Consider the following 144,179-nt stretch of genomic DNA (forward strand, 5'->3'; position numbering starts at 1 on the left):
TCTTGTTCAATCCAAAAAACAAATCTATCCAGCAAATGCTGTTACTTCAATAATGTAGTTTCATCCACTTATGATCCTGATCTGTATATTACAGAGAGCATTCATCCCCAGATAAAAGAATATTTCATTAACACCAGGCATTCTCAAAGCCTAAAAGCTTAAGAAATAAATTTTAAAAACCAATGATAGTTAAAATAAGGGGCTCTGAATTTGAAATGCTTTGTTAAACTTTATTGTATAGACTACAATTTTGGTTTCCTGGACTCAGTAATACTAAACTGCCTATTGGGTTTAGTAGCTTCTTGCATCAGCTCCTGCAACTGTCCAATTTGTTCATCACGAAAGTCATTAAGTCTTTCTTCTGGTAGGAAGATTCCAAAACATGCTTTTTCAGTTGAATTGTGTCTGTTTTCATTAGCTTGTTGCTGTAGCACTGCTGCATATGCCTAGTAAAAAGAAAAAAATTGAAGGTTATAGATATTAAAATGAGATCTGTATTCATTTAATGTTGAACTTACTTAAAGAATTCTATCACTGAGTCTTGTGCATTTGGCAAATAAGACACAAACAATATAGAGCTGTGTCTTTACTATTCAGTGATAATTTCAAATACATATATCTTATTTTTAGCATTTTAAGAGTTTTATTACCAAAGTCCTGAATCTGGAAATCTAGAAGGTTCAAGGCAGGTAGGAGTGGTCCATGAATGGCTTTGAGAGCATGCATGAACCACCCAAAAATCATACACAAAATTGTATGTACACAAACATGCACGTAGTTCTGGGGCCATAACTTTAAGCCATGGGTCTTAAAGGCTTAAAAGTGGGTCTCAAAATTCTTTAGGTTCATTCCCCTGTCTTCAATTTAAAAGCGAATTTAAATCACACTTAGAAAAAATTTTCAAACCTTTAAGCTTTCAATATTTAACAACCATCTTTGCCAGAAAAAAATTCTACATTTTTCACACTGTAATTTTTCTCTCATTCAGTCTTCACTTTCAACTTAATATTCCAACTACCATTATCTAGCACAGATTAATTAAAAGCAGATTCTCACTCTAAAATCAATATTTTAATCAGGCAGGAAGTACCACTGTATTTCAGTTCATGAAGTTAAATTATGTGCACCCTCTGGGTAAGTAAACAAATTAGTTAACTCTGGATAATGCTGCTATTCTATCTGGTTTAAGATAATTAAATTGCTTATAACTAACTGTTAGATACCAGCATCACCGAAGAAACTTTAATTTCAGATATTCCAAACCTTTATTTGAATTGGAAATAATATCTTTGTCACATTTTACAGAAACCCATTTCATATAATACCAAAAAATTGCACACACCCTAGGGCTTTATAAATTCCACTTCTAAGTAATTGTATAATTTGGATAATACTTTGTAATAGGGTGGGTGGGAATCTGTTTCTGCATTGTAGGATGTTTAATAGTGTCCCTGGTCTCTACCCACTAGATGCCTGCAGCACCCCTCCTCTTAGTCTTGATAATCAAAAATGTCTCCAAAGACTGCCAAATGTTTCCTTGCAAGCAAAACTGCCCAGGTTGAGAACTACTGTCCTAAAGACACTTTCCAGCATGTGGACAAGAGGCATTCAAAGAATGTTCATTGTGGCATTCCTTATAAAAGCAAAACATTGTTTATTAATAAACAAAGTGTTTATTTAGACACTTCTTTATAATCCATTAAGTGAATTAAATGTCTGTATTAACATGAATAAATCTCTAAAATAATCAGAATCCAAAAAGCAAGTTAAAAAAATTTATTCATTTGTAGAAATAGAAAAACCAATACTCAAATTCGTATGAAAATGTGAGAGGCCTTGAAGAGCCAAAACAATCTTGAAAAAGAAACAAAGTTGGAGCATACACAGTTCCCAATTTCAAAACTTACTGGCTTTAGGGTAGATATATATAGACCAATGGAATAGAACTGAGCATCCAGAAATAAACCCTTACATATATGGCCAACTGACTTTTGACAATGGTGTCAAGTCCATCAATGGGGGAAAGAATATCTCTTCAACAGGTACTGCTGGGAAAACTGGATTTCCACATGCAAAAGAGTAAAGCTGCATCCCTACCTCCCACCATATACAGAAATTAACACAAAATGGATGAAAAACAAACACAAGAGCTAAAACCATAAAACTCCTGGAAGAAAACAGGGGTAAATTTTCATGACCTTGGATTTGGCAACGAGTCTAAGATATGACACCAAAAGCATAAGCAACAAAAGAAAAACTAGATAAATTGGATTTCATCAAAATTAAAAACTTCTGTGCATCAGAAGACACTCAGAGTGAAACGAAACTGCAGAATGGGAAAAAATATTTGCAAACTATATGTCTGATAAGCATTTAATAACCAGAATATATCAAGAATTCCTACAACTCAACAATAAAAAGACAACTCAAAAAATGGGCAAAAGACTTGAGTAGACATTTCTCCAAAGATATATAAACCATCAACAAGGACATGAAAAGATACTCAACATAATTAGTCATTAGAGAAATGAAAATCCAAATCACAATGAGATACCACTTAATACCCACTAGGATGACTATAATAATAGATAATAAATAAAAGGAAAATAACACATATGGGCAAGAATTTGAAGAAACTGGAAACTTGTACATTGCTAGTGGGAATATAAAATGGTATACCACTGTGGAAAACAGTTTGGCAGTTCCTCAAGATGTTGAAGAATTACCATATGATCCAGCAATTCCACTTACAGGTATATACCCCAAATAAATGAAAGCAGGAACTCAGATACTTGTACATCCATGTTCATAACAGCACTCATTATTCACAACAGCAAATATGTGGAAACATATCCATCAACAGATGGATAAATAAAATGTGGTATGGACATATAATGGAATATTATTCACACTTAAAAAGAATTCTGATACATTCTACAACACAGATGAAACTTGAAAACATTATGCTAAAACTGAAGTAAGCCAGACACAAAAAAACAAATATTGCAGGATTCCACTCATGTGAAATATGTAGAATAGGCAAATTTATAGAGACAAAAGTGTAATAGAGGACACCAGGGGCTGGGGGAGAGGGAGTGGGGATGTACTGCTTTTGGGGCACAGAGTTTGTTTGGGTAAGAAAAAGTTTTGGGTATAGACAGTGGTAACCGATGAACAAGACTGTAAATGCAATTAATGCCTCTGAGTGGTACACTTAAAAATGGCTGAAGTGGTAAATTTTATGTTATATGTATTTTTACCACATTAAAAAAAAAGCTATGCAAGGAGTTCTACTCCCATTAATAGTGGAGTACCTTCTATCAGACCAACCCTCCTGCAGATAACATAAAGTCTACACAAAATATAATCAAACAACAATCCCAAGACACTGGAGAGCAACCAAATCAGAAAGTAGAAAGGAGATGACAGAATGGAGAATGACAGGGATCACAGGGTTAGATTGCCACTTTTATGGCATTTTTCCTGAAGGAAGATGCCAGTTGGTGCTGCAAGGTTACTGAGGACTCAGAGCACAGTGTGGGAGAACAGCAGCAGTTGGAAAGTAAGAAAGGGAAATCTCAGAAAAAGAACTACAAAAGGGGAACCCCAAATTCTACAAATAAGCTCTGCCAAAATCTCTGGCTAACCCCTTAACTAAGCATGCTCACGACAGACTACAAGCCCAGCTAAGGCAAAAAGAACTAAATAGACACTTCTTGTCAAGGGGGACACAGAGTTTGGAATCTGAGTTCTGCCAAGTTAACTGCTTGATAAAACAAAAATCAATACACTTTGGAAGAACACAGTGGAATAATGTCTCTACAATGTATCTATCATTCACAGTGTCCAGAAAAAAATCCAAAATTACAAGAAACATGAAGAAACAGAAAATGTGACCCATAATCAAGAGAAAAGGCAATGCCTGAAATGGTTCAGACATTGCCTGCAGCAAAAGATTTTGAAGCAGCTATTATTTATGTTCAAATACATAAAAGAAAATGTCAGAATAAATTCACAGATGAGAAATCTCAGCAGAAAATGAGAAACTGTAGAAACCAAATGAAAACTCTAGAACTCTAAAATGCAGTTATCTGAAATTTAAAAATCCTCACTGAATGGGCTTAACAGCATACTAGAGATGAGAAAAGAAAGATTCAATGAACTTGAAAGTATGTCAGTAGAAATTATCCAACCTGAAAGTGAAAAACTATTAAAAAATGAACTTAATCTATATTTCTGTTTTTGTGCCAGTACCATACTGTCTTGCTTTGTAGTATAGTCTGAAGTCAGGGAGCCTGATTCCTCCAGCTCCATTTTTCGTTCTCAAGATTGCTTTGGCTATTCAGGGTCTTTTGTGTTTACATACAAATTGTGTGATTTTTTTATTCTAGTTCTGTGAAAAATGCCAGTGGTAGTTTGATAGGGATTGCATTGAATCTGTAGATTGCTTTGGGTAGTAGAGTCATTTTCACAATGTTGATTCTTCCAATCCAAGAACATGGTATATCTCTCCATCTATTTGTATCATCTTTAATTTCTTTCATCAGTGTCCTATAATTTTTTGCATACAGGTCTTTTGTCTCCTTAGGTAGGTTTATTCCTAGATATTTTATTCTTTTTGTTGCAGTGGTAAACGGGAGTGTTTTCTTAATTTCACTTTCAGATTTTTCATCATTAGTGTATAGGAATGCAAGAGATTTCTGTGCATTAATTTTGTATCCTGCTACTTTACCAAATTCATTGATTAGCTCTAGTAGTTTTCTGGTAGCATCTTTAGGATTCTCTATGTATAGTATCATGTCATCTGCAAATAGTGACAGCTTTACTTCTTCTTTTCCGATTTGGATTCCTTTTATTTCTTTGTCTTCTCTGATTGCTGTGGCTAACACTTCCAAAACTATGTTGAATAATAGTGGTGAGAGTGGGCAACCTTGTCTTGTTCCTGATCTTAGTGGAAATGGTTTCAGTTTTTCACCATTGAGAATGATGTTGGCTGTGGGTTTGTCATATATGGCCTTTATTATGTTGAGGAAAGTTCCCTCTATGCCTACTTTCTGGAGGGTTTTTATCATAACTGGGTGTTTAATTTTGTCGAAAGCTTTGCATCTATTGAGATGATCATATGGTTTTTCTCCTTCAATTTGTTAAAATGGTGTATCACATTGATTGATTTGCATATATGGAAGAATCTTTGCATTCCTGAGATAAACCCCACTTGATCATGGTGTATGGTCCTTTTAATGTGCTGTTGGATTCTGTTTGCTAGTATTTTGTTGAGGATTTTTGCATCTATGTTCACCAGTGATATTGGAATCAAGACAGTATTGTACTGGCACAAAAAAAGAAATATAGATCAATGGAACAGGATAGAAAGCCCAGGGATAAACCCACACACATATCGTCACCTTATCTTTGATAAAGGAGGCAAGAATATACAGTGGAGAAAAGACAGCCTCTTCAATAAGTGATGCTGGGAAAACTGGACAGCTACATGTAAAAGAAGGAAATTAGAACACTCCCTAAAACCATACACAAAAATAAACTCAAAATGAATTAAAGACCAAAATTTAAGGTCAGACACCATAAAACTCTTAGAGGAAAACATAGGCAGAACACTCTATGACATAAATCACAGCAAGATCCTTTTTCACCCATCTCCTAGAGAAATGGAAATAAAAACAAAAATAAACAAATGGGACCTAATGAAACTTAAAAGCTTTTGCACAGCAAAGGAAACCATAAACAAGTCAAAAAGACAACCCCTCAGAATGGGAGAAAATATTTGCAAATGAAGCAACTGACAAAGGATTAATCTCCGAAACATACAAGCAACTCATGCAGCTCAATATCAAAAAAACAAACAACTCAATCGAAAAATGGGCAGAAGACCTAAATAGACATTTCTCCAAAGAAGATATACAGATTGTCAACAAACACATGAAAGAATGCTCAACATCATTAATCATTAGAGAAATGCAAATCAAAACTACAATGAGATATCATCTCACACTGGTCAGAATGCCCATCATCAAAAAACCTACAAACAATAAATGCTGGAGAGGGTGTGGAGAAAAGGGAACACTCTTGCACTGTTGGTGGGAATGTAAATTGATACAGCCACTATGGAGAACAGTATGGAGGTTCCTTAAAAAACTAAAAATAGAACTACCATACGACCCAGCAATGCCACTACTGGGCATATACCCTGAGAAAACCATAATTCAAAAAGAGTCATGTACCAAAATGTTCACTGCAGCTCTATTTACAATAGCCAGGACATGGAAGCAACCTAAGTGTCCATCAACAGATGAATGGATAAAGAAGATGTGGCACATATATACAATGGAATATTACTCAGCCATAAAGAGAAACGAAACTGAGTTATTTGTAGTGAGGTGGATGGACCTAGAGTCTGTCATACAGAGTGAAGTAAGTCTGAAGGAGAAAAAGAAATACCATATGCTAACACATATATATGGAATCTAAAAAAAGAAAAAAAATTGGTCAGAAGAACCTAGGGGCAAGACAGGAATAAAGATGCAGACCTACTAGAGAATGGACTTGAGGATATGGGGAGGGGGAAGGGTAAGCTGGGAGAAAGTAAGAGAGTGTCATGGACATATATACACTACCAAATGTAAAATAGATAGCTAGTGGAAAGCAGCCGCATAGCACAGGGAGATCAGCTGGGTGCTTTGTGACCACCTAGAGGGGTGGGACAGGGAGGGTGGGAGGGAGGGAGATGCAAGAGGGAAGAGGTATGTGGACATATGTAGATGTATAACTGGTTCACTTTTTTATAAAGCAGAAACTAACACACCATTGTAAAGCAATTATACTCCAATAAAGATGTTAAAAAAAAAAAAGAACTTAAGATCAATTATCTGCAGGACAATGTCAAAACTGTGTTTAAATGGAATCCCAGAATAAAATGAGGCAAAAATTGTTTTTGAAAAATAAATGTACAGGTTCAAAAAGCTTAGCAAGCCCCAAGCAAGATAAAAACAAAATGAAGCCACACCTGGGCATACAGTAGTCAGATTGTTGAAAAGGACCCATAAGGTAAAAATCTTAAAAAAAACTGATATAGTATGACCATATGTATAGAAAATATATATTCTTTAGTGTTATATACATATGTTCAAACTGTATGAAAACAAGCATGGAAACAACAGACACCAATGTCAGGATACTGATTTCCCCCTTCCTTGTTTTTTGAGGCAAAGACTGGGGTAAAGTTTTAGCTGTACTTTTAGTATTCTATTTGCTTTTTAAAAGACTGACTTAAGCAAATACTGTAAAATGTCAGTATTTGTTAAATCTGGGTGGTGGATACATGAATGTATTTTATACAATTTTCTTCTTCCTATATTTTGGAAATTTTCATAATTTTACACTTATAAATTTAAGTATACAAAATTCTAGAACATTTCACTGGGGTATAATTTATAATAATTAAGGTAACACTCTAATGCTTATCTTAAATTCTTATGTTTCTTGAGAAAACTAGAAATGCATTTCACACAGAAGTGTGAGGAGGAGGTCCCAATTCAAGATGACAACAAAGAAGGCTCCTGAACTCTTCTCTTCCCACAAACACCAAATCTACAGCTATACATAGAACAATTTCCTCTGAAAAAAATCCAGAAACTAGCTGCACGACTCTTACATATTGGGTAAATAAGAAAAAATCCACACTGAAAAAGGTAACAGAGGCTGAGACACAATCTCCCTATAAACCCCAACCCAGCACTGAGGATCTGCAAATAGGTGGGCACCATCCTGGCATGCTCCCATTGCCCTGCCACAGGTTGTCAGTATCTCTATGAGAGAAGCTTGTAAGGCTGGTCTAATAGTGATGAACTCTTTCAGCTTTTGCTTCTCTGTCAATAGTAAGTCCATATCTATCAATAATTATTTTAAATGTCATGAACTAAATTATTCAATCAAAAGACACAGAGTAGCTGAATGGATTAAAAAAAAAGACATAACTATATGCTGCCTACAGGAGACTCAATTCAGCTTTAAGGACACAAACAGACACATGGAAAAAGATATTCCATGCAAGTGGAAACCAAAAGAAAGCTGGGGTAGCTATACTTAACATCAGATAAAACAGACTAAGGATAAAACAGACTAAGACAAAGACTAAAAGAGAGACAAGGAAGGTCACTGTATAATGAAAAGGGGGTCCATCCAAAAAAGAATGACATTTTTAATATGTATGCAGCAAATATTAACAGATCTAACGAGAGAGACAGGAAATACAATAATAGTAGGGGGCTTTAGTACCATACTTTCATCAATGTACAAATAATCCAGACAGAAAATCAGTAAGAAAACATTCAAGTCCATCTGGTGTAACAAGCATTTTAACAAACATTTACAGAACATTTCATTCAAAAGCAGCATAGTACACATTCTTCTTAAGCACACATGACACATTTTGCAGGATAGATCTTATGTTAGGACACAGATTAAGAAGACTGTAATCATATCAAGCATCTCTTCCAACCACAATGGTATTATTACGCTAGAAATCAATTCCAAAAAGAAAACTGGAAAATTCATAAATATGTGGTGATTAAATACCATGAAATTGAACAACCAATGGGTCAAAGAAGAAATCAAAAAATATCTTGAGACAAACAAAAATGGAAATACAACACACCAAAATGTATAGGATGCAGCAAATGTATAGGATGAAGCAAAAGCAGTTCTAAGAGGGAAGTTCACAGTGATAAATGACTACATTAAGAAAAAAGAAACACCTCAATAAAAAACCTAACTATATACCTGAAGGAACGAGAAAAAGAAAAACCTAAGCCTAAAGTTGGTAGAAGGAAGAAAATAACAAAGATCAGAGCAGAAATAAATAAAATAAAGATGAGAAAGGACAAAAGTTCAATGAAACTAAGCTGATTTTTTGAAAAGATAAACCAAGTACACATACCTTTAGCTAGATTCACTAAGGAAAGAAGAAGATTCAAATGATATTAGACATGAAAGAGGAGACAATACAACTGTTCCCATAGAAATGCAAAGGATCATCAGAGACTACAATGTACAATTATCCATTAACAATTTAGACAACCTACAAGGAATGGATAAATTCCTAGAAACATAAAACCTACTAAATAAGACTGAATCATGAACAAATAGAAAATCTGAACAGGCCAGTTAGAAATAAGGTGATTGAATCAGTAATCACAAACCTCCCAAAAAACGTAAGTCCAAATGGATTTACTGGTAAATTCAACCAAACATTTAAAGAATTAATACCAATCCTTTTCAAACCCTTCCAAAAGACAGAAGAGAACACTTCCAAACTCATTTTACGAGACCAGCACTATTACTCTGATACTGAAACTAGACAAAACAAACAAGAAAAGAAAATTACAGGCCAATATTCCTCATAAACATAAATGCAAAAATTCTCAACAAAATATTAGCAAGCCCAATATAACAATACACTAAAAGGATCATACACCATGATCAAATGTGATTTATCCCTGGGATGAGATGGTTCAACATCAGCAAAACAATCAATGTGATACACCACATTAACAAAACTAAGGATAAAAATCATATGATCATCTGAGTAGATGCCGAAAAAGCATTTGACAAAATTCAAATTCAATTATGACGAAAACTCTCAACAACTGGGTACAGAGGGAACATGCCTCAACATAATAAAGGCCATATATGACAAGCCCACAGTTAATATCATACTCAGTGATGAAAAACTGAAAGCTTGTCCTCTAAGATCAGCAATAATAGAAGGATGTCCACTCTTGCCACTTTTATTCAACATACTACTAGAAGTCCGAGCCAGAGCAATCAGAACAAAAAGAAAAAAAAAAGAAAAGGCATCCAAATAAAAAAAAGTAGTAAAGCTGTCATTATTTGTAAATGACATACATAGAAAACCTTAAAGACTCCAAGAAAAAACCTTATACATGAATTTGGTAAAGTTGCAGGATACAAAATCCATATACAAAAATTAGCTGTATTTTTATACACTAGTAACAAGCTATTAGAAAAATTAAGACAATCCCATTTACAACTGGATCAAAAAGAATAAAATACTTAGGAATAAATTTAACCAAGGAGCTGAAAGACTGGTATACTGAAAACTGTAAGACATGGATGAAAGAAATGGAAGAATGCACAAATGAAGAGATACTCCATGCTCACGGACTAGAATATTGTTAAAATCCATACTACCCAGAGCAATCTATGTATCCAATGCAACCCCTATCAAGATTCCAATGGCATTATTTTTTCACAGAAATACAGTAAACAATACTAATATTTGTATGGAACCACAAAATACCCCAAATAGCCAAAGCAATCTTGAGAAAGAAGAACAAAGCAAGAGGCATTACACTTCCTGCTTTCAAACTATATTACATAGCTTTAGTAATCAAAACAGTATGGTATTGCAATAAAAAACAGAAACAGATAAATGGAACAGAAATAGCCCAGGAGTAAATCCGTGCATATGTGGTCAACTAATTTATGACAAAAGAGCCACAACTATACAATGGAGAAAGGACAGTCTCTTCCTGGATAAACAAAATGTGGTATATGTGACTTTATATATATAATACCACATATAATATGATATATATACACGCACACACACAAAGGAATATCATTAAGCTATTTGCAACAACATGGGGGCATTGTGCTAAGTGAAATAAGTCAGATAGAAAAACTCAGAGAACAAATTTGTAGTTACTAGAGGGAGGGAGCTGGGCAGAGAAAGGAGGAAATGGGTGAAGGTAGTCAAAAGGTACAAACTTCCAGTTATAAGATAAATAAGTCCTTGACATGTAATGTATACATGGTAACCATAGTTAACAATACTGTACTGTATATTTGAAAGTTGTTAAAGAGTAAATCATAAAAATTTTCGTCACTAGAAAAAATGTAAATGTGTGGTGATGGATGTTAACCAACTTATTCCGGTAGTCATTTCACAATATATACGTACATTAAATCATTATGTTGTAGACCTAAAACTAATACAATGTTATACAATCATCCCTTGGTATCCACAGGGTATTGGTTGCAGGACCCGCTGTGGATACCAAAATCCAAGGATGCTCAAGTCCCTTATATAAAATGGTGTAGTACAGTCGGCCCTCTGTATTAGTAATTGCAGAACTCACAGATACAGAGGGCCAACTACATGTCAATTATATCTCGATTTTTAAAAATCTGATAATTCAAGCCCATATTGGTTTGATAAAATGCCAAAAAAAAAAAAAAAAGATCTAAGAGGAAAGATCAGTGAACATTTTGAGTGTAAAGATTGTCAGAGCAGGGAAAAAGAATACCCTTCCCCCCTGCTGTCACCCTCTATTGCCTACCAGTCTGCCCCATGCACTTTCAACATTCCTCTATTGACAGGATACAAGAAAAATGTAAAACAAACAAAAACCCCAACAACTTTAAGACAATTTGTATGTGTCCAGATACAGGGAGAAGCAGCAATAAAATATTAATTTTCTGACTAGATCCCCTGCCAAGAAAACCTACCTAGAGGGAGAAAGACAGAATAGAAAAACATCTCATATGAGCTACAGCACCCTTTGGTTTCAAGCTTGTCATGCTAGCCTCTAAGAATAAAGCTATTCCAGAATTTTCCTAAAGTTAGAAGACTCCTATGATTTGATCTCTTGAACCAAAAAGAATGCACAGTGCTTCCTCAGGTAGCAGAAAGCCATCAAAGGAAGACTCTTTGAGTATGGTGAGAGAAGATGTAGTGGGTTGAATGGTGTCCTCCAAAGATAACAAGTCCTGATTCCTGAAACCTGTGTTACCTTATATGGTAAAGGGTTTGCAGATGTATTTAAATTACGAATCTTTGAGCTGAGGAGATTATCCTGGTGGGCTCTACATACCATCACAAATGTTCATAAAGGAGAGAGACTGAGAGAAAGTAGACACACCAGAGGAGAAGGTATTGTGAAGATGGAGACAGTTTGGAATAACATGGCAACACGTCAAGGAATGCCTTCACCCACCAGAAGCTAGGAGAAGCAAAGCACGGTTTCTCCCTGAGAACCTCCAACATCTTGATTAGGACATAGAGCCTCCAGAACAGTATGAGAATAAAATTCTGTTGTTTTAAGTCACCAAGTTGTGCTAATTTGTTACAGCAGCTCCAGGAAACGAATACAGCAGTAAACTACAGAAATATGATGTTAGGAAAGGCTTGTAACAGGAAAAACTACCCTTCATGCTATGGTAACAAATTGAAGTGTGGCTTGCTAATTCTCTTTCTCACTAGAGTTTTTAAAAAGGCAGAGAACCTAGAGTACCAGAGTACCTAGTCTTATCAGTGACAATAATTAGAAATATTTTAAGAGACTAGTTATGCCTTCACTGTACTTTCTTATTCTTTATGTATTAAACTTGTCTATAGTCTGAATCCAATTGATTACCATTAAATTACTGGTAACAAAGTAGATAGAATCTTTTATAACATGACTTTAACTTAAAAGATAAAAATAAACTGTCCATCTAATAAAATTACCTCTAAAGCAAAGTATTAGCAAAATGCAGGCAAAGACTTTTTTAAGAATAAAAATGAACTGTATTAGATTTTTTTTTAAACCAGCTTTGGGACTTAAAAAACTAAAGGAATAACTCAAGAAGAGAAACAACCAGATATTATGGGCCTCCTGATGGAAGTACTTAACACAGAAAATCTATCTGCATTGACTATCCTCTACATTTAACCCAATTTACAGAATATGTTAAATATCACTATGGAAATTCAATCAGCAGAATCCAGACTTTGAAAAGCTACAAAAACAAACAACCGCAGTCTTAGAGCTAATAAAGAAAAAATAACTTTACAGTGGAGAAACCTAGAAGACACCACATTAACCAAATGATCAAGATTAACATTACCAGTAATAAGTGATACTGAAAACATCATGGTGGATTAAGATGCTCCCTTTGTCTCTCCCCTTCAATCTGCAACCACTAAAACATCTGCCCTCAACAAAGGTACCTCTGCCCAACACATCAGGATGCCAGAGATCCACACATCTGTACATCTAAAGGTGGGTAGACTGGAACACAGAGAAGACAGAACCAGAAAAAGAGCAAAGGCAGTGCCTGCAATCCCAGGTACCTGGTTGTGGCAGCAGAGCCCACAGCCCCAGGGAGCCCAGTAACAGCAGAGGAGGTAGCACACATGACTCCAGACACCTGGCCACATTGGCACTCCTGGCCATGGTAATTGGGCAGCAGCAGCAGAGGGGCCTATGACCACATTCCTCCAGCCACAGAGGCACTCACCACTCTGACCCCTTGCTCAGAGCAGTGGTGCCTGCAAACACGACAACCCCAGACACAGCAGAGGCAACCTTGCCCCAGCTCCTCCCCATTCCCCTCCCCCCAGCAGCAGAGCCTGTGGCTTGGGAGTTCCTGGACACAGCAGAAGCGCTTACCATCCCAGTGCCCCTGGTGGCAATGCCAGCAATCCCGCAGCAGCAAGGCACCAACAACCCTCGAGGCACAAGCAGCAACAAGGTCAACTGGCAACACCTATGACAGGTGGTAGAGGGTGGAAAGTGCCAACTCTCAAATATAACCAGAGACAGCTAAGGTAAGAAAAACAAAAAACTTGTGTCATAGTGTCACCCACTGGAAAACAAAAGAAAGGACTCTAATTTCTAACCTGTTGAATCATTAGAATGAGAAAACCAAAACTAAAACCAATAACTTTAAAGAAGAAAGATGTTTGCTATTTCAAATGCACCAGCAGAGGAACAAGTCATCAAGTACCATGAAGAACCACAGTAACACTATATCAGCAGTCCCCAACCTTTTTGGCATCAGGGACCAGTTTTGTGGAAGACAATTTTTCCATGGACCGGGGCTGGGTGGGAATGGGAATGGTTTCAGGATGATTCAAGCACATTACATTTATTGTGTACTTTATTTCTACTATTATTACATTGTAATATATAAAGAAATAATTTTACAACTCACCATAATGCAGAATCAGTGGGCGCCCTGAGCTTGTTTTCCTGCAACTAGAGGTCTTGCCTGGGGGTGATGGGAGACAGTGACACCTGAAGTGTGTTGCTTATGTCCAGTCTACTCCATAAGATGCAGCTTAATTGTCACTTGCCACTCACTGATAGGGTTTTGATATGAGTCTGCAAGCAATTGATTTATTATGGTCTCTGTGCAGTCAAACCTCTCTGCTAATGATAATTGGTATTTGCAGCCACTCCCCAGCACTAGCATCACCGCCTCTGCTCAGATCATCAGGCATTAGATTCTCATAAGGAGCACACAACCTAGATCCCTCACATGCACAGTTCACAGTAGGGTTCACGCTCCTATGAGAATCTAATGCTGCTGCTGATCTGACAGGAGGCGGAGCTCAGGCAGTAAGGCGAGCAATGGGGAGCAGCTGTAAATACAGATGAAGCTTCGCTCCCTTGCCCAGCACTCACTTCCTGCCGTGCAGCCCAGTTCCTAACAGGCCACGGACTGGTACCAGTCTGTGGCCTGGGGGTTGGGGACCCCTGCACTATATCACAAAAAGAGAATGACAATTCTCCAGAAACCAAACTTAAAGGCATGTAATATTGTGATCTAACTGATAGAAAAGTCAAAATAGCTGTCACGAAGAAACTAACAAGCTTCATGAAAACTCTGAAATGAGCTCAGGAATAAAATTAATGACAAGAAGGAATACTTCACCAAAGAGATTGAAAGGTAAAAGAACCAAACAAATTCTGGAGATGAGGAACTCAATAATCAAAATGAAGACTGCATTAGAAAGCACTAAAAACAGAGCAGACCCCATGGAACAGAGAATTAGTAAGCCTGCAGATAGAAATCTATAAATAATGAAGATCCAAAAAAAATTGAAAAATAAAAAAGAAAGAATGCCATTTGCAATGACATGGATGGACCTAGAGATTGTCATACTAAGTGAAGTCAGACAGAGAAAGACAAATATCATATGGTATCACATATGTGGAATCTAAAAACATGGTACAAATGAACTTATTTACAGAACAGAAATAGAGTCACAGATGTAGAAAACAAACTTATGGTTATCAAGGGGGAAAGGGGGAAGGGACAGATAAATTGGGAGACTGGGATTGACATAAACACACTACTATATATAAAACAGGTAACTAATAAGAACCTACTGTACAGCACAGGGAACTCTACTCAATACTCTGTAATAACCTATATGGGAAAAGAATCTAAAAAAGAGTGAATATATGTATATGTATAACTGATTCACTTTGCTGTACAGCAGAAACTAACACAACATTGTAAATCAAATATTCTTCAATAAAAATTAATAATAAATATTTTTTAAAAAGAGGAAATTCTCTAAGAACTATCCAACTTTTTAGGAAAGGTAACATTAGGATAATGAGTATCCCAGAAGGAGAAGGGAGGGAGAAGGAAACAGAGAGTTTATCTAAAGAAATAATAGCTGAGAACTTCCCAATCCTGGGGAAGGAACTGGATATACAAGTCCATGAAGCTAAGAGAACACCTAATTACCTCAATGCAAAAAGACTTTCTCCAAGACATTCTATATTTAAATTGTCAAAAGTCAATGACAAAGAATTTTAGAGGCAGCTAGGGAAAAATGTATAACTGACAAAGTAACCACCACTAGGAAATGAGCAGATTTCTCACCAGAAATTCTACAGTCCAGGCGAGTATGAAATGACCACCTCAAAATTCTCAATGATAAACACTGTCAGCCAAGGACACTCTATCCAGCAACGTTATTCAGATATGAAGGAGAAATAAAGACTTTCCCATCTCTGAGGGAGCTCATCTACACCTGCCTTACAAGAAATGTTGAAAGGAGCTCTTCTACCAGAAACAAAAGGCAAGAGTACACAAAACTTTGCATAAAGTGATAAATCTGAACATTTCAACTCTACATCAGAATAGGTTTTTTAACACATTATAGAATAAAGGTTAAAGAGGAAAAAAAGCAGCAAAAATAACTATAGCTACTTAATTTGGTAACGAACTCACAATATAGAAAAGGATAATTTGAGACAACAAAAACAAAGGCAGCAGGGGAGAGGAAAAGGACAGAACCCATGTAGGCAAATGAAGACAAGATGCTGTCATCACAAAAAGGACTATTTTACCTATGAGACATTTTATACAAACCTCATGTTAACCACAAAACACAAATCCAGAACATAGACACAAAATATAGAAAAAGAGGAAACTGAGAAAACATAGAAGACCACCAAAGGAAAATGGCAGACAGAAACATAAGGAAAAAGAAACAATGGAGATAGAGAGCAACCAGAAAACAAAGCATAAAATGGCAATACTAAGTTCTCATTTATTAATCATCCTAAATGTAAATGGAATGAATTCCCCAATTCAGACACAGAGTGCACAGATGCATTATAAAACACGACCCAACTATATGCTATCTCCAAGAGACTCATCTCAGCTCTAAAGACAAACTTGGGCTCAAAAGTGAAGGGATAGAAGATGATACTACAAGCAAATGGCAGCCAAAAGAAAGCACACATAGCCATAATCACATCAGACAAAATAGACTTCAAGCCAAAAAAGGTAACAAGAGACAAAGACGGACATTAATAATGATAGGAGATAATTCATCAAGAAGACATAACAGTTATTAATGTAAATGCACCAAACATAGGAGCACAAAATATATACAGCAATTATTAACAGACCTAACAGGAGAAATTGACAGGAACACAATAATAGTAAGGGACTTTAACACCCCACTTACATCAATAGATAAATCATCCAGACAGAAAGTCAAAAAGGAAACAGTGGCCTTAAGTGAAGCACTAGACCAGATTAATTTGCTATGTTTTTATAGAACATTCCATCCAAATGCAGCAGAATACACATTTCTCTCAAGTGGACATGCAACATACTTAAGGACAGACCATATGTTGGGATGCAAAACAAGCATCAATAAATTTAAGACTGAAATCATATCAAGCATCTTTACTGATCACAGTTGTATGAAATTAGAAATCAACTCTACGAAGAAAACTGGTAAAATCAGAAATACGTGGAGACTGAACAACAGGCTACTGAACAACTACTGGATCAATGAAAAACTCAAAGAAGAAATTAAAAAAATACCTGAATAGAAATGAAAATGAAAATACAACATACCAAAATCTATGGGATACAGCAAAAGCATGCTTAGAGGAACATTTACAGCAATATAGGGCTACTTCAAGTAACAAGAAAAAATCTCAAATAAATAAACTTACACCTAAAGGAATGAGAAAAAGAACAAACAAATCCCAAAGTCAGTAGAAAGAAGAAAATAAAAGAGATCAGGGGAGAAATAAATGAAACTAAAAGGACAACAGAAAAGATCAATGAAACTAAGAGCTGGTTCTTTTAAAAGATAAAATCAACAAACCTTTAGCTAGACTCACTAAGAAAAAAGAGAAGGCTCTGATAAATCAGAGATGAAAGATAAGAAATAACAATGGATAGTACAGAAATACAAAGGATTATAAGAGAATATTATGAACAGCAATATGCCAACAAATTGGACAACCTAGAAGAAATGGACAAATTCTTAGAATCATACAACCTTCCAAGACTAAATACTGAATAAAACAAACCTGAATAGGCCAGTCACTAGTTAAGAGATTGAAACACTAATCAAAATCTCCCAGCAAACAAAAGTCCAGGACCAGACAGCTTCACTGGTGAATTCTACCAAACATTCAAAGAAAATCTGATACCTATCCTTTTCAAACTCTTCCAAAAAACTGAAGAGGGAGGAATGCTTCCTAACTCACTTTACGAGGCCAACATTACTCTAATACCAAAACCAGACAAGGACAACACAAAAGAAAATTACAGGCCAATATCTCTGATGAACGTAGATGTAAAAGTTCTCAACAAAATTATTAGCAAGCCCAATACAACAATACATTAAAAGGATAATACACCATGATCAGGTGGGATTTATTCCAGGTATGAAGGATGGTTCAACATCATCAAACCAATCAACTAACAAAATGAAGGATAAAAACCATATGATCATCTCAACAGATGCATAAAAATGATCTGAAAAGATTCAACACCTATTTATCATAAAGTCTCTCAATAAAGTGGGTATAGAAGGAGTATACCTCAACATAACAAAGGCCATATATGACAAACCCACAGCTAACATCATACTCAATGATAAAAAACTGAAAGTGATCCTTCTAAAATCATGAACAAGACAAGGATGCCCACTCCCAGCACTCTTATTCAACACAGTATTGGAAGTCCTCACAAGAACAACTAGGCAAGAAAAAAATAAATAAAAGGCATCCAAACTGCAAAGAATGAAGCAAAACTGTCACTATTTGCAGATGACATTTTATTTAGAAAACCCGTAAGACTCCACCAAAGAACTATTATAAATAATAAATAAAGTAAAATTGCAGGATACAAAATCAACAAAAAAAATCTGTTGTGTTTCTAACACTAACAGTGAGTTAGCAGAGAGAGAAATTAAGAAAACAATCCCATAAAAATGTTATAGACAAAAGTTACATGTGCTTTTTCTTTACATTGTTAATTCATGGATTTATCATTTCATACTCTGCTCTTTATTAAATATTTCATAAAATTAATCCATATCATTAAAATTCATCACAAACTTAAAGAAAAAAGAAAATCCCACTTACAATCGCAATAAAAAGAATAAAATACCTAGAAATAAATTTAACCAAAGAGGTGAAAGACCTATACACTGAAAACTATAAGACACTGTTGAAAGAAATTGGTGAAGACACAAATAAATGGAAAGATAGTCAATGTTTATGGATTGAAAGAACTAACACTGTTAAAATGTCCACATTACCTAAAGCAATCTATGGGTTCAATGCAATATCTATCAAAATCCCAAGGACATTGTTCATAGAAATAAGACAAAAAATTCTAAAATACATATGGAACCACAAAAGACCCCAAATAGTCAAAGCAATTCTGAGAAAAAAGAACAAAGCTGGGGGTATCACACTCCCTGATTTCAAACTATATTACAAAGCTATAGTAATCAAAACAGCATGTTAGCAGAAAAACAAATATGCAGATCAATGGAACACAATTGAGAGCCCAGAAATAAACCCCTTATATGTGGTCAACTAATTTATGACAAAGGAGCCAAAACTATACAATGGGGAAAGGACAGTCTCTTGGGAAAACTGGACAGTCACATGCAAAAGAATCCCTATCTTATACCATACACAAAATTAACTCAAGATGGATTGAATATCAGACCTGAAACCATAAAACTCCTAAACAAAAACTATAGGCAGTACACTCTTTGACATCAGTCTTAGTAATATCTTTCTGGGTATGTCTCCTCAGGCAAGGGAAACAAAAGCAAAAATAAACAAATGGGACATCAAACTAAAAAGCTTCTGCACAGCAAAGGAAACCATCAACAAAATGAAAAGACAATCTATCAAATGGAAGAAGATATTTTCAAATCACATATGTGATAAGGAGTTAATATTCAAAATACATAAAGAAGGCATACAACTCAACAAACAACCTGATTAAAAAATGGGAGGAGGAACTGAAAAGACATTTTCCAAAGATGGCCAACAGACACATGAAAAGATGTTCAGCATCACTAATAATTAGAGATATGCAAATCAAACCCACAATGAAATATCACCTCTTGCCTGTTAGAATGGCTATTGTCAAAAACAAGTGTGGGCAAGGATCTGGAGAAAAGGGAACCCTCATACTGTACTAGCAGGAATGTAAATTGGTGCAGTCACTATGGAAAACAGTATGGAGATTCCTCAAAAAACAGAACTACCATATGATCCAGCTATTCCACTTCTGGGTATTTATCCAAAGAATATGAAAACACTAATTCAAAAAGAAATAAGCACCCCTAATATTAATGGCAGCATTATTTACAATAGCCAAATATGGAAATAACCTAAGTGCCCATTAACAGATGAATGGATAAAGAAGAAATGGTGTGTGTGTGTGTGTGTGTGTGTGTGTGTGTGTGTGTGTGTGTGTGTGTGTAACCATTCAGACATAAAAGAGATGAAATCTTGCCTTGTGACAACATGGATGGAACTTGAGGGTATTTTATGCTAAGTGAAATAAGTCAGACAGAGAAAGACAAATATATGACTTCACTCATATATGGAATATAAAAAACAAAATAAACGAACAAGCCAAACCAAACAAAAAACAGAAACAAACACATAGGTCAGAGAACAGATTAGTGGTTACCAGAGGGGAAAGGGTTGGCAGGGCAGGGTGAAATGGGTAAAGAGGATCAACCGTATGGTTACAGGTGGAAACTAAATTTTTGGTGGTGAGCACAATGTAGTGTATAGAGAAGTAGAAATATAATGTACACATGTTTAAAACACATATGAAGTTATAATCCAATGTTACTTCAATAAAGAAAAATAAAAAATAATACATGATATTAATATCATGACCCTCAGATAATTACACACTGAGATGGGTATATAAGCTCTGTAATATTCATCTCAGTAATATACAACCTCAATCTAATCATAAGAAAATATCAGACAAACCTCAATTAAGAGACACTCTAGAGGGACTTCCCTGGTGGCGCAGTGGTTAAGAATCCGCCTGCCAATGCAGGGGACACCACTTTGACCTCTGATCCAGGAAGATCCCACATGCCACGGAGCAACTAAACCCATGCGCCACAACTACTGAGCCTGCACTCCAAAGCCCACGAGCCACAACTACTGAAGCCCACGTGCCTAGAGCCCATGCTTCGCAATAAAGAGAAGCCACCGCAATGAGAAGCCAGCGCACCGCGACGAAGAGTAGCCCTCACTCGCCACAACTAGAGAAAGCCTGCGCACAGCAACAAAGGCCCTATGCAGCCATAAATAAATAAATTAATTAATTAATTTTTTAAAAAGACACTCTAGAAAATAACAGACCAGGAATCTTCAAAAGCTTTAATGTCACAAAAGACAAGGAAAAACTAAGGAACTATCACACATTAGAGGAAACTAAGGCAGCATAACAACCAAATCCAATGTGTAATACTAGATTAGGCCCTAGAACAGAAAAAGAGTATTAGTGTAAAAACTGGTGAAATTGAATACACTTAGTAACAAATATTGCACCAATGTTAATTGCTTACTTCTGATAATTGTACTATAACTCTGTATGAAGCTAAAAAAATAAGGAAAAAATATCTAAAAGAGATTTAATGGACATATCAACTAATCACAATGCATCAGTTTATTTGGATTCTTATTCAAACGAAAGTGCTATTAACAAATAGACAACTAGGAAATTTTAAAAACTGATTAGATGTTTGATGATACATGAATTAGGAATTATTTCTAATTTTGGAGGTATCATGGTCATTATTTTAAAGTCTCTTAAATATTGAAATATTTGTGAATAAAATTATATGCCTGTGATTTGCTTTCAAATAACCTAGGGGTGAGAGGAAAAGTAGGTGGGAGTACGGATGAAACAAGACTGGCCTTAAACTGATGTTAAAATGTTGGAAGCCAAGTGATAGATACATGGTGGTTCCTTATATTCTCTCTATATTTGTATACGTTTGAATTTTTTTCCATTAACTAAAAAAAAATGTACATACGTATACACATATGCATATATAACATGTAACTTAAACAGAATTAACTGTGTACAAATAGCATTAAACTAAAACTATTCCAATCACTTATAAATTTCAACTATGAGTATGAAATTTAACTTACCTCCAAAGCTTCCCAGACACTGAAACGCTACCTTTGGCCTAATCTAACCCCAAGCCTGCAACTCTAGAGAGTGCTCTCATGTTGCTTTAACTTCTCAAACCAAAAATCATAGCTCTCAATTCTTTTTGTTTCAATGAGTGAGAGATATTAGGTGTCTTCAATGTTAAATTTAAATTAATTTTTATGAATCAGCACAGAAAAAAGCAAACTTTTATTCAAATTCGAATATTATTTGTTCTTTGCCGTCTCAACTTGTAAAATACCCTTCGGGGTTTTTGTTTGTTTTTGTGGATTCAGCAGGGTTCAAATAAGAAAACTAGCTAGCTTTGAGGGTATCTTTTCTCAGTCCTGAGAACTTTGTTTCCAATGAGGTCATAATGATTACCTGGGTAACAAAGTTTCATCCCTTTTAGTTCTTGTTAATTAATCTTATTTGAGCCTCAGTCTCTCCTGCGCCAATTAACCATTTCCTTAGGTTTCTCCTTCTTCTCTATTAAGTGTTCATTAGAGAGCACACTAAGGTTCTTTAAAAAAATCCTACATTCATCATCCATTTTTCTTTTTTCTGTTTCTGACAATATTCTTAAACACCTTAGAATTACTATAATTTTTAAGACAGACACATTTTTAAAATCTAAGTAAAACATACCAAAATTATTTTTAAATAGGCTTCACAACAATTTCCTCACCAAAAGAATAGAATTTTGAATTGATACTTTAACACAGGCTTTTGATTGTTGATTAAATTCACTTTGTGCACCACTTAATTACCATTTGTATTTATAATTAATGTGAATCACTGGATTTGTGCTACCTGCCCCACAGGCTAGCATCAAAGTAGAATAAAATTCCTTATACACCTGACACACAAAACTTGAGACTGATTGGTTCTTATAAACAAAGCTGGGCCACAATTTTTTAAGATGCCAATGAGAAACACAGTTGGCAAGAAGAGAAGAGAATGGGATTGAATATGAGATGGTGATAGAATCTCAGAAAGCCCAGAAGCTATAGATTTCAGAGAATTGAGACTTTAAGTGCAAGTAACAGGAACATGTGGGCAGAAAAGATACTGGACATATTCATATCTTTAAAAAATACATGTTTATAGAAAAAAATATAAGGATTGGTCAAATTAACTATGGTACATCTATTCTATAGAATAGTATGCAACAGTTAAAAGGAATAAAGTAAAAAATGTACTGACATAAAGAGCTCCCCAAGACAAGTAAAAAAAGCAACTTGCAGAATATTATGTAAATACAATTTCATTTGCATGTTTTTAAAATATGTACAAATTTATATATGTAATAGAATGTTTATATATTTATGTAAACACAGAAGCTGAAAGAATGCCCACAAAAGTTTGGGGGGATGTCTTTCACATTTTGTTCTGAACATCTTACCTCTGTACTGTTTTGATCTTTTATAATGAACATTATTTTAATAGTTAATATTATTTAAGTAGTTAAATGGGAGGGAAAGAAAGCAAAGAGAAGCTTACCTGAGAAATTTTGGAATGGAAGAAGTTACAACTCTGCTTTTTCATGATTTATCCTAACAGCAGAGACCAAATCAATTTGCCTATTGTGCTTAATTAACTTGGCCATAAAGATTAACAAAAGAAAACTCAAATTCCATTATTTTGTTTAATCACATACCTACTACTTGTCCTTCTTTGTTCTTTAAAACAAAATTACAACTAAATATCCCAAAAGCACAGTCAGAAACACTTTTGATTCTGTAAGAAACCATGACATATGACAATCCAAACCGTCAAACTCTGTAAATAAAAGGATTGCATCCCAAAAGGATATTCATACTTAGAAAAGCATTTATCATAGACTCCCTTTAATGAAACCAAATGGTTTAAGATATCTTTCTTCTGAACTATATAAATCATATTATTAATTCCATTACAAGATAGGCATATATGGTGCTGCCATGCCCACAATTTCCTGGAAAGCTAAAATGACAATAATTTTTCAGAGTTTTGGCAAACTAAATTATTTATACTCCTTCAGTGTAAGTTCACAAAGAGAAGGACAACTACTAGATCTAAAAGGAAAAAATCACCTTTCTGCCCAAATTACTGAATTATTTAAAAATTTTATTTAGCAACATTGAACCAATAAACTTAAGTTTGGAGCATTTAGTCAAGCTTTCCCCAGAGAACTGATTAAAAATGCCATGCCTCCTCCTCCTCAAGGAACAAAAACAACAAAAACAGCCGCTCTGTAAGAAACCTGAAAGTTACCCGAATTACAATGACTAAATTCAAAGACACCTTGGGGATTTGAAGCACAGCTGCCCAAGTCATTAATACAGAATACTTTATATTACAGAAAAAAGGAATCCATGTTGGCAATAATAATAAATTTGATTTCTTGGCTCTCTTTAATCAGGTTTTATGATTTTCAAGTCACTGATGACAGATTATCCCTTTTTATAGCACAAAAAATATCAAATAACCACCTACGCTATTTCTTAGCACCCAAACACTTTTATTACATCACACTGACTCACAGAATACAAACAAACAAGAATAGAAAGTAGCACCAGTGTCACCAATCAGTGTATTTCTCAGATGGCCATGAAGCTGGGCCTCCCTGGAATCAAGTTCCCCAGGTTCCTCTGCCCAGTGCAGTAAAGCAAACTCAGGTCTCACCTGTGACTCCAGGGATGAACAAAAAAGGTATTAATTACGACCTAAAGCAGGAAAAAAAGACTGGAACAAGAACATGGAAGATTCTTGGTTAGGAAAATAGTAAGGAAATGTAGACAATCTGGTTCACAAATGCTCCTTACACTTGTTTACTATGAATTCTGTAGACACATACAAATCAAATATGTCATGATGGCAGAAATGAGACGTCAGTGCAAATAAATAAGCACATTCCTATTTATGAAATTCATTCAAAAGTTCCTAGAAGCCTAATAATAACAGATTGTACTTAAGGTAAATATTACATAACATTTTACTTAAAGGCAACTCTTCACCACCTCAAAATAGATTCACAAAAGTAATTTTAAATATACATTTTCCTGACCATTTAGAGAACTATGAAAGTAAATGGATATGTACATCTTATGCTTTATATAGTAACTTTATTCTTTTGTGATATAATTTGCCTAAGTCTTACAATACTTATGTTATAGATAATAGAACTAAGTCTATAATACTGTGACTCATTAACATGGGACACTGAAAAATGATTTAAACAATGTTGTCAAACACTCCAATTAACTGGACATCATTATTAGACCTACCAAATGTGTACCGTACAAGATCATTGTGAGAATTAAATGACAAACAGTACCCAGACTGTACAATACTGTAGAATTCTCTTGGTGGTTATGCACCTTTGGGAGTCCTCTTGCCTGAAATGCTCTTCTTGTGGCTGGCTGCCGCTTCTCCCTCAGGTCACAGGCTTACACGTCACTTCCTTAGAAAGGGCTTCCTTACTCACCTATATAAACCTGTTACTCTCCTTCTCAGTACCCTACATTTCCTGCTTGGCACTTACCCTACTCTGATATTATTTTACGTCACCCCTGGAATGAAAAATCCACAAAAAAAATAGGGACACATCTATCTTTTTCACTACTGAATTCCCTTGATCTAGCATGGTGCCTGGATCAAAAAAAGTGCTCAGTAATGATCATCTTAATGATGAATAAATGAATGTTGTCCAAACATCTAACAGAAACCACTCTTCCAAGCACAATGTCAAATGCCTAATCTTCAAATACACCTATTTTTTAATATAGATTTTTTTAAAGAATTCATAATATAAGATCTTGATATTTTCACTTTATGGAAACAACCATACTCCCCTCAGTAACCTATTTCTTACTAATGACATTTTCAAAGATTATCTTCTCCGCTCAGTGGTTCTCAAACGTTTTGGTCTCAGAATACCTTTGTACTCTTTTAAAAAAACAAAGAATTTTTTTTATGTGGATTTTATCTATCAATATTTACCATATTAGAAATTAAAAGATTTTAAATTAATTAAAAATAATACAGGTATTAGCCATGACCTCATAAGCTTGACAAATTAACTCATAAAACAGCACATTTTTATATAAAACTTCTCCAAAAACAAAAAAACCTCTCAGAAAAGTGGCACTGTTTTCTGGTTCTGCAAATCTAATGTCCGGCTAAAAGACAGATGGATTCTCATAACTGTTGTGATATATAATTGTGGTTGAAGTATATATGAAGAAAATCTACCCTCACACTGACATAACAGTTGGAAAAGGGAGTATAGTATTTTAATACTTTTTCTGATAACTATAGATATTATTCCTCAACACTACACCAAAACTGGATAAGTGGTAGTTTCTCAAATGTTAGTTGCAATATACCATATCAATGAACGTTTTTTACTCTATTACATAAAAATTCATTGCTGTATTTCACCTTTTGAATGAATTTTTTAATCCATACATAATTCTGTAATACCATGCATTGGTCATTTAAAAAACATTGGCTTATGCTGATCTCCCAAATGCTGACCTTTTATTATAGTATATAATATATATATATATATTTGTTAATATCACCCTGATAAAATGAGGGAAATCTTTAAGTGTTGGGAACTGTCAAGCTTACAGTGGTAGATATAACCTTTCCAAATCCTAATTTTTACTTGAAAGCTCAAATTTTATCTTTGGCAATAAATGTCAGTTATTTTCCATGAAGTGACAGGCTCATTCCAGTCATTTTTGAGAAAATGCAAATATCCAAGTCCGAATAATGATTATTTGTCAGTTGTTTTTTTAGATAAAAATGGTGTACAATTTAAAAAGTGACTAACATGCAATTCAAATATATGCATAAACGCTTTTACTCATGACAATCATGATACTTTGATATGAAACCAAAGTGCTTCATGAGTGCTTCCCATTCTTCTTTATTAAAAAGACATGTACTCAAAGATCAAAATTTAATAAAATTAATAATCTTTACTGTTTTGTTAAGACCAGTATTAAAATCAGCATTAAAAAGCACAAGTGCAAGGCAGATGAATAGAATACTACCTGTGCCCTGACGCAATTGTACTCAGGTGCCAGCAGTTTTACCCATCATTGGTTTTGCACCACCAGTTCCACTGTTAAGAGTCTTTCCCAAAGCATCTTTCATGGATCTCTAATCCCACTATATGCTCTTCCTTAGAAAAGAGAATTCTCTGTTTAGGGGTATTTGGAATATGCTGCACACCATGTGCCATCTTAGAGATTATTCATTAGTATATTAAGGGTTTGAAAAGTACCAAAATTTTTTAAAAAAAAGGAAAACTATAGAACTGTTTAATATAATGTTCCAAAAACACGTCTATAGAACCTCTTCAATGAAGAGATTAAAAGATCTCAAAGCACACACTTGAAAAAAACATTACTATGATCAGAAACTTTAAAATGAAGATTCCAACTTGCCTCAGAGAAGAGCCACTATTCTTTCCGATTTTGCATTTTTCTTTCATTTAAATGCTTACTTTAGTTGTCAATTATCTAACTGCTATAAGGATTTAACAAAAATAAAATCTAGGAGAGGACCTTCAACATGGCAGAGGAGTAAGATGTAGAGATCACCTTCCTTCCCACAAATACATCAAAAAGACATCTACATATGGAACAACTCCTACAGAACACCTACTGAACGCTGGCAGAAGACCTCAGACTTCCCAAAAGGCAAGAAACTCTCCACGTACCTGGGTAGGGCAAAAGAAAAAAGAAACAACAGAGACAAAAGAATAGGGACGGGACCTGCACCAGTGGGAGGGAGCTGTGAAGGAGGAAAGGTTTCCACATAATAGGAAGGCCCTTCGCAGGCGGAGACTGCGGGTGGCAGAGGGGGTAAGCTTCGGAGCCACGGAGGAGAGCGCAGCCACAGGGGTGCGGAGGGCAAAGCGGAGAGATTCCCGCACGGAGGATCGGTGCCGACCAGCACTCACCAGCCCGAGAGGCTTGTCTGCTCACCCGCCGGGGAGGGCGGGGGCTGGGAGCTGAGGCTCGGGCTTCGGTGGGATCGCAGGGAGAGGACTGGGGTTGGCGGCATGAACACAGCCTGAAGGGGTTAGTGCGCCACAGCTAGCCGGGAGGGAGTCCGGGAAAAGGTCTGGACCTGCCGAAGAGGCAAGAGACTTTTTCTTCCCTCTTTGTTTCCTGGTGCGAGAGGAGAGGGGATTAAGAGCGCCGCCTAAACGAACTCCAGAGACAGGCGCGAGCTGCGGCTATTAGCGCGGACCCCAGAGACAGGCAGGAGACGCTAAGGCTGCTGCTGCAGCCACCAAGAAGCCTGTGTGCAAGCACAGGTCACTCTCCACACCTCCCCTCCCGGGAGCCTGTGCAGCCCGCCACAGGCAGGATCCTGTGATCCAGGGACAACTTCCCCGGGAGAACACACGGCCCGCCTCAGGCTGGTGCAACGTCATGCTGGCCTCTGCCACCACAGGCTCACCCCACATCGTGCCCCTCCCTCCCCGCGGCCGGAGTGAGCCAGAGCCCCCGAAGCAGCTGCTCCTTTAACCCCCTCCTGTCTGAGCGAAGAACAGACGCCAGAGGGCGACCTACATGCAGAGGTCAGGCCAAATCCAAAGCTGAACCCAGGAGCTGTATGAACAAAGAGAAAGGGAAATGTCTCCATGCAGCCTCAGGAGCAGTGGATTAATTCCCCACCATCAACTTGATGTACCCTGCATCTGAGGAATACCTGAATAGACAACGAATCATCCAAAAATTGAAGCGGACTTTGGGAGCAACTGTACACTTGGGGTGAGCTTTCTGCATATAATTTGTTTCTAGCTTTATGTTTATCTTAGTTTACAATCTAGAGCTTATTATCATTGGTAGATTTGTTTATTGATTTGGTGGCTCTCTCCCTTTTTTTAAAATACATATTAGATTTATATATATTACATTTATATATTTATATATTTTTTTCTTTTCGTGACTGTGTATGTGTATGCTTCTTTGTGTGATTTTGTCTGTATGGGTTTGCTTTTACCATTTGCCCTAAGGTTCTGTCTGTCCATGATTTTTTAGTACAGTTTTTAGCACTTGTTATCATTGGTGGATTTGTTTATTGGTTTGGCTGCTCTCTTCCTTTTTTTTAAATTACTTTTTAATTTTTTATTTTAATAACTTCATTTTTTCTTTTCTTCCTTTTCTTCTGAGCCGTGTGGCCGGGTGTCTGGCCTGAGGCTCTGAGGTTGGAGAGCCGAGTTCAGGACACTGAAACACCAGAGACCTCCTGGCCCCTCGTAATATCAATAAGTGAGAGCTCCACTAACGACCAGCAAGCTCCAGTGCTGGAAACCTCATGCCAAACAACTAGCAAGACAGGAACACAACCCCAACCACTAGCAGAGAGGCTGCCTAAAATCATAATAAGGCCACAGACACCCCAAAACACACCACTGGACGCAGTCCTTCCCACCAGAAAGACAAGATTCAGTCTCATCCATCAGTACACAGGCACCAGTCCCATCCACCAGGAAGCCTACACAACCCACTGAACCAACCTTACCGACTAGGGGCAGACACCAAAAACAATGGGAACTACGAACCTGCAGCCTGCAAAAAGGAGACCCCAAACACAGTTAAGTAAAATGAGAAGACAGAGAAACACAGCAGATGAAGGAGCAAGGTAAAAACCCACCAGACCAAACAAATGAAGAGGAAATAGGCAGTCTACCTGAAAAAGAATTCACAGTAATAATAAAGATGATCCAAAACCTTGGAAATAGAATGGAGAAAATACAAGAAACGTTTTAGCAGGACCTAGAAGAACTAAAGAGCAAACAAACAATGATGAACAACACAATAAATGAAATTAAAAATTCTCTAGAAGGAATCAATAGCAGAATAACTGAGGCAGAAGAACAGATAAGTGACCTGGAAGATAAAGAATGGAAATTACTATAGCAGAGCACAATACGGAAGAAAGGATGAAAAGAATTGAGGACAGTCTCAGAGACCTCTGGGACAACATTAAACACACCAACATTCGAATTATAGGGGTCCCAGCAGAATAACAGAAAAATAAAGGGACTGAGAAAATATTTGAAGAGATTACACTTGAAAACTTCACTAACATGTAAAGGAAATAGTCAATCAAGTCCAGGAAGTACAGAGAGTCCCATACAGGATAAATCCAAGGAGAAACATGCCAAGACACATATTAATCAAACTATCAAAAATTAATTACAAAGAAAAAATATTAAAAGCAGCAAGGGAAAAGCAACAAATAATATACAAGGGAATCTCCATAAGGTTAACAGCTGATCTTTCAGCAGAAACTCTGCAAGCCAGAAGGGTGTGGCAGGACATATTTAAAGTGATGAAAGGGAAAAACCTACAAGCAAGATTACTCTACCCAGCAAGGATCTCATTCAGATTCAATGGAGAAATTAAAACCTTTACAGACAAGCAAAAGCTAAGAGAATTCAGCACCACCAAACCAGCTTTACAACAAATGCTAAAGGAACGTCTCTAGGCAGGAAACACAAGAGAAGGAAAAGACCTACAATAACAAACCCAAAACAATTAAGAAAATGGTAATAGGAACATACATAGCAATAATTACCTTAAATGTAACTGGATTAAATGCTCCAACCAAAAGACATAGACTGTCTTAATGGATACAAAAACAAGACCCATCTATATGCTGTCTACAAGAGACCCACTTCAGACCTAGGGACACATACAGACTGAAAGTTAGGGGACGGAAAAAGACATTCCATGCAAATGTAAATCAAAAGAAAGCTGGAGTAGCTATTATCATCAGACAAAATAGACTTTAAAATAAAGCCTATTACAAGAGACAAAGAAGGACACTACATAATGATCAAGGGATCAATCTAAGAAGAAGATATCACAATTGTAAATATTTATGCACCCAACATAGGAGCACCTCAATACATACGGCAAATGCTAACAGCCATAAAAGAGGAAATCGACAGTAACACAATCATAGCAGGGGACTTTAACACCCCACTTTTACCAATGAACATATCATCCACAATGAAAATAAATAAGGAAACACAAACTTTAAATGGCACATTAAACAAGATGGACTTAACTGATATTTATAGGACATTCCATCCAAAAACAACAGAATACACTTTCTTCAAGTGCTCATGGAACATTCTCCAGGATAGATCATATTTTGGGTCACAAATCAAGCCTTGATAAATTTAAGAAAATTGAAATCGTATCAAGTGTCATTTCCGACCACAATGCTATGAGACTGGATATCAATTACAGGAAAAAATCTGTAAAAAATACAAACACATGGAGACTAAACAATGCAATACTAAATAACCAAGAGATCACTGAAGAAATCAAAGAGGAAATCAAAAAATACCTAGAAACAAATGCAATGAAAACACAACGACCCAAAACCTATGGGATGCAGCAAAAGCAGTTCTAAGAGGAGAGTTTATAGCAATACAATCCTACCTCAAGAAACATCTAAAATAAACAACCTAACCTTACACCTAAAGCAATTAGCAAAAGAAGAAAAAAAAAAACCCAAAGTTAGCAGAAGGAAAGAAATCATAAAGATCAGATCAGAAATACATGAAAAAGACATAAAGGAAACAATAGCAAAGATCAAAAAACTAAAAGCTGGTTCTTTGAGAAGATAAACAAAATTGATAAACCATTAGCCAGACTCATCAAGAAAAAAGGGAAAAGACTCAAATCAACAGAATTAGAAATGAAAAAGGATAAGTAACAACTGACACTGCAGAAATACAAAGGATCATGAGAGATTACTACAGTAACCATAGGCCAATAAAATGGACAACCTGGAAGAAAGGGACAAATTCTTAGAAAAGCACAAACTTCCAAGACTGAACAAGGGGGAAATAGAAAATATACACAGACCAATCACAACCACTGAAATTGAAACTATGATTAAAAATCTTCCAACAAACAAAAGCCAAGGACCAGTTGACTTCACAGGCGAATTCCATTAAACATTTAGAGACAAGCTAATACCTATCCTTCTCAAACTCTTCCAAAATACAGCAGAGGGAGGAACACTCCCAAACTCATTCTACAAGGCCACCATCACCCTGATACCAAAACCAGACAAAGATGTCACAAAAAAAGAAAACTACAGGCCAATATCACTGATGAACATAGATGCAAAAATCCTCAACAAAATACTAGCAAACAGAATCCAGCAGCACATTAAAAGGATCATGCACCATGATCAAGAATCCTTGCATTATCCCAGGAATACAAGGATTCTTCAATATTCGCAAATCAATGTGATACACCATATTAACAAATTGAAGGATAAAAATCATATGATTATATCAATAGATGCAGAAAAGTTTTCAACAAAATTCAATACCCATTTATGATAAAAAAAAACCCTCCAAAAAGTAGGCATAGAGGGAACTTACCTCAACATAATAAAGGCCATATATGCAAACCCACAGCCAACATCGTTCTCAATGGTGAAAAACTGAAACCACTTCCACTAAGATCAGGAACAAGACAAGGTTGCCCACTCTCACCACTACTATTCAACAAAGTTTTGGAAGTTTTAGCCACAGCAATCAGAGAAGAAAAAGCAATAAAAGAAATCCAAATCAGAAAAGAAGTAAAGCTGCCACTGTTTGCAGATAACATGATACTATACATAGAGAATCCTAAAGATGCTACCAGAAAACTACTAGAGCTAATCAATGAATTTGGTAAAGTAGCAGGATACAATATTAATACACAGAAATCTCTTGCATTCCTATACACTAATCATGAAAAATCTGAAAGAGAAATTAAGGAAACACTCCCATTTACCACTGCAACAAAAAGAATAAAATACCTAGGAATAAACCTACCTAAGGAGACAAAAGACCTGTATGCAGAAAACTGTAAGACACTGATGAAAGAAATTAAAGATAATACAAACAGATGGAGAGATATACCATTTTCTTAGATTGGAAGAATCAACATTGTGAAAATGACTCTACTACCCAAAGCAATCTACAGATTCAATGCAATCCCTATCAAACTACCAATGGCATTTTTCACAGCACTACCACAAAAACTTGCACAGTCTGTATGGAAACAGAAAAGACCCCAAAGCACCAAAGCAATCTTGAGAAAGAAAAATGGAGCTGGAGGAATCAGGCTCCCGGACTTCAGACTATACTACAAAGCTACAGTAATCAAGACAGTATGGTACTGGCACAAAAACAGAAATATAGAGCAATGGAAAAGGACAGAAATCCCAGAGATAAACCCACGCACATATGGTCACCTTATCTATGATAAAGGAGACAAGAATATACAATGGAGAAAAGACAGCCTCTTCAATAAGTGGTGCTGGGAAAACTGGACAGCTACATGTAAAAGAATGAAATTACAACACTCCCTAACACCATACACAAAAATAAATTCAAAATGGATTAAAGACCTAAATGTAAGACCGGACACTAAAATTCTTAGAGGGAAACATAGGAAGAACACTCTTTGACATAAATCACATCAAGATCTTTTTTGACCCAACTCCTAGAGTAATGGAAATAAAAACAAAAATAAACAAATGGGACCTCATGAAACTTAAAAGATTTTGCACAGCAAAGGAAACCATAAACAAGACGAAAAGACAACACTCAGAATGGGAGAAAATATTTGCAAATGAAGCAACTGACAAAGGATTAATCTCCAAAATATACAAGCAGCTCATGCAACTCAATATAAAAAAAAACCAAACAACTCAATCGAAAAATGGGCAGACCTAAATGGACATTTTTCCAAAGAAGATATACAGATTGCCAACAAACACATGAAAGGATGCTCAACATCACTAATCATTAGAGAAATGCAAATCAAAACCTCAATGACGTACCACCTCGCACTGGTCAGAATGGCCATTATCAAAAAGTCTACACACAATAAATGCTGGAGAGGGTGTGCAGAAAAGAGAGTGCAACAGTGCACTCTTGCACTGTTGGTGGGAATGTAAATTGATACAGCCACTATGGGGAACAGTATGGAGCTTCCTTAAAAAACTAAAAATATAACTACCATATGACCCACCAATCCCACTACTGGGCATGTACCCTGAGAAAACCATAATTCAAAAAGAGTCATGTACCGAAATATTCATTGCAGCTCTATTTACAACAGCCAGGACATGGAAGCATCCTAAGTGTCCATCAACAGATGAATGGGTAAAGAAGATGTGGCACATATATACAATGGAATATTATTCAGCCATGAAAAGAAACGAAATTGAGTTATTTGTAGCAAGGTGGATTGACATAGAGTCTGTCATACAGAGTGAAGTAAGTCAGAAAGACAAAAACAAAAACAAATACTGTATGCTAACACATATATATGGAATCTAAAAAAAAAAAAAAAAGGTTCTGATGAACCTAGGGGCAGGACAGGAATAAAGAAGTAGACGTAGAGAATGGACTTGCGGACACGGGGTGGGGGAAGGGTAAGCTGGGACAAAGTGAGAGAGTAACAGCGACATATATACACTACCAAATGTAAAATAGCTAGGTAGTGGGAAGCAGCTGCATAGCACAGGGATGTCAGCTGGGTGCTTTGTGACCACCTAGAGGGGTGAGATAGGGAAAGTGGCAGGGAGACACAAGAGGGAGGGGATATGGGGATATATGTATATGTATAGTTGATTTACTTTGTTATACAGCAGAAACTAACACACCATTGTAAAGCAATTATACTCCAATAAAGATGTTAAAAAAATAAATAAAATCTATAGAAACAAAACAACTGAAGACTTTTTGATTTCTATTTGGGAGAAAACATGAGATGTATGGACAGTACAGTAAGATATAAAATAAATGAGATAAAACTATTAGAAAAGAGGAAAAGTGATTTGTATATAACATAGTTATCAAGAAAACTTTAAAAAACTGACTAAAACCATTAAGATTAATACAGGCACTCAGGAAAAAGGAGTTAGTACCAAAATGAATAGCACCACACACACACACACACACACAAAAAATCAAAGACATACTTGTGTCAATTCTCCCCAAACTGATTCATAGATTTAGTGTAATCCCAATCAAAATTACAGTAGGGTGTTTGCAGGAATTGACATGTTGACTCTAAAACACATATGGAAAGTCAAAGGAACTAGAAAAGTTCAGTTTTGAGAAGGAACAACAAAGTTGAAAGACTTGTTTACTTGATTTCAAGACTTCACTATGAAAGTACAATAATCCAGAGAGTGCGGTACTGGCAAAAAAGACAGACACAACGAACAACAGAATGAAATAGAGAACCCAGAAATAGCCCCAACAGCCAAATGATTTTTTACATGGCACAAAGGAATTCAATGGAAAAAGGATCATCTTTTCAATAAAATATACTAGAACAACTGAACATTTATATGCAAAAAAGTGAAAACTCAATCCTTCCATCACACCATGAGCAAAAATTAAGTCAAAATTAATCATATACCCAAAAGTTAAAACCTCTAAAAAAAAAAACCAAGGAAACATTTTTGTGACCTTGGGGTCACAAAACTTTCTTATATACAACACTACAAACAATCCACAGAAGAAAAAATTGATAAACTGGGTTTGCTTTTCTAAAGGCACTGTTAGAAAAATGAAAAGGCAAGCCACAGATTGACGAATATGTTCATCAAAACATATCTGACAAAAAAAAAAAAAAAAAACATATCTGACAAAGGACTTGTATTTAGGACATTTAAAGAATTCTCATAATTCAGTAATAAAGAGACAACTCAATTTAAAAAGGAGGGTGCAGCTGAGAAAGGGTTAATTTCCAAAATATACAAACAGCTCATACAACTCAGTATCAAAAAAAAAAAACAGGGGCTTCCCTGGTGGCGCAGTGGTTGGGAGTCTGCCTGCCAATGCAGGGGACACGGGTTCGAGCCCTGGTCTGGGAGGATCCCACATGCCGCGGAGCGGCTGGGCCCGTGAGCCACAAGTGCTGAGCCTGCGCGTCTGGAGCCTGTGGTCCGCAACGAGAGAGGCCGCCATGGTGAGAGGCCCGCGCACCGCGATGAAGAGTGGCCCCTGCTTGCCGCAACTGGAGAGGGCCCTCGCACGGAGACGAAGACCCAACACAGCCATGAATAAATAAATTAATAAAAAACAAACAAAAAAAACCAACCCAATCAAAAAATAGGCAGAAGACCTAAATAGACATTTCTCCAAAAAAGACATACAGATTACCAACAGGCACATGAAAAGATGCTCAACATACCTAATTATTAGAGAAATGCAAATCAAAACCACAATGAGCAATCACCTCACACAGGTGAGAATGGCCATCATCGAAAAGTCTACAAATGATAAATGCTGGAGAGGGTGTAAAGAAAAGGGAACCCTCCTACACTGTTGGTGGGAATGTAAACTGGTGCAACCACTATGGAAAACAGTATGGAGATTCCTTAAAAAACTAAAAAAACCATATGATCCAGCAATCCCACTCCTGGGCATACATCCAGAAGAGACAAAAACTCTAATTTGAAAAGATACATACACCCCAATGTTCATAGCAGCAGTATTTACAATAGCTAAGACATGGATGGAAGCAACCTAAGTGTCCATCAACAGATGAATGGATAAAGAAGATGTGGTATACATATACAATGGAATACTACTCATCCATAAAAAAGAATAAAATATCGCTATTTTCAGCAACATGGATGGACCTAGAGTATATCCTAAGTGAAGTAAGTCAGAGAAAGTATTATATCACTTACATGTGAAATCTAAAAAATAATACAAATGAATCTATTTACAAAACAGAAACAGACTCACAGACATAGAAAATAAACTTATGGTTACCAACAGGGATGGCAGGGAGGAATAAATTAGAAGTATGGGATTAACAGATACACACTGCTATATACAAAATAGATAAGCAACAAGGATTTACTGTATACCACAGGGAATGAAGTTCAATATCTTGTAATAACCTATAATGGAAAATAATATGAAAAAGAATGTATATAACTGAATCACTGTGCTATACACCTGAAACTAACACAATATGGTAAATCTACTATACTTCAATTTGAAAAGAGGGGAGGGGAAGGAGGCAAAAGATTTGAACAGATACTTCACTGAACATATAGGGATCGCAATAAGCACATGGAAAGATGCTCAAAATCATTAGTTATCAAGGAAATGCAAATTAAAACCACACTGAGCTATAACTACACACACATCAGAATGGCTAAAATTAAAAGGACTAACCATACCAAGTGTTAGCAAGGATGCAGAACCTGAACCCTCAAACACTGCTGGGGGCGATGTAAAATGGTACAACCACTTTGGAAAACAGTAGGGTAGTTCCTTAAAATGTGAAAAAAATGACCCAGCTATTTCAATCTTAGATATTTACCCAAGAGAAATAAAAGCATATGCCCAAAGACCTGTACACATACACTCACAGCAGCTTTGTTTATAATAACCAAAGTTGGAAACAACCCAAATTGTTCAACAAGGGGTGAATGAATAAACAAATTCTGTTATGGCCAATGTATTATTACTCAGCTACAACACTGATAAATCCCCAAAATAATTATGCTGAGTGAAAGCCAGACAAAAACAAGTACTTACTGTATGATACCATTTATATAAAATTTTAGAAAATATAAACTGATCTGTACTGACAAAAAACAAACCAACCAAGTGCTGTCCTGGGCCCAAGGGGGAAGGTGGAGTGCAATAAGGAAAACAGAATAAAGTAAGGCACAAGGAATCTTTGTGGAGTTATTTTCTACATTTAAATATTATTTGAATGAATCAAATGAGGGAGTGTAGAATTATCATTATGACAATTATGTTACATGAGTTACCCAGAATCTACATATCTATAACTAAACCAAAAAACAAAAATAACTCAATCACTAAAGGAGACTACATGATTAAGCATACAAAAAATGAACTTAGGATATTTATTCATAGGTTTAAAAAGACATAACAGGAAGAGGGAACAAAAATTAGTAATCTTTTGTTACTTTAGTAGTGGTGATGGCTTCATGGGTATATACATAGGCCAAAATTCATCCAATTATACACTTTTAATATGCGCAGCTCACTGTACATAAATGGTACCACAGTAAAGCTGTTAAGAAAAAGGAACTAGCCAACCCGTCGTTAGCTACTCCCTATTCGCAACCTGATGCCACTGGAGGGGGGAGGGTCCAGAAAATTAGCAAGGAAATAAAATTAACTATAATAAAGATAGCAAGAATACAGTGAAATAAGAATGCATATACCCAATTGATGTAATAAATCATAGGGAACAGAAACAGCTAACATCGCTGATACACTGATCAAAGAAAATTTTAAAAAAGGAAGATAATAATATACAGAATTCAACATTATACTTTGGTTTTTCTTCTTAAATTGATACATTCCCCCCCCCCCAGTTATCTCATTTATACAAGGTAAAAAAAAAAAAAAATCACAAAAACATACAAGAACTAAAATGATACATTTTTATAATTCATTTCTTTTTCACTCTACAGACACGTATTTTGTAAATAAAAAGCTGTATAAATTCTATATATTTTTCTAAAACTCAATTTTCTGCATTTAACAATAGAGGATTTTTTTTACTATCCGTTTATCTATAATGCAGGATAATTCCATATTTTTAAAAAGGAATAAACAATTATATAAACTAAGAAAAACGATGCATTCAAATTATACTTTCGTGTAAACTGTTTAGAAAATCTTTGAGATTTTATCAAGAAAATAAAACGAGCAGTATGTTTTCTAACTAATTACTGCTTAATATTCTGGGTTGCATGAAAAAATCCATAGCAACCTACAAAATTCTCAGACACCCTCCAAAGCAATCTATTAAAAGATCCAGTGAGTTAGTCTATCGAGTTAAATAATATATTTTAAAAATCACAGATGAAATTGACAGTAATTCCACACTTCAAGTTGGGGTTGTGTGCCATGATCCAAAGCAGGCTATTATTACATTAAATACTACTTATTTCTGAAAGACAAATTTTAACAGAAAATTAAAATACACTATGTCTTAACAGTTATTTTCTACATTTAAATATTATTTGAATGAACCAAATGAGGGAGTGTAGCATTATCATTATGACAATTATGTTACATGAGTTACCCAGAATTTACGTCTATAACTAAGCCAAAAAACAAAAGAAAAAAACAAAAATAACTCAATCACTAAAGGAGACTACATGATTAAGCATACAAAAAATGAACTTAGGATATTTATACATAGGTCTAAAAAGAAAAATAACAGGAAGAGGGAACAAAAATTAGTTTATAGAGCAATGATTTTTAAAAAAGTAAAAGGCATGAGGAAAACACAAAGCCAAAGTGTAAATCCACCTGAACACATCCCTCTTTAACTGCTCTGGCATGAAAAAAGGCACTGAATATTGTAAAATGTTACCAAGTATTTTCAAGTGAGAGGGTGCCTAGATCAGCCAAATGAGTATTTTTATCCTTGAACACGACCTTCGAGTGGAAAAAGGTTTATCACTGTAAAAGCTTAATCATAAAACTCTTTTACATCGCTCTGAGTATGCTTAATGAATAACTTTCAGACATGCATTTGATTCCTCAAATTGCAAGGATGGTAACTATTATTTCTACTAATCTATAAGATCCTTCATCATCTGGCCCCTGCTGATGTCACCAGCCTCATTACAAACTGCCTATAGTTCCCAAATATATTCCTGCTCGTTCATGCATCAACATCCATGTATTCCCTCTATGTGGACTGTCCTTATTTATTTCATGGCATACAACTTCAAGGCTCAGCCCATCACTTTCTTCTCCATGATGTCTGTACCCTCACTCTAGGTTTGCCTTTAGTGCTCTGCCGGCACTCTGTACACATTTCCTATAACACACATCTTAAGGCAGTTCATATGTTATGTTGTGTTAGACTTTGAAGGTTTCACAAAGGAAACTGCCAATTTAACACCACGGTCTAAATTACCACAAAAACACAGAGAACCTGACAAATCTGAATGAACTTGCAAATTTAAACATCAGATTTCAGACTCTGATTTATCCCAATAAAATGAGGATATTCAGTGAGGATTAATATAAACATGATTATTTGACAGTGGTTTTAATTTCTCCTTTATACTGTTTTACAAAATCTCCCCTAATATCACTTTATTTTTTAATCAAAAAATATTATTAAAGAGGCAGAAAGGTCTCTTTAATCCCACACTTGAAAGTCAAATGTTATTTTTCAAATAAATAAAATACTTAAAAAACTGCCTAACAGAATACTAAACAGTAACCAAAATGAAAGCAAAACAAGCAACAAAACAAACAGGAAAAAGTTTCAGATACTCTAATTTGAAATCAAGAAATTTATTTTGCCAGTTTATAAATACAAGTGTAGTCTGATCTCTTAAATATTCAACCTCAAAGCAGTTCTAAGCATGTCCATGCCTTCCTCTTCTCTTTTCTCTCTATACATGTAAAACCTGCATCACTAAAAATAAGTCTCTGTAGTAAATAATTTATCACATCAGTTTCCTTTAGCTTTTATTTTTATTTAAAGGATAGTATCAATGTAGCCGCTTTGTATATGTGTAAACTTTTTCAAATGATGATAAATCTAAAAGACTGCTTAACAAAAAACCATTGTTTTCAGAGGATGATTCTCATGGAGACACTGTCTCTTTGCTTTTCAGCCAGCTACAGTTTAATCTTTTAAAAAGTGAGTTACTCCACTGATCAAAGAACTCCAAGCTATTGCTTTCCATTAGAATTTCCTCATAGCCATGATACATCATTTTAAACTATGTTCCCTAATATATTTATTTTGCCATCTTCCTGTAGTTTAAGTTCACTATATAGTTATTTACACGATAATAATATATTGCTTCAGTATGCAGCAAATTGTAAGAAATTATGTTAGTCTGTCCTCCCTCCTTCCCCAAACTGGTAGACTAGTTTTACTCTAAAACTTCACCCCCAGTTATTCACTGTGAACAACTCAAAACAATTCATCAAGATGCCTGGTGGCCTGTCAGAGCTATATAAAAGAACCATGAATCGCCTTGTGTTTAGTTTGGAGGTAATTATTACCTTTCCACTATACATTCAGAAATAATGACATTAACACAGTCATTCTCTTATGTTAGAAACCACAATGGTGTCCTAGTTCCCACTGGATCAAATTTAAATTCTATCAACCAACCCCAGTTAACCAGTCCAAAATTATTTTCAACTTAAATTTAATTGGTATTCCCTACTCCCACAGTAATATATATATATAACTCTCTCCAACTCTACTCTGGCATTTATTACAGTTTTATTAATTTTTTATTTATATACCTATCACAGCTACTGAACCTAAAGCTCCTCTTTGGAAGGGAAGATGTTTTATTCACATAATAGACAATGAACAATCAATGAATGAATAAGCAAGCAAATACCAAATCACCTTTCTCATTAGATCCATCTCTGTATCTGCTTTATCCTGCTTCTAAACTTTTACTCCAGCTATTCTCTCCACCTGAAATGCCATCTCTTTCCTTGTTTATTAATCTAAAACCTTACAGGATGATAGGGAGACCAAGATTGAAACTGCAGCTATGAAAGCCCTTTATATTTTGGGATTCATACTTTAAAAAGAACAACAATACTAGACAGCTAATTAAATAAGGTATCAATGACATATATATTAAATCAAAATTATTTATTCAATCTATTTATTTGCATATTAGAAATTTTTATGCTTTCCCCTTTCCCTTTTCTGTACTTCAACCAGATGCTTACCAATTTTTCTTCGTTATAGGTAATATGCATACAGTAAAAAGGCATTTTTGTGTTTATATGTAATATCTATCAGCTGAACATCTAATTATGTGACTTAAAACTTAATAAAAAGTGATTGCCTCTGGGAAGCAAAAATGCAGGAATGGAGAAGGATAGGATAGGGTAATGATTTTTTTTTAATTATAAATGTTTTGGTACTACTTGACTTTTGAAACTATGTAAACTTAAAACTGAAAAAAATTTTAAAAGAACATGTGATGATATTGCCTTTCTGGCAGGTAGGGTAGGTGTTTGTGAACTAGAACCAATTTTTCCATAACCCTGTATCTAACTGCTTCTTAGATTTCCAATCTGCCTTCATTTTTAAAGTGTAGTCTTCCTTCTGATTTTCCTGTCAGCCTTATGTGTCTTAAGTCTCTGAAACAGGAAACAGTCAGCGCCAGCATCACCTGGGAACTTGTTAAATACGCAAATAATCATGTCTCATCCCAGATCTTCAGAAGCAGAAACTTCAATTGGGATCCAGCAATCTGTGTTTAAGAAGCCCTCCACATGATCCTTATGTACACTAAAGTTTGAGAATGACTACTATAATGGTTCAACATTCTCTTTTCCTGACTCCTTCCTTCACGAAGGCTGCAATCTGTCAATTTCCACACAACCATGTATGTAAGTGCAGAGCCCACACAGAAGATCAGTTCTGCTTAACATAAATACCTGGGGAGAAGGCACCAATTACGATAAACACTGCCCTTTATTCTGCCCTCTAATATCCAGGAACTGATAGGTGTTTAATGATAAATTTGAAATGTCATAAGCGTTTAATGAAAAGAAATAGTACGAAAAGGATGCCCTGGAGAACTTGTCACCAAATAAAAGTATCCTTTTTAACTGTAAGGTACAACAAAGACAACTACTATAACAGTAAAAAACTGGGTGTACATAAAATATCACATTTTTGACTACTTTTACTTACCTTCTCTTAATTCTTACAATCAAATAAAACCACAGAACATGTCCTATAGCATATGTTCATAAATGCTAATAAACCAAAACATAGCTTCTAAGGATTATTTTTAAATTAAAATTTTAAAACTTTATAATAGCAAAGAAAGCTTAAATTTAATAAAGGATTCAAATAAAAATACTATTTTTTTAAATGTCACATCATAAAGTGTGTTCAATACTTCACAATAATAAATATTTGGAAAAGTCAACTCCCATTGTAAAGATAAAAAGCTAATATGGACCCTGGAACATTACTGAAATCAACTGAATGTCTGTTGGAAAAGAAAGTAATATAGTTAAGTGGAGCTTAACTTAGTACCAAAGTAAATTTCAACAGAGGTACTGTGATCATAATTTGTTGGTAGTTTTAGTTTCTAAAAAATTATCAGTATAAAGTTAAAGTGACTCTAAAGGCCAGAGTCTTCTTACTTAGCAAGATTTCTTTGTAATTTTATTCTACTTTGGTATATCTTAAATTTCAAAAAATTTTAAACAAACACAAAAATATTAACATTCAGATGCTATCAAGGGCTTGGAGAAGGGTTACTTTCTTAAAGTCTTTGTTCAATATGTTAAAATGGCAATTTAACGTATTCAATATGATCTCAGGATGAAAATAACAGACGTATAATTCATTATTAACGTAAGAACAACATTCTACAATATACACATTTCTATATATCATATTTAGCACAGGAAAATTTCTGGGATATTCATGGATATAAACACGTTAGCCTAGATTTACTAGAAACTAAGAGGTGCATGTTACATTACATGTATCAAATAATCCCACCATTACTGAGTAAAAATTCTACACTTTAATCACAATAAAGAAAAACTGGACACATTTGCATGATGGTCAATCACTAAAATGACTCAAAACGAAAACCATGAAAAAATTTCTGATTATTTATAATGCATGCCCCTACTCAAGCTCAACTGTAAGTTCTGGCTTACTCCTCATAAATGTTATACCATACTGTAGTAAAAACAGTAAGAAAAATACTGTAAGAAAAAACTTAAGAAAAATAATTCTCTCTTACAAAAGTGCCATTTCATATAGTCTTATCCATTCTTTTTAAAGAAAATAACTTCTCAAACAGAATTAGGAACCTATCTTTAAAAGCCTCTTAAATACAACTTAACTATAAAATTTCAAAGTGTAAAAATTATTGACTTCCATAACAGCAATTCTTAATCATCAGAATAATGAAGAGACATACAGGTCACACAGGGTTAAATGTGATGTACACTCCACCTAGGTGAACTGGACCTTAGGATCTTTATCCAAAGGCAGCCTGCCCTGCTAGACCACAATTTTAAACAAGTTGAGATCAGAGCCACTACAGCTACTAAAAATCTTAGACCCTACAGGTTCCAAGAAGAATGAGACAATGACTGAGTAGGCTGGACCCGTCTCCCATGCTGCCAAGTGAGTAAAGGGGAACCCTGCCACCATGCTGTAATTGTCACCTTCCTCATTTCCCAGTTAAGCCCATATTAAGACAGTAGTAAGAATATGCAGAGAACTGGAGATGCTGCACTCCACAGGATTCCTGCCCCCATGTCCCTTAACAAGTTTCCCCATTTCACTGAGTTAAGCCCTGGGCTTATAATGAAACGAGCCTTCAAGGCATGCACATATTCTCCAGTGCATACAGATAATGTAAATTTTTATACTACTCATACAATAGAGTAAGAATACTTTAAAGAACACATATTCACAAAATTGAATATTCAACTCTAAACAAAATTTCCTTAAAACCTCTATACTTCATTAGTCAATATACAAATTAACATGTTCTAAACCAATATGCTAGGGGAAATGCTTTTGGTGTTTCTCCTTTCAACAACACAGTCTAGAGTACACTGTCCTATTCCAATTTTTTCTTAATGTTATTACTTTGGTAAAATACACATAGGGAGCAATTAAAACTTTCATGATCATATCCTTTCTTTTACAGTCTAATTACGGATTGATTTTTAAAAGGCAAATAACTTACGAGTCACTAGAGAGAAATTATTTTGCAAGTCCCAAGAGGTTATGATTCAGTCTATATATATGAACTACAATTTTGAAATTTAATGGGATTTTTGGCAGTTGCAAATAATTAAAGCCTCTGGTATTTCACCCTGGAAATTAGTGAAGTATATTGGAATTTTTAATAAATTTCACCTCATTGCCTTTTCATAAATGCCTATAAGCCTGTAATAAACAGCATTAAATATGAGAGAAGTAAAAACTGGAAGGCAAAGGAGAATGAGAAGTGGAAAACGGGGTAAGATTGGTTTGAATACCTTAAGGACTGGCTAGATAACAGAAAGTTAGTTTCACTAAATTGGTTGTTCAAGATGATTCAGCAGAGATTTTAAAACTCTGGTATTAATAGTAACTACAAATAATCTACCTGAGTTTGAGGAGGGGTAAGAAATTGGGAAAGTAAAAGAAAGGTAACAAATCAGTGATTCTCTGATAAAAACTAAGCAGAGAAACACTACTATTGATATCATTCCTTCTTCCAATCCCAACCAATGGCAGCTAATTGTGAAGTAGAGTCCCAAAGACTCTATACACTAAATATCTTTTTCAGAAATGACAAAGAAACTGGCACAAGGAGAAATTAATGTGTTAGTTTACACCAAATTCCAAAAATAATTTTCCCATTTGAAAAAGTTCTACTGCACCACACCAATTTCAGTTTCATTTTACACAACTATAGACTGTTCTCCAAACCTAAGGCCTCAGAAGCCCTTTACTGTTCTTTCTACAAATTCGCTTCTGAGTTCCAGAGGTTCAACATGACCAAATCCAAACTCTAATCTCAAACCCTGACACCTCTGCCTTTCACTACAGTTCCACATTTACAACTGCCTACAGCACATCTCCATTTGGGTACTTTCCATTAGTATCAAATGGGTAACATCTCCTTGTCATTATCACCTCTTCTTTCCCAATGACCTCAGGATAGAACCATTCTTAAACATTAAAAATTGTAGAACCAGATGTCAGCAAAAATGGTGGAGTAGGGAACCCCCCAGTGGTTAACTCCTCCACAAAAGCAACAAATACACTGGCAAAAATTGTCAAAACCAACTTTTTCAGAATTCTGGAAACGAATGGAAAGCTTGCAGTAACCAGGTAAATGTTTAGTCAAGGAAAAATAGCTGAACCTCAGTCAGAGAGCCTTGGGCTGGTCTTGAAGACAACAGCTCATGGTCCCAGAACGGGTACCCAGTATCAGAGGGAACAGAACAGACCTTATTCTCAAACAATTGGGATTATTTGTTGTGACCTGTTTGGTGACTCCCTGGAGGAGCAGCGTTCCTTTATCTCGTCCTACTCGGAAATCACCCAGTGCTGGGGGACCACCAAGGCACATTTGTCAAAAACATGTAAGGCAAATGTACACTGATACCTGGGGCAAGGGATAACAGCTGAGGCAAGCAACAGACTAACCAAAAACCCTAGAAGGAAAGGCTGAGGAATGAGATGCCTTTGGGGAGTAAGGGTTTTGAAAAACACCCACATATTTCTGAGAATTTAAAAGGTCATGCAAATGGCCACATGTCTAAAATGTTGACGGAGTTTAGATTCCAGAGTCACTGCTTAGAGGAGATCCTTCTGGGAAAGCTGTCTGAATAGGAACATCTACACACACTTCTCAAGAGCAAGACATAAATTTTTATATTAAGCCACCGAGATTTGGGGATTATTTGTTACAGAAGTTGGTGTTAATTCTATGAGTAATACAGACCTAGAATCTAAAACACCTAGAAGATATGCATGCTATTTTGCTGTAAAATAAAGAACTTGTTTAAAGAAAAATGAGTGACTTCTTTATACTATGTTCTTGTTTAATTAGGCTCTTAGCAAATATATTTTATTTATATTGTTGACTAACAAAAACATTAAAAGGAAAAAAATACCAAAAAATAGGCTGTTTAAATGTGTTTACAGATAGATATACTTTCCAATAAGTTACTTAGAGCAGTGTATGTTGGCCAGCCCAACCAAATCTTATATTTCATAATATAAGTCATTAGGTAAATGGAATTATATATGCTCAAATGTAACTTTGCTAGAATCTATCTTACAAGGTGAGTTTCATCTGAGTCAGAGTTTTAGTATTAACATCTGGGAGAAGTAACTGTGAAAATAATAACTATGACTAGTTTCAAGCTAAAATTGTAGAGTAACATAGTCAATACAAATCTATTCAACTCCATTCAATTACTCTTCTGAAAATGCTTTAGATGAGGAATATATGACAAGAGAATAGCTCTGAATAATAAAAAGAGAATCATTTGAAACAATGGGAAGGCAAAGTAACGAATGGAAAAATATCCAATTGTTAACAGTTTATCTGGAATGACCAAAACCTGCATTCATCTTGAATAAATATTTTTAAACAAAAAAATTAACGAGAGTTTCACAAAATTCACTAAAACATATACATAAAAAAAAATTCAGGAAGCAGTATCTCAAAAATGTCAAATAGACATAAAATACTAATAACTTCCTTGAGCATAATGCCATACGTCACACTTAAAAGTATCATGAATTTCTTCTCCTCACAGCAGCATCAAAATGCCAGTTACTGAATTTTGCAATTTACCTTTCATATTTAGAGACTTAGCCTTTAGTATTATATAGTTAATGTTAGTTTGGAATTTTCAGATTATTACATAGACCGTAAATGCTGAAATAAGTAAAAGTCACATAGAAATATTATATAATACTTGTAATACCATATAAAATGGAATATATTATACTTATTTTCCTTAAAAAGATTATAGATACCCCCCAAGATCCCCCCCAACAAAACATGTATCGTTAACTATTACACTTGTGAAGTATAATAATATATAGTAGCATAGCTTGCCCAAATATTGCTTTATATAGAATCCATTAACTGGAATCTCTTAACAACATGAATCAGTCATATATGCCTCACTTTATAGTGGAAAATTCTGAAAAAGTTTCATAAGTCATATTTTGATAAGTTGAAATATATTAAATGAACTACAGAATGAAAGGGTTTCTTCCTAAATACTTTGTTAATGTTTAAAAATCCCTTCGGAGATAAAATAGTCCTAATTAATCATGATTTAGCTTTATAGGCTATACACTGGATTTCGTTAAAATGATCTTGGTCTATATTATTTTCTAATTTTTTTTCCAGTGTTACAGCACATGCATCTTCCCATTTCAAAGAATTACTCATAAACATTGGGAAAATAGGAAAGTGTTTATAAGATGAAAAGAAATGAAGACTTGTTTTGAAAAAAAGGCAAAAGAGTGAAAGTATTCATCTATATTCCTAGAGAATATAAATGTCAGCCTCCTATAAGTGCCCTCCTAATTAACCCACTCCCCAAAAGAAAATTTTTAAGACAAGTAATCTAGCAATGGCTGGGATTTCTATATGGATTCCCAGGTTCTAACTAACTGGAATATAGTAATGTACATCCAGTCTTGTTATCAGAAAACAGAAGGAAATGTCATAACAAGGATACTGTGCACAAAGGAATAATAATGTGAGGAAGTCTGGAGAATATAGAAAAGAATCAATTTAGGGAGGCAGTAAAATGATCTCTGAAATTCTTCCAGTAGATCATTCGTCTCCAGAGCAGATGTGAGCACCTCAGGGATACACGGATTACAGCAAGGCAATCCACTGGGGTAAGGGAAGAAAATATCAGAATTTCTATTTAAGTTTTTCATTCAAATATGAGAAATTTTATTTTATTGCTATTTAAATTACAGGCTGTCACTGGCATCCTCATAACTGTGTAATATAGTCAAGGTCGTGCAGGATTCAGGCAAAGAATAACATGAGGTTAGTTCTCCAGTTCCCCCATGTCACCAAACTGACAGAGACCTCTCCCTATAACCCATGCATCTGCTTCTGGTGTACAGTATTTGGATGTGCTCCAGTGTGATGGGTCAGTTAAATAGATTTATAATTTATATTATCTAGTTTAATTAACTCTTATAAAATGAACAACGGCTTTAAGAGATGTCTATAGAGAAACTTCTGGTTGAAGACAATATTAATAATGCAGGCACAAGCAAAAAAGATAATGGAGAATGGACACTTTTCCAATGACGAGTACAAGCTCATCAGCCACATTAACAAGGTAAAAGCAAAGGCAGTAATGTACCTTGATATGATGTGATGAGAATGGCATTTACTTCTTCTGTGGACTTCCCCCCAAAACCTGTAATTTCAGTCTATTCATGAGGAAAACATTAGATGAATCCCATTTGGAGGACATTCCACGAAATACTTGACTTATACTCCTCAAAACTGTTAAGGTCATCAAAAACAGGGAGAGCCTGAGAAACTGTCCCAGTCTAGAAGAGGCTAAGGAGACATGTAATATGGTCTCCTGGATGGGATCCTAAATCAGCAAAAGGTCCTTAGGTAAAATCTAAGCAAATATGAATAAAGAATGGACTTTAGTAAGCAACAGTGTACCAAGACTTGTTCATTAGTTGTGACAGAGGTACCATACTTTTTTTAAAAATGGAAATATAATCAGATCCAAAAAAAAATCAGCCACAAATTTTCAGAAGTATCAAGACTATTTGAAATACAAATTTACATCCACTGTTGTTAATGATGAATGCTCTACCCTAAGTTATAATATGCTGCAGATATTAGCTAATCATAAGACATGTTCAGATTTTATAATAAATATATATACACATATGTAATACATGCTTCAAAAGCTAAGACCACAATTCTAGAAAATAAGTAAATTAACTAGATGTGATACTACTATTCATATCTCACCAATTATTTACTGAGCACACACTAAATGTGAAGTACTAGAGATACAAGGATAATCACACAATTTGATTCAAGGCAGCTTATAATTTAGTGATGAAGCAGACAAGTAAGAAAGGTAATTAGCATACAATGTAATAATGAAGAGGAATGAGTACATAATAATCGCCATAAACAGAAATTAACAGAGTTCAATGGGAGAGCTTGGGCTGAGAAACGAGACATGGGGCAGAGAAGGTGTCTAGGACAAGGTGCCATCTAAGCTGAGTCTAAAAGAATAAGAAGTTGATTAAAGCTAAACAGGAAGAAGGTGTTCCAGAAACAGGGAACAGTAGGTACAGGAGTCTAGAGCTACACTGTCCAACAGAGTAGCACAAACCAACATGACTACTGAGTACTTGAAATATGATTACTGAGAATCTGAATCTTAATTTTATTTCATTAAAATTTAAATTTAGGGGCTTCCATGGTGGCACAGTGGTTGAGAATCTGCTTGCCAATGCAGGGGACACGGGTTCGAGCCCTGGTCTGCGAAGATCCCACATGCCGTGGAGCAACTAGGCCCGTGAGCCACAACTACTGAGCCTGCGCATCTGGAGCCTGTGCTCCGCAACGAGAGAGAGCCCGCGACAGTGAGAGGCCCACGCACCACAATGAAGAGTGGCCCCCACTCGCCGCAACTAGAGAAAGCCCTCGCACAGAAACGAAGACCCAACACAGCCAAAAATAAAAATTAATTAATTAATTTAAAAAAAAGTTCTTTATATAAAATTTAAATTTAAAAACTGAAGCAGTTCAGCATGGTAAAGATGTCAATGTTCCCTAAGTTGATCTCCCCAAGTTTTAACACGATTCCTATCAAAATCCCAGAAATTTTTTTTTTTTTAGACATGGACAAACTTATCCTAAAATGTATATGGAAAAGGAAGGGCCCTAGAAGGGCCAAAACAGTTTTGAAAAAGAAAAAGTGACAGGAATCACACTTCCTGATGTTAGGGCTCACTATATCGCCATAGCAAACATGACAGTGTGGTGAAGCATAGACACAAAGATCAATGGAAAACAGAGAACCCAGAAACAGACTCACAGAAACATACCTAACTGATTTTTTAGGTGCAAAAGCAATTCAATGGAAGAGAAACAGCCTTTTCAAGAAACGGTGCTGAAGCAACTGGACATCCATGGGCCAAAAAATGAGCCTTGAGTTAAACCTCACACCATATGCAAGAGTTAATTCAAAACGAATCATTGCCTTAAATGTTAAATGTAAAACTATAAAGCTTTCATTAAAAAAAAATTGGAGCAAATCTTCAGGACCTGGGAGTAAATGAGGAGTTCTTAGACTTGACACCAAAAACATGACCCATAAAAGGAAAAAAAACAGTAAGTTGGACTTCATCAAAATTTAAAACTTTTGCTCTGAAAAAGATCTTGTTAAGAGGATGAAAAACAAACTATAGACTAGAAGAAATATGTACAAACCATGTATCTGACAAAAGACTAGTATTAGAATATATAAAGCATTCTCAAAACTCAAGAGAAAGAAAATCTAATTAGAAAATGCGCAAAGGCATGAACAGACATTTCACCAAAGACAACATACAGATGACAAATAAGCACATGAAAAGATGTTCACCATCTTAGTCTTTAGGAAAATGCAAATTAAAACACAATGAGATATCACTATACACGTATCAAAATGGCTAAAATTAAGAACAGTGACAATAAACACTAATGAGGATGTAGAGAAACTGGTCAATTATACATTACAGATAGGTATATAAAATGGCAGTCACTCTAGCATATAGCTTAGAAATTCCTTTCAAATGGATTTACCATATACCCCAGCAACTGTACTCTTGGGAATTAACCCAGAAAAATGAGGACATTTTATACAGGAGTTTATATACAAATGTTCATAACAGTTTTATTCATAATAGTCAAAAACTGCAAACTACCTAAATGTCCTTCAGTGGACAGTGGTTTAACAATGGTTAAACCAACTGTGGTACAACTACACCATGGAATATTACTCAGCAATAAAAAAGGAACTGTTGCTACACAAAGCAGTTTGGATGAACCTCAAGGGAATTGTGCTAAGGGAAAAGGCAAACCTCTAAAAGTTACATGATACCATTTATATAACATTTCTGAATACCAAAATTATTAAAATGGAGACCAGATTAGTGGCCAGGGATTAGGAATGGGGTAAATGTGCCTACAAAGGGGTAGCACAAAAAAGCCTTCTAGTGATGGTACATATCTATTTTTTTTTTTTCTTTTTTTTTTTTTTTTTTTTTAGGTGGGAAAAAAGAACTTACTGTTTATTGTTATCAATTACAAAGTTTATTTTATCTCCAGTTTCCAGCTGAACGTTCCCTTCAACATCTTCAGGGGTGTAAGTCAGATAAAACACTTCTTGTCCATTAATTCGTTCTTCAGGGAGGATTTCTTGTTTTATCTTCACCAGTTTAACAGCGATGGGTTTCCCAGTCCGCCGGTCAGATGATACTTCAAATTCAACATCATCTCCTACTTTTAAGTCCTGCAGGTTGCCATTATACTGTGAACAGTGGAAGAAAAGTCTAGCTTGACGTTCTGAACACTGAATAAATCCATAAGAGGTTAGCAGTTTTTCAATAACCCCGGTTTCACGCAGTGCTGCTGAAGTACCATTGGGGTACCCATTATGCCCATTGTTGTGGAGAAGATTTGGATCAAAGCTCATCTCGCAGTGATAATCAAATATTGCACTTTCAGTAGTATTTGCTGATTCTTCTTTTTCAGCACACGTTTCAAAGGATGAAAGTTGCTAGTGTTTAAAAAAAAAAAAAAAAAAAAAAAAAAAGAAAGAGAGAGCGCGCGCGTGCGAGAGAAAATGACCTATCAAGCTAATAAAGAATACAACTGCTGCTGCACCAGGCAATCTCACAGTACAGCACTGAAGAAAACAAAGACTACTAGCAGCGTTGGGAAGTGCTCTTTCAAAGCTGTTGAGTAGGCACAAACTTCTTGTTTCAGATCAAGTGTTGTGTCTTCAACTTAAGTGTACTCTTCTTTGGTCTTGTTGGTTGTTTCGAGGTTTGTTCCTTGCCTGATCTGAACTTGAAGCAGCAGTTTCAGGTGGTAAAGTCTGTTCTGTTACACTTCATACCCAACAGCTCAGCGCCCCCTCTCCAGCGCCGCCATAAGCAGCACGGCCCGGTACGTAGGCCATATCTATTTTCATTGTGGTGGTGCTTACCTATCCATATAAAATTGCACAGATCTATAACACACACACACAAAGTGCATTTATAACTAGAGGAATATGAATACGTTCTCTGGACTGTAAACAATGCCAATTGCTTGGTTTTAATATTATACTATAGTTATACACGATGTTAACACTGGGCAAAGATGGGTCAAGACCCCTGTACACTTCTTTGCAACCTCCTATGAATCTATAATGAATTCAAAATAAACTTAAAAAAAACAACTAGCATAAAATATCTTCCCAGTAAACACAACTTTCTTGTTTTGATTTCAGTTTAACAGTTGCTTTGTGTAAGATATTGTTACTGTATTATACTAAGGGAAGGGGAGTGCAAGCATTATTTCTAGTATTACACACAAGCATATTAACCAATCCAGTTAGTGTGAATGGATTGGTTCAGCTCAAGTGATGTTTTTGTAGGCACCAAGGTAATGTATATTAGAATACTTTATGCAAGACAGAATGACTTACAGTGATACCTATTAATTGGTAATTAAATCAAAATACTTACTTTTAAAGTTAAAATATAATTAAATTTGTTTTTTAAGCTTAAAAATTTAGTATGGACAACTTTTTAAATTTAATAGAAAGGCATATTATTGATGCAGAATTGAGTAGATGCAAAAGCTAGTACGATGACAAAAACATTAAAAAAGAAAAGAAAAAAAAAAAGAGGACTGGAAGAAGGTACTACAAATTTCATGATGAATGGCAACTGCAATTTACTAGAGCACAGCAAAATGAGAAGGCTGTTTGTTTTTGTGCTGGTTATTAATTTACAGCCACAGCTCCAAATTCGCTCAAAGCCTGCTCTGTGAAATGCATCTGGGCCCTTTAACTATTCTTCCTTTGCCAGCAGGCTGAATGTTAAGCTGTGTCAGGAGAAGGCATGGGAGAGTGCAGGAGGAAGGTTTTGCCTCCTTATTCCGGAGTGCTTAAGCGTGCACAGCTTTCTCCAGACCCGCTCCTGTAGCACTCGCATCTCCTGCGGTGCCTGGTAGCCAGCAACAACCAGCAGCCCACAGCGCCTCTAGTCACCCCCCTCAGAGGTCCCCAGTGAGACACCTCCCTGTAAACAGCTTTCCTCAGCACCCTTAGGTGTTAATTTCTGGCAAGTTCTGCCAAGAGCGCACCACAGCAACTTCTCTGCCATCCAGACAGCTATTGCTGTGCCCTCTCCAACAAGGTCTGGCTCTCAGCTGGAGTGGGGGGACCCGGCTTTGTGCACTCTCCCTCAGCCCTGAGGGCAGTGGTTGCTCCTTTTATGTTACTCCTATTTTCTTCACTTCTTCCTAGCCAATCTCTTGTTATTCCAATCTCCTGTTATAATTACTAATTCTTTATACTACACTTTCCTATTCAAATTACTGTGTGGTTTCCCCTGCTGATTGGTCCCAGTCATGTAAAAAAGTATTTTTAAGATAAGAGACAATCTGAAGAGACATTTTTAGTAAACAGTGATTTTGATAAGTTTCCTTTCAAAAGTTAAAAAAGAACTGATAAAATTAGTTACCTAAAATCAGAATTACATGTCAAGTAAAGAAATTTTAAACAATTTTTAATAAGATCTGAGCCTGTAGCTTTGGCCAGCTATGAAACAAAATCAAGTGCACTGAGGCACAGAGGGTCCAGAGATATAACTCCTTCTGGTTGGGAGTAGAACAGTCAAATAAGTTCTTGACTCTACTTCCCTTACCAGATACTTAGTCTACCAGGCAGTCTGCTCTGGTCTGTGCTTCACCCAAATACAAAGCTGCCATTCAGTAGGCTCAGCAGGAAACATGGGAAATTATAGGTTAGGTACATGTGAAATATGTAAGGGAGATAGAGTATATAGGGAAAAAAACACAGAGTTTGAACCTACCAGAGAAGTTTCGTCATTTAACATACAGCACAAATCTACAACTATTTATGTATATTGTCTGGCAATGCTTTTTTATTTTGTCATCGACTCTTTTGGCACCAGTGTTAAAAAAAGGCATCTTGAATAAAAAATTAAGTACAGAATTTCCATTTCTTAAAAAAATTTGATAATAAATGTGCAACACGGACACTACTGCAGGCAGTATCACTGACATGAAAAGCAGCAGATACAAATTGACTGATTCAGCACCGGTATCTACTTTAAAGTTATAATGAAGTATTTTAAGAAGACTGTGCATGGAGACAACCTAACATGTGTAGCTATAGACACCATGTTTACATGTTACACTAGAAGCATTTTTTTCAATTAGATCAAATCCCTAATCATCTAAATTAATTTTATTCATTTCTACTCGATTATCGTATGCTTAAATAAAAAACAATCATTGTTAAACTGTTTGCAAAAGAGTAACTTTGCAAAAAGTTAAATGATGTTAGCTTGGTATCAGTGATACCAGATGCTTCAAATAGAAAACCAATTAAATAATAGCTTGATTTCTTTATCCAATTCATGGAATCAAATAAAGCTATTAGAAATTCATTCTTAAAGGTGAAATATCTGACACTATTGAGCTACTATAAATTCTGTTTAAAAGTTCAACATGAAAGATAAAATTACTTGTTTTTACAGTGATAACATGAATAGAACTTTTGGTAGAGCAAAACACCAAGAAAAAAAAAGTTATTATTAAATTTAGAGACCCTTAGAGAAGCAATGTACTTGGCATTGGTTGTGGTATGTACATAATTTATAACTATGCCCAAACTGTGATATTCTACTAATCAAAGCAGAATCTGCCGTCAAAACTGATACGTTTTTTAAAAAACTTTGTAGTTTATACAGAAAGAATAATCTACAAAATCTTTATAACAAGGTTGACAATTAATGCAACAATTCAGCATTGCTGTACGAACTTTCTTTGTGCTATCATGTACAAATTTCAGAAATATTGGACCTTTTAAAAACCTAATTTATAAATCAACTTAAGTGTCCTACAAAGATACTGAACTTTTTTGTAAAGGAGTTCCTTACATTTTGGTTGCATTTTGTTCAAATCAGTAGGAATTCTTCAAATATGAGACAAAGAAGCAAAAAGCTTAAGCTTTTAACTCTTAACAAGTGGCATTTTTTTGAAAATAAAGCTTATAAACAGGAAGATTGAGATTTACTGCTACAAAAACAAGAAAGAAACAATAAATTAAAATTAAATTTTAAGAGCACAAATGGTATACAAGACTTAACTATGAAATTCTATCATTGCATACTTATCTCAACTTCTGGGAAAAACAATTTTTTTTTTTTTTTTTAAGCAAGGTAACTTCTTTCGTTTTTTTTTTTAATTTTATTTATTTATTTTTGGCTGTGTTGGGTCTTAGTTGCTGCGTGCGGGCTTTTTCTAGTTGCGACGAGCAGGGGCTACTACTCTTTGTTGTGGTGCATGGGCTTCTCATTGCGGTGGCTTCTCTTGTTGCAGAGCATGGGTCTAGGCACGCGGGCTTCAGTAGTTGTGGCACGCGGGCTCAGTAGTTGTGGCTCGTGGGCTGTAGAGCTCAGGCTCAGCAATTGTGGCGCACGGGCTTAGCTGCTCCACGGCATGTGGGATCTTCCCGGATCAGGACTCGAACCCATGTCCCCTGAACTGGCAGGAGGATTCTTAACCACTACACCCGGGAAGCCTCCTGGGAACAATCTTTTGAAGGATCTCCAATATTTATAGTTGGATGTATTTATATTCATACCAAAATGGATGAAAATTTAAAAGGCCTATGATTTTGGACCATCTGAATCTGACAAAACATTCAAAATAATCAATAAATAAAGACAATTTATCTAACAAGTTTTGTCTTATAAAAATATTTGTTGGGACTTCCCCAGTGTCCAGTAGATAACACTGTGCACTTGGGGTGGGGGAGAAGTCAAGATGGCATAATAGGAAGACACGGAGTTCACATTTCCTCACAACTAGGGCACGTACCAGGTGGGGGCTCGGACACCTAGAGGGACGGGAGAAATCCCCATGCAACTGGGTAGGACACGGGAGGTGAAGGATGGGGGAAGTTAAAGTAGAGGCAGGTCATGACTGGCACCCCTGAGGGGCGGCTGGGGGAGGGGAGGGGTTCCCAAGATCAAAGAGGCCCACCCACAGAGCAGCAATCAGTGAGGACAGGGAGAGACCTTGAGGGAATCAGGGGATTGGAGGGGAACACGGCTAGTGACTCCCCCAACTGCTTGGGCCCTGGCAAGCCAGCTGGGGTCCTGAGCCTAAACCTCAGCCCTCCAGGGCCCCCCTCCGGCCGAGTGGGTCCTGGGCGCGTGGGAGTGAGGGAGAGGGGGAGGAAAAGTGGAGGTGTGAGGGGACCAGCACCCCTGAGGGGTGGTGGGGGGAGGCGTTCCCACACTGAGGGGCCCACCCACAGAGCGGGGATTCACAGGAATGACGAGAGACCATCCGGGGATCAGAGGGGAATGCAACCAGCGTTTCCCCTGTCCAGTCAGGCCCCCGCAAGCCTGCTGGGGTCCCAGGACTGAACCTCCACCCTTCAGGGCCCCCTCCATCTGTGCTAAGCCAAGGCCCCACCCCCACCTAAGCCCTGCCCCCTGCCTGAGCCGCCCCCCCCCCCAACCAAGGCCTTTTCTGGCCTTTGTGTCTCTTGTTTCACTTATATTTTTATATTTTCTAACATTTTTTGTTTTTCTAATTTTATTTTATATTTTATTCTTTGTCATTTTTTTTTTTCCACGTGGCTTGCGGGATCATAGTTCTCAGGCCAGGGGTCAAGCCTGAGCTCCTGTGGTGGGAGCGCTGAATCCGAATTGCTGCTAACAGAGAACCTCAGACGTCGGGGAATATTAATTGGTGTGAGGTCTCCTGGAGGTCCTCATCTCAGCACCAAAACCCAGCTCTACCCAACTGCCTGCAAACTCCAGTGCTGGACACCTCAGGCCAAACAACCAGTAAGACAGGAACACAGCCCCACCCATCAAAAAAAAAAAAAATGAGATGACAAAAAAATGTTACAGGCAAAGGAGCAAGGTAAAAACCTACAAGATCAAAATCAAATAAATGAAGAGGAAACAGTCAACCTACCTGAAAAAGAATTCAGAGTAATGACAGTAAAGATAATCCAAAATCTCAGAAATAGAATGGAGGCACGGATCGAGAAAATACAAGAAGTGTTTAACAAGGACCTAGAAGAACTAAAGAACAAACAGTGATGAACAACACAATAACTGAAATGAAAAATACACTAGGAGGAATCAATAGCAGAATAACTGAAGCAGAAGAACGAATAAGGGAGCTGGAAGATAGAACGGTGGAAATAACTGCTGAGGAACAGAATAAAGAAAATAAACATAAAAAGAAATGAGAACAATCTCAGAGACCTCTGGGACAACATTAAACACTTAAACATCTGAATTATAGGGGTCCCAGAAGAAGAGAAAGAGAAAGGGTCTGAGAAAATATGTGAAGAGATTATAGTCGAAAACTTCCTTAACATGGGAAAGGAAATAGCCACCCAAGTCCAGGAAGTGCAGAGAGTACCATACAGGATAAACCCAAGGAGAAACACACCAAGACACATACTAATCAAATTAACAAAAATTAAATTCAAAGAAAAAATATTAAAAGCAGGAAGGGAAAAGCAACAAGTAACATACAAGGGAATTCCCATAAGGTTATCAGCTGATTTTTTCAGCAGAAACTCTGCAGGCCAGAAGGCAGTGGCAGGATATATTTAAAGTGATGAAAGGGAAAAAACTACAACCAAGATTACTCTACCCAGCAAGGACATCATTCAGATTCGATGGAGAAATCAAAAGCTTTACAGACAGGCAAAAGCTAAGAGAATTCAGTACCACCAAACCAGCTTTACAACAAATGCTAAAGGAACTTCTCTAGGCGGGAAACAAGAGAAGAAAAAGACCCAGAGAAACAAACCCAAAACAATTAAGAACATACATATCAATAATTACCTTGAATGTAAATGGATTAAATGCTCCAACCAAAAGACACAGAGTGGCTGAATGGATACAAAAATAAGACCCATATATATGCTTGTCTACAAGAGACCCACTTCAGACCTAGGGACACATACAGACTGAAAGTGAGGGGATGGAAAAAGATGTACCATGCAAGTGGAAATCACAAGAAAGCTGGAGTAGCAATTCTCGTATCAGACAAAATGACTTTAAAATAAAGACTGTTATAAGAGATTAGGAAGTACACTACATAATGATCAAGGAATCAATCCAAGAAGAAGATATAACAATTACAAATATTTACACAACCAACACAGGAGCATCTCAATACATAAGGCAAGTGCTGCCAGCCATAAAAGGGGAAATCGACAGTAACAAAATAATAGTGGTGGACTTTAACACACCACTTACACCAATGGACAGATCATCCAGACAGAAAATAAATAAGGAAACACAAGCTTTAAATGACACAATAGACAAGATAGATTTAATTGATATTTATAGGACATTCCACCAGAAAGCAGCAGAATACACTTACTTCTCTAGGGCACACAAAACATTCTCCAGGATAAATCACATCTTGGGTCACGAAACAAGCCTTGGTAAATTTATGAAAACTGAAATCACATCAAGCATATTTTCCGACCACAATGCTATGCGATTAGAAATCAATTACAGGAAAAAAACCTAAAAAACACAAACACGTGGAGGCTAAACAATAAGCTACTAAATAGCCAAGAGATCACTGAAGAAATCAAAGAGGAAATCAAAAAACACCTAGAAACAAATGACAATGAAAACACAATGACCCAAAACCTATGGGACACAGCAAAAGCAGTTCTCAGAGGGAAGTTTATAGCAATTCAATCTCACCTCAAGAAACAAGAAAAACTCAAATAAACAACCTAAGCTTACACCTAAAGCAAACTAGAGAAAGAACAACAAAGAAAACCCAAAGTTAGTAGAAGGAAAGAAATCATAAAGATCAGAGCAGAAACAAATGAAATAGAAATGAAGAAAACAATAGCAGAGATCAATAAAACTAAAAGTTGGTTCTTTGAGAAAGAAAATTGATAAACCTTTAGCCAGACTCATCAAGAAAAAAAGGGAGAGGATTCAAATCAATAAAATTAGAAATGAAAAAGAAGTTACAACAGACACTGCAGAAATACAAAGCATCATAATAGACTACTACAAGCAACTCTGTGCCAATAAAATGGACAACCATGAAGAAATGGACAAATTCTTAGAAAGGTACAACTTTCCAAGACTGAACCAGGAAGAATTAGAAAATATAAACAGACCAATCACAAGTAATGAAATTGAACTGTAATCTAAACTCTTCCAGCAAATAAAAGTCCAGGACCAGATGGCTTCACAGGGGAATTCTATCAAACATTTAGAGAATAGTTAACACCTATCCTTCTCAAACTCTTCCAAAAAACTGCAGAGGGAAGAACACTGCCAAACTCGTCCTATGAAGCGACCATCACCCTGATATCAAAACCAAAGATATCACCAAAAAAGAAAGTTACATACCAATATCACTGATGAACACAGACACAAAAATCCTCAACAAATTTCTAGCAAACAGAATCCAACAACACATTAAAAGGATAATACACCATGATCAAGTGGGATTTATCCCAGGGATACAAGGATTCTTCAATATGTGCAAATCAATGTGTTACACCATATTAACAAATTGAAAGAATAAAAACCACACGATCATCTCGATAGATGAAGAAAAAGCTTTGACAAGCTTTTGACTACCTCTTTTGACATAGAGGTAGGTTCCCTCTATGCCCACCACAGTGTTTGCTGTGGGCATAGAGGGAACCTACCTCAACATAATAAAGGCCATATATGACAAACCCACAGCAAACATCCTTCTCAATGGTGAAAAACTGAAAGCATTTCCTCTAAGATCAGGAACAAGACAAGGATGTCCACTCTCGCCACTATTATTCAATATAGTTTTGGAAGTCCTACCCATGGCAATCAGAGAAGAACAAGAAATAAAAAGAATACAAATTGGAAAAGAAGAAGTAAGACAGTCACTGTTTGTGGATGACGTGATACTATACATAGAGAATCCTAAAGATGCCACCAGAAAACTACTAGAGCTAATCAATGAATCTGGTAAAGTAGCAGGATACAAAATTAATGCACAGAAATCTCTTGCATTCCTATACACTAACAATGAAAGATCAGAAAGAGAAATTAAGGAAACAATCCCATTCACCACTGCAACAAAAAGAATAAAATACCGGAGGAAAACCACGGTGGGGTGGGGATGGTGGTGTGCTGAACTGGGCGATTGGGATTGACATGTATACACTGATGTGTATAAAACTGATGACTGATTGAAAAAAATAAAAGAATAAAATACCTACAAGTAAACCTACCTAAGGAGGCAAAAGACCTGTAACTCAGAAAACTATAAGACACTGATGAAAGAAATCAAAGATGACACAGACAGATGGAGAAATATACCATGTTCTTGGATTGGAAGAATCAATATTGTGAAAATGACTATTCAACCCAAAACAATCTACAGATTCAATGCAATCCCTATCAAATTACCAATGGCTTTTTTTTTTTTTTACAAAACTACAACAAAAAATCTTAAAATTTGTACGGAGACACAAAAGACCCCCAAGTAACCAGAGCAATCTTGAGGGAAAAAAACGGAGCTGGAGAAATCAGACTCCCTGACTTCAGACTATACTACAAAGCTACAGTAATCAAGACAATATGGTACTGGCACAAAAACAGAAATATAGATCCATGGAACAGGATAGAAAGCCCAGAGATACACCCACGCACCTATGGTCAACTAATCTATGACAAAGGAGACAAGGATATATAATGGATAAAAGACAGCCTCTTCAATAAGTGGTGCTGGGAAAACTGGACAGCTACATGTAAAAGATGAAATTAGACCACTCCCTAACACCAAACACAAAAATAAACTCAAAATGGATTAAAGACCTAAATGTAAGACCGGACACTATAAAACTCTTAGAGGAAAACATAGGAAGAACACTCTTTGACATAAATCACAGCAAGATCTTTTTTGACGCACCTCCTAGAGTAATGAAAATAAAAACAAAAATAAACAAATGGGACCTAATGAAACTTAAAAGCTTTTGCACAGCAAAGGAAACCATAAACAAGACAAAAAGACAACCCTCAGAATGGGAGAAAATATTTGCAAACGAATCAATGGACAAAGGATTAATCTCCAAAATATATAAACAGCTCATACAGCTCAATATTAAAAAAACAAACAACCCAATCAAAAAATGGGCAGAAGACCTAAATAGACATTTCTCCAAAGAAGACATACAGATGGCCAAGAGACACATGAAAAGATGCTCAACATCACTAATTATTAGAGAAATGCAAATCAAAACTACAATGAGATATCACCTCATACCGGTCAGAATGGCCATCATTAAAAAAATCTACAAACAATATATGCTGCAGAGGGTGTGGAGTAAAGGGAACCCTCTTACACTGTTGGTGGGAATGTAAATTGATACAGCCACTCTGGAGAACAGTATGGACGTTCATTAAAAAACTAAAAATAGAACTGCCATATGACCCAGCAATCCCACTACTGGGCATATACCCTGAGAAAACCATAATTCAAAAAGACACATGTACCCCAACGTTCACTGCAGCACTATTTCCAATAGCCAGGACCTGGAAACAACCTAAATGTCCAAAAACAGATGACCGGATAAAGATGTGGTACATATACACAATGAAATATTACTCAACCATAAAAAGGATGAAATTGGGTCATTTGTAGAGATGTGGATGGACACAGTCTGTCATACAGAGTGAAGTGAGTCAGAAAGAGAAAAACAAATATCGTATATTAATGCATATATGTGGAATCTAGAAAAATGGTACAGATGAAGCTATCTGCAGGGCAGGAATAGAGACGCAGATGTAGAAAACGGACATGTGGACACAGCAGGGGAAGGGGAGTGTGGGAAGAATTGGGAGATTAGGAGTGACATATATACACTACCATGTGTAAAACAGATAGCTAGTGGGAACCTGCAGTATAGCACAGGGAGCTCAGTTTGGTGCTCTGTGATGACCTAGATGGGTGGGATAGGGTGTGGAGTGGGAAGGAGGTCCAAGAGGGAGAGGATATATGTATACATATAGCCGATTCACTTCGTTGTACAGCAGAAACTTACACAACATTGTAAAGCAACTCTACTCCAATAAAAAAAAAAGTTAAAAAAAAAAAAAGACCCCACACTACCACTGCAGCGGGCACAGGCTAGATCCCTGGGTGGGGAACTAAGATCCCGCATGCCACGCGACACGGCCAAAAAAAAAAAAAATTTGTCAAAAAAAGCTACTATAAATGGAGATAAAAAGACAGTACCTGTTAAAATATTGTGGCTTAAATATTTATACAATTCCAATACAAAAAATATTGATTTGAAAATATCCTCCATCGAGCAGAATTTGCCCTGAGCTTCTTTGATATCTCAACATTTATAGAAAGATAGTTTTCTCAATTAACGAAGTCAACAATTCAAATGCATTAGTCATAAAATGTAACTTTGATAAAGTTTGTTGCAAGCAATTTTAAGAAAAAAATTTAAATAACAAAACCATATTGCAAAACCTATATTCTTCAGAAAAAATGACACGTTACAGACAACAACATCTAAAAAGAAAGTACTTTAATATATCCCAAGAGTAATTATTCTATTTATGTTCTTTTTGTAATGGTCATATAATCATTATAAAGGCCATTTTTTTTGGCCTTAAACAGATATATATAATTTTTACATTTTAAAAACAGTTTTCATAAAGAACTATTTTATAGCTCTATCAATATAATAAACCAAATTTATAAGTCAATAAATATACATTTCAGATGTGTATGTGTGTTTTATGACTTTATTTTAGTACTTCTAAACTTCCAAGTGTCCCAGTTTTAACAACAAATTATACAATCAAATTCAGACATAAGATAAAACTGCACATTGAAAATGACCAGATCAACTATACTTCAATAAAAAATTTTAAGAAGCTTAATGAATATCAATATGTAAAAATAAAATAGATTCTTGATACATATCATTTTAAAAAAAAACGACAGAATGTTACTAGCCAAAACAAAAAATGCCATGTTATTCCCCCATCTCTTTTTTAACTAGATCATCTATCATCTAGTGGTCAAAAGACAAACAAACAAAATACCTTGGTCTATTTACATTTTCACAAAATTTCCAAATCTTTATATTGATGTTTTTCAGGTCATTGTTCATCTAATTCATGCTTTCCCAAGTAATCTACCATACCTATGTAAAAGCTGCATACTCTTTAAAATTTTATGCAAAGTATACTGCTTTATAAGAACCACAAACATTAACTCAAACACAATAATGTATTTGGTAGCTATCTGCCTTGTAAGATTGTGAACTCCAGCAAATGAAGATTACATCTGGTGAATTTTTTTTTTTAACACTATGAATTATCAGTGTTGAGGGCAGTATATGAAGCATGATAAATATTTAACAAACATATACAGAATGAATGAATTTCTCTCTCTCTTTTTCTTTTTTCTTTTTTTTTTTTTTTTTGCCACACTGTGCAGCATGCAAGATCTTAGTTCCCCAACCAGGGATTGAACCCTAGCCCCCTACATTGGGAGCGTGGAGTCTTAACCACTGGACCGCCAGGGAAGGCCCCAGAATGAATGAATTTCTTAAATTAAGACAGGGAAGATTACAGAGAAGACCTGACAGTGATAGAGAAGGGAGGCAAAAAACAAAACAGTCAAGAGAGCATGAGGTGGCCATTCACACAAAAGAATGTATGTTGAATCAATTCCTTAATTTCTAAAATAAAGTCAAATAAAAGTCCACATATTTGGTTTCACACATTTATCTATAAATAGTAAATAACTGAACTCAATCTCCACTAAACTGGCTTACTAAGAAAAAAGACATTTACCAAAACAAGTCTTTAAAACACTATTCAGGGGAAACCCATGAAACCTTCAAAAATGAATTTAAATTATATAAAAGAAATTGGGAAAAAAATTATTTTTTAAAATTTTAAAATGAGTGAAAACATTTAAAATGTTCTAAATAGCAATAACTATCTCTATCAGACAATACAAGCATGAAAATTACTAGTAGAAATATGAAAAGACACTATTTCAGATAAAACTGAAATACAAAGTTTTCTGAATTTCATTCAATAACGTGTTTCCAGATATCTTCTGCCATCACGTGGAAATTTCTGAAATTACACTTACACAAAAAATTCCTGTATCTGACTGGAGTATTCCAGTCAATACTATAAGGAATGAATGAATCCGGTTGTAAAAAAGGTAAATATTCTTAGAAGAATTTAGTGAAAATGACCATGCACAGTTGCTCCTAGTTTCTCTCTTCTTCCGGAGAGAAGATGGTGCTCACTGTAGCTTAAAGAAACTGCATGACAGACACTCAACTTCTTTTCCTGTTTCCAAGATTCTTAGCAATTATGCCTGTCCTAGGACTCTCCCAGTTCATGATCTTAAATTTCCTAAATACTCTTTAATTATCTCTCTCCATTCTTAGGCACTTAAAACACTATATTAAATGGAAAAAGAAACAGATATTAAGCTACTTTAAATTGTCTTGAATCATTAGGAACCACAGATGCTTGATACAAGTTTTACACATAGCAAAAAAAAAAAATATATATATATATATATATAATATATATATATATATATATTATATATATATATAAAAAACTGAACCAGAACATCCCTGGTGGTGCAGTGGTTAAGAATCCGCCTGCCAATTCAGGGAACACGGGTTAGAGCCCTGGTCCGGGAAGATCCCACATGCCACGGAGCAACTAAGCCCATGCGCCACAACTAAGCCTGCACTCTAGAGCTCGCAAGCCACAACTACTGAGCCCGTGTGCCACAACTACTGAAGCCCACACGCCTAGAGCCCATGCACCACAACAACAGAAGACACCACAATGAGAAGCCCGTGCACTGAAATGAAGAGTAGCCCCCACTTGCCGCAACTAGAGAAAGCCCGCGTGAAGCAACGAAGACCCAATGCAGCCAAAAATAAATTAATCAATGAATTAAAAAACTGAACTAGCTATTCATGCATTCATATGCCTAGTGACTTGACAGCATATCTAGATAGAAACATGGATTAAAGTGCTTGGAATAAGCCTAGTACACTATGAAATATAACACTGAATTCTCATTTATTTATGAAATATAATTTAAGAATTCCCATAATCAGGATAAAAGCCTTTGCTTAAACTATTAATCTTTATAAACTATAATTCACATATTTGGTTAACTTTTTATCCAACATGTTTGGTCTTCATCTGAAAAATCACACATTTTTCTTTTGTAGGAAAAAACCAAGATTTACTGAGCATCTATCATAAGCAAAATACTGTCCTAGGAGCTTTAAAGTACACAAAGAGGGACTTCCCTCGTGGCGCAGTGGTTAAGAATCCGCCTGCCAATGCAGGGGACACAGGTTGGAGCCCTAGTCTGGGAAGATCCCACATGCCGCGGAGCAACTAAGCCCATGCACCATAACTACTGAGCCGGCACTCTAGAGCCTGCAAGCCACAACTACTGAGCCTGCGTGCCACAACTACTGAACTTGCACGCCTAGAGCCTGTGCTCCACAACAAGAGAAGCCACCATAATGAGAAGCCCACGCACCGCAATAAAGAGTAGCCCCTGCTTGCCGCAACTAGAGAAAGCCCGTGTGCAGCAATGAAGACCCAACGCAGCCAAAAATAAATAAATAAATTTATTTTAAAAAGTACATAAAGATACGTAAAACATAGTTTTCGTCCTCAAAGAATTTAACCTCTACTAGCACCAAAAAGGATGTACACAAATAACTATAATACACTGTAGAAAGCATTAAGAAAACAAAAATACAAAATAATGTTTTAGGAAATTAGAAGACAGAGTTTTGCTTTTTACTGGGAGAATTAAGAAAGAGTTGATAGCAAAGGATTGGAGCTGTTATGAAAGACATTTTAGGATTTGGCTATACAGAATAAGACAGGAAAACATTTAGGGCAAATGACTAGTGAGGCCAAGACGACTTAAGGCCACATTCAGAGAACAATGCTCGGTTGAACATGACTGGAACTTAGGAAACTTGACAAAGAATATTGAGATGTAAGGTAGGAAAAACATATTCAAGTCAGATTTTGCATAGTTTTGAACTCGGGTTAAAGAAAGGTCAATGGGAAAACAGTGATGGCTTTTGACAAGGGCAATAATATGATCAAAGTTGTGTTTTATAAGCTGACATTTAAAAGGGACTAAAGGCAAGATTATTTATGAAATTACTACAAACATCCAGAGGCAATGAGAATGGAGACAACAGGTCAGAGTTCTGATATGGTAAAAGGAATCAACCAGATTTGGCAACTAATTGGATATGGAAGATAGGAAAGAAGGAAGAATTAAGAATAATGAAATTACAAAATTTGTTTTCAGTACCTTCAAAACTCCTTCCTATCAAATCTCCTTCCTACCACACGCTACAGCTAAAGTAGTTAACATTTATTGAGAACTTACCATGTACAAGGCAACTATTGTGCATATATTATCTAATTTAATCCTTAACCTTTGAAGTAAGTACTGTTGGTATTCTCATTTCACTGATGAGGAAACTGAGGCTTGGAGTGGTTAATCAAATTATCCAAGTTCACACAGTAAGTAGCTGGATGTTAATCAATGTCATTGTTAATCAAAGTGTTAGCTGCCAATAATTTAAAATGGAATCTCTCATAGGGTAATTATATTTTAAAAAGAAACTCTAAGATAAAAAGATCTTCAAAATCCAACAGAACAGGGCTTCCCTGGTGGCGCAGTGGTTGAGAATCTGCCTGCCAATGCAGGGGACACGGGTTCGAGCTCTGGTCTGGGAAGATCCCACATGCCGCGGAGCAACTAGGCCCATGAGCCACAATTACTGAGCCTGCGCGTCTGGAGCCTGTGCTCCGCAACAAGAGAGGCCGCAATAGTGAGAGGCCCGCGCACCGTGATGAAGAGTGGCCCCCCACTTGCCACAACTAGAGAAAGCCATCGCACAGAAACGAAGACCCAACACAGCCATAAATAAATAAATACATAGATAAATAAATAAATAAATAAATAAATAAATAAAATCCAACAGAACAGAGTCAGATTAAGGAACAGCAAGTGACAGGGTAGATATACTGGGTAGAGAACTGCCTAACAATCATAAATTGAATGGCTAAGGGAAAAAGAAGTTTCCTCCTGTAATCACACCACTCTTTGTTTGCCCTGCTGCCAGAAGACCAACATTCTCAACTACTATTCTTTAGAGTACAATGAGTCTTCTATCTTATACAGACTTGTACCAGACTTACAAACTCCTTACGGATACTGACCATTAATCTCTGTATCCCCTGAAAAACAGTAGGCATTGAATGAATCAGTGAACAAATAAACTCAGTTGGGCTCCTTCTGTCTAGTCCTCCCTAGTAGTGTGACCAACAGCCTCATACAATTCAAGACCTACATTTGGAGCAATTTCTCCATGTCCCACCTTGAACTTGTTGCTGAAACCTCTCCTCCTGATTCTTTGCTTTCTTTCCAGTTTTTGTCCTTAATAATGTCTTCTAGATTATCCCTGACACTCAACTTGTTAAGGCCATGAACAAACAAATGGCTGGCTTTATTTATATTAGAAGACGTGTCTCTACTAGAGCCTAGGACGTTTCCAAGGGTTCTCTAACCCACTGTCTTCCTCAGTTACGAGGAAAGGCTTTACTTTCCACGGAATCAAACAGTACCCATGTTAAATCATGAGAGGCTTCTCCTTTGACTGACTATCCAACAGGTTGTGCAGCTGGCCTAAGAGATGGGGCCAAGTTCCCAATGCTCTAGACTTAAATTTGTATATACTTTCCCAGAGAAACAGTATAACAAATAGTAGTTACGCTCCCAGACAGCCCTGCAGAAAAAGTCTATTTCACCACAGTACAGTTAAAATACTACACAATGGCAATTACATTTTTATTTTTTCACCATAAATATACCATATTTATGCTATACTGTGGACTAAATAGCTGTTTATGGTTAATGCTGGTTAACAAGATTTCAGTATCCAAACTAAAAGGATGAGTTATCATCCAAGTATTAAGCAGAGGAGTAAACTGCTGGGTATCACCAAACTACAGTTAAGTAGAAAGCTAACAAACATAATTAAAAGCAACATATACGTCTACCTTTATAAGTACAGACTAAGATAAAGCAAAATTTTTAAAGAAAAAAATCATTAAGATTTGAGATTCCAGGTATACTTTTAAGAAAGAAAAGATAAAACTACTAAATAACTTTTTAAACTTTATATAACTTCACACTAGCTCTATTACTATTTAAGAAAATATAGTTTAAAAATTTACTGCAGTTCAATCTTAATATATGAACTTCTTGCCACCCCTTAATTAAAGGTGTAGAGCATATTTTGATAGCAAAATGCTATCTAAAATATGCTTTAGTTGAAAAGAATAGAACTAAAATAATCTGGTATGTCTTACTTCTCAAGTGCCAAATCTGAATTTGTTCTTCACAAACAGAAATTAAATTTTCTTCTTTTTAGACACATGCATCGACATTTGTAGACAAACCCTATTTAAAACAAATTTCATGTATGCAAATGCAGGTTTACACAAAGAAGGAAATTATGGGCTGATTATTCGTTTTACAAAAGGATTAACAAAAGAATTTGTTTAAATAGTTAATCTGCCAGTATACTTAAAATACAGTTAAAATTTTTAAAAACCAACTTATAAACAACTTTTCAGAAATGCACTCATAGCATAAAAGCAGTTACAAAAGTATCAGGCTTCCAAAACGTTATTATTACAATCTTTGTCCCAATCCCTTGACTAACCTAGCAGGTGACACACACAAAAAGATTAAATACAATAGCTGAAAATGGCACAGAAAAGCAAATTTTATATAGTTCTTAACTATATACATGTATGTCTACCATAATCATTAATACTGGTTTCTTGTTAACTGTTTCTTTACTGCGTGCAGTAAAATTGCACGCACAGGCTAGCAAACAATGAATCAATATGGCTGAAGGTGACCTAAGAAACCACAGAGCAAAGGGTCTTCTCTGCCTTCATCGTGCAGGCAAGCCAGAGGTACAAAAGAAGAAAAATCCAAGAGATCCTATCAGCGTTGCAGCTTGTTTTTGATTTTTCCTTTGCAGTTTTCTAAGAAGTGCTCTGAGATATAGAAGACAATGTCTGGGAAAAGGAAATCCAAATCTGATGATCCAGAAATGGAGCATTTTGGAACAACTAAGGGAAGCAGGAAGGATCCTAATGCTCCCAAGTAGCCACTACTGGGAGTGTTCGGTTCAGAGTTCCACCCTGGGATCAAATCCACAAACCCTGGCATCTCCACTGAAGACCAAACAGATGTGGAGTAATCTGATAGCAAAAAAAGCAGCCTTACAATAATAAGGTAGTGAGGCTGAAGGAGAAATAGGAAGAAGATTTGGACAACGCAGGAAAATCTGATGGTGCAAAGGAGACAGATGTTGCCTAAAAAAAGGAAGATGAAGAGGATGACAGGAGGAAGTAAAGAAGAAGGGGGTTGAGAAAGAGGAGGATAGAGAAATAAACTTGAGTATCTAATTCCACATGAATTCCAGAGTCGGGAAAAACACAATAAACTTCTTGGAGATGGCTCTGCCCTCATTAGATTTAATTACAAAATTTGAATATAATCATATTGCAGTTTCTAAAAGTGCACTAGAAATTTTAAGTAGTTTACATGAAGTAGCCAAGAGTGTTATTAGTACCCTGAAATTGTATCAAAGTTGTATATATTTCCAAATATTTTAAAATAAGACGTTTTTCTCACTCTGTGCATCTTGCTTAGCCTAGTAAAAGCATTTAAATATATTCATGGTGTTTTTTAAGTGGTGTTAACTATGGTTATTGGCTAGAAATCCTGCATTATCAACTGTAAATATCTATACCTTATAGAATGAATAAGTAGGCAGCCAGGCTGGGAAGTGTGAGGCAGTGAACAAGGTACCTTTTGGAGGGGTTAGAGCTTTGGGTCTGTGCTGTAAGGCTGGACCCATTGCTGCTGCGTGCTGATGTTATTATACTTGTTTGTCTGTTTATAAATTTATTTATTTATTTATTTATTTTTGGCTGCACTGGGTCTTCATTGCTGTGCACGGGCTTTCTTTTTAGTTGCAGCAATCCAGGGCTACTCTTCGTTGCGGTGCACTGGCCTCTCATTAAGGTGGCTTCTCTTGTTGCGGAGCACAGGCTCTAGGTGCGTGGGCTTCAGCAGTTGTGGCACATGGGCTCAGCAGTTGTGGCTTGCGGGCTCTACAGCACAGACTCAATAGTTGTGGCACACGGGCTTAGTTGCTCCGCGGCATGTGGGATCTTCCCCAGACCGGGGCTCGAAGCCATGTCCCCTGCATTGGCAGGCGGATTCTTAACCACTGCGCCACCGGGGAAGCCCTATAGTTGTTTTTATATATACGTATTTGCCATGCCATCAGCTGCCATTCTTAGTTTGGAAAGGGAAAAGTTCCTATGAGAAGTGTGTGATTTTTTTTTATTCAATGGGATAGTTTTAAACAAACTAGACAACTTCATCTTCAGCAAAGTGAAGAGTCACTGCAGCAAAGTCCAGAAAGCTTTGCTACTTAAACATACAATATACAACATTCTGCTATTTTTTTATGTTTATAATGATGAAATGTTTTTTGAAAAAAAATAGACCATGTATATGTTTAAAATTATTCAAATAAAGCATAAATATTTTAGTGTTTGAAAGCTTAGAAGTCAAAATTCAATTTATTTTAGAAATGCTTCAAGTTCTACTAATTTAGGATTAGGGAAGACCAAAAACTTCTAAATAAGATAAATATGATCCTCCCTTGGGAACTGAGCTAAAAAAATCAACACACAATGGGAAACATCTGAATTCTCTCAGGCCCAGAAGACCAATTAGGTAGCTTAATCTATCAACACACTGATAATAATAATAATGCTTTGGCAGAAAAAAATGTGCTTAAAATAAAAATAAAGTATCAAGAGGGGGCAAACTTCCTAATGTGTGTTCAGCACTGTCCAAGAAAAAAGGGCAGTGAAGCATGAGGACCCACAATGTTTTCTACTGTAAACTAAACGGATGTTTTCTACTACAAGGCCTGATGAAAAATGTCTCATGCCTACCCAGTTCCCATTATTTTAATTCCATGTTTACCAACCATGGCAACCTTCTAAACATTAATTCAGTTTCCTAGAAAGCTTAATAGAGGTCCACAATCCCTTACTTGCAATTCTGAAGTCAAAGAAGTGTCAAAAAACAAAAGCTCTTTCAGAACTCATCTGGTAGCAAATCCGGACCTAAATGGACATGAAGCGTTTATTTACTCTGCTTAATATGAACAGTCAAATGCTTTACTGCAGAAATATTAATGTACTTGATTACAGGGTACTACTCCAGATCCCACAGGGGTGTGTCTTAAAATTCAATCATACTCCTTCTTAGCTTTCTAAAATCTAAAAAATTCTAAATTCTGAGACACCTCTGAAAGAAGTGTCCCTGGATCTAAATATGAATATTCTGACTCCTGGAAAAGGAGAGCCCTCTTCATCAGCCCCCACTCCCCAACCCAGAGAAATCAGCATTCTAGCTTATACTTCAGTATTACATAAATTTAGTTAGTGTGAATCTGAAGTCAATATTTGATCATCTCTGGGTATGCTGATAAAGTCCAATTCCAAATGTACAAGATCAATTACCAGGACTTACAATGACAATCTTGGGTGGCACAAATCTACCTAGAATCTCCTTCCTAAGCCTACTGGTTTCCAAGCCACCTTCCATCCTCTCTGACCTGCCAGAAGACAAACCAACAGTTAACCAATTTCCTCTGCCAGTCCTAATACACTGTCAGCCTTCATGCAACCTTCTACAATACTTAGAAAAAGAAAAGGTAAAAAATGAAAATAGATTTCTAACAGTTATTAAGTAGCAACTTAATTTTGATTAAATTAAGTTACTGGAGAATTATGACTATTTAAGTATGATCTCTAAGAAATTAACATGAGAAGATTCTTCACGTTGCTTAAAAAGACAAAACTATACCAGATAGATGGCCCTGATGACTCTTTTCTGACCTCAGTTTAGACCCCTAAAGATTCTAAATTCTAAATATGTCTTCTAGTGGTTAAGGAAAAAAGAGTAACTAGATAAAGTTTAATTTTTAATCTATACATGTTTATTCTTTCCCAGCAATGCTTTGTAGTTTTCAGTGTAGAGGTCTGTACATCCTTTGTCTGAATTTTCCCTAAGCATTTCATTTTTTGATGGTAAGTGATATTTAAAAAGTTTAATTTCCAAGTTTTCACTGCTAGTATATAAAAATACAGTTAATTTTTATATATTGATCATGTATAATACAACCTTGCTAAACTGACTTATTAAATTCCAGAAGTTTTTTAGTAGATTACATCAAATTGTCTACATAATCATATCTCCTGTGAATAAAGGCAGTTTTCTTTCTTTTCAATCTGGATGCCTTTTATTTCTTCTCTTATTTCAGTGGCCATTTACAATACCGAATAAAAAGTCTACACATTTAGATTGTTTTAATTTTACAAAACTCAGCAAGAAATAATTAAAATATATAGCTGACATTATTTATTAAACATGAAGAAGTCTAAGTTTAACCTACAAAATTTAAAGGGCAAAATTAGGAACTATATTTATAAGGTGCTAGTTGACTCAATGTATGTGTTTTCCTGTGCTTTGTGACACAAGACTGGTAACAAAAATGCTGAGTATATCCAACTGCATTGTTTAAAATCACATTTATTGGCTTTCTTATAATTACTAAAGTAGCACATGATCTGGAATTTTGAGGTACAAGGAAGAAAATTATAATCATCCTTAATCCCAGCACCCAAAGATAAACACTGTTTATTTTTAATTGTATCATGAGCAGTTTTCTATACCATTAATTCTTCTGAAACACCATTACTAAGAGCTGCATACTAACCCATCCATCATATGGCTATGTTATAATTTCATTCTTCTGCCATCACTGGACATCTATACTGATTTAAATTTTTCACTATTACCATATACATTCAACACAGCAGTTAAATTCATATATAAATCAGAGAATGACCTCTTATTAGAGTCCCTTTTGCCCATTCCTGTATTAAAGCTGTTAAGTGTTTTCCCAGTCCAAGCTAAGTTCTTTTTATACTAATGCTATCAATCATCTATCACATTACTCCCAAACACATTCCATTTGCCTTTTTATTTTAACTATTTTTTAATTCAGGAATTATTAATTTTATGTTAATGGTAAGTATTACAAAGAGAAATAAAATGTACTGTATTTTTATTGTCTGTGGTGTCACTATGGTAACACATAACCCTAAAACTAAAAGAAAAGATTAAAGAGAAAAATCAGTGGTGCCAATGAAAAGTGTAAAGTGGGTTAAGCCGTTTGATATAGTTTTAATTCATCTCCTAATATAATCATATCTTAGAGGTAAAAGAGAACTTTTTGGTCCATCTGTAATTTCAAGGGTAAAATATTACTTCCCTTACTAAGACAACTGAAGCCAAAAATCACACAGGAAATATATGTGCCTGACTAGCACAACAGTTTAACAGTTACATTGCAGCAACTTCTATTCTCATGTCATTAATGAAAAAAATCTTTGAGAAAGAAATGTGTCGCAATTAGCATCTTGGGCTAATAAACATACAAATAAATCATTACCTAAACAATACCTAAACATTTCCTAATTATGCTAGAGGTGTATTAGATAGAAACATGATTTAAAAAATCTTCCCTATCCCTTAGGAAAAATACCAAAAATGGAAAACAAACCAAATATACAAATAAACTGTAATAAGCAAACAAGCAAAATTCAAAGAAAAAAATATATAATCATTTTACTTTAAACAAAAGTTGAATAGTCTTTTGGAAACATTAATTTCCAAAATCTTAACTGATTTTCATGAGGTGAGAGCACAAGATTTTCATCGTACCTAGTGGTGTGGCACCAAACAAGTCATTTTACTTCTACAGGCCTTAGTTTCTTCATCTTTAAAATGAAAAAACTGAGAATCCCCAGTTTGAGATGGCAGATTGGAGAAATCACAGAAGCTTATTTCTTATTTCTTCTCCCTTCCAAAACTCCCTGAACTGATAATAGAAAAACTTTTAAAGGAGCGATCCATAAAGACTAAGAAAGGAGCCATTAGAAGCCAAGAGATTTCAATAAGGTTCTCAAGATGGAAAACAGGTGGAGAAGTTTAACTAATAAAACAGCCTAAATAGAAGCAGCCACAGCTTAGAAAACAAAACAGAGAATAACAGCTGAAGATAAAGCCAAACTGCCAGAACCAACTGAACACAAACACCAGGGAGGTAAAGAAAATGAGGAGCAAGAAGCAAATACAAGGGAGATTTACTGAAACTCTGTAATCCTAAAAGTCATTTTCTAATCAACAAGCCTACCTATATGCAGAGTTCTCAGTTTCTTATTGCTTTACTTGTAAATTTGGACAGATAACCAAATTCACAAGATACCTGAAACCTGAAAGATACCAAAATAAAATGAAAAATGTCCCCAGAACAGATAAATTAAGGAATAGTAAAGAATATATTGCTCTTTATTATAAGCCCTCCCACACTAATTTTTTTTAACCACATATATACATTACTTTGGTTTTTCAAAAAAGCTTAAGAGCATTAACCGAAAAAACAAGTTTACTGAAGCAATGTGAAGCCCCTTTCAGTCAATTCTAATACTCCCTATGTAAAACTTCAGACATTTGTTCTTATTAAGCAAGCGTAAAATAATTTATCTCATAAAATAATAAGTAAACCAGTAAAATCAATATTATGCATATATATATAATCCTTTTATTAAATTCTATGCAAAAACTTACTTCAAATTCTTAAGTCTGTGTGGTATATAGACATACACACACCCCTACACACACACAGATCTGTTTTAGAACCATAACTACTAGCATATTAATATTATCATGCTATTACCATTAGTTTAAATCTATAAATTCCAATAACTTTAAAATCACTTAAATAAAAGGACGTACCTCTATGTTCCAGTAATATAGTATAAAGTCAATAATATATGCAATGTTGATCAAACTATGATTTTTAAAAACATCTTAATTTACTTTATAACATAAACACTGTTAAAACACATCTGACACCAATAAAAGTTAAGTATTTCTAAACAAAAAATACCATAAAAGCTTCCAAATACTTCAGAAATGAAAAAAAAAAAAAATTTTATGTTCCAAGGATATACTGTTTCAAATCCTCACCTTCACCCCTTTTTCAACCATTAGTTAAGGACCAGAGTATGGCTAAAATTTTTTAAGTGGTAAAGCTTAATGTAGAAAAAAACACATGTGTGACATATCACCATTCAATAAACCATCACCATCCAATAAACCATCACAAAAACACTACACTGAGTAACATGCAGAATAAACAGGACAACTAAGAGGTTCCCAGATGACTCCCTCATACTTGGTAGATGATCCCCCACACATACAACCCATCTATTGGACAGAGAGGTAATTCATTCCTTTTCTCCCACAAACTAAAATACAAAGTTCAAATCAGGATGTTCAAAAGCAACAAAATGAGGTCCTCAAATTAGGTAAGAGAGACGTACAATTATAAAAACTGCAAAATACCCATCCAACCCTAATTATATTAAGTTAAGGAAACTCTAAATATAGATGACATGCAACGTAATCATACATTTTTTAATCTGATGATCCACTTCAAAGTCATAAGATATCCCACATGAGTTACACATGGACAGTTACATGAAATTTGAAGCATTTCCTCCTCTCTAAAATGAATACAACAAAATAAAACAAAAAAGCAAATATTATGATAAAGACTATCATACAAATCTAAAGACTTAAACATAATCAGGAAGGGTAAAAGTATGTTCTTTTGCAGAAGTAGCTTAGGAACAATTGAGTACAGAAAAAGAAAAGAACAGAACAGTTCCAGCACTACACTACTACCTTCATTCTCTTTAACTCCTAAAGGTTAGTTGTCTATCTTTGACCACTATCTATCTAGCTTCCCCTGTTACACCCAGCCTGGGCACTTTAATTCACACCTTTGGACCATCAATTACAAATAATGAATTCCAAATCTCTATCTCCAGCCACAATCTGTCTCCTGAGTATCAGAGTAAATATATCTCAGAACATCTCCACCTGACTGTCCCACCAGAATTTTTAACACAAAAATGTACCATACTAAACTCATCCCCCACCTGCTCCTCCTATATACTTATTCTGGTTATTGGTATCGTATTCCAAAACTTGAGAGTTATCCATTCTATGGCCTCCCCTCTAATTAATCCTGTATCAGTCACCAAGTCAAATCCCATTCTACCTTAAAAAGGGTAACACAAAAACCCATACTCTCCATCCTCAGCACCTCTGTCTTGGTTCAGGCACATACATATTTGGGATTACTACATCTCTCCTAACAGTTCTCCCTACCTTCAATCTGTCTCATTCTTCAATCATTCCTTTCTATAGTTGTTAAAGTGATCTTTCTAGAATATAATTTGAATCATTTTCACCACTGCTTAAAATCTTTCAATGATTCAAAATAAAGACCTAAAATCCTTAGCAGAATATCCTGTCTCTTGTCACCTCTTTAGCTTTCTCTCTTCCTTATCTCCCATGTAATACACTAAATTCTAAACACATCACTGCAGATCCTGGAAAAAGTCATACTGTTTCTTACCTCAATACCTCTGAATAGGTTATTCCCTCTTTCTAGAGAGTCTTTTTCTTGACAAGGTAACTCTGACCTGCTCAAACCTCAGCTCAGACATTACATGTGGCCTCATCTTCCTCCATTCCCTCCTTGCCCCTACAGCACTTCAGAGACACCCTTTCATACTATAATCGTCTATTATACTCTAAACTTGGACACCATAAAAGTAAAATACACATATTATTCATTGTTGTGTCCTACAATGCCTAGCACTTTGCCTGGCAATAAGTGATCAATAACTATTTAAAGAGTGTTTAAGCATTTTGCTTTTTCCAGAAACTTCCACTATAAACCTCCCCCAAGAGACACAGAGCAAAGCAGCTACTTAAGGAAAACAATGGAAACCAGGCAAGACAGCAACAGACATAAATAAATGGGGCAAAAAAATGAAAAATTAAACACACGGAGTCTTTTCAAAGTGGCTCCTAAGGAGCTGTTTTTTGTCTCACATTCTAACACAAACGTCTTTTACTTGCTATTTAATTTTCAACATTTATTCTAATTTCCCAGAAAACAGTGGTAAGAAGTTCTTCTCTCCACAACTGGGTCGGCACAGAAAGAAAAATGGAAAGCATTACCTAAAACAGCTATTCTTCAAAACTGAGCATAGTCAGAACTTTGAAAGTGCCATAATAAGTAAGACCCCCTGATCTACCCAGCCCCAATTCCACTTTTAACAGTTGTCCCCTAAAAGGCTTGGGAATAAGATTACAAGGGGTATTTTACTAACCAGTTATCAAACATCTCTCCCTGAACTTAACATTTTTTCTCTATGGTAAGGAATTACATAAATTCACTATTTACTCTGTAAATATGCATTTACATTTTTATCCTTAAGATAAAATGAAATACTTTCCTCTTACCTTCCCCCAAAGGTCCTTGAACAGAAATTTCCCAAGATGAATTTGCTCTAATATTTGCCACAGTTTTCTGTGATCACAGATGAAGGGAATAGAGAACTCTCCTCCCAATACTGAGTCCTCTCATATTGCTGAACCTTCCCCTTTCTCTTCTCCAGTGGTATCCATACCCAACTTTGCCTTTTAAAGTAAAGCAAATTCAAGTTCATAAGTAATTTTAGAAGTGTGTGAAAGAATCCCAGAGACCAAATGCCACATAGCACTAGGAGAGTTTTTTGTGGGTTTTTTTTTTTTTTTAAGCTGAATTCCTGACACCAAGTCTTCTCAGTTGATCAACACATTTTTTTTTTAAACGAGTTTTTTTTAAATGTCTCTTTCCTCTAGCCTATTATCAATTTATTCTGGGTTCCTACTCTTTCCCTAAAAAGCTTCCCAGTTCTTAGGACCTCCCAAAGTGCCCTTATTTCTTCCCAACATAGAGCTAGACTTCTTCCTGTCCTGCCACAAACTGACTTGGCTTAAAAGATGTCACTTACATTTACATACACTAATTTAGAGGTGCATATTGTAAATACTGTTATGATTTTACAGATAAGAAAATAAGACTAGGAAAAGTGATCTGACACTTATTTATTAAAATAAATGCCGGTACCTGAATTTGAATCCAGTTCTTCTGGCTTCAAGACTAAGTTACCATATTAAAAGAAAGCAGTCTGCAGCAGTCTGCATTTTAAAAGATTCAACTTCCCTGGCTCTAGGCAGCCTCACTACATCTAACACACATGATTTTTAGGCAAGTTCTAAATTTCACCATTGTCCTAAATGTCCCTCTTGCAAGCATCAATGAGTCTACAATAAAAATTCTGCAATTCAGTGAAAAAGTTCGGTGTTCACCCTAATGTTCACGCTGTGTTCACCCTTTATGATTTTTTTTAAAAAACAGACTTAAATAATCTCTGTAGCCATCAACTTTTTAGACTGAAGAATTGCTTACCTCAGTTCTTAAACCAACACTGCTTCATGCTTTCAAATACCTGTCGCTCTAATTGCCAATTTCATTCATTTCTTGATATTTGCAAATAACTAGGGGCAGTGCTGCATGGCTCCCAACCCCACGAAATACTCTAAATTAAATACTCTGAATATCATTTGACTTCACTCAAAAAAGGGAGGGAAAGTCAAAGGGTTAATCCCTAATGCATGTGTCTGCTGAAGATTTAGTGCAATGATGCAGAGCAATTCAACAGAATAACGTGACTTGAGACTACGAAGAAACGACTTTCACCTGACTTACCTCTGACCAGCATTTTTGCCCACCGCTTGTAATTACCCCCAGTCTTATCCAATTTCTGTATCAGTCAACTGAGAATATTATTAAGACCCAACAAAGAGCACTAGGATTTTAAAAACAGTAATTACAGAAACAAGCCTCTAAAACTCTGAAAACTAGTAACGAGAAAACCATTAATTATCAATAGGCGCTCGCTACGTGCAAGGCATTGGAGGATACAAAAAAGCTGCCAAACGGTAAGCTCTTTAAGCACTTGACGGTGACATTCAATTTTGTAACCTCCATCCTCACCCCTCCAGCGCTTGGCAAAACTTGAACTGAATTGGACACGCTGTTGTAACGGGATGTGCTCCAGCGAGGAACCCGTGGGATAAACAGACCAGCTTGGGACTTAACTTTGGGAAGAAGTGTTTGAACGGCTTTGCGCTGTTTAATTCAAACGGAACAGGCTGCCGCTGTGTTCGAGCTCGTGCGGCCCGGGGAAACCAGCCGGGTCAGGCGGTCTCTCCCAGAGACAAACCGGGACACCGCTGAGGGACCTCAAAGGTCTGGGGCGAAGAAAAGGGGGCAGTTACTTGCCTCCCATTCCTGCAAGAATCGCTCGGCCTCGTCAGAACCAACGGTCTTATGTCTCCTAAATTCGTCCTTCACGTACTGGTCACCAAGGGCTTTGAGGTCTGGGGGCAGAACCCGGTGCAGCAGCAAAATGCGCCGATACAAGGCCCGGACACGCGAGACGTGCCGAACAGACATACCTCCGCGCGTGGACCACAGGCCGCGCCTGCGCAGAGAGACCGCGCGCGCCTGTCCTCCTTACAAGCCGAGTATAAGTAACCCAAACACAAGCGGAAGAGGGAGCGCGGCTTTCATCCGGTTTGGTCCAGCCTAATATCAGGACCTTCCGGAAACGCGAGCGGCAGCGGCGGGCAGAAATGGGCCGGTCCTTCTCTGAAAGGGGCGTAGCTTTAGTGGAGCGCCAGCGCAGCGACCACTTAGGGGCTGCGTCTGGGGCGGAGGGGTCGTCACGCTTGCACGTCAAGCAGCCCACGCTTGTCACCCCTCAGTTACACCTCATCATCTTTACCATTCATCTTACCTCTTTCCCTCCTGATAAAGGCTTAAGAAAGGCTTCGTCAAAATCGGGCTCCTCCAGGAAGCCTTCCACGGTTGGCTAAAGACACTTCAGATGTCTTTGCAGTCTTCCTGCGTTCTGCGAGAGGGATCGGAATGGGATTAATCTCTCCATTCACGAGCCCACACACCCACGTACCTTGCACAGGGCTGTGCTCCTAATTTGTACCCTGAAGGCGTGGCCTGTTTCATGTAACTCAAGTGAGACCTGAGCCAGCAGGTTTCAATCCTTAGCTCAAGTCAAGTTGGCTTTAGAAGAATAATTAGAGAACATTTTAAATGTATTGTGTCCAAGGCCACGATCCAGGAGATTCTGATTAAATAGTCTGAGATGAAAACGTAGAATCAGAACGTTCACAAATCTTCATCTTTTACAACGGCGATACTGAGAGTGTGACCAATCAAAGCTGGCAGCAGTTTGGCCTCGTTCTTTCTGTCCCATCACACCTTTGGACCTTCAACAAATCCTGATGGCTCCACCAACAAAATGTATGCAAAATTCGATCATTTCTCACTACTCCCTATTCCACAATCGTCTCTCTTTACCGGATGCTGTAGTCACTTTTTGTGTTTCTGCTTCTGCCATGATCAACTTTGATCGTGATCCACCTAAACTGTAACAGCCTCTGCTACTGGTAGTGTCTGGATGCCTTATAAATCCTTGCTGGTTCCCATCACTCTGACCATACCTTTTTACATAGCTTTTTATTAAATTATTAATAGGTTTAAAAAAAAAAAAAAAACCATGTCACTACTCTGCTCACCAAAATCCTCCAGTGGCTTCTCATTAGAGTAAAACGCAAAGACTCTCCACTTCTTAGCTCTCTAAATTTTCTCCTACTGCTCTCTCCCTAGTTGGCCGATTCCAGCCACACTGGTCTTCAAAGCCCCTAATTCATCTTTGAACAGGCCAGGCACTCTCCCAACTGAGGGCCTTGGTATTTGCTCTTCCATCTGCTTGGAATGTTCTGCTTCAGGTATCTTCTTGGCTAACACCTTTATTTCGCTCAGCTCATTACTTCAGGTCTCTTTCTGATTAAGATCCTCCCTGGCAAGCATATTTGATATTGCTACAACATCATGCTAAGAACTCCCTAAGCCCCCTCTCTGCTTTATTTTTCTCCATAACACGTCCATATTTTACTTGTTTGCTTATTGCCTGCCCCCTGCCTTGCCCCCACTAGATTACAAATTCCAGGAGGGCAGGGATTTTGTGATTTTAAGGGTGTCAAGTGATTTATATGACCTGCTGGTGATGAAAGGGCAAGAATGTGGGAAAATTTATGTGATTCCCTCAGAGACCCCAGATTTTTGTTTATGCAAAGACTTTTTGAAAGACAAAAAGACACACACCCCTCTACCAAGGGCAGGGACTTACTCATTTTAGTATTCTTTTCAGGGTCCACCGCAGTGCCTTACAAATAGTAAGCACTCTAATATTTATTACCTTGAATGCACTTTTTTCCTTTTGCTTAAATTTTAGAAAAATATTTGTTTAAAAGAACACAGAACATTTTTTTTAATGGATTTAATTTGGTTTTTTGACAAACCACATTCATGGCAAGGATTGAATGGCAGCATGGTTATTTTACTTCAGGAAATTTTTTCTAACCATACTTCATCTCTTAATATCCCTGTAAATTAAAAATTAATTTCTTGTTCCAGTTTACTTTTTTTCTGGTTTCCTTTGGGGTTAAAGTACATGTATAATAAATGCTTCTTTTAGAGCCAAAGCTCTTATAAAAATGTGGGGAAAAATTCTGCCAGTAAATTAACAAAACATAACAATAAAAGAATTAATTCAGCATAAAGGGAGCAGAAAAGGTCCATAAAGCTTTGGGTAATCAATGCTCAAAAATGACAAATGATGGGTAAGAGAAAAGCCAAGACATAATGGTGTGGTTAGGCCTTGAGGAGAGGAATCAAGAATAACAGTGAGAAGAATGGTAGATGACCTTTATTTTTTTACAGTGGGCTGGACAATGAGTTATGTTTTGAGGACAAAATTTTCTGTTTCTTTGACCTTCCAATTTAGGCTTTCCTCTTGTGGTCAAAATAGCCATGAACTGAAAATAAGATCTGAGTTCTATTCCTGGCCACTAATCCAGATCAGTACACTTCATGCAGGCCTTTCCTTTATCCTTCCTCCATGTAATTCGTTTTCCTGTGTGTTATTCAGTCACTCAACCAATCTGCGCCTCGATTTTCTCACGTGTCAAATAAATTGGGTTAGGTAATTCTCAGTACCTTTCAACTCTGCTAGTCTAATCATGATTTCTCCCCAATCCCCTCCAAAATTTTTTGTAAAAGGAGAAGCAGATATGTACCCACTCTGAAATAATTGCTTTGAAAAGATTTTTGTTTAAGAAGGGGAAACTCCTCAAAACTTGAAGCAAAGAGGTCTCCATGTTTTCCTTTATGGAAGTGCAATTGACAAAGAAAAAATCAGGAGGGAAAATTGCTTTTGGAAATGCGTTTTACTCTAGTCATATTGAGTTTGCAGGGACAGCCTATGTTAAATGATGCATTGAACAAGTTGCCTAATAGTAAAAGTGCCGTTGGTCTAAGTCAGTGGTTTTCAACTTTGGCTGAATATTACAATCACCTGGGAAACTGGTTTAAAAAAACTGATAAGGCCCACTCCAAACCACTTGAATCAGCATCTTTGCGAGTGGGGGGAGGCATGGCTATTGCTTAGAAACCCCTCCAAGTGATTCTAATGTGCAGCCAGGATTGATAACCAATGGTCTAAGTTTCCAACTTGGAAACACCTGGGTTCCAGGAATAGTACCCAAGTTATTGCCACTGTTAAAAACTGATTACTAAATATCCAGTCCTTCAATATTAAAGTGTTCCTGCAACAATGGGGATAAAGATTTTGATATAGCTAAAAATATTTTAAACATAAAAGTAAAATGGGAGGGATAAATTGGGAGATTGGGATTGAAATATACATACTACTATACATAAAATAAGTCACTAATAAGGACCTACTATATAGCACAGGGAACTCTACTCAGTACTCTGTAATGACCTGTATGGGAAAAGAACCTAAAAAAGAGTGGATATATGTATATGTATAACTGATTCACTTTGCTGTACACCTGAAACTAACACAGCATTGTAAATTAACTACACTGCAATAAAAATTTTAAAAAGCATAATCAAAAAGAAAGAAAAACAAAGTAAAACATCTCTGAGAAAGAGAATGTAAGAGTGAAGAATAAATTATATAACTCCGGGCTATATGCACATTTATCAACAGGAGGTGATTAATAACTTAAGGGCTATCTGAAGCGCTCACTCCAGAATCATCCCACTTCCCACATGCCACATCCACAGCACCACCATGTCTCCCAGATGACATGGTTTAAGCTTTCCAAATAAGTAATGAACATTCAGAACACAGCTTACTTATGCAAAGTTGGCACTCAATAAAAATCCACAAAATCTCTATCATTTGTACTCTCCTCCAACCCAAGCCTTCCACTAGAGCTCTTGATTGTATCCCAACCCTTCTGAGAGGTAGCTTCATAATTATCCCCTCATTCTTTCTCTCACTGGCATCTTCAATTATTCTCTTCATAAGACTAGTCCGTTCAGCTCATAAACATTCACAAGAACACTTCACATTAAAAAAAAAAATCCCTCCATCTATTCTACCTCCCCCTCAAACTACCATCCTATCACCCTGCTTCCTTCATTGGCAAACTTGAAACAAATATTTCTCCATTTCCATTCTCATTCCCTGCTTAATCCCTTTTAATCTATTATTGTCCCCACTACTCCTCTAAAATCACTTTCTTCAAATTCCCTAGTTACTTGCTTCTGTTCACACAGCTACTCTCCCCTGACCTTCTAGAAATCTTTCCATCTTTCGGCTTCCATATGTTTGTACTGTCCAGGTGGTCCACCTCTAGGGCCCCATTGTCTCTGTGTCCTTAGCTAGCCGCAGTTCTTCCTGCCTCCAAATGAGAATGCATCAGTCCAAACATCAGCGTCAGTGCCCTTGTCCTGGCCAGCTGTCCTCAGCAATTGGTGATGCTCTGCTGCCCCCACCTGGCCAACCCCATTCTAACCATTTTGGAGGCCCTCGCTGGACCCTTACCTGGAAAGGGTAAGGACATCTTAACCAACTCTCACACCCACCCCGACCTCTCTACAGTTTCAACCTTCCTGGCTAAGCACTGGATAAATTCAAATGGGATATCCTGTCATTCCTTCAGAGTCTATGTCCCAAATTAAACTCATCATTTTTCTCCAAAGACCTTTCTCTCGCCACCGTTCTTAAATTTACCTAGGCTCAAGACTTAGGGTTCTGTAACATCTTTCACCTTCTTCATGTATCTTGTTATTGAGGAACCTTTGTTGAGACCTCTTTTGGAAATCAGTCACTTTTTCCCACGTCATTAACCCACCTGCCTTGACTCCATATCCCTCGTTTAAATGACTACAACAGTCTTCTGATTGGATTCCCTTTCTTCAAAATTCGAAAGATATTCCATTGTTTTCAGGGTGAAGTATGTGCTCCCAGAATATAAAATTGTATTAAAAAAATCACATTGTAAAAAGGAAAAAAAAAAAATCACAGTGCAACCAAAGGCAAGACTTGAAGCTGAGCTATTATTGATCTACTTTTTCATTATATTATACATGTATAAAATTATATTTTCATTATAATATACAACTATACATTATACAATTTTCTTAAAATTGAAGGAAAAATTCTAAATGATAACTTCAGACAGAGATTTCAATTTTATAATGCCATTATACCTTTAACCTGCAGAAAGCAGAAGTAAGTAAATAGATAAACAAATGCAAAAAGTAATTGTCTTACAAGAGAAGGTATTCCTCTCCCCACTCCCCAAATTAGAATAAGTTCACAGTATGTGTTCTTCATGCTCACAAATTTAAAGTGACTAAATTATATTCTTATACCGTTAGGTTCCAGCTTTACCATTTCTTAACTATGTGATCTTGGAATAGTTGTTTAAGCTTTCTGGGTCACAAGTTTCCTTTCTTAAAATGAGAATAATATTATGTACCTAAAAAGCTTCCTGTGTGTTTTAATGATTTGGTATGTAAAAGGGATTTAGACTAGTTTGTCTGCAGCATATAGAAACTGCACATAGTGTTAGCAATGATGATGATGACATAAAATGATGGCCAGGGGACTTCCCTGGTGGTCCAGTGGTAAAGAATCCGCCTTACAATACAGTGAACTAAGATCCCACATGCCACGGGGCAACTAAGCCCACGCACCACAACTACTGAGCTCACAAGCCTCAACTAGAGCCTACGTGCTGCAAACTACAGAGCCCATGCGCTCTGGAACCCGCCCGCCACAACTACAGAGCCCACATGCCCTGGAGCCTGCGCACCACAACTAGAGAGAAAACCCGCACACCACAACTAAAGAGAAGCCCACGCACCACAACGAAGAGCCTGCATGCCACAACTGAGACCCGACGCAGCCAAAAATAAATAAATAATAAATAAATCTTTTTTAAAAATTTAAAAAAATAAAATGATAGCCAGTAAAAACTGTGAATCTTAGTTTAAGGTTTTTTAAAACTGTTTCCTGCTTCAGAATACAACAACCTTAGAGGTATGAAACTTTAACTGAAATGATATAATGCAATTACACTGTGACACCTAAAATTTTAAACCAACATTTGTGCCTGAGCCCCTACTATACACATGCACGATGGCTTTCCTTTGAGCAACAAGAACAGCTGCTCTTGAGGTGAGAATCTCCTGTAAATCTGGACTGTGTTTATTGATTCAAGATAAATCCCGCAGTATCTAACAGGCCCTCAGCATCAACAATGGGAACGGAACTTTTCAGTCTCGGGCTTGTGTTGTGAAATCACTTGAATTGCTATTACTCATGATGGCTGGGAATGACTAACAAATTAAAGGAAAATTAGTGTTTAGTCTCTGTCTACGATACTGTAGCCATGAGGATGAGGAAGGAGGATCTTTTATCTACAGAATAAAGAGTGGGGGCTGGATAATTCTTGAAACTACATAATTCTGAACCAATAACTTCTTAAAAATTAATTTCAAGATTGCATTAAGAGTGTTTAAACAGGGGCTTCCCTGGTGGCGCAGTGGTTGAGAATCTGCCTGCCAATGCAGGGGACACAGGTTCGAGCCCTGGTCTAGGGAAGATCCCACATGCCGCGGAGCAACTGGGCCTGTGAGCCACAACTACTGAGCCTGCGCGCCTGGAGCCTGTGCTCCGCAACAAGAGAGGCCATGATAGTGAGAGGCCCGCGCACCGCGATGAAGAGTGGCCCCCGCTTGCCGCAACTAGAGAAAGCCCTCGCACAGAAACGAAGACCCAACACAGCCAAAAATAAATAAATAAATAAAAGAGTGTTTAAACAAAGAAGGATTTGTTCTTCCTTCATTAGACAAGACTTTGGCAACAAAAGATTACAGTATTTCTTTAAAAATATAACAGCAAATATCATATATATCTTAAATTCAGCTCAAGTTTTAGAACAAATCATAAATTTATTTTAATTACTTTGTTTAATCGAACCCCAAATGGTCTTTCAGATAGTACAATAATGTTCTTAAGCAGATGAGATTTTAAAATTGTTACATTCTTTCTCAAGAATGTGACAACACATGCAGCCAGTGATGAAATATGCATTTCAGTTAGATCAAATAGGGTCTATATTAACAAAAAATTTAAAAAGAAGAACATAACTCTAGTGTTCCTTTATGGATATATGATGTGATTATAGCCTTTTTCAAAATCTGTGGCAGAATAAACATTCTATAGAGAAGCTACTTTGCCACATATAGGTATATAATATTAAAGAATATTTTTTGTTCACAAGTACCCAATTTAAATGTATTCATAAATGAATAGTAAATCAATTTTTAATGTACTAATTATAGTCCAGAACCATTATAAATTAAATTCAGACATAATTAAAGGGGAGACTTAAAACCCTGTGCAGTGATTCTTCATTTTTATTCTATGTAGCAGACTTCTAATGAGTCCATAAAAAGGCCATTCAAGATGCCTAAGGAAGAATCTAACCTGAGCATACAGAACGTTTTCCACAGTCTTCCTGCTGGAGAACCTACATAATGTCTCACGGAGATGAGTCTGAGGGAAGTGGTGCTTCTCCAACTGTAATGTACTCACTAATCATCTGGGTATCTTATTAACATGCAGATTCCAGTTCAGTTGGCCTGGGGATGGCTCTGAGAGTCTGTAGCTCCAACAAGCTCCCAGGTGATGCTAATGCTGCTGGACCACTCGCTTGAAGAAGTGAGGTCCTAAAACATAATACATATCAGAAGCAAACAGAGAATGACATTTTAGTTCCCCAAACGTCACCTTCTTGTTTAGATATATATCGAATGTGGATATTTTGGCTGACATGTAAACATTGAAAATTTCTCCAAATTGAAGTCCTATTTAAAATATTTGCATTGCCCTCAAAAAGAAGTGGTATGAGAAGCAAAGAGAAAGGAGAGTTATTCTTTGTTAAATAAATATATCATCTGAAAGGATAACATAAATCATTGAGAGCAGAGAAGAGCAAAACTAAGGCTCAAATATGATAACCTTGAGTTAAAGAACCAAGACAGGAGAGAAAGGAGACTACAAAGGGAAGATGAATCAGTCCAGCCTCAGACGTATGGCCTTCAGGGGTGGGGCTCGCCCAGCCTCAGTGGATAACCTTGGTATGGGGTATGGGGGAGATTAAGTCTTAAGTACTTAAGGCTCAAAGTATTCACGAAGACCTACAGTTGCCTAATCAAATTGCTTTTATGCCTTTGGATCAGCGTTACATTACCCCACAGGGAACTTAAACACAACATAAACATGTATTTAAATGAACTTAAAAGAAAGCTTGTTGTCCCGTCTCCCGTTTTAATTAGATATGTCTTATATAAATGCAGACTCTGTGGTGTCCCTGGCAAGGCTACAGCACTAAGTAAATCCACTATAGCATTATTTTGTTTGCTTTTTTCCCCTTAATTAAGTTTTTAAAGTTTCCTTAGCTCTCTGTGTGGCTGCTTCAGCTTAGGCAGCCGGGTTTGTGGTGAAGGGTTGAGAGAGCACATACCAGCCACCTCATACCCCTCCTGGGCGCCTTATCCTACCTCCTGTGCGGCTAGATAGAAAAGCAGGAGGAAGAGGAGGGCAAGACACCCCAACTGCACAAGTAAAGGCCCTCCATGGAAACCCCCTTATATCATACCTAAGAAAAGCCCATTATCTTCCTAGCATATTGACAGAGTGGAGATACTCAAAACCCTTAACATCAAGTACGTGGACAGCCTTCCAAGGCTCATGGAAAACAAGGATACTGTCCAATTTTATAGTGCCAATGTATTAAAATATTTTGCTGGCTCCTGTGCTATCTTCACCATAGATCTCTGGCCTGGAGGCTCCCTCTACAAGCCAATTTCAGAGGCTGTAATCATGTCTTAGCAAAATAACCAACAAGGGGGCAATCAATACACAGGCCTCTAACATCTTTTGTGCAAGCCTTAGTGAGGAAGGCAAGGTCTGACTAATGGTCACACGCTGAACAGCTGCCTAATTAGAAGGCTGAATGGCCTCAAAACGTTGTGAGTTTTTGCCTGCCTTTTTGTTTTGGATTTTGTTTTTAGTTTAATATTAATTCGACTTTAAATGAATGCTGCTAAAATCGAGAGCAAAAAGGAGCACATGTATAAGATGACGTGTGTGTGTTGATACAGCAGGCTCCAAATGTGTGATTAAGCTAATGGTGACTCACATAAAATATAGGTATATATTTACATATCTTTTTTATGTTTTCAGACTACAGCAGAGAAGACAATAAATCCATATAGTATTCTTTAATTTATGCTTCTGTTCTTCAGGTTATATACTTGGTTTAAATAAATTACAATTTATATATGAACAAAGATATACATAGGAAAAAGACTGGAAGAAACAGACCTACATGTTGAAAGTGATTACCTTTGAAAAGTGAAATGAGAGGTGATTCTTTTTATTTTTTATGTGTTTCTTCTCCCCTCCCCCACCCCAAATTTCTGAGCTGTTTAAAACAAAAGCAAACAAACAGAGAAGACTATACTACAAGCAGAAACATAATTAATGATTCTTCTTATTGATACTTGTTTCCACAGCTGTTTTACATAGGTTACTTAATTCAGTCATTCAACGCAATTTATTAAGAATCTCCTATGTCCCAGACACTGTGCTTGGTACCGCAATGCACTAATATACATACATTACATGTGTTTATCAAACAAATATTAGCCAAATCCTCTTCATTGACCTATGGAAGGGTGCTAGAAATGCAGGCTCCAAGTTACACCTGATCCTTACTCTCCACCTTTTCTTAACGTCACTGAGAGTAGACTTACTCTAAGCAAACTTTTTAAAATCACTTTGTTTTGATCTTTAGTGAAAGTAATGTCACTTGATGTTAGCAGCGGAACCGCCTTCAGCCCTGAAGGCACAAGTGCGCAGGCCTCACGTCTGCCTTTTTGTGGCTCTGTGCTAAGAACAGCAATGGCACAGCAGCTCCCATCCCCCCTCGAGGCAGAGGCAGGCTTGGGGAGACGTCTGTGAACCCCTGCTCCTCTCCCTTCTGAAGACACTCCTATTTAGGGAGCCCCGAAGAAAGCTCTGTGAGAGCAGGCTCACCAAACAGAATAAACAAAAACTGATTAAACACTCAAAGACCAAAGTCTGGAAAAGATGCTTAGCTAGTTAAATATAGATCTCTTCAAAACGGAACTTTTGTGTATGCCCCCCAGGTTCCAGAAGAAACCACTGTGATTAACAACTTCCAGCTAACATTTAAATTCCAATGTAGCTAAGTGGTGTGCCTGCACTGTCTAGGTGTAGCGTGTTATTTAAAAACATCTGTTGCCAAGCCCGCCTGTTGCTTTCCACAACAGACAGCATATTAGAAAGCTTTCTTGACTGGGCATTCACGGTCCTTCATACACTGACCCCAGCCCTTGTTCCTCACACTCTGTGTCTGCATGACCTTTCACTCCAGTCAACTGTCATAACTAGCTAGTCTTAGAACATGCCTCTCATTTTCCCTTTTTTGTCTCTTAATCTCAAAAGACTTCCTTTCTTTTCTCTATTTTATCCATTCTCCAAATGACTTCTACTTCTTCAGGAAACTTCTTAAGAGGACTTCAACCTCCAGAAGGGCCTCTATCCTTGGACTCCATTGTGCTTCTCTCTATAGAACTCATTAGGCCATGAGTGGGACTAAGGGGGTAGATGGTTGCAGTTGGGTGAGGCTGTCGATCCCCAGTCTACACACTCTTAGAGCATCTTCTCTCTCCAGCTCCTTACCACTCAGTACTGCTGTTTTGGCTTTCTTGTCTTTGGCCTGCATAAGACAGCCCATCGAACAGCGAGCTTAGATGGATCTTCAATGGGCCATAGGGTTCCTTTGTGTTACAGAGCACACGAAGAGTAACCAAAGAAATGTTAAATCATCATTTTATAACCTCGTGGCTCTTTAACTTTTCAAGATTGAGTCTATGCAAGTAGACTTTATGTTCTTTGGAGACAAGGAGCATCTCATACTCCTTTTATCTCTCAGGTTCCCAAGGCAATGCTCTGCATTATCTTTGGTGCTCAACAGATTAGTGTTTCTTTATGTTTTTATTCAATATTATCAATGACAAAGTGGTCCCCTAGAAATACCACAAAGCAAAATACCCATGACATTTTTCACAGAACTAGAACAAATAACCCTAAAATTTATATGGAACCATAAGAGACCCAGAATTGCCAAAGCAATCCTGAGGAAAAAGAACAAAGCTGGAGTCATAACCCTCCCAGACTTCAGCCAATACTACAAAGCTACAGTAATCAAAACAGTGTGGTACTGGCACAAAAACAGACATAAGGACCAATGGAACAGAATAGAGAGACCAGAAATAAACACACCTATGGACAATTAATCTTTGACAAAGGAGGCAAGAATATACAATGGGGAAAAGACAGTCTCTTCAGCAAGTGGGGTTGAGAAAGTTGGACAGCTGCATGTAAATCAAGGAAGTTAGAACACACCCTCACACCATACACAAAAATAAACTCAAAATGGCTCAAAGACTTAAATATAAGACAAGACACCATAAAACTCCTAGAAGAGAACATAGGCAAAACGTTCTCTGACGTAAATCATAGCAATATTTTCTTAGGTCAGTCTCCCAAGGCAAAAATAAACAAATGTGACTCAATCAAATGTATAAGCTTTTGCACAGCAAAGGAAACCTGAAACAAAATGAAAAGGCAACCTACAGACTGGGAGAAAATATTTGCAAATGATGTGACCAACAAGGGCTTAATTTCCAAAATATACAAACAGCTCCTACAAGTCAATAACCAGAAAAAAACCAAACAACCCAATCAAAAAATGGGCAGAAGATCTAAACAGACATTTCTCCAAAGAAGACATACAGATGGCCAATAGGCACATGAAAAGATGCTCATCATCACTAATTATTAGAGAAATGCAAATCAAAACTACAATGAGGTACTACCTCACACCAGTCAGAATGTCCATCATTAAAACATCTACAAATAATAAATGTTGCAGAGGGTGTGGAGGAAAGGGAGCCCTCTCACACTGTTGGTGGGAATGTAAATTGGTACAGCCACTATGGAGAACAGTATGGAGGTTCCTAAAAAAAACTAAAAATAGAGTTGCCATATGATCCAGCAATCCTACTCCTGGGCATGTATCCAGACAAAACTATAATTCTAAAAGATACATTACCCCAATGTTTATAGCAGCACTATTTACAATAGCCAAGACATGGAAACAACCTAAATGTCCATTGACAGATGAATGGATAAAGAAGATGTGGTACATATATACAACGGAATATTACCCAGCCATTAAAAAGAATAAAATAATGCCATTTGCAGCAACATGGATGGACCTAGAGATTATCATACTAAGTGAAGTAAGTCAGAAAGAGAAAGACAAATACCATATGATATCACTTATATGTAGAATCTAAAATATCTACAAAACAAAAACAGACTCAAAGATATAGAGAACAGATTTGTGGTTGCCAAGGTGGGGGGAAGGGAGGGCAAGGGAAGCATTGGGAGTTTGGGATTAGCAGATGCAAACTATTATACATAGAATGGATAAACAACAAGGTCCTACTGTACAGCACAGGGAACTATATTCAATATCCTGTGATAAACTGTAATGGAAAAGAATATTTAAAAGAATATATATATGTTTAACTGAGTCACTTTGCCGTACAGCAGAAATTAACACAACATTGTATATCAACTATACTTCAATAAAATTTCAAAAAAGAAATACCACAAAGTAAAAAATGTCCCTTGTAAATCTGGAGCTGATCAGCTATCTGGCTCCATTCCCTTTGGACCCTCAGTCAGACCCCTTTTATAATCTGGATATTCTGCAAATATACTCAGACTAGATATGGTTGCAGTGGCTCAGACGAGAGTGAAGAGGGCACAGTATCATCATTGTAATCATACCTTCTACCAGCATTTCTATGTGGACTCTGTAACTCCATGATAATTTTGTGGCAGAGACTATTTATTGTCCCTGATACTATCCTCACGTCTCCCTTTTAGAAATAGAAATCTCACATTTTAACTGAACCCATGGCTGCCAAGCTGGCATCATACTGTCTAGTTCTCCTTGTACCTAGGGAGAGGCATATGACTAAATTCCAGCAAGGATACAATCTCAGCTATAGCTCCCACCCAGTTTGCTGAAACACTTGTGTTGAGGCCCTGAGATGCCATGTCAAGAAGTTCTACCTTTCAGATGCCATGTCAAGAAGTTCTACCTTTCAGCTGCCATGCGGTGAGGAAGCCCCAAATAAACCTACACAGAGAGTCCACAAGGAAAGGCCTCTAGGACTATAGGAAGAGAGAGATGACAGGCCAGCTTCCAGATGTTCTAGTCATCTACTATTCCAGCTCCAACCACTGTCTAACTATAATTAGATGAGAGATTCTGAGACAGAACTACCTAGCTGAGCCCTTCTTGAATTGTTGTCCCACAAAAACCACAAAATATTATAAAATATGCTGTTATTTTAAGCCACCAAGTTTTGGGGTAGTTTGTTACATGGCACAGATAACTAGAACAGTCACCAAAAGTACAGAGCTCACTACCCAGTTTTGCTGGGGCCATGAGGGAAAAGGAGTTTTTCTGGCCAGAGGCCTTGCTGCCTGAGAATTTTAGCATACAGACCACAGGGTTTGGAGGTAAGAGTCTTAATCTTTCCCCTTTGCTCCAACTTGCCTAAAAAGGATGAGTTTAAGCAATTCACCTGAGTTTTTGTATTCCGCAGACTCTTCTACAAAGAGCCTATGTGGCTTTTAGGAAGGCTGTGAGGGTCAACAGGACACAGGAGGAACAATCCTCCCAAGGCAAGTGTTCAGTAACTGTCACCTGTGGCTTGATATCCTCGTGCCCGCTCATCTTCATGAAAATCTATGAAGAAGCGGAAGCTGCATGAAATAGATAACAATCTGATGAGCAGACTTCCTCTAGTGCATCAGTAGAGCCAATGGACTCCAGTTCAATGTCAGTTACCTTCTGACTTGTTAAATTACAGATGAAAGGCACTAGCCCTTCCATGACTTGCAGAGGGGAATGCTGCTTCCCACCCTAAATCTCTCTTCCGTAACTCCACAGGGACAGGCCCCATTGTTTTTCAATGGGAGGAACAGTAGAAAAAGTCTTCTCTAAATGGCTTCTTTTTCTGGGCTTTGCTCTCTGTGAGATCTCAGAGAACACATGTGGTCAGGATCATTTCTTCCAGCACCACAGCTCTTTTTCAAAATTCCTCCTTGGGCAGCCAGCACGTCTCTTATAATCCCCCTGGAAATAGCTTTTCCCTGAGAATAATCGCCCTGGCAATGAGGCAGGGAAGAACACATTACAGTGTCCCAGGAAAGCCCTGTCTAAGGCCATCATTTAATGGCAATCCTAGCATGGTATGGTGACCACTGAAGGAAAATAACGCTTTACTACAGAAATCAGGCTCTGTGGCTTCTCAGCATGGGTGGCCAGCCAACCAGGTGGGCAGCAACTGCAGGGACAGTCCTCAACCTAGGATACTTCTAATGTTCAAAAGGAAAATACTGAAAATTAATTATTTTTACTATTTATTTCAGTATTTATCCTGCCTGCAACCAGACAGAAGCAGAACCAGAAATAGCTGCTACCCTAAAAGCTAAAATTGAGACTATTTTCTGAAAAATATATGTCTATACTTCTACACATATGCAGAATGAATTGTTTAATCATTGTAATTTTTGAGTGAAACTCTTGAGCAAGCTACTAATTAATAGTAAGGTGAGCCAAGCTCAATATTTTTGAAAAAAGAAAGATGGCCACAGGTCATTGATACTGCACTACTTAGGATTCTGGAAATGTAACTAAATACTTATGTTGAAATGGATTTTAATTGCATCAGTATAACTGATAACATCCCATAGAAAGGTATAAATTTAGAAGAACAGGCTGTATTTCATAGGCTATGTTTTGGGTAATATTTTTCTCATCTTTCGATCTGTTCCCACAACCCCATTTTTGCCAGAGCAGGAACACAAAGAAATTCTGTTTCTGGCTTCAATTTTTAAAAAATCTAAAGTGAAGCAAAACTCAATTCTGAAGGCTACTTTGCCTCTCACTTTTAAAAATATTAAAAATACTAATTATTGGACATATGAAAAGATATATGCTTTTGAAAAGATTGATAGATTCAAAGCAATTCTTAAATCAGCCTTTTTCCTACTATTATAATTTTTAAGTGTTTCAGGCTTTTTAATGGAAGCTTTCAGAGCTGTATCCTGAGTCATTTAATTTCTGTTAACAGATCTGTCCTGGCTTCTCATTGGCATTTATTCCTGTGCCACCCACGTAGAACTCCAAATGTGGATCCAGCGACTGCTGAGCTGTGAACACTCTATTTGTGTAATTCTGCCAATGACCACCCTTAAACCTCAGAAGAATCAAAGGAAAGCAAAGATATGCTGAAATGTTAAAACACACACACACACACACACACACACACACACCCCAATTTTGAGGACACAAACAAGAATGTGAGTTCTTCTATACTGCACCCTGTCAAATAGGGCTCCTAAGGGTCAGGACCACCAATGTACAGTTTTTAGCTGTGAAGGGCATGATCTATGGCAAAGCTGTATATGCATCTGTACCAGCCTGCCCAGTGCTCCACACAGAAACCAAGACTAACCACAGCTGAAAGAGGAAACCCTCATTTGGTGCAAAGAATAGGTGAATTGTGAGCCCTGGGTCAAAATACCTTCTTTTACCTTCCTCTGTCCTTAAATAGGATTTGTGTCTGTGTGTGTGTGTGCACGTGTGTGTGTGCGCACGCACGCACATGCTTTGTACCTTAAATCACAATAAAAAGACATCAGACAGTAAAGCTCAGCAACTATGGATTGGGCAAAAGCTAAACAAAAAGAATCTATAGTAGTCATTTGAACCTTAACTACCAACTTTCTTGCCAACATCACTAACACTAAAACCTTTGTTTCATTTTGATTTCAGTTTGTAACTTCAGTTTTATTCAGTGCTCTAAATTAAAGTGAGGGTAACATCAGTTAATTATAAGTTAATTTTGGCATAATCTGGAATAAATTAGAAGATTGCTTAGTTCCCATAAATATATTGTAATCGTAAATAGAGACTTTAGACTCTGAAGGGCGCTTTGAAATTATTTCCTGTCTAAACCTCTCATCTTAGAGATTAAAAAATATATATATGGAGATCCATTGTGATTAAGTGATGTGCCCAAGGTCATACAGGTAATAAAAAGTTGAGTAAGAACTAGATTCCATGTCTCTAGCTTCCCCATCTGCTGTTAGTTTTTTCTATTACACCTCAACTTTTGATTAGTCATAGTAAGAGGTAGCAGTGAGCTGGATTAAACAAAATAGCAAATAAACTCGGTGCCCCCTTTCCTTGTTCCTGGGCTCCTTGAAAATGGGGTTGTTTTGATTTGTTTGTTTAATTATTTTTATATCCTCCATAGTATCTAACACAGTATAGGTTTTCAGCAAAAACGTGTTGAGTTAAATGCACTGAATAATTGGGGGAAATCAACTGAGATATCTTTCGAGGAGCAGCAAATTAAGGTTAACATTAGCATTATAGATGGTGAAGGAAGTCTGCCAGAGAGATGGAGAATGATGGGGGAAGCTGGTCTGGAATTTACATTTTCCATTTCTATACCACAAAGAATACACTTCACGGAGGTAGCAGAGATTTAACAGGAAAATACAAATAGCAGTATTATTTAAATTATGTGAATAAGCCATTCCTTTTTCTCATTATCCTCCTCAAGTTACTAATGAATCATACTTAACATGTATAACTCTCACAGTTTGTTCTTATTTCTCAGATATAACTTAAGTCATCTCCCCATTGTGTATAGTACCACTAGCTCTGAGCTTATGAAGATTCAAAGTAGGTTGCTAATTTAACTTGTAGCAGAAGGGGTGTCATACATTATAAAGAGCATTTGAGCTGGAATTTGGAGACGTGGTTTCTAGTCCTGAACCTGTCAATAATAAGCTGTGTTACTCTAGACCAGTGGTGCAAACCCACTTCTCCCATCTTCCTTCCAGCTTTAAAATCATAGGACTCAATATCCCTTCTTAATGAATCATAAATATTTATCTAAGACTAGGTATGTGTTTATTGCTCTAAATAAGGTAACTACACCTCATTTGGAGAGAGCAAACTTTACCACCACCATACACAGAAGACTCAAGTCATATGTTAGGCAATGACGAGGTGATGATGAGGGGCAAGGGAATTAAAGACGTATAACACAGGGTCTCTGTCCTCCAAGGCATTAACAAGCCAGCTGGGGAGACAGACTTTCACGTAAGAAAATAAATAGATAATGTTCACATTGGCCTTGTCCACGCTACGGGTCTAATTGGTGTCCAGGTAGGGCAATGTTTTTTAAAAAGTACTAAATTAGGTTATATAATCTTAAATGCCATATGCATACAGAGAGACAGAAACGTGACCTAGACTGGAACCACATACCCTGAAACTGGAAGACTGCGGCAAGATTAACTAGCCCAGGTGCCTCCCACAAAAAGACAGGGCCGTGAAACCAGCGCAGTCACACAGGGCCAGGTGCTGGAAGGGTCCCGCAATTGGGGTTTAATGCTCTGTTGTTGCTGTCTTGAAATTCGTAATAATGTTACCTTTGGATCTGGATTTTGTGAGCGAAGTCCAACGAGGCAATGGAGCATGCGCCAGGATCTTAGCGCCTCAGCTCCAGCGTGATCCCGCCTACCTGCATCTTCCCGGGACTGGTTCTCAACGGCCTTCTCCCCACACACGCCCACAACCCCACACACTAGGCAGTCCGACCTCCCCCTTCCCGCCCCAGGACTGCTAACGCCCTCTCCGCTGGCAGGAGCCCGGGCGCAGTGTGGGGACGGAAGGGATGAGTGGTGGCCATTGCTCGCCCTCGGCAGACAGCAGCATCTGCTGGGCAACCGGCCGGAGGCTGCGTCTGGGCGTGGGCGAGCCTCTTCCCTACCCTCATCCAGATCCGGAGCACCTGCAGGCCCTGAGGTTTGAAGATCTCAGGGGGTCATCCATCTTGCTGTGGCCTCAATTTCCCTAGACCCCGCCCCCAGCCGAGGCACCTTGCCTGGGTTGACAGCTGCCAGAAGCAGAAGCTGGTAACTGTCAAGCCCAAGCACACACGACCTTGGGCAGCTGTGAGGGGCTGCACTCACCCCACAAGTACGCCCAGCTCCTGTCTGGGGGCGCCTTCTCTTCCTCCTTCCTCCTGAGTACCGCTGGTATTTGCTCTTCTGGTCCCCGAGAGCCAGGAAATATTTCCACTCCATTTTTATACTGTGCTCTGATATTTATTAAAATTGACATTGCACAATATAAAGATAAATGGGAATACTCATTTAATATCTAATTTTTATTTAATATCTAATTTTTTCTTTACTTAGAATGACATTATATAGCAAATTAAAAAAAAAACACCATGGCAAGGTCAAGAGAGAGAGGATGGCAAAAAGGAAAAAGCTTCTCATATACCTTCTTTTATAAAAATAAATTTATTTATTTATGACTGTGTTGGGTCTTCGTTGCTGAGCATGGGCTTTCTCTAGTTGCGGAGAGCAGGGGCTACTCTTTGTTGCAGCGCACCAGCTTCTCATTGCGGTGCCTTCTCTTATTGCGGAGCACGGGCTTAGGCACACAGCCTTCAGTAGTTGTGGCACATGGGCTTAGTTGCTCCGCAGCATGTGGGATCTTCCTGGACCAGGGCTCGATCCTGTGTCCCCTGCATTGGCAGGCGGATTCTTAACCACTGCGCCACCAGGGAAGTGCCTCATATACCTTTACTTTTCCACCTGCTTTCTAAACAAGGGCTCCACATTTTTCTTTTTATCTTGCAAATTATGTAGTCAGAAAGAGTTTTTATTATGTAGTGTATTATGTATGTATTATGTAGAGATTTTTTTGTTTTTATTATGTATTACAAATTACATAGCCAGAAAGAGTTATTTTCTCACAGAGAGAGGAATTCTGTCCTAAAAATGTTTACTCACTTGTAGTGATGTGTATATACTTTCGAAAGGCTGAAGGATTTCCACCAACCCCTAATTTCCTGATCCTCTTTATTTTATTTTACTTTTATTTATTTATTATTGCCTCTGCCATTTCCTTGAAGACTCCTCAAGCTTCCAGAAAACTTGAGTTTTAACATCTGATGCTTGGAAACAGTTGCTCCACTCCTAGTTGCACACATTTTGTCAACGATTTTGAGGCAAAACTATTCCCTAAGTGCAAACTAAATGGCAGGAAGAGAGACCCTGGAAGAATAAACAGCATCCACTGCACAATATACTGAATGTGGGCAAGCTGAAGCTAAAGGCCTGATAGACTCCACTAGGTACCACTGGCTGAGACAGCACATTAGCACTTGGAATATGGGGGAAAAGATATTTAAAGTGACAATAGTGAGTGTTTAATATATATTATAAAGGAAAGTATCATAGAGACAAATCATATTTATAACAAATCAATTATAATTATAATATAAATGGCATTTAGGGATTATGAGTTTACAATTTTTTATTCTTTCTTCACTTGACTTCAAAATGTCAAATGTATCTGCTATAATTCATTTAATATTTTCTTGTCTTTGGACATTAGTTGTTTCTGGTTTTGTGTCCCAAACTCTTCTGTATTTAGAGTTATTTCTTTAGAATAGGTTTCCAGTTATTGGGACAAAGAATATGATATTGACAAAGAATATTGATAAGTATTTTCAATTGCTTTCAAAAAACATTACAGACAGCCACTATGGAAAAGAGTATATGTTTCAGCAATTCCACTCCTGGGTATTTAACCAAAGAAAATGAAGACACTAATCTGAAAAGATATATGCACCCTATGTTCATTGCAGCATTATTTACAATGGCCAAGATAGGGAAGCAACATAAGGTTTCATCAACAGATGAATGGATAAAGAAGATGCTTTATATATGTGTGTGTGTGCGTATATATATATGTATATATATACGCACACACACAATGGAATATTACTCAACCATAAAAAAGAATGGAATCCTGCCATTTGTGACAACACAGATGGACCTAGAGGGTATTATGTTAAGTGAAATAAGTCATAGAAAGATGTACTGTATGATTTCACTTATATGTGGAATCTAAAAAACAAAACAAATGAACAGACATAACTAAACAGAAACAGAGTCATAGGTACGGAGAACAAACAGATGGTTGTCAGAGGGGAGGGAGCTGGGGAGGGGAACGAAAGAGGTACAAACTTTCAGTTACAAAATAAATTAGTCCTGGGTATGAAAAAAATTACAGAAATTTCTACCCTACAAACTTATGTCTTTTTACAAAAATGAATAGACTATGATGGCAAAGATGGGCAATATTAGCTTTAGGCTTACATCCTACTAGCATAGCAGTGCCAGCAAAAAGAGCCTCTCTTTCCCAAACTGACTGTCACTGCCTGGATAGGATAACACACACACACACACACACACACACACACATACCACTGAACCAGTCACCACGGGTAAGGGATAGAGTGGGACCTTCATCAGTGAGGCCTGGGCCATGTGCCAACCATAATGCCAGGGGATGGAGTCAACCCAGTTGAACTGGGAGCAACAAACATCACAGCCCTGAGCCGGACTAAGGAAAACTACACAGTCCCCAACTTTAGACATCATGGCATATGGCTTAAGTGTATTTCCATGCCTTCAACTGGGGTAAATGCTCCCAGGCTAAAGGGAATTGAGGAACAAATAATCACAAAGTGATCATCTGTAAAAGGCAAAATATACTTGCAGACGATCAATTACCAAGTACTTTACTGCCCACAGACAAAAACTAACACTCTCTTTTAGAACTAGGCATCTGCTAAAAGCAAGCACTGGACTAGATCTATTGCGCACAGTATTTTATGGAAACATCAAGTTGTATCCTTAATGCACGCCCAAACAAACTTCCTTTGACACATCAGTCATTATTATCTTTTCTTCTGAGTGAAATTAGTCAGGCATGAAATAGAACAATAAAAACCTTTGCAAAAAATAATAATGGAAAAGTATCTCTTAAAAAGAGATACACTTTCAGCTTATGGGGTTCAGATAGATATAAAGCAAGAGAAGCTGATTGAAATGAATTTTGAAATCTTGAAGTTCAACAATGCAGGGAAGTATATAATAAAAGAGTCCTCTGAAAGTGTAAATAAAGGGACCATGTTACATAAGATGACTTCTTAATCACACTCTTTTCTTTTTGGATCACAAAGAGACAATGTATCACGCAGCATCAACTCAGATTTACTTATGTTGGCCCTGAAATGTATGTTAGTATCATATGCTTCCCCTCTATTTTTCACTTCCCCTTTCATTGCTGGGGGAAAAAGTGGGAGAGGGGTACACAAAGAAGCTAAGTAACTTGTCTGAAGTCACACAGACATCACTAACATAGCCAGAAACCAAAACCCCGTTTCCTTTAGTCTAATCCACTAAATCCTTCCAACAAGCATCACAACCTCAGCAACTGGATTTTTCGGGGTGTGTGTTCCAATGGCTAGAAATGGTGCAAACTGTAAATGCCACCAGCAAGTGCTAAATACGAACTTGTGAGCAGCCAGAGCTGAACCCAAATCCCTACTCTAAACACTCCATAGTCAACCCATTTTTCACATATTTCCCTGAGTTCTCCTGGATATTATTACAGCTCTGTAAAGAAAGCTGGTTGGAAAACTTGGCATCAACTGTGCAAATAGAATGAAATGAATAAGTTTTTCTTTAAAGAGAGTTTGTTTCTTCAAAACATCAGCTCAGAAGCTGGGGAAGCAGCCGTATTTAATTAAACAAATGCTAAGAAACCTCATGTTTTCAGTAGAGCAGACATGGTTTTTGCCATCTGTCTTTTTGCAATTGTAGAGTCTCCACATAGTAGATGTGGTAAAAAGAAATCATGATGGGTTTCTTCCCTAACAAACATTTTTCATGAAAATTGTCATCATCTTAACTACTGTCAGAACGAACAAAATATGACAAAACAGATATAAAAGGAGTAGAATTTCCGAGCAGGTTTTTGAAAAGGTCCTGATTTCTGTGATATGTTGTCCGTTTCCTCATTGAAAATGTATATACAATTGTCTTCCATTCCAAAATGAACAACATAAAAAAAAATGGGGGCTTTTAGACAGATGGATGAACACGTCTTGATTTTGAAGGTAGCAAGGTAACTGAAAGTGCCTTGAAAACCTATAGTTAAGAAAAATGCAGAAAAATGAGATACCACATGTGCTATAACACAATATAAAACAAGTTGACAATATAAAAGAAGGTGACAGGATTCCATTTTCATCTTGTATAAAGCTCTAAATATGTGCAGGTCTTCTTTTTGTATTCGCAGAGTTGTAGTAATAATAATGTTACTCATACTCAGAGGGACATTTTACAGTACCGGGTAAGAGGATTTTAAAAGCAAATACTTCATAGTATTATTACAGTCATTTCAGATTCTCACTTCTAAAATTATTTACAATGTAGAATCCTATAAATCCCACTTCCAATATATCTCTTGAATCTACATATTTGTCTTCATCTCCATCATCATAACCCTAATTTAAAATGACTTGGGGACTTCCCTGGTGGCACAGTGGTTAAGAATCCGCCTGCCAATGCAGGGGACACGGGTTCGAGCCCTGGTCCAGGAAGATCTCACATGCCGCGGAGCAACTAAGCCCGTGCGCCACAACTACTGAGCCTGCGCTCTAGATAGACCCCATGAGCCACAACTACTGAGGCCGCATGCCACAGCTACTGAAGCCCACGCGCGTAGAGCCCGTGCTCCACAACAAGAGAAGCCACCACAGTGAGAAGCTCGCGCAATGCAACGAAGAGTAGCCCCTGCTCGCCACAACTAAAGAAAGCTCGCACGCAGCAACGAAGACCCAACGCAGGTAAAAATAAATAAATAAATAATTTTTTTAAAAAAATGACAATCTCATATCAAGACTGCTTCAACACTCTCCCAACTCATATTTCTGCCTCCTTTCTTGCTAAGGGCTGACTCCAAGTCCTGAAAAGATTATGGTCTGTCTCCCAACCCCAGGTAATTTGACTAAAATTGTGATTTATCTTTGAAAAGACTTTAGCATGTGACTCTGGAAAACTGTTTACTTTTTTCTGGTTTTCAAGGTAGGCATGTGACTTGCATTTATATAAGAATAACGTTTGATACAGAAGTATCTCTGTGTTTGAATGTCTGCATTCTGGACCATATTAATTAGAATCTAGAAGTAAGTACTGATGGGTAAGAAAAAAAAGCCATGACAATCGTAGTTTCATGGGCATGAATCTTAATCAAAATTTCAAGCTCAAGAATCACGGTGCATAGTACAACGGAAATGCTACTTATGTGGCACTTTATATTTTTGCAAGAGAAGATGCTTTTGAGAAGCGCACATCTGTTGTTTTTGCCCACTCAGCATCTACTAACTGTTCCTCTTTGGGAGACCAAGTCTCATTCATTGGCTATGCCCTTGAGAGGACTGAAATCAAGGAAATGAGCATGTGATCAAGACTAGGCCAATCTGAGGCTCTCTTCCTAGAATCTGAATCTCGAGCAAGTAACAAGAACTAAGATAAATTCAAGTTCATTCATTCTGATGGCAGTGACCTTAAGAACTGTCCACTGATTCTTGTTACCTCTACTCCTGGAGCTATTCTAATTCCCATCCTCTTAGAGATCAGGCACTTTGAGTTCTGGCAACAATATCCTTCTACTAATTTCCTTTTTTGTTTAACTTAGCCATAGTTGGTTTTCGTTACTTGCAACCAAAGAACTCTACTTAGGACAGCTGTCACACCTTTTTAATTTAAATACTAAATTAATTTACCTAAATAATGCCTAAATAGTACTGTAAACTTAATTTCACAACAAAGAAAATTATAAAAATAATATAATTAGGAGAAAATCTGTAACACATGTGGTTCTGGTCACCCTTTTCTTCAGTATCTTTTTAGATAGAAGATGGTGCTAAGAATATTAAAAGTTTTTTTCACTAAACACACACACACAACATACACACACGCCCTTTAAGTAGTCATTGAACTTGCTATTAGTACAGAGTGAGGCAGCTCAAATACACACTTCTCACTTATGTTAAGAGCATCTACAACTGAGGATTCTTGGCTACTCCCCAGTAGTTCCAGTGTGCTAAGATTTCTTTTTACAACTCTTCCCATATCTGAGGGTCTGAATGCCTTCTGCCAGGTCACCAGAGGACCTTCAGATGAAGAGGAGCAGGAGAGACTGGGGTTAATAAAGCAGTGGCCATGTCCAGCTCAGCTGCTACCCAATCAGCGCTCCTTTCATGATTTTCTTAGTGACAAAATTCCTCTAGCTTCACTGGAGACTTTCAAGTAAGTACTTTATTTTCCAGCTTATTTGTTTTTTAAAAAAATTTTTATTGGAGTATAGTTGCTTTACAATGTTGTGTAAATTTCTGCTGTACAGCAAAGTGAATCAGTTATATGTATACATATATCCCCTCTTTTTTAGATTTCCTTCCCATTTAGGTCACCACAGAGCACTGAGTAGAGTTCCCTGTGCTATACAGTAGGCTCTCATTAGTTATCAATTTTATACATAGTGGTGTATATATGTTAATTCCAGTTTATTTGTAATATCAAACTTTAACCATAAAATAATGAGACTTTGAAAAGTAAACAGCAAATGCATACATCCAAAAGAATATTATTTAAAGTAGACACCTTAAAGTTCTATACATTTTGTGAACAGTGCAAAGAAATATTTTTGTAAATCCTCTGTTAGAGTTAGGTAGTCTCACTATCTTTTTGACCATCAAAACATCTAGTGCTATTTTTTCTGTCTGAAAATCAAGTTTATCCCCAAAGAATGAAAATACAGTCATTCAAAGGAGGCAAGAATATTCAGGAGAAAAGACAGTCCCTTCAGCAAGTGGTGTTGGGAAAGCTGGACAGCTGCATGCAAATCAATGAAGATAGAACAATTCCTCACACCATACACAAAAAGAAACACAAAACGGCCTAAAGACTTACACATAAGACATGATTCCATAAAACTCCTAGTAGAGAATATAAGCAAAATGTTCTCTGACATAAATTGTACCAATATTTTCTTAGGTCAGTCTCCCAAGGCAATAGAAATAAAAGCAAAAATAAACAAATGGGACCAGATCAAACTTATAAGCTTTTGCACAGCAAAGGGAGCCATAAACAAAACAAAAATACAACCTACAGAATGGAAGAAAATATTTGCAAACAATGCGACCGACAAGGGCTTAATTTCCAAAATATATGATTGCGCATACATTTCAATATCAAAAAAACAAACAAACTAATCAAAAAATGGGCAGAGATGTAAATAGACATTTCTCCAAAGAAGACATACAGATGGCCAATAGGCACATGAAAAGATGCTCATCATCACTAATTATTAGAGAAATGCAAATCAAAACTATAATGAGGTATCACCTCATACCAGTCAGAATGGCCATCATTAAAAAGTCTACAAATAACAAATGATGCAGAGGGTGTGGAGAAAAGGGAACCCTCCTACACTGTTGGTGGGAATGTAAGTTGGTGCAGCCACTACGGAAAACACTATGGAGGTTCCTCATAAAAACTAAAAATAGAGTTGCCATGTGATCCAGCGATCCCACTCCTGGGCATATATCTGGACAAAACTGTAATTTGAAAAGATACATGCACCCCAATTTTCATAGCAGCACTATTTACAATAGCCAAGACATGGAAACAACCTAATTGTCCATCACCAGATGAATGGATAAAGAAGAGGTGGTATATATACACAATGAAATACTACTCAGCCATAAAAAAGAATGAAACAATGCCATTTGCAGCAACATGGATGGACCTGGAGATTATCATACTAAGTGAAGTAAGTAAGAAAGAAAAAGATGAATACCATATGATATCACTTGTATGTGGAATCTAAAATATGATACAAATGAACTTATTTACAAAACAGAAAGAGACTCACAAACAAACTTATGGTTACCAAATGGGAAAGGGGGTGGGGGAGGGATAAATTAGGAGTTTGGGGATTAGCAAATACAAACTACTATATATAAAACAGATAAATAACAAGTTCCAACTGTATAGCACAGAGAACTCTATTCAATATCCTATAATAAACCATAATGCAAAAGAATGTAAAAAATATATATATATATGTGTATAACTGAATCACTTTGCTATACACCAGAAAAGAATACAACACTGAAAAACAGCTACATTCAATAAAATTTTTTTTAAAAAAGAAAATACGGTTATTTTCCAAAGAACACTCAAAGTTTCAGAACATTATGTATATAAGATGCCATTTTAAGGAACTAGAGAAAGAAGAACAAACAAAACCCAACGTTAGGAGAAAGAAAGAAATCATAAAGATCAGAGCAGAAATAAATGAAATAGAAACAAAGAAAACAATAGCAAAGGTCAATAAAACTAAAAGCTGTTTCTTTGAGAAGATAAACAAAACTGATAAACCTTTAGCCAGACTCATCAAGAAAAGGAGGGAGAGGACTCAAATCAATAAAATTAGAAATGAAAAAGGAGAACTTACAACAGACACTGCAGAAATACAAAGCATCCTAAGAGACTACTACAAGCAACTCTATGCCAATAAAATAGACAACCTGGAAGAAATGGACAAATTCTTAGAAAGGTATAACCTTCCAAGACTGAACCAGGAAGAAACAGAAAATATGAACAGACCAATCACATGTAATGTAATTGAAACTGTGATTAAAAATCTTCCAACAAACAAAAGTCCAGGACCAGATGGCTTCTCAGGTGAATTCTAACAAACATTTAGAGAAGAGCTAACACCCATCCTTCTCAAACTCTTCCAAAAATTGCAGAGGAAGGAACACTCGCAAACTTGTTCTACGAGGCCACCATCACGCTGATACCAAAAGCAGACAAAGATACTACAAAAAAAGATAATTACAAAGCAATATCACTGATGAATATAGATGCAAAAATGCTCAACAAAATACTAGCAAACAGAATGCAACAACACATTAAAAGGGTCATCCACCAATGATCAAGTGGGATTTATCCCAGGGATGCAAGGATCCTTCAATATACGCAAATCAATCAATGTGATACACCACATTAACAAACTGAAGAATAAAAACCACATGATCATCTCAATATATGTGGAAAAAGCTTTTGACAAAATTCAACACCCATTTATGATAAAAACTCTTCAGAAAGTGGGCATAGAGGGTACCTACCTCAACATAATAAAGGCCATATATGACAAACCCACAGCAAACATCATTCTCAATGGTGAAAAACTGAAAGCATTTCCTCTAAGATCAGGAACAAGACAAGGGTGTCCATTCTCGCCACTATTATTCAACATTGTTTTGGAAGTCCTAGCCATGGCAGTCAGGGAAGAAAAAGAAATAAAAGGAATACAAATTGGAAAAGAAGAAGTAAGACTGTCACTGTTAGTGTATGACATGATACTGTACATAGAGAATCCTAAAGATGCCACCAGAAAACTACTAGAGCTAATCAATGAATTTGGTGAAGTTGCAGGATACAAAATTAATGCACAGAAATCTCTTGCATTCTTATACACTAACAACGAAAGATCAGAAAGAGAAATTAAGGAAACAATCTCATTCACCACTGCAACAAAAAGAATAAAATAGCAAAGAATAAACCTACCTAAGGAGGTAAAAGAACTGTACTCAAAAAACTATAAGACACTGATGAAAGAAATCAAAGATGATACAAACAGATGGAGAGATATACCATGTTCTTGGATTGGAAGAATCAATATTGTGAAAATGACTATACTACCCAAAGCAATCTACAGAGTCAATGCAATCCCTATCAAATTACCAATGGCAATTTTTATAGAACTAGAACAAAAAATCTTAAAATTTGTATGGAGACACGAAAGACCCCCAAGTAACCAGAGCAATCTTGAGGGAAAAAAACGGAGCTGGAGGAATCAGGCTCCCTGACTTCAGATTATACTACAAAGCTACAGTAATCAAGAAAATATGCTACTAGCACAAAAACAGAAATACAGATCAATGGAACAGGATAGAAAGCCCAGAGATAAACCCACACACATATGGTCACCTTATCTTTGATAAAGGAGGAAAGAATATACAATGGAGAAAAGACAGCCTCTTCAATAAGTGGTGCTGGGAAAACTGGACAACTACATGTAAAAGAATGAAATTACAACACTCCCTAACACCATGCACAAAAATAAACTCAAAATGGATTAAAGACCTAAATGTAAGACCGGACACTATAAAATTCTTAGAGGGAAACATAGGAAGAACACTCTTTGACATAAATCACATCAAGATCTTTTTTGACCCAACTCCTAGAGTAATGGAAATAAAAACAAAAATAAACAAATGGGACCTAATGAAACTTAAAAGCTTTTGCACAGCAAAGGAAACCATAAACAAGATGAAAAGACAACCCTCAGAATGGTAGAAAATATTTGCAAAGGAAGCAACTGACAAAGGATTAATCTCCAAAATATACAAGCAGCTCATGCAGCTCAATATCAAAAAAAACAAACAACCCAATCCAAAAATGGGCAGAAGACCTAAATAGACATTTCTCCAAAGAAGACATACAGATGGCCAAGAAGCACATGAAAAGTTGCTCAACAACACTAATTATTAGAGAAATGCAAATCAAAACTACAATGAGGTATCACCTCACACCCGTTAGAATGGGCATCATCAGAAAATCTACAAACAGCAAATGCTGGAGAGGGTGTGGAGAAAAGGGAACCCTCTTGCATTGTTGGTGGGAATATAATTTGGAACAGCCACTATGGAGAGCAGTATGGAGGTTCCTTAAAAAACTAAAATTAGAACTACCATATGACCCAGCAATCCCACTACTGGGCATATACCCAGAGAAAACCATAATTCAAAAAGACACATGCACCCCAATGTTCATTGCAGCACTCTTTACAATAGCCAGGACATGGAAGCAACCTAAATGCCCATCGACAGACGAATGGGTAAAGAAGATATGGTGCATATATATAATGGAATATTACTCAGCCACAAAAAGGAATGAAATTGGTTCATTTGTAGAGACGTGGATGGATCTAGAGACTGTCATACAGAATGAAGTAAGTCAGAAAGAGAAAAACAAATATCGTATATTAACACATATACGTGGTCTCTAGAAAAATGGTTTAGATGAACCGGTTTGCAAGGCAGGAATAGAGACACAGATGTAGGAGACAAACATGTGGACACCAAGGGGGGAAAGCTGGGTGGGGGGTGGTGGTGTGATGAACTGGGAGATTGGGATTGACATATATACACTAATATGTATAAAATAGATAACTAATAAGACCTGCTGTATAAAAAAATAAATAAAATTAAATTTTTAAAATAGATCCCATTTGTTAAAACATTTATGAATATGTTCAAGATATATTTCTTCCCCCATTTTAATGTGGAAGTGTTTTTTCAATCCCCCAAACTTATTTTTAAAATAACGGTTCAAAAAAAAAAAAAAAAAAAACGGTTCATCATACAATCATTGGCATCTGAGAAATGAAAAATATAGATAATCCAAATAGCCCCAAGTCATATAAAGAACAAACTAATGGTTACCAGTGGGGAGAGGGAAGTGGGGAGGGGAAATATAGGGGTAGGGGATTAAGATGTACAAACTATTATGTATAAAATAAGCTGCAAGGATATATTATACAACACAGGGAATATAGCCATTTTATAATAACTATAAATGGAGTATAAACTTCAAAAGTTGTGAATCACTATATTGTGCACCTATAACATATAATATTACACATCAACTATACTTCAATTAAAATATTTTTTTAAGTTAATCTGATTTGAAAAAAAAAAAATTCCCCAAGGCTTCTATCCTACTTTAATATCCCTTTCTAGTAATATCCAAATCGAGTGGCTTAAATTTTTACCCAATATCTACAGTATCTAGCACACATCCTAAAGTGTCTTGGGATTCCTTTACAGCAGTTATCATCACCATTTCTGGGCACAAGTATCTGCTCTGGCTAACTTTTTTTTTTTTTTTTTTTTGGCTGTGTTGGGTCTTCGTTGCTGCACGCAGGCTTTCTCTAGTTGCGGCGAGCAGGGGCTACCCTTCGTTGTGGTGCGCGGGCTTCTCATTGCAGTGGCATCTCTTTGTTGCAGAGCATGGGCTCTAGATGCAAAGGCTTCAGTAGTTGTGGCACGTGGGCTTCAGTAGTTGTGGCTCATGGGCTCTAGAGAGCAGGCTCAGTAGTTGCGGCGCATGGGCTTAGTTGCTCCGCGGCATGTGGGATCTTCCTGGACCAGGGCTCGAACCCATTGGCAGGTGGATTCTTAACCACTGCACCACCAGGGAAGCCCTGCTCTGGCTAACTTTTTGATCTGCATTCATCATCTTGCTCGCCCTCATTTTCTGCTCATCTTCAAGTGCTTCTGCACCGTTAGCCATCTTCATTTCCCAAACATCATTGACACAAAGTTTCACAGATATTCCCACTTTTACTAGAATTTGAGGGAAATGGAGACATATTTCAAATCAAATAGTAAATAACATTAAATACAATTTTCTAAATCTTATTTATTCTTACCCATCCCAGTCCTAAGGAATTTCTCAATGTCAGTTTTTCTCCCTGGGCTCCACTTTCCACCATACTTGGGGGGATCTATTTCTCCTTGATGCATACATCTTTTTCCAATTTCCTCCTCTTCCAGGCCTAAGAGGGCACCTTAGACTCTCTCTCCCCAGCTGCTAGAGGAAACTCAATATTTCTAACATTTTCTATGCAGAATAATCTCTTAACCTCCACTCCAGAACAGGTACACAAAATATTTCATACCAAAAAACAAAGCCATACAGATTGGACATATGTTGATTATTGTTGAAACTAGGTGATGAATTCATAATACTAATAGCTCTACACTTATAGATATAATCATAAAAAGTTTCTTAAAAGATAACACTTGTGGGGTAAATATAAATATGAGTTGTTTTGTTGTTTTTTTTTTTTTTCTGTAGAGGTAGATATCTCTTTTTTGGAAGTCTATACGTATCTATGGGGCAACTCCTACAAATGGCTAGAAGTTGCGTAGAAGCCCAAACCCACTCTTTAAAAAGACCTGCTACGGTGGTTTTATAAAATACATAAATTCACAATTTATGTGAACTGCAAATTCTCTCTCTCCTTTCTGAAGTTTTGCACATGCTAGTCCCTTTACCGAGAAGACTGGCCTCGTCACCTTCCCCTCACATTTACCTCCTAAGTTTTATTTGTTTTTCCGATCTCACCTCCTTTGGAAGGCAGTTTTCCCTGGGCTAACTTGGGTTCTCCTGTTATGTGCTCCCACAGCACTCCTAACCTCCCCTTCCCAACACCCATCACACATTGTATGTGCGTGTTTACCTCTAGATTGTATGCTCCACGAGGGCAGGGACAAAATATGTCTTGTCCTTGGCTACAGCCAGGATGTTTAGCATGGTGCCCAGGATATAGGAGTTACTCAATAAATGTTCGTTGAATAAACAATTGGGTGATTGATTCAATGAAACTGGGTAAAAGCACTATCCCAGTTTCTGGTCAAACAGCAGATATAATATATGAGTTGAAAGAAGGAAGGGATGGAGAAGAGCAGATTTAGAATCAGGGTTGTACTGAAAGGAAATGTATGTAGATATAAGCGGAATAAAATGAATATACAGCACTGAAGCTAGATAACGCTGACTTCCTCAGTGAAGTACGAGGTTAAGAAAACAGTGAGTAAATGGCAAGCAATAAAAACAAATCACATACAAACAAATGTTGATTATTTTCCATTCTATTATATTTTCTTTCAATCTATTGTCATTGCTTTCACGCTTGACTTATCTGTACTTAAATGTCTAGCAGTCCTACCGTCACTTAATATTATTATTATATTTAACCCAGGAACAAAGCACATTGACAGTATATTATTTTAAGATACACCTATTTTTCTGTTTTCATTCTGTGAAAGAATGAGCCAAGATGGTATAGGAATGGGTAATTAAGTATCTTTTTCTTTTGTGATCTATGTCTCTGTGCATCTTTGTGTGTGTCTAATATGTGTTTTTATGACTTTGGGTGAAAATAACCCCCTCATTGGGCTGGTGTGGTAGACATTATTTAAACATTAAAAGTAACATAAAAATTCCCTGCTTGTTTTTTTCCTTAGAATTACTGAGTTGTCAGGGTTTTCTCTGGTAATTTTCTAATATTCCCCCAACCATCACAGCAGGACTGATACCTTTATCCGTAACTCAGAAAAAGCATTAGGCCTAGCCTTGATATGAAGGTTTTCATAATATTTAATCCTTTTTTTTCTTCCTTTGCTGTAGCTTAAGTCCCATTACTCCTGGTCCTGTCCTTGTTGACTAATGAGGATAATTGGTCCCTTTCCTCCTGAAAACATCCTTTTATGTATTTTGGAGAGTTATTATAGCCCTTTTCAAGCCTCTCTTCCCTAGGCAGAACCAGCTTGATTCTCTTCACCTTTCCTCACAGGGCTGATTTTCCAAACTTTTGATCATTTTTGTTCTTCCCCTCTGAACCCTCTCCAATTTGTCTATCTCTTTTAAAATGTGGTGCCCAGGAGAGAATTCAATCTTTCCGTTGAATCTTAAACAATATGTTATTAACCTGGTCAATGCTTACAGCATGTGTAATAGAATCTCAAATATTACTTATCCAAATTCTGGTATGGAAGTTCCTTTTATTTAAAAAATAATAGAAATTAGGAATTTTAATTTGACATTCAAGTGTTCTTTAGGTAGGCCACATGATAGTATACGACAGTATTTGAAAAGCAGTGAGATGTCAAACAACAGCGAACAGAACTTGAGTTGGAGATAGAGGATAACATTTTTAGAGCAGATGATCTTCCTAAAGGAAAATAAATAGAGCTCTTCAAATACTGAGAAAGATTTCCACACTATTCTATGTCATTCCACTCTGTCTGTGTAGGATCACACGTTTGTAAGAGAATTTATTTCATGCTTACATTTCCTTGAGACTCTCCTGAGAATAAACTTTCACAACTCAAGTTGATCTAAGGCTTATTTCACTGACTCGTGTAACAACTTAACATCAAAAACTATAGTCCTTCAGCTGGTTGGACAAAAGGAAATAGAACTTTTCCACTGAAATATGAGGAAAGTGTAAGGAATGGTTTAGAAGAGAATCTGTTTTCCTTATTTTACACCATTAAAAAACTGAGATTGTACCAAAACATCTGCCTAAGTTCTTCCATTTGTACCATTCCTTCAAATAAAGTAATTCGGCACCTCCTACCCCCCAACTCAACAAAAAACCTAAGGAAAATACAAAAATACACATAAGACATCAACCACTGCTTTTGCAGGATTTAAACTCTAGCAAATAAAACCAGATAAAGAAGCATGAAAACCAGATAAAGAAAGCAGTTTAATGCTAAACAGTGTGGTACTAAGTATAAATAAAATAGGAATTCAGAGAACAGAGAGATCAGTGTAGAGTTAAAGAATAAAGAAGATATGGCTTCATAGAAGAGATGAACTTACACTGAGCCTTGAAAAATAGGCAGCAGAAAAGAAAGCGAGAGAGAAGAACAAACGCAGGAAAGGAGGAATTAATATGATGAGTCCAGAGGACAGTAAGGAAACCGATTTGACTGAAATAGAGAAATGAGTTGAGGAACTGTGAGAAATGGATTAAAGTGGATTATTCTTATGGGTGGTTAAAAGCCAGGCAGGCATGTGTGAGTTCAGTGTGGTGGGCAACTGAAGGACTGAGGAGAGTTCCTATGCAGGACGTTGAGTCTGGTGGCAGCCTTCTGTGTGGATGGGATGAAGCGGGCAGGGGCAGTGCTGAAGCAAATGGAGCACCTGCGAGCATTCAATCCATCACCATGTGCTTTGGGCTGTCAAACTTGTCCTTTTAAATACTTTAGCCCAATTATTCTCCCTTTACTATACAGCTAGGTGACTTGCATTACAAGTCTAAGAAAGTCAGTTAAATATTTCAGTCTTAGTCCATCAACACATGTATTTGAAGCACGCGTTGGAGACCCAGAAAGACCATTTAAGTGTGGATATTAATAGAGAGATTCAACTTGAAATGCTGAACTCTGATAACATTGTTTCTTTGGTGGGGGGCGTCAAAGAAAGAGAAAGAAGGGGGAGAGAGAGAGAGGGAGAGAGGGAGAGAGGGAGAGAGGGAGAGAGGTGACCACTAGATGTCACTGTTGCTAGCCTACCTCAAGGTTAGAAGTACAGTGCGTTTGAAATAGCTTTCAACGCAAGAGAAAAATTTTAAATCCATAATACTTGCAGCCAAAATGCTCCATAACCCAGATCTCCCCCACATCCAACCTCTGCCCAGGAGGCAAATTCAGGCTACCTGTCTGAGGGTATATTATAATTTCTAAAATAGGCTGGCTGCAATTGTTGCATTCTTATTTTTAATACAGCTTTCTTCCTTAGCACTGAGCATACTGCAGTGCTGTGTTTAGGACTGGGATGTCGTTTCTTAAGCAGTATACGCAGCCATATTGACTTAGTGGGTAAGTTCTTTTTCAAGTGATTTTTAAAAATTTTTAATCACTTAATATCTGACTTTGAGCGTTCCATTTAGCTACATGTGTCACAGGTCTATTGCTACATCAGAATCCCTGAATTCTGTTTCACTGTTTCATAATGTGACTTTTAATACAGTGGGCAATTTGGAAGCTCAAAGCACACTCTCTCATGTGTTTACACAGTTCTCATTACTGAGCCATTAACGATATTTTGGATATTTTTGTTATTCGAGATGTTTAGGCTATAGCTTATGTTCTGAACATAGCATCTTATAACAACATTTTTTGTGCCTAATAAAGGCTCTTAAGTAGCATTGTATGTCTTTTTTGTAAATAGATACTACATAAAATACCTTATGAAATATTTAATGACCATCCCCTATGGTAACCAAAATGTATTTAACCCAGATTCTTGGAGTTTTTTTCCTACTCCTCAAAGATACTATTTAAATTAAGGTGGTGGGAAGCCAGCCACACACGAAAGTGGAAGCAAGGATTCACAAGCCTGCCATCTTAAGCATCTGGGTTCTTCTGCAGCTCCTGTTTTTTTCAGGGTAACAGAACCCTGTGATTCCAGCTCCTGTTCCGTCTCTGATTGTAATTTCATAAAGGAGCTAAAGATGGGGATATCACAAAATACCATTTCATTGAATTAAGGGATTATAGATGCATAATTGTTCTTCAAATTCATGAGAGTGGGTATAGATTTTTTAATCAGAAAGTTTTGTTTTGTTTTTTAATTTTTGATGTGTCCAAACCTCATTCTTTTTCAGGAACTTTGGGAGGCATATGCGGCCAGGTCCTCCATGCCTTGTAGGACAAATTACCTTTTTTTTCCAGTCATCTGCATCTCTGGGAACTACTTGGTCACTTCCTCAGCTGGACTCCTAAGAGCACAAAACCTGAGAGATTCATCTCACACCGCGTTCCAATTCATCTCGCACTGTGATTTCAGCACACCAGACATTCCAGTTTCAGGGCAATGCAGAGAATTCAGGAGACTCTGAGGGCAAAGGCCTTCTATGTCCCAGACATGATGTGCTGGGCCAGCAGTGTGCAAGCAGCCAGCTTTCTGAGGGCGTGGCAATGTACAAGAGGAAGATGTTCTTTCTACTCCCTTCATCCCCTCCAAAGAAAACTTCCTTTTCTTTCCATCTAATCTAGCTCACCACAAGGGACAGAGTCAGGCTGACAAACTCCTTGAGCAGCTAGAAAGCTTAAGCAATTTGAAAAAACTGATATTGTGGAATCTATATTTTATAAGGTAAAATGTTTAGCCACAGAGAAAGTTTACATATTTTCCATTTGGAATCATGTTATTAATTCTTTGGGGAGTTTGTTAATTCATTGTATGCTACTTCAGAGCAACTGAAAGAAACTACTAGTATTCCTCTATTCTATCAGAAGCCATGTAAATTTTCCCTAATTTATATGGTGCAATAATATTTGTAATGTAAATGGTTATTTCCATTTGAGGTCAAAATGTGGTAACAATAGAAAATCAGACAGTTGGTGGAAATCCCAGGTTTAAGCTTAAAGAAACAGAAAAACTTTTTGATCACTAGTAACTAGAAAAAAAAACCTTTGTGTTTAGGTATAGTAAAACGTGTTTGCAAATTAACAATTTGTTATTGGTAGTAAAGTTGGTGGGATGCTTTAATCTGAACTAAAATTTAATAATTCAGATGGAAAGCCCAGATTATAGGGGAAAAAATTCAGTTAAAACCCTGGGCAAAACGTCCCAGGAGATCTGTGTCCTGCATGATGACTTGTCTAGAGTTCTCTTTGGAAATGCTCTCCGTCCGGATGCTCCCACACTCCAACGTGGGACCTGTGCCAGTTGCACACCACATCCGAGCAAAGAGAAGGCATGTGAAATCAAGAGTTTGGTTTGGCTTTCCCAAGCCCAAACCCTGCACAGTCAATAAGAGGGGAGAAGGAGCTTGTGGCTGTGCAAGGCTCATCTCATCAACTGGTTCAAAGCATTTAAATATATTCATTTCTACATTTACATCTGTTTATCCTTTCAGGTGCTACTGTTTGAGGGTGTGTGGCTGGTTGCCTCCCTAAAGACACCCAGACAAGGGTGCTCAGGCCTGAGCAGGCTGAGCACTGGCCAGGGCCGTGGGACCTAAAGGGAGGAGCTGCTTGCTCTAATTCCAACAAGGCCTTCCAGGTGCTAGCAGCAGCCTTTCATCCTGTCTACTGTGCTCCAGCCTCTCGCTCTAAGGCCACCCCCCACCCGCATGCGCCTTAGGAGAAGAGGCAACATGGTATATTCCCGTGTGTCAACTACAGTAGCTTATTGCCCCCACCCCTCCCATAAGTGAATAACTGAACAACTATGAGATTTCGAGAAATCAGTACACTTTAGAAAGTATATTTTCAGGCTCTGTCCTCACCTGTGAATGTAGGCAACTAGAACCAAGGCAATAACCACAGAGGCAAGAAAGAGCTGCACTCTTTAGGTAGTCAGCAGCTGGAGTAGAAGAACTTCTCCATGATGCTGTGCTTGGAGGAGTCTGAGATGCCTGAATAACCACCCAAACCTCTCCACCACAGCCTTCTTGCCGAACATTACAAGTTCATCACCTCTTTTGGCTAAGACACACATTCTCAGTGGGAGTGATATCTCCCCCAAGCGGAAGAAAATTGGTTCTTGAAGGGAGAAAAAAATCTTGCTCTTTTAATGCATGGATATACAGATATTCCATAAAGAATTATACTGTTAATCTGTGGCGTTAAAACTTCACGGTAAAGGAGATCAGAAAAAGAGGCCTGTAAACGTTCCTGCGGGGAGGACTGTGCAATAATGAAAAATGTTGAGAAACACTGGATTCAGGCATTTTTCTCAGAAAAGCTCTGTCAAGATTATGTGAGCAGGAACAGCACAGAATCAAATGACTTACCAACAATTATTGAGCAACATTATACGTGGCCCACTTTATCAGTTATTATAAGAGAACAAAAAGAGATACAAAATTTGATCCCTTTTTTTAAAAGTACATACAGATGAGTTGGGTAGTGAGGATCTAGCACAGGATAAATAGATGCTGATGTGGATATCAACATCTGAAAATACAAAGAACTATTTAAAAGATTTTAATAATGTGAAACAGTTTATGAAAAGGGCTAACTAATTACACAAACAATAAGGTCAAGGGTAGCTCAAAGGAGAGAAAGATTAGGGTGGTGATCAGGGAGGGTTTCATACAGCAAATGGGATATGAACTGGACCCTAACGGATGAGGGGGGTTGACTCAGTGGAGAAAAGATGAGAAAGTACCCAAACAAGAAAGCGGCTCTGGGCTGAGGCCTTGCATCAGAACACAGAGTAAGACTCTCAAGCCCAGAAGGGAAACAAAGTCTCAAGGGATCTAGGAGAGAGTTTAGAGGCCTGAGCCAAGTCTTGGCCAGTTCGAAGGTCTCATTGGGACAGTCTTCATTTTTTTTCCATTAAAAAACTTTTTTATGATAGCAATCTTAGTGCATGTGATGTAGTACCTCACTGTGTTTCTTTTAATTTTACATTTTTTTACTTAGTAAAATAAACATAACATAAAATTTATTGTTTTAACTCTTTTTAAATGTGCAGTTCAGTGGCATTAAGTACACTCACACTGTTGTGCAACCATCACAACTATCCACCTCCAGAACTTTTTCACCATCCCATACCAAAACTCTATTCCCATCAAATAATAACTTCCCATGACCGTCTTCTCCCCACCCCTGCCAATCACTGTTCTACATTTTGTCTCTGTGTATTTGACTTTCCTAGTTACCTCGTGTAAGTGCCCTTTTGTGTCTGGCTTATTTCATTCAGAATAACATCTTCAAGTTTCACACATGTTGCAGCATGTGTCAGAATTTCATTCTTTTTTAAGGCTGAATAATGCTCCATTGTATCCAGCCCTTTCTTCCTTTTTTTTAAAAAATATTTTAATGAGATTCTTGTCTGCTTACATTCTTTTTATGTATTATGTATGTATGTATGTATGGCTGTGTTGGGTCTTCGTTTCTGTGCAAGGGCTTTCTCTAGCTGTGGCAAGTGGGAGCCACTCTTCATCGCGGTGCGCGGGCCTCTCACTATCGCGGCCTCTCATTGCGGAGCGCAGGCTCAATAATTGTGGCTCACGGGCCGAGTTGCTCCGCGGCATGTGGGATCTTCCCAGACCAGGGCTCGAACCCGCGTCCCCTGCATTGGCAGGCAGATTCTCAACCACTGCGCCACCAGGGAAGCCCCAGCCCTTTCTTCTTGTTCCAACTTCCTTGATAATTTAGCTGAGAGACTAGAAGTTCAGGTATCCTTTCAAAGGTCTTAGGGTACAATGCTATAGCCATGGGAGGCCATATTACTCCAGGCTGAGCTGTAGTCACTGAAAAGACTCTCTAATCAAGGGTACATATAAACTCTGTCAGGAAAACTTCCCTTCAGAGACAGGACTTGGGGAGGGTGGTGCAAAGCAGAGCACACAAAGCATGCCAGACCAGCAAGCTGCATCCCTGGCCCCAGCTGGGGAAGCTCTTCTGGGAGCTACCACAGTGACTGAGGAGGGCCAAGAAGTACTGAAGGTCACAGCAAGAGGAGGAAATAGTATACCTGGAAATAAAATCAGGGAGTGACTTGGTGTCAAATATCAGTTATTTTGATTCCCAGGACTCAAAGGAAAAGAAAGACATGCAGAAGGCTTGATCTGGCTTAGAGTTGCAAGATGTGTTACAGAGGGAAAGCACTAAAAGGTAAGAAGATATGGTGGTTATTGTGACACAGTAACAGAAAAAAAAGACACAGTGGGTAGTAGTACTTCTATAGGTGTATCTGTTAGCTACTGCTGCATAACAAACCACCCCAAAATTTAGTGGCTTAAAATAAATGTGTATTATTTCTTGTGACTCTATGAGTTGTCTGGAGGATTCTGCTCGTTTGGGCCAAGCCTGGCTGATCTCAGCTGGGCTCACTCATGAATCATCTGTTGTATCAGCTGGAAGCTAGCTGATCTAAGATGACATCTTCTGAGCTGACTTGGGTCTTCATGTGGTTTTCTTCTCCAGCAAGCTAGCCAGGGTTTATTTTCATGGTGATAGTAGAGGTCTGGGAGAGCAAGGAGAAGCAATGAAAGGCCTATTGAGGCCTATGCTTGAAACTGGCATGTCATGATTTCTACCATGTTTTGGACAAAGAAAGTCACAAGTCCAGCCCAGATTCAAAAAGTAGATTCCACTTCTTGATGGGAGGAGCTGCAACTTCGTGTTACAAAGGGAGTACAGCAGAGAGGGATGGAAAATTTGAGCCATTTTTGCAAGCAATCTTTCCACAGAAGGAGAAATGAATGAGGGCTTCAAATTTACAACATATATGGAAGAAAAAAATGTGTTTCTTCATTTCCTATAACCAAGCTTATCTTTCTCATGAGACCCCACTGCCCTAAGTATGACTTTGGGGTCAAGAAAACTTCAGGTGTCTTAGTCTCCCTGTTGTAAAGTCACTTTGCAATAACTCAATCTCTTTTTGAAAGCTGCTCCTTTAGATTCTCTCTCTCCCTGTTCCTCCCCAAGATGGCATCCCATTGTTAGTAAGGCTCATGTGACATCATGGCAATGAGGTAGAAAAGACTTGGAATCAAGATGTGGAAACAACATAAATGTCCATTGATGAATAAATGGATAAAGAAAATGTGGTATATATACGACAGAATCTTACTCAACCGTTTAAAACAGCTTTCCTCTTTCTCTCAGTTTAAACTCTTCTATGTCACATCTCTCTTCTACCCTAGGGCAGAATTTCACAGCCTACCCATCACAGGTAGAAGCTAAATCTTCCTGAGACTATGGAGAAAACTCTAAGGTACACATTGGCCAGACATGGGTGTGAGATCTGTGGCTCAACTAGGAATTAGGGATTGCCAAGGATAAAACACATCAGTTTAACATCCTTCCTATCCCAAATATCATCCCTGTTACAGAAAGAAAAGAGAAGGGGTCATCAAGATTGATTGCAAAGTTTTCCACCTTTGTGACTAGGAGAATTTTGGACTCCTCGAAGAAAGAGGAAAATCAGAAGCATGATGATAAGGTCCATCTGCCTGAGTTGGAGGTAATTATGGAATCAGTTGAAATGTCCACTTGAAGATATACAACTGGACTTTAGAAGAGAGGTTTGAAAAAGAGAAGTAGAATCTAGGCTCATGTGCATTAATAGGCTCCTATGCTGAAAAATCTCAGCACTAAAAGAGCTATCTCAGAAACAGGACACTGACAGTCTCCGTGGGTGGGGAAGTCAGAGAGATGGATGATTTAAGAGTAAGGGAAGGGCTTCCCTGGTGGCGCAGTGGTTGAGAGTCTGCCTGCCGATGCAGGGGACACGGGTTCGAGCCCTGGTCTGCAAAGATCCCACATGCCGCGGAGCAACTAGGCCCGTGAGCCACAACTACTGAGCCTGCGCGTCTGGAGCCTGTGCTCCGCAACAAGAGAGGCCGCGATAGTGAGAGGCCCGCGCACCGTGATGAAGAGTGGCCCCCACTTGCCGCAACTAGAGAAAGCCCTCGCACAGAAACGAAGACCCAACACAGCCATAAATAAATAAATAAATAAATAAATAAATAAATAAATAAAAGGACACAGGATTTGTTATAATCCTATTAAAAAAAAAAAAAAAGAGTAAGGGAAGACCCACTTGAGGGCAGGGGCCATGCCTTTATCACCTATCGGTTGACTGAGGCTGACTTGAGTACTGTAATAAGAAGGATTCTGAGGCCAATTCCAGGCCGAGTAAATTTTGTGCTTTAATCTTGCTATTCAAGTGAAATGACTGTCAGGGTATAAGGAGGCAGGGTGTGGCTATGTGAACCACATATTTACCATCTCTGCAATGTGGTTCAGGATGACTAGGAAGTATAAAGATCTACCATTGACATTGCTTGCTATTTTCTGGAGGAGGAGACGTTTGAACTGAGCCTTGAAATAAGTAAATTTTGGTAGAGAAGGAAGAAGGCAGACCTTGGTGTTACGTTATACATGATATCACACATCACGTATCTAGGAGAGGTAAGCAAGGAAGCAAGGACTGGTGTTAAAACCATGGATTAGCTCTCTCAAACTCCATTCACCATTTTTCTAGTTTCCCTCATGTACAGGAAGACTTCTTTTCAGCGAGGATTCAGGCTGCAAAGACAGGCATTTTTTTTTTTTTTTCCGTGTAGAAAGCAGACATGAAGGAAAGGCCATTTTCATACCCCTTTGGGCCCTTTACGCTAGCTACAGGTTATGGAAATGAATTTTTGTTTTTTTTCCCCTCAGTCACATTCTGGTGTTTTTTCCTCAGCTTCCTTGGTTAAGAGGCAGCTGCAACAGCAGTGACAGCAGTAGTTTCTGATCCCTGGATTGTTGCAGTATTTCTTGAATTATATCTGTCTGTTAGCAGCCTCTATGATGCTCCAGGGGTCGTCCTTGGAGGCCCAGCCTAGACTCTTCCGCCAGCCCTTCTGACACTTTTGTAAGTACCCAACTGCCTGTATGAAATCCCTCGTTGCCTCAAACATCGCGAATGACTTCTGCTTTCTACACTGAGCCCCAGCTGGGATCAGGATAGTGAAAGATGGTGGAAAAATATATGCTATGATCAGGAAACAAGGAGGAAAGCAGCTTGACTGAAGAAATGGGATTGTTTGGGGAGCTCAAGGAGATGGAAATATACTGGATTGATGGGGTCAGAGCCAGATTGTGGAAGCCCTTCATACCATGGTATGGAGTTCGGGCTTCATCTCACAGGGAATAGCTATCATTGGTGAAGCAGATTGAGGGTGAGGCTGGTGGAGTGGAACACAGAGACTGAAATTGGAGGTTATTGCAATAGCAGTGCTTGAGACAACGAGGACCTAGGATAAGGTAAGCTGGGAGTGAAAAGGAAAGAGTAAATTCCAAAAGTATAAGGAAAGACTGGAAGTTGTGCATGAGATATAAAAGATGCAGTATTCCTGACCTCAAAAGCTCATTTGATTAAAAATACTAGTTTGTCACAAAATTGATGTGACGGTAAATAAGTCAATATATATGGACATATGTATAATTCCAGGAGTTATGACTTTATTCGTTTAAAGTGAAAATTTGTATTCTTCTCATTTGGTTTCTTCCTTTTACAGGAGGGTGGGGGAAGATTTGGTAAAATAATGTTACTTAGGCAAAGTTAGACAAACTGGTTCTGATCCATCTACACAGGCTCATCCACTGACGCTGCTCCCTTTCACTGCTGAATCATTGCAGAGAGTGGCCAAGTAAAATAATAATCCCTGAGATTCTGGAATATTGCCTATCCTAGCAGTATAAACCTAGCAGAAGAGGGGCCAAGAGTGAAGAAATGTCCCCTGAGAAGTTCCGCTCCCAAGCCACCAAAGTTTCTGCCCTAGTTCCCAGGCCAGTCAAGCTCTCTCAAGTTATAGTAATTGTTCCTCTTTATCAAGTGTCTACTATGCCCAGGCTCTGAGCCAAGAGATTTACATCTGTCATCTCATTTTACCATCGTGATAATCTTTACAATAAATATTTTCTTTGTAATTAGTTAAATTACAAAACTGGGGCTCAGAAAGTTTATAAAACTTTTGACCAATTCATACAACCAATTTATTTTATCACCTTAAAATTGGATATCATGGTAAATCGTGGGATTTAGGAAAAGACAATCAGCCTATCCTCGCCTACCCAGATAATACTGAGTCTCTCAAGTCTGGTAAGGCATCACCCTTGTGAGATATTTTAGAAAAAATATGATGGAAATATTGAGGCTTTTCAATGATCCAAATTTCTATAGCTCTAAAGTTGTTTCTATATCAGCCTTTGACCCCATGATTTCCTGATTAGTGATTAAAAATTAAGGCCTAAGGAAAAAGAACAAAGTTGGAGGCATAACCCTCCCAGACTTCAGACAGTACCACAAAGCTACAGTAATCAAAACAGCATGGTACTGGCACAAAAACAGACATGTGGATCATTGGAACAGAATAGACAGTCCAGAAATAAACCCACACACCTATGGTCTATTACTATATGACAAAGGAGGGAAGAATATACAATGCAGAAAAGGCAGTCTGTTCAGCAAGTGGTGTTGGGAAAGTTGGACAGCTGCATGTAAATCAGTAAAGTTAGAACACACCTTCACACCATGCACAAAAATAAACTCAAAATGGCTTAAATATTTAAATATAAGACATGACACCATAAAACTCCTAGAAGAGAACACAGGTAAAACCTTCTCTATGTTTTGCCAAACATAAATCATACCAAAGTTTCCTTAGGTCAGGCTCCCAAAGCAATAGAAATAAAAGCAAAAATAAACAAATGGGACCTAATTAAACTTACAAGCTTTTGTACAGCAAAGGGAACCATAAACGAAATGAAAAGACAACCTACAGAATGGGAGAAAATATTTACAAATGATGCGACCAACAAGGGCTTAATTTCCAAAACATACAAACAGCTCATACAACTCAACAACAAAAAAACAAACAACCCAATAGAAAAGTGCACAGAAGACCTAAATAGGCATTTCTCCAAACAAGACATACAGATGGCCAACAGGCACATGAAAAGATACTCAACATCACTAATTATTAGAAAAATGCAAATCAAAACTACAATGAGGTACCACCTCACACTGGTCAGAATGGTCATCATTAAAAAGTCTACAGGGGGGTGGGGGTGGGGCGGGGGGAAGAAAAAGTCTACAAATAACAAGTGCTGGAGAGGGTATGGAGAAAAGGGAACTCTCCTACACTGTTGGTAGGAATGTAAGTTGGTGCAGTCACTGTGGAAAACAGTATGGTGGCTCCTCAAAATACTAAAAATAGAGTTGCCATATGATCTAGCAATCCCACCCCTAAGATCCAGACAAAATTATAATTCTAAAGGATACATACAGCCCTATGTTCATTGCAGCAGTATCCACAATAGCCAAGACGTGGAAACAACCTAAATGTCCATCGACAGATAAATGGATAAAGAGGATGTGGTATGTATATACAGTGGAATACTATTCAGCCATAAAAAAGAATGAAATAATGTCATTTGCAGCAACATGGATGGATCTAGAGATTATCATACTAAGTCAGAAAGAGAAAGACAAATACCATATGATATCACTTATATGTGGAATCTAAAATATGATACAAATGAACAAAATCTACAAAACAGAAACAGACTCACAGACATAAAGAACAGACTTGTGGTTGCCAAGGGGGAGGGAAGGATTGAGAGTTTGGGACTAGCAGATGCAAACTATTATATAGAGAATGGATAAACAACAAGGTCCTACTTCATAGCACAGGGAACTATACTCAGTACCCTGTGAGAAACCATACTAATGGCAAAGAATATAAAAAAGAATGTATATATATGTATAACTGAATCACTTTGCTGTACAGCAAAAACTAACACGACACTGTAAATCAACTATACTTCAATCTAAAAATTAAGGGATTTTTCTCAGACCAAATCTATTCTATTTTGTTAATATGGAGGCTTTAAATAATTCCAGGTTACATATCAACCAACCTTCACAAAACCTGGAATTGATTCTCATTAATTGCCATGATAATCATGTAAATGGAAAAGAGGAAAAGTAGAACTTCTAAATGAAATTTTCTCATATGTCTGGCCTTTAAAGACAGTGATTAGTTACTGTAAATTTTTACATCCAACTTTTTTAGGTTTACAAAAGTCAAAGAAGTTAAGAAAAGTTCAGCCAGTGCCTGGTCCTGTAATCTTGTCTCCCTTTCATTATCCTACTTGGTACAAAAAGAATAGTAAGATTCGCAGGACCCCAGGAGCACTGGGCAGACTAATTAATAGCTATAATATGCTTTCAAATGCAGAATGCTATATCGGTATGTGCTAACTTTTTTCCCAGTAATCATGTTAATACCTTATTCATCTCACTGGTAATTGTATAGCGCCATCACCGTAATGTAATGATGTGCACCATGCAAAAGTCAGGTGAGATGATCTAATGATGTCAAGATGAAATGCTGTCAGCGTAAGTCTATAAAGATAGTATAACACTGTCAAAAATAAAAGGAAATTATGGCATTGTAAGTTCTACTAACATTAAGAGATGTTAGAAGGAAAGGGTTCCACAATCTGGGGCAATGTCTGTTATGACAGATGTGCTCAAGCAACTTAAAAGACAAACTGGCATTCCTCATCTAATTTCCTTTATCCAAAGAGTTTTTATTAAAATTCTCTGTTAATTTCCTACATGAATGTCTTCAAGCTGAGAATAGGACTATGATTCTCAAGAGCAATTTGTGTTTGAAACATTCATTGTTCTTTGGGTCTATGGTCCAACATTAATTGCACCAGATAGTCATTTCTTTTACAAGGGCAAGGAGTACATTTTTCAAAGTTTTGTGAAAGGTAATAATCCTCCAAGTTTCACTCTTTGAAGAAACCTTGGCAGTAAGAGAGATATCTTTGTTGTATACGTCACACCTCACAGAAGAAAAGAAATACAGCCCTTTAACACAAAGTCAGTTTAGGCATAAGCATTTATCCTCTCTATATACCAGATTTTGAAAAGCTTTAGGAAGGTCCAAGCTTAAAAGAAAACAAAATCTCTCCGTATACTTCTGTGCACTTGGGAGCCTCGGGTTTCAGTTCCCTGAAGTTTTCTATTATGTGGGAGACTCAGATTAAATGATTTTTAAAATATAGAGGCGTGATTTCTGCCAAGACTGTTAAAAAGATAATAATCAAAATGAAATAAGGGATATAGAGTCAACACTTAGGAAAAATTAGACAAAAGATTGAACTTTGTTGTACTCAGGGATTCTCCCAGTCTATGTGGTGTCTGTGTGAGCTAGAGACAGATGCACCCTTCTTGGGGCAGATACAACCCCTCACCTGGATATATGGCTGGGCAAGTATGGTACAGGCTGGATTTTAGTTCCCATTCTCCCTTCATCATGGCACCCTTGTGCAGCGCACAACCTACACAACCACAGGTGGTCGTCCTGACCATCCCTAAGCTCCTGGATACAGGCCCAGTAGTTCAACCCCAAGGCATCTAGAAAACCTCTGCTCTCCCTACCATGAAAATTTCCATGATGTCAGGCTACTGAACAGGACTTCCCAAGGTGGCCTTTGGGGAATGTCAGAAGTATACCCTAAAATCAAGATTTGGCCAGGACAATTCCAGCTTACTCCTTCTGTCCTAGGGAAATTATTATCATCTCCTTTTCATTTTCAGAAGTGTCCCGGTTTGAATGATATGGTCACCTTACACATAACTTTGATAAGAAACTGAAAATTGGTTAGAATAGTCTATAGATAGATGTGTGAGATACATAGGTGAATGTGAAGGGGGGAGGAGAAGAAAGAAAGGAATGGAGGCAAATGGTAGAATGAGATCTCCAGCTCAGTTTTATGTAGACTGTCATTAGTTCCAGGGACCAATTGTTCATTGCCATTTAACATCAGTTATGAAATTAAGCTTTCTATTAGAGCAACTTCCCCTGAATTTTCCTGGTTCCAATGCTGAGGACTCCCAAACCCCGATTTACATCATATCTCAATTCAACTTCCTAGGTTAATAACCAGCAATTGTATCCTAAAGAAAAGTGAGGTTCATTTAAGGAAAGGAAATTGTTGATGTAAACAAACCTTTACAGGGACTTCCCTGGCGGTCCTGGTATCTAAAGCCACAATTCTTTGCTTTCATTTTCCACAGGTTAGAGGATTTCCAGTTTTGGAGATTCCCCCATGCAATAAACTTAGCAGCCACAGGAGCATAATTAAGATTCCTAACCTCTCTGTCTCACATTCCTCCATGTAAATGGGATAATGAAGGCACCTCCTTACAGGCTGTTGTAAAGAAGAAATGAAGGGACTTCACTGGTGGTCCAGTGATAAAGAATCTGCCTTACAGTGCAAGGGACTTGGGTCCAATCCCTGGTCAGGGAACTAAGATCCCACATGCCAGTGGGGCAACTAAGCCCACGCACCACAACTACTGAGCTCGCGGGCCTCAACTGGAGAGCCTGTGTGCCGCAAACTACCTGCACGCCACAACTACACAGCTCATGCGCCCTGGCACCTGCGCGCCACAACTAGAGAGAGAAAACCTGCACACCGCAACTAGAGAGAAGCCTGAGCGCTGCAACGAAGACACCACACACCACAATGAAAGATCCCGCGTGCCTCAACAAAGATCCCACATGCCGCAACTAAGACCCGACTCAGCCAAAAATAAAAAAATTTTAAAAAAGAAATGAAAAAATATACGCAAAGTAATTAGCACATAGTAAATGCCTAATGAATGTTGTTATTTTAAATATTAAAAGAGTACCAAATTTGTTTTTGACCAATTTTTTTTTGGTGTGTGTATACAAGATAGCATTTTAACCATGGGAATTTTTGACTAACCTTAGGTAACAGCAGAGGTTTATGTAGTGTAAATAGGAAGTTAGGAAGTCAGATTTCTCAGTGCCCTACTTACCTCTCAAGAATATTGTGGAGGTAAATATTAACTTATAAAACCCGCTGAGATTTTTTTAAGCTTAAAACTCTAAGCAAATTCAAGGTATTATTATTATAAAAGTAGACCCTTTGGGCTTCAGTTTACTAATCTGTCAAATAGGTATTCAAGGAGTACCTTTTATTCAAAATAGATATATTTGAAAGTGGATATGCATTTCTAAAGAGCTAAACAAATATAAAGTCCCTAACCATAGTTCCTGCCAGCTACCTCCCTCTGGCCCACCCACCTGGAGTGCAGCTTGTCTTCCATGGGCAGGGGAGAGCTGAGTCAGGCATCTCCCTTCCTCATGTGCCCACTAACCTACAGGGGCAGGGGCTTAGGCAAGCGCAATGTTTAGCACAAGGAAAAAGGGAACACTGCAAGGTTGGCAGTAAGAGGGAAAGAGGGATGAGGCCAGGCAGGGAGAGACGGCAGCCCCACATGAGCCAAAAATTCCATGCCTGGATACTCCCAGGCATAGTGGGGCAGGAAAGGGACATTCACTTGGCACCGCTTATACCAGCCCTCAAAGGCCAGGTGCTTTAGTCCCAACAGTAGCGGCTGGCAGGCAGTGCCACCACATCATGGCTCAAATCCGCCAATAAAAGGTTGGGTAAGAGTGCCAATATGGAATATGAGCAAGTCCAAGTTAAAGGAAAGGCAAATACATAAAAGTTGAAGACCAACCCTAACAGCCTGACATAGCTACTTCTCAAGGCTACTGTGAAAGGAGAAGTGAATTATATATGAAATCCCTTTGGGGAAAACCATTTAAAGGTCTATAAAATTTGCACAAGACATGCCAAATGTTCACCATAAGACTATGAAGAGGAACAGAACCCAGTAACATATTGGAAAAACTTAGAGAATGTTTTCCTAAACTGTGATATTTAGGGCCACGTTGAATTTTAATGACCCAGTAAAAGAAAGTCACAAAGAACAGAACTGTCATTAGCACCTTCTACCCCATTTATTGCAAACTCTCTGGGAAGTGCTCCCCAAAAAACAATCCTTGGGTGGACACACGCTTTTCCTAAATGCCACCCCAATGACTATTCTAATTCAGAGACAGCAGAGTGGTCATTAATTCCTGGCTGTTTCTATCCTGTTGTTTTCCATCCTTCTACTTCTCTTCCAATCTTTTCCACTGTTCTTGTAAGTTAAGGGGAAATTACCAAGTGATTTCAATGACTAAATTAACTAAAATCACCAGTTTTACACCTAACTGACTGGTTTCAGGAATAATTCTATTAAAAATGTTATCACTGTAGCAAAGATGAGCTCTTTGGTTCATCTCTTTTTCTCAATGCTAAAAAATTCTCCTTATCCTCTCCAAGTTTACTATGTAAGTTAACTACCAGCGACCTAGCACAGTTACTCTATAACATGACCCTGAAAGTGTCTGAAACTCTTAAACAGCAAGTGTGAAAAAGCTATGACAGTACACCCCTGAAGCAGCGAGAGACTCAAATAACAAAAGAGGCAAGGGAAAAGTGTAGGGAAAGAATAGTGCATCCACAGTATATTCTGAATTTCTTCATGTATGAATACAGCTACTCTAGTCTGTGTCAGTTATTCGTTTATTTAATTTGTTGATTTCCATCTTCACTTCTTTTTTTCCTAGGCGAGGATCTAATACAATATCTGTTTATATTCTGTGGCTAGCTGAAGTCCAGAGTTTCATAAAAAAGAAGTATCTTTTCCCTCTACAGTTCCAAGCATTCCTGGAACTTGTAAGTAAAATTCCAGATATCCCTAAACCCCATTTTATTTTTTCTATTGAGATATAATTGATACTTATATTAGTTTCAGGTATACAACATAATGATTTGATATTTGTATATACTGCAGAATGATCACCACAGTAAGTCTAGTTAACATCGATTACCATACACATTTACATTTTTTTCCTTGTTATGAGAGCACTTAAGCAACTTTCAAATGCAATATAATACTATTAACTATACTATTAACTATAGTCACCATGCTGTACATTACATCCCCATGACTTATTTATTTTATAACTGGAATGTTTTACCTTCTGATCTCCTTCACCCATTTCACCCACTCCTCCAACCCAATTTTAAACTAACTATAGTGCAAATAAATAAATATTTTTTTTAAAAAAAAGGAAAGGAAACTAACAATAGTGCATGCAGACACATAGTATGTTGATTGCAAAATGAGGGCTGTTGAAAAGTTGCAGTAGCAGCCAAAGTGTTCCCTGATTTCTGAAGTAACCAATTGAAATGCATACATCATTCAGGGGTAAAACTGAGAAAATGCACTCAAACCATTGGGAACCTGCAGTCACATACCCAAAGTTGTAAGCCAGGATGCAGCAATAAATTAGACGAATGTATATGTTGACAATACTTTGCTAAATGCACCATCTAAGAGTCTGCTGTGTTGAGAAAGAGAAATAAAACTAAGACTTGGTGTTGCAAAAGAAAACTTCTGCTTAACTGCTCATGGTCTATATAAGTTGACTATTACTAAGATTCTGGGTACAAGAAGGGTAATGTATCTTTTCTGTCCACAATTTTTTTTAAAAAAAGGACTCCATTGCTGCATCAGCTACACTTCACTTGGAAAGCTATTGACTTTTCCTTCCTGTTGCCTTTATTTTCTTCTGCAGGAGCACAGAGGGATGCAAGTCCAGGTGGGCACTGTGCCTTCCACTGATTACGCTGTGTAACACAGCAGGGAAACCTCTTATCTCAGGCTGGGGTTGCCTATTTAAGAATCTTTCTCTTTACAAAAAGTATAAGGTAGTAAACACAGCTGTACAAAAAGGTTTTGTATTTTCTTGCTGTTTGTTTTAATCTATTAAAATGATACAATTAAGGCAGGGTGCAAAAATATCTATAAAACTATATTACCTACCTGAGTTCATATATTTGTGGGCCAAGTTTTAACCCAGCTCACAGTGATTGAATAATCTGAATGGATTTGACTTTAGAAGTGATTTTTTACACCTTTGCATACAGTGTTGTCAGATCATAAAAACACAGTGGCTTAGGACCAATGAACTTTAAAATTCTAAACTGATCTTGGAATTAGAATGTTATTAAAAATGACTTAAGCTTCACTCTTGCTATTTCCTTGCCAAAATTGGATCATTGCTCTGAATTCCTGTCTGCCAATTACTTTTCTTTTAACTCCACAAGGGGTATTTTTTAAATTGGAATTTATGTATCTTTAAGAAGAATAAAGGTTTTGTAAATAGCATCACAGCCAAACCTTCTTTTCAAGAAGATGAAATCTGAGTTTAGGAGGAAGAATATGACTCAATTTCAGTTTGCAAAGACTTATAATAATATAATCCCATTTACTGCCTACTTAGATGAACTTGAAGTGTTTTCAGCTGTGGTATATTAAATTTGTCTCATAGAGAATAGATTTGAGTGGATACTTAAGGCCTTTTCCTAAGCAGTTATGTTTAAGTTAAATGAATAAACACATTTTAATGTCTTAATTATAAAAACAAAATCTGCCAAAGTCTATGATCTGCACTATCATTTGGAATTAGACTGAAAAATCCTATTAGCTTGGAATTAAGCGGAAAATAGTTTCCCCCTCTGGGGATTTTTAATTTATTCAGAATATTTATATAATTGCCTGCTAGTGAATCCTTTGAGATTACTTCGTTGGAGATGCTCTTTAACTCCAAACACATTTTTCTTGAGGGCAGGGGGGTACCGTAATTAATTTCAGCATGGGAGGAATCTTTCTTTTTACTTATCCTTTCCATCACCTCCCCACACCCCTAGTCCCTCACCTCCCTCCCTGGGTGACCTCACTGTCAATTCATATGGGCTCCAAAGCATTTTGGCTTGGGCCTAGTTAGTTCAGCCTCACAAGTGCATGGGAAGAACTTTAAACCTCGGTGGGGAATTAAACAGTTTTGCTAACTCAGAAGATGAACCACCTCTGAATGTCAGTTCCAAGCCAGTATGCCTGGCTCTCTATCAAGAGACACAAAAGCCATTCAGCTGAGTTGCCAAAACCAATGACCAACAACTTGTGATATTTTTTAAAGACTTCACCACTTTTGCAATCATCACTCCTGTTTTTGCATCTCATCGCAATACATGGAAATGTGTCTTTTATAGACAAACATCAAATTGAGTATTTAGGGCTCTTACCTTAAGTTTTTAAATGATCTTCGTGCCCTAGCTCAAAGAAAAATGAAGCTCCATTGTAAATAAAATAATTACTCAGATCTATCTCCACAAAACATATGATGTAACCAGCTGTGTTTGTGTTTGAGATTTCTAGGATGAAAAGTACTCTAGACGGATCGTGATCAATAAAGACATCATAACAGTGAACTGCTCTGAGAGCAGTGTTCGCTGGACAGATAAACAAAATAATGGATAAAGCATTGCAGATGAAAACTAAAATAAACCTCAAACCAAGGAAAGGACTTTTAAGACAGGTAGTCCACGGATTTAAAAAATTCTAAACTAAAGAAGACTTGTTTACATCAAGTTTGCATATATGCTAGTATCATGTTATGGAGGTCCTTTACGTGAATTTCGTGCATCCAACTGATGAGTACAATTTTTTAATTAAATAAAATAGTAGCATCCATATTAAAAAGATCATAATTTATAAACTAAATATTTTCAGGTGCAGTAATTTGTCTGAGCTTCAAGCCCAAAGGGAAGGATGCTCTACTTTTGGCACACCTATGAGTAAGTAGATTTCCAGATAGGTCAGAGGGAAAAAACTGAGTTAGCAGCTATTAAAATGATCCCCCCCCTCCCCCGCTCCCCTGCCACGCCTTTCCAAAGCACTCTCCCTGCAAACTCAGACTGGCACCATCTTTCCAGTTCCCGGGAGTAGTGAATCACCCTCAGTCTCTCCAGCGCCTCATCCAGTTAGAGGAGAGCCTGCTTCTTAGAACTGTCTAGGAAACAAGGGTCACCCTCGATTGGTTCCAGTCATCCCAGAGCATGGTACTCCCCCAAATCGCTGGATTTCGTGCTAAAACCCAGAAAAAAAGTGATCCGGTTGGGGGGGGGGGGGAGAGGAAGAGTATGACTGTATACGGAGTAACGTAAAGGAACGAAAGGGCGTGGGAGTGGAGAGAAAGATCTGCTGGAAGCGGAGAGAAGGAAAGCCACGTGGTAGCCGACTCGAACCCCAGGACAAACGGGCGTTGTCCAGCCAGGGACTGTGAGCCTGGGAAGCGTTTGCCATTTGCACGCTGCTCCTCGCGGACACTGGGTGGCGCTCGTGGTAAAGACTTGCACTACTCTTAGGGTCCGTTTCCCCTCCACCGCCTCCCGCCCTTTTCAAATTTCGGCTAGTAGGAGATGAAATTACTCACATTCTTCCTACGTGTCGCCGTGAGGAGAGCACTTCTGGAGAAGTTTGAAGCCGTGGGGCTGTTTCTCTGCGGCTAGGCCTGTCAGTGGGTTTTGAAAGAGGTAACAGCGTCCGGCCCGCTGGCCTTAAAACAAAGTTCTGAGCCTTGGTATCACAAGCACCACAGTACCAGCAAAAGTTGCTACCCTGACAGCTGGGATACCCAACACGTGTGCGCCCAGAGTGTGGGTCCGAAGCGCCGGCCAGGCCCGGTGCCAGCCGTGCACAAAGCCACAATGACTCTAACGTGAAAGGAAATGGGACCATATTGTGATCAGACTCGGGCTCCTTTTAACTCAGCGCTCCCTCTCCCTCCCGCTTCCTTTAAGGAAAGGAAGGGTAGGGGGAAGTGGGGTCAACCTAGAAAAGGAGCAGGACAAAGCAAGAAAGTCGACGCTCTGGACCTTCAGAGACACACCCAGGTTTGGAGGCCTCACCCAGCAGAAGCCTTTGCACAAGTGGCTCGGAGTCTGGCGTGAGGGCCACCACTTTAGGAACTGAGAATAAGAAGTTAAATCCTTCCTTTTCGCCCCACTCCTTTTTGTCTTGTGTAAAACATGGGAAAGAATGTCTTTTTTCGTCGGAGGAAAAGTGAAATTTAGCGAGGTCTAGAATAATTTAACATTGTAACACTGTGTTTTCAACAGGATTTTGAACTTCTAAATTTTGTCCAAATTCTGCAGCTTCCAATCCATCCAGATTGGAATCTGCCTTCTCAGCAAGGTCTAAGGACATTGCTACGAACATCCGATTTAGCATAACGGTATTGACCTCATTTCCCGCCATGTAATAACTTTTAAATCTGTAAAAAGTAGACAGTGCCAGGGTGGGGCTGCGGGGATACGGTGGGGTGCTGCGGAAGGCCGCCTGCTCCCCGAACCGGGAGGCGCTTTGAACCATCCCTGGCATTGCTTTGGGGAAGCGATTCGTGGAATTAAATGGCAGGATGCGTGTAAGGTGACTCGATGGGCGCCGATAACTTCTCCGGAGCAGAGGCCAGGGCTGCAAGACTGCTGCGGTCTGTAGTGTTTCCCCGAAGCCCTGTGGTCCTTCTCAGCCAGAACCTAGGGGGTGAACAGCCGTGCCGACATCCACAGCATGGGGTGAGGATGGGTGGACAGCCTTGGCTCTGTTTAACCAAGCTTCTATCTCAGAGAAGTCTGGGGCGGCACAGGCCGCAAGCAGGGACTCGGGCGGGTGTGGGAGGAGGGGCGCTGTGGACCCTGTGACACACACCTTCCCTTCCCTGTGCGCGCCAGAGCCGAAGTTGCCCCCAGAGGGCTATGCGACAATAGCTGTGGTTTTACGGCGCCCAGAGGCAGGGAGTTGGTGCACATGTGGCTGCTCGGCTTTGGAGTTTCGGAGCGAGGCTGGCCTCCTGCTCCGAGTTCCGGACCCGCCCCCACCCCCTCGGCTCTCCTGCTAGCCTGTTTTGGGCCAAAATAGCTCCACAGACAAAGTGAGGCTAAACTAAGACTAGACACAACTAATGAGGACATTTTCTTCTTCGGTTGGGTCGGGGGTGGGGCGGGGGAGGGATGAGGCGGTGATGAGAGGCCAGACTGTTCCACCCTGGATGTCGGGTGGAGCTCCCAGGTTCCGGGTCTTAGAACCCCTGGAGGAAGATGCTGGGAGGGCCCAAATCAGGATCCAGCTCCTGGAGTGTCCTATTTGAGGGGAGAGGAAGTGGGTAGCGGTAAACTGTCTAATGTTAAACTTCTAAACTCCCAGCTAGATCACCACTAGAGCAAGAGTGACACTTCGTGAAAGGCAAACTGTGCATCCCAAATACCAAGTGTTTGATTCCTGAGCCTTTTCTCCCTTTGCATATGAGCTAAGATGCTTTCACTGCAAGAAATAAAGGGATTGAGGGTACAGGAATCCGGACGTGGGAAATGGAAAAGCAGGCCCTCGGTGCCACCTCCATGGAGCTGGAAGAGGGAAATCCATGGGCTTCACCCAACTTCCCCAAAGAACTTTTATCTCTGTCTACTTCCCAGCGTTCTTGGGGTTCCCATTAGTTCCCCGAGGACAAGTCACAAGTAGACCATTCACTTTTGCAGGAATCTTTGACCACTGAACACAGAATTACTGATCCTCTATTCCAACAGCATCCAAATAGACTAGAATATCAAACAAAATGTGGGGCTGCCCGCTCCTCTTGGGGACCAGCAATTTGGGAGTCATTAAGTTATTTGTGCTTAAGACAGCAATTTTTTAAGTCGCTGTAGGGATTTGGGCTTGCAGGAACTCTCTCTGCCATTAAGAGTGCATTCTTGAGCATCCTTGTCTCTCCCTTGTCTGAGAAATAACTCATCTCGGGCAAAGGAAGTGCTTGCTGCAAATTTGTCTGTCTTTTCCCAAATCACAAATTTTCAACACATGTAAATTACAGCTTGGCTCCCAGTGCCCCACTAAAAATATTGTTCTCATCAGTTTCTTCTCACCTTTATCCCACATCCCTGCTCCCCGCCCCGCTTTGATTCCCCATTTCAATATTAGTGTTCAGTCCACATTCGCCCTTGATGCAGCTCGAGGCTGGCTGGGAGGTGAGGAGCATGGAAGACCGTGGTCGACCTCATCCCCAAAACATGTGCACTTTCTGAGGCTGCTGATTGGAACACATTGTCTCCAGACAGTACAGAGCTGGGTGTTGGCGCTTCTGCGTTGTCTTTAGTATTCACTGAAAACAGATTGCCTGAGGACCCCCTCTTCCCCCAGCGAGCAACAACAACAACACACACACACACACACACACACTCCCCCCCCCTTCATTTTTTCTCCCTCTTTTTTTAAGCAATGCTTTGTTGTGCTCAAACTAGTTGGACGAGTTAGGGTGTTGCTGCTGCTCCTGAGGCCCTGGCCAATGGAACCCGATCCACCCCGCTGTGCGTAAGCGCGCAATTAAGGATTTAACCAAGGCTGTGCTGCGCCTCAGCCAGCAGTCAGCCTGCCGGAGACAGAGCCTCCAAGACTCCCAGCCTCCTCCTCGCCGCCGCCGCCGCCGCCTCTCCTCCTCCTCCTCCTCCTCCTCTTCCTCCTCCTCCCTCGCTCCCACAGCCATGTCTGCTTAGACCAGAGCAGCCCCACGGCCAACTCGGGCAGCCGCCGCCGCAGAGCAGCAAGGACAACCGCCGCCGCCAGTGAGCGATGACAGGAGTGTTTGACAGGAGGGTCCCCAGCATCCGATCCGGCGACTTCCAAGCCCCGTTCCAGACGTCCGCAGCCATGCACCATCCGTCTCAGGAATCGCCAACTTTGCCCGAGTCGTCGGCTACCGATTCCGACTACTACAGCCCCGCGGGGGGAGCCCCGCATGGGTACTGCTCTCCTACCTCGGCTTCCTACGGCAAAGCGCTCAACCCCTACCAGTACCAGTACCACGGCGTGAACGGCGCCGCGGGCAGCTACCCCGCCAAAGCTTACGCCGACTACAGCTACGCCAGCCCCTACCACCAGTACGGCGGCGCCTACAACCGCGTGCCGAGCGCCACCAGCCAGCCAGGTACGGGGGCTGGGGGTGGGGACCGACACAGGGGGAGCCAGGATCAGGGAGGAGCGAGATGCGGTGGGAGATCGGGGGGCCGCGCCGTCCACTGCAGTGCGGGCGCACTCGGCGGAAGGGAGTGGGGGCCGGGACTCTGCAACCAAGAGAGGTTCCCGAGCCAGCATTTTAGAGATCCTTAGTAGAAGAAGCCTGCGGGGGAGTTCGGACCAGCGTCTCTCCTCTCTGGTACCCTCGGGCGACCCCTCAAGCCGCTGGATTCCCAGCTTGCCCGGTCGGAAGCCGGCGAAGCTGGAAAGCGGGTAGGGGTGGAGAGAGGAAAGAATCAACCAGCCTGAGCGGCGTTTACGTAATGAACGGAAGGTTATTTGCTGGATGTTAGGGTAAGCGTGCTCGAGGAGTGGGAGTGGAAGGCTGCCTCAAAGACTCTGCGGGAATTAGTGTGAGAGCAGCCGCGAGCCAACGTGGTGTGCGTACCCGGAGCGCGTGGGGCGGGGTGGGGGCCGGAGAGCTGTAGCCCGCCAGAGGAAGAGCGCGCCGAGAGCCTTGCGGTTTCTCCAAGGCATTTCCCAAAACAAAAAGCCATTTAAAGGCGGAGGAGGGTTGCTGAAGGGTCACGTTATTGGAGCAATATTTTTTTCTTTCTCCATTAGGTGCCTACAATTTGTTTCTCCTTCCCATCTCCTTTTGCGTCTACCTTGAAACTTAGTTGGAGAGTTTAAGAGGGTTAGTGAGCTTGGGCAGTAAGAGAGGTATGAGGTCTCCTAGGAGAGGTTTTGCTGGTCAGGTTTGATCTCTTCCCACCAGCACATTAATAATCCTGCTAATATTAGCATCCCCTGCTCTGGCAGAATCGAGACCACAGCTCTCATCCTCCACCCTTCCTCTCCTAGGAGCTCGCCACACACACACACACACACACACGCACACACACACACACACACACTCCGAGGAGAGGTTCTCCGCCCCTTCCAGAGATGGGCACTTTTGATAAGATGGTACTTTTGTGAAAGGGGACTTGTGGCCCCAGGGCACGTTTGTAAAACACGCGTTCCGAGAGTCTTTTTTCTCCCAAGTCTATACTCACAATTCTGCTAAATTCGTCCTGACCTGCCGCCCCTTTCCTACGAAAACACCCCACCGCGGATTCCTTTTCAAATTGTATTGGAACTATAACTCCTGATAAACTTTCAAAGACTGCGGGGAGGGGGGGGGGCGGGTGGAGGGGGGAGGCGTGTCTTCGTTCCTTTCAGTGTCTCTGAACTTCGTTCATAAATGAAAGATTTTTTTCTTTTGGCCAAGAACTTATTAAGTCTATTTGTAAAAGAAACCAGACACATCTGTGCCCTCGCAGATCTGCAGGGAGATTATGGGGGCTGCATAATCGGCCCTCTGTCTGCGGCGGCTCGGACGGCTTGCTGCTGAATTGAAGGAGCATAGTTTGCTTGTGGGTCTTTGAACTTTGGAGACCTCGTTTAGCGTCTTCCCTGCCCATGCGTCTGGCCTCTGCGGGCGCCCGAACAGACGCTGACATAAGGGGGGCCACGGCCCAGGGCCTCCCCCTTGAATCCCCGGGAACGGCTGGCCAGACTCACCCAAGAAACGTCGGTGAACACAGGGTGGGCTTGAAAACGAATCCGGGTGAAGCAGGAACCGCTGCAAGGGCTAAATCCCGGACGCCGAAAAAGGAGTTGTGCTGTGCAAGGCGCCTTGCACAAACCCAGGAGAACCTGAATAAACAGAGTAGGGAATTAATCAGGCTACCTGGCTTTTCCACGATGGGGAGGGAGGGGTCTCGTGAAGCAAAGGCGGTAATATGGGGAAAAGAGAGTGAAGGCTGCGTGGTAATAAATTCAAGGACTGTATTTGCAAGTTCTGCAAAAGGGCCATTGTCCGCCGACAACTCTAACCGGGTCTGTTTTGATTATTTAGAGAAAGAAGTGGCCGAGCCCGAGGTGAGGATGGTGAACGGCAAACCAAAGAAAGTTCGTAAACCCAGGACTATTTATTCCAGCTTTCAGCTGGCCGCGTTACAGAGAAGGTTTCAGAAGACTCAGTACCTCGCCCTGCCCGAACGCGCCGAGCTGGCCGCCTCCCTGGGACTGACGCAAACACAGGTAAATCCGGCCGGGGCCGGGGCAAGAGCCCCGCCTGGGCTGCAAGCCTGGCTTGGCCGCGGGGTTCGGTCCCGGCGGGCTGGAGCCGATTCAATAGGGCCCGCGAGAAACTCACAGACAGAAAGACACTGACCCCGCGCCCTTCCCTCTAGGAGTCAGGCCGGGTGTCGCCGCCGTGCGACGGTAGGGATGGGATGGAGACCGCGTTCTTCCCGAGATGCAAGCCCCACCCCTTCGAGCCTCGGGCGTTGAGGGGCCGGTTTCCTAGGTTGGAAACAAGGGGAGGGTTGTTTCCAGGACACTCTCGAAGCTTTGGGAAACTGGTTCTCTGCACAATGCAGAGCCTCTCGGGATGAGCGGGGCCCGGCGGGCTCTCGGTGGTCTTAGGCCGCGCGGAAGCCGGGAACGTCGCCTGCAGCCGGAAGAGCTGACGGGTCACGCCCTGCGCCTGCGGAGCTTTAGGCCTCAGCAGCCTGACCTTCCGAGGTGGGAGGGCGGGCTGTACGGAGAAATCTGCCCTGGATCGTCCCGTTCCCTTCACTCCCACCCCAGCCCCACGGGGGTCTTTGGAAGAATAAAGAATGTCCTCGGAGCCGAGGAGGGAGTGAAAGGGGTCGGTCGGGAAACGGCGAGACCGCTCCTTGTCCGCCCCACTCGCGCGCGTGCGCGCGTAGCCGGCCCCGCGCCCCTAGCTCACCGGGCCCTGGCGGTTGTTCTGGAGACGTTCGCGGCGCCGCTTTGCCGGAGCTCCGCGCAGGCCTACCCGTGCGCGCTCGCGGCCGCGGACACTCGCGCCCCCTCCCCCGGCCCCAACATAAGACAAAAGGCTGGGGGTCCGGCCCCAGCAGCAGCCAACAGGGCGCTCTCTGGGGCCCGAGATGCAGGCTTTGCCCCCGGCCCAGCCCCTTGACCGTGGGCCAAGAGCTGCGGGGAGACGACAGGGCCTGGCCTCCTGGGGGCCGAAATCGCCTCCAGTTGCCGCCCTGGGGGAGGCGTGCGGGCAGCCTCTGAGTGTCCCGGTAACGTGTGCCTTTGTTCCCCCACTCAGGTGAAAATCTGGTTTCAGAACAAAAGATCCAAGATCAAGAAGATCATGAAAAACGGGGAGATGCCCCCGGAGCACAGCCCCAGCTCCAGCGACCCTATGGCGTGTAACTCGCCTCAGTCTCCGGCGGTGTGGGAGCCCCAGGGCTCGTCCCGCTCGCTCAGCCACCACCCTCATGCCCACCCTCCGACCTCCAACCAGTCCCCCGCGTCCAGCTACCTGGAGAACTCGGCTTCCTGGTACCCGAGCGCGGCCAGCTCAATCAATTCCCACCTGCCGCCGCCCGGCTCCTTACAGCACCCGCTGGCGCTGGCCTCCGGGACACTCTATTAGACCGGCCGCTTTCTCTTGCTGTCTTTTTTGGGACTACTGTGTTTTTGCTGTTTTAGAAAATCATTTAAAAAAAAAAAAAGAAATTCATATGGGGAAGTTTGGAAAACAGAAACAAAAAAGATTCATGTGTAAAGCTTTTTTTGCATGTAAGTTATTGCATTTCAAAGGACCCCGTCCCCCCTTTTTTTACAGACGAACTTTTTTTGCGCAACTGTGGACACTATCAATAGTGCCTTGAAATCTATGACCTCAAATTTTCAAAGACTTTTTTCAATGTTATTTTAACCATGTAAATAAGTGTAGATAGAAGAATTAAACTGTATATTCTGGATAAATAAAATTATTTCGACCATGAAAGCAAAATGCCTCTAAAAAATACTCCATTTGCTCCACTTATAATGGGCTGGTGACATTTTGTGCAGGCAATTAAAGGAAGACAAACTCTGCAGAGATCCAACAAGGCAAAAAGGAAAACAGAAACTGGAGGCTGTGTAGATGCAGAACTGTAGATGTTGGATGCTGTACTTTATATGTCTATATACATATGTGGCCTGTTTAGAGTACTGCCACATAGTATATATTTAGGTGTTTTTTGGCCTAACCACAAAAACGTTTAGATAATTTTAAGTTTAACCCCAAACTGTTTCAGGTAGAAAGTAATGCCGGAATCTAAATACAGCCCTCCCTCTCTGTGTGTGAGTAAGAAAGCAGCAGAAATCCCTCAATAACCACTCTGAATTCTAAGCTCAAAGCAATTATGGTGGAGACTGCCCCCCTCCCCATCAGCCTCTGTGTATTGCCAGAGCAATTAGACAAATTACACTCCCTTCAAAGGGAGCTTCCAGAGATGAGAAAATGAAAAAACAGAAGAAAAAGAAATTTCCCCTTCTATTACATTTTTTAAAAAAACCTGAAATGTTTGCAGTGTGGCAAATGGTAGTGCCTTGGACTCAGTGTATGATTATAAATGTATCTGAGCTCTTTCACAAGAGGAAAGGATCACAGGACTTGAAAACAATGATGGACCTAAATCAGTAGGCCAAGCAGGGCATGTGTGTGTAGGGGGAATGCATTCGTTCTGCCAAGAGGGAATTATGAGGTGGAGGAAAGGAAGGAAAGTATTGTGGCCCCGTGTCGATTTCATATCGTGTGAGACAATATTCCAAACATAAATTACTTCCTTCATCCTCTTTACCGCTCTGGTTTTTTCAGGAAGGAGCTCTCTCTGCTTTGCTTTTACATAAGACAGTGGCAAGCAGGTTCCACACGATGGGAAACTGCATCTGTTTGCAGGGATTTCTCTTTTGTGAAGGCTTCTCTGGGGCAGAGAGGAAGGACTTGCAGCAACCCTGGCCTCTGTCGCATCCTTCTCCCTGCACCTCTGCACACAGACATCAACAGTGTGACCAGAGCTACAGCCCGGGTCTAGAGCTGTACTCCCAGGCCTGAACTGTGGGTGTCTTTCTGACTGTCCTTTAGTTCGCCTGACTCTGTTTCCTTGGGATACCAAGGGAAATCGTTTGTTGGAAATTACAAGGTGCGTGAGATATATTTTACAGCTAGGAAGTCAGCAGCAATAAATTTGACAAAATAGTTTTCTTGGGCGGGGGTGGGGGCGTGGGGGGAAGATTAGAACGTAAAAATTTACATCCTGTCATCTGAGGACTTCTGAGAAGGTTCTTCCAGGATTGGGAGACTAGACCTGAAAAGGCACGCTGTGTGCCCTGAGGGGAATTTACCTGTGTGCTCTCTCCTTCTCTTTCTCGCTCCTTCTCCTTTCCTCTCCTCGTCTCCTTCCTTCTCTTCCCTTTTCCTTTCTAGCCTGCCAATTTAGAAAGACCTTGGGGGGATTTGATGGTTTGCCTGTCTTGAGAGGCACCCTGCCTGGCTCCGGGGCGGCACGTGGGCCGCGGCCAAGGCTGTGGACCCCTCCTCCTCCCCCACCCCCAAAGCGCTTCTCTTCTCGAAGCTTCTCGCCCCCCCCCCTTCGTTCCCCTCCAGCCCTCCTTTCTCGGAAGAAGGTCCGGATGGCGGCGCGCTTGGGGGAAAGCCGTGCGGAGCCCACTTTGTTTTCTGCGCTGGCAGAGAACAGGAGGATGAGGGGGAAAGGTAGAGGGATCCATTTCCTGCTTTTCATTCTTGGCTTGTAAGGCGTGCGGGAGTTTCCATTACACCGAGAGCCAGCGCTTTACTTCTGGTGAATCCGGCCGAGAGACACCCCCCCCCCCGCCTCCCCGCGGTTTCCGAGCGCCAGCTTCCCCCTGCGCTGGCACCCCTCGCCGCCCCCGGGTGCGTGTTCGCGAAGGTTGGAGGGGGCGCACCCACTGGGGGCCTGAGTGGCAAGAATGTGCTTGGAGCACACTCTTTCCCTTTCTACACGTGGAGAGGGCAGATATTTTTCCAGCCGTCCCCATCATCTCCCCTCCTCTTTCCTGCTTTGAAAAGGGGATCCCTTCACTACCACCCCCGATCGGCCGGCGCGGTCAAGCGGAGGGAAGCGCGAGTTCGGACTCTTCCCGGAAAGAAGAGGGAAGCTCTTCTTTAACGACCACCCCGCCACCCCCAGCCTTGACACTGCTTGTTGTTAAGGACACCAGAGCCTCGTTGCGACGCGGGCAGGCATAACGCCGCGCGGACAGACTAGGTTTCAGGATTCCTTCCCTTGTGCTAACCTCACTTCTTCCACTCGCAATGGCCTCGTCTCTCTCGCGGTTTTTTTTTTTTTTTTTTTTTAAACTTGGTCCGGGAGCCGTGGACAAAAATATTCTGGCAAACCAGTCTGCAGCGGGTTTTCCCTGGCACCGCGGGGATTCTCCCTGGGGAATTTAACTCCCTGCAGTCCTGCGCCCAAGGATGTAAAAATAACAGATCCTCAGCAAAGGCTAAAAATATCCGTGTGATGTTCCTCTCCCTTGCCCTGCCTCCCACCCTCCCTCCTTCTCACCATTGTTTATCCCTATATCTAATATAAACATGTACCACTCCCCAGCAGAGTCCCCCGGTCTGCCCGACCCCACTCTCCTGACCTCTGCCTGCCTCTTCCGGTCCCCACTTGCCTAGCTCTCAGTCTAGTGCTCCCGAGATGTCAAGCTCACCCCAAGATTTAATTTTCTTTTCCGTGGGCTTCTTCACCGCGCCCCCCATACTCCCAAGCTCCTATCCCCATCTTCAGACCACCTCACAAAGCCCAGGAGGCCGAGGGCATGCTGGCAGGGCCAGTATGATTCTTTGGTGCCCTGTCCGCCTCCTGGGCCATCCTGTAAAAGAGCAGATAAATTGGCCTTTGTTTG

General features: G+C 38.5%; 2 protein-coding genes across 3 annotated transcripts; one reads left to right on the top strand and one right to left on the bottom strand.

Moving 5' to 3' along the window:
• Nucleotides 1–209: 209 nt before the first annotated feature.
• On the bottom strand, nucleotides 210–80,475 carry SDHAF3 (succinate dehydrogenase complex assembly factor 3). The gene is made up of 2 exons (XM_082472179.1): nucleotides 80,204–80,475; nucleotides 210–446 (listed from the first exon to the last, which is right to left on the bottom strand). Exons 1-2 carry the CDS (start codon nucleotides 80,375–80,377, stop codon nucleotides 243–245), a joined length of 378 nt encoding a protein of 125 aa, XP_082328305.1. The 5' UTR covers nucleotides 80,378–80,475; the 3' UTR covers nucleotides 210–242.
• A 56,334-nt stretch (nucleotides 80,476–136,809) lies between these two features.
• On the top strand, nucleotides 136,810–140,995 carry DLX5 (distal-less homeobox 5). Of its 2 annotated transcripts, XM_082473203.1 has the most exons (3): nucleotides 136,813–137,394; nucleotides 139,327–139,511; nucleotides 140,560–140,995. In XM_082473203.1, the coding sequence occupies exons 1-3, from the start codon at nucleotides 137,040–137,042 to the stop codon at nucleotides 140,887–140,889; spliced, it is 870 nt and encodes a 289-aa protein (XP_082329329.1). In that variant the 5' UTR covers nucleotides 136,813–137,039; the 3' UTR covers nucleotides 140,890–140,995. The 2 variants fall into 2 exon arrangements, with proteins under 2 accessions (XP_082329330.1, XP_082329329.1); XM_082473204.1 differs by lacking the exon at nucleotides 140,560–140,995 and having other exon boundaries at nucleotides 136,810–137,394; nucleotides 139,409–139,510.
• Nucleotides 140,996–144,179: the final 3,184 nt, after the last annotated feature.

This window comes from Balaenoptera physalus, assembly GCF_965194825.1.
Source record: "Balaenoptera physalus genome assembly, chromosome: 8".
NCBI classification, from domain to species: Eukaryota; Metazoa; Chordata; class Mammalia; order Artiodactyla; family Balaenopteridae; genus Balaenoptera; species Balaenoptera physalus.

Coding starts and splice junctions, on each gene's coding strand:
- SDHAF3 (XM_082472179.1), bottom strand. CDS start 80,377: ATGTCTGTTCGGCACGTCTCGCGTGTCCGGGCCTTGTATCGGCGCATT. Junction 447..80,203: donor GATTCTTGCAGGAATGGGAG/GCAAGTAACTGC, acceptor TCTTTTTACTAG/GCATATGCAGCAGTGCTACA.
- DLX5 (XM_082473203.1), top strand. CDS start 137,040: ATGACAGGAGTGTTTGACAGGAGGGTCCCCAGCATCCGATCCGGCGAC. Junction 137,395..139,326: donor GAGCGCCACCAGCCAGCCAG/GTACGGGGGCTG, acceptor TTGATTATTTAG/AGAAAGAAGTGGCCGAGCCC. Junction 139,512..140,559: donor TGGGACTGACGCAAACACAG/GTAAATCCGGCC, acceptor TCCCCCACTCAG/GTGAAAATCTGGTTTCAGAA.